Source organism: Phyllopteryx taeniolatus, chromosome 8 (genome assembly GCF_024500385.1).
Source record: "Phyllopteryx taeniolatus isolate TA_2022b chromosome 8, UOR_Ptae_1.2, whole genome shotgun sequence".
Taxonomy (NCBI): domain Eukaryota; kingdom Metazoa; phylum Chordata; class Actinopteri; order Syngnathiformes; family Syngnathidae; genus Phyllopteryx; species Phyllopteryx taeniolatus.
The window spans coordinates 28,245,147-28,373,571 of NC_084509.1; the positions used below are offsets into that span (position 1 = coordinate 28,245,147).

Here is a 128,425-nt window from a genome sequence, read left to right on the forward strand (position 1 = left end):
CAGCGAGTCGTACACCTTGCACTGCATCTTGATATCCGCCTGGTTGTAGCAGTTCATCCACAGGCCCTCCCACAGCACCTCCATCACGATTAAGTTGGCGCCGATGAACGCCGACACGCGCCACATGGGCATGACGGTGGCCGCCACCACGCCGAACAACCCCAGGAAGCCCAGGGCCACGGCCAGGATATCCAGCTTGGCCTTCATCGTGCAGCCTCGCCTCGCGCGTGGTGTCGAATGCGGCCGAGCCTCTTTCACCTCGGTCGATAATATCGCCACGCTTGCAATGTCATCCGTCTGGTTTTTGGTACTCTGGTTGAATCGGTCCGGACGGAAAACTGCACCTGCCGCTTATGTTGTCATGCCAACATACCTGTGTGGAGATTGCGACATGAAACCTCATCCTTTGAATTCGACCAGTGCTTCTCAACGTTTTATACCAAGTGCAACCTCAAAAATGCTTAGCTCTCCAAGTATCAAGCACTGATTCTTTTGCGTACCACTAAAGGGTCATCGCACTTTGAGAATCACTGAATTACAGTAGATCAATCATCTATGAACAATACGGAGAATATAGTTAAAAAATAACTTTGCACAAGCTTTATCCTATAAAATCTTACATATGGTTGCAAAGGGGTGGAAAATGGTGACTGTAAAAATGATGCTTTGGACCAATTTAAAGTTGTAATTTGTTACAGCTGAGTTTGTCTCAAATTGTATTTATGGTTTAGTTGAAACCTTGAAATTCAATTGGATCCCAATCAAACGTTTTATCAAAGTCCAAGTATTTTAACTATTGCTTCTTCCATTCTTTCTTTTTCACTTAAAATGTCCTTTCTTCCCTTCTGATATACCTTCTTGTCCTTTGTCTTTCTTTAGTAAGTGTTGTACAAAGTACCCGAGAGTGATACTTGAGTAAAAGTAAAACTGGTAAAAGTCATCTTGTAGAATATTGTCTTCCAGTAGCTAATGTTTGCTGTACGCTACTTAAATATAAGAAATAATTTTATTTAAATGTACTTAAGTATTGGAAATTTAAAAAGATATATATATATTTTTTTAAAGAGTGAGTGGTTACGATTTTAATGTTATTTATTTTATTCGCATTTTTATTTCTTGAGTTGACTTCAGTTGTGTGCAGTAGCTGCTTGCTGGCTCATGAGCAACGTTAGCTCGCACAGCCTAGCTAGCCACATGCCGAAAGAAAAACATTGACATTTTATCCATGACTGAATATTTTTGCTACTTTGAGGAGGCAAAAGAGGCACTTTTTCCCTTTAGGAAGATTCTTTCATTCCAATACACGGAAAACAAATTGTGTAAATACGCCTACGGGTCTGTATAACGTTACGATGAGCACGACGGAGCGAACTAATGGAAGCCATTTTGCTTGTAATCTGCTGCTGGATACGTCGTGTGAGGAGTAAAGTCAGAAACGGGTACGTCCATCTTAAATTCTTCGAATTTGTATCGTGTGCCTCGCTGCGGACAAGCAGGACCCGACTGTTCAGCGGTGCTTATGAACGACTCGTGTTTAACACATAAAAAAGCGACAAGCCATAATCAGTTTCCTCCGAAATCTTCCGGTGACCTCGTTTGAAAATCATCAAGTTGCTTGTTATGATTGCTGATAATGAGGCGGAATTGCGTGTTTCCTAACGGGAGCCAATGGAGAGGCAGAATAAGAAAAATAAAAGAGAAAGAAGGTGGTTAAACAGAAACCGAAAAGCTGGTCGGACGGGTTTGCTGTGCGATACTGGTGTCACCACTAAAAACACCAAGTCTAATAATTATGACGTCGCCACTCTAGCTTCACATATCAGCCTCTGTGGATTGATAACACAATGTAAAAAAAATAAATAAAATAAGACATAAATAGAAAGATCTTGGCGTCTTTCCCTATCCATGGCCTTATTTGAGAAAATTGTTTGTTGTCGGCTCAAAGAATGATTTGTTGCGAATGTGTTGTCTTGTGCCAGCTTTACAAAAAAAAACAAAAAAAAACAGCTTCTGACGTGTTTTCCATTCTTCTTCTAAGATGAAAAAAACACACACATTCATGTAAGGTGTAGTTTTTCAGTTATTAGATAATTTTGCACTTTTTTGTTAGTCAGGTCGCAATGTCAGCAAAGCTAAGGGAACAGGTTTTGAAAGCATAAAAGCTGAAGTCAATGCTAGCTAGCTAATGGCTAAAAAAAAAAAAAAAAAAAAAAGCAGACTTATTTTTTGTCTTGCTCTCAGTAAAGCACTATGTAAGTTGATTAAAGTATTTTCTGTGCAGAGAAGTTTTTTTTCCATTGTCCCAAATGATTAAAACGGGTATTGACTATAATTTACAGTTAAAAAAAATACTTTTTACTTTTATACTTGATTGGATTTTATAGCCTGTACTTTTTACTTTTACTTAAATACAGGGGTTAAATTTGAACTTCTTTTACCAAAGGCTTTTTTTTTTTTTAACACAAATATCTCTACTTTTACTTCTAGAGTTTGAGAACATTTTTCACCTGTGCTAGTTTGCACTGCATTGTCGTGACTCATATATTGCCCCATACCTATTTATTGACATAATAAGATAACCAAAATATTAGCAACGCATTCCAAAAACATGCATCGATGTGAACGTGAGCTGGATGGATGGACAACAGGAAGTGAGTGCAATGATGAAGAACTGCCACTAGAGGGGCGTAAAGAGTTGTGTGTAGCTCCACATACAGGTTGCTTGTTGTCATCTGTACGATATTTAGCCATCACCCAAATTTAGTAGGATTTTTGTCCAAATTTGGTATTTCACTGTACAGTCGTTTGTTAGGAGTAAGTCAATTACAACTTCATCCAATGAAATTTAATCTAAAGATGTTAAAAGTTGTAGTTTTCCTCATATGTAGTTTATATCGCAGAATGTGCAATCTGGATCAGATACAGATTGAAACTTGGGTTTGACATGAAAGCGTCAGCGCATTCAACTAGTATATTTTGTTCATGTCAGTTTAGTTTTGATATTCACCCATTATATAAAACATTTAAAAAAAACGTTTTATGAAATTCTCAAAAAAATAATAATAACAATTAAAAATAATCCATTGGTAATTTACATTGATAAATCCACAATCCGGAACAGATCCAGGCTGAAATTTGGACTGACATGAAAGCATCTGTCCTTACATAGCACATTTTGTTAATATTCGATTTTCTATTTTAAAAAGGTTTTATTGCATTATTAATCTGTGACTTTTTACCAATCAATAATCATTGACCTTCACAATATATTCGGGGGGGGGACATCAATTAACTTGACTAACTTTTTGTATGATTTCCAACTAAATCCTGATTTCCAACTAAATGTATTATTATTTTTTTTTTAATTATTATTATTTGAGTTTTGTGACATTTTAACAAAAATCCATGCTCAGTTTTCATTGATAAATGCACAATCCAGATCAGATCCAGATTGATATTTGGTCTGTGGATAAACAAATCCATAGTCAATTAACATTAGAACTGAATTGTCAAAAACGGTTTTATTCCATGTTCAATTTATGTTGGTAAATGTGCAATATGGTCAAATCCAGATTGAAACCTGACCTGATATGAAAATGTATTTGAATAATCATACACATTGCACCTTTTGTTGGGATAATATTTGGTATTCTATTTAAAATTTCAAAATTTATGACATTAATCATCTTAGGCTTGGCATCAAAATATTAGAGGAAACATCCTTGACCTTCACCATATATTAGAAAAAAACCCATCAATAACTAGGCTAACTTTGTACAATTACTAACTAAATCCAAAGCAAATGAAAGAGACGCAAATGCCAGTTGTTGTTGCTCTCGTGTTGCGTTCAAGCGTCACTTGTGAGCACTTTTACTCTCCACGAATGCAGTGTTCAATAAGTAGCACGGTGGCTGATGCACAGTAACAAACCAGTGCGGCATTTGGCAGGCAAAAGACAAACAGGCAAAATGAGTACACATCCAGCAACAAATGCACATTTCAAAGTGTCCTTTAAAGAATGAATGATTTTAAAAAAATGCATGCAGTATTATTACTTTGGTTACCATGTGAAACTGTATTTTATATTTTTTAATATTTATTTTGTAGAGTTTAGTTAAAATTTTCATTCATTTTTAATTATCATTAATTTTAACAATTAGTTTTTAGGACTTAGGGTTTTTAAATATTAACTTTTACATTTACTTTATTTGTGGTTTACTTTATAATACTTTAATAATTGTTTTAATTTATTATTTTAATACATTGTATTTTTTTTATCTTACTTAAAAAATATGAAATAATTTCAGTAATATTTCATATTATTTTGTAAGTTTCCATGTCTATTCAGCTGAATGGGTCAGTCAACATAAAATCAATTTTAAAACTGAGAAAGTAAAATGAATATGAATACTGTATATCATATATAAAGTCACTTCAGCCAAGTACATGCTACAAAAACAGGGCTTGATTCATAAGTAGGAAACAACAGTTTTTTTTATTATGATATCAATACATTTTCTATATACAGGCACAGTAATAATAATAAAAATGCAGTCCTGGTAGCGCGATTATTTCAACACATTTTGACCAAAAGCTGCACATCTTCCCTCTCTTGTGATTGCTTGAGCAAATTTGGACCTTCCTTTACTTTTGCTAACAAATATATTTACAACTCAATAAATAATAATAATAAAAAAACATTGCTTTGAAATCCAGTGAAGACCATTTTTTAAAACCAAAAGAGCTCATGTGCAAATAAATTTGCGAGTTTTCTTGGAAAGGAAATACCGAAGAGCGGGAAAAGAGTGAAGTTCCACAGTAAACAAAAACACGAAAAGAAATATTCAAGTAAAACAGGATTATGTTAACTTAAAACCAATTAAAATGGGCACAGATTGTTACCAAAAAATGTACTCAGGAAAACCAAAGCAGACTAGAAAAGCTGTAAAACTAAATATCTTACATAAACAAAATAGAGTAGTCCATTGAACGATGCGATACACGACACCGTTTGCTATTACTTATTCCATTGCTGTGAGAACAAATATAAAATTCTATCCGAGTCACGCGAATACATACGCTACTCACACAAAGTTAGAGATATTCCGGCTTTCGGGTGAAATTTCAGGATCAACCTAAAATGAACTACAACCTTCGGAGGTGAACTTCATTTGACTTCGAAACTTTTGATGCACATTTCAATACTTGTTGAACCACTTGCTGTTCTCTGAGGAGCGGAACGATGGGATTCAGCGCGGGTGTTTGATCCATGAATGGACCGATACATTTCCTGGTCGAATTAGAATTGGTATTTAAGAAGTCCTCTTCGTCGTGCGGTTTCCATTCATGAGAGCAAGACGGCGCATAACAATTGATCGACAGTGCAGGATGTTCTCAGGGGGGAGTGGCCACTGAGCTTAGACTGGCACAGAGATACAAAGAGACTGGAAGAGTCACAGAAAGGAATCGAAGTGGACATCCTTGGGAATACATTTGGTCACTCACCTCTTGGAGAACATACATTCGTAAAAAGTATTGAAACAGTTGGACATTGAAAAGTTTAAAAGTTCACCTGTAAAGATTAGAGTGCATTTTAGGTTCAACCTGAAATTTCACTCGAAAGCCCACTATACCGAACTCTTTGTGACGAGTGTAATTTGGCAACAGCAGGCTGGGCTGCACGGCGCCGCCCTAGTGTGCAAACACTGCCAGTCATCAAAGCACGTGATAAAGAGTCCATGATTGTACTATGATTGGTTCATGTCTAACGGTCCACGCATCGCTGTGGAGACCGTTAAAATCCGTCCGAAGCGCACTTTCAGTCGGGCGAGCATTCCGGATGCTCCCGCCGCACCCAAACGTTAGCCCGGTCCTCGTTGTTGTCCGTCGTGGCCGAGGCCTCGCCGTGCCCGGGACTCTCGCCCTCCAGGGACAACGCGGCCACGGAGGCGTCGAGGCGGAGCCCGTCGTCCTCGTCGCTCAGGATGTCCGTCTCCTTCACCTCCTCGGGGTCTTCGTACTCTTTGAGATCAAACTGTTCTTCCACCCAGCGGTCCGTGTCGCCGGCGTCCGACGACGACGACAGAAGCCGGTCGCCCTCCGGCTCCGTCGGCTCATCCTCGGGCTCCGGAGGGGAAGCGGAATCTCGCTCGGGCTCGCCGTCAAAGACGATGTCGGTGTCGATGGTGAAGCGATTGCGCACCAGCTTTCTCCGACCGAAGGCTCTGGTTGGTGCAGACGCTTTGTAAAAAAACAAAAAAAAAACACGAGAAGCCAATGACAACATGAGGGCAAACTTTCTTCAAGGCTTAAAACCGAAAAATTCTAGATCTGGATTCAACTTTACTCCTTTTCACGTCTCAAGCCCACAAAAAATTCAAACCTCATCCAATGAAGTTTTTCCGTGTTCAATTTACATTGGTAAGTGTGCAATCTGGATCGGATCCAGATTGAAACCTGGTCTGACATGAAAGCTTCTGTGCATGCACATAGCACATTTTGTTCACAGCAGCTAATATTTATATCATAACGCCCGTTATATATATTATCAGTACATAATTATTGTTTTATGACATTGTTAATCAGTGGAAACATCCTTGGCCTTCTGGTTCGTTTTGAAAGAAATCCTTTAAAAACAGACGCAGGATCACGAAAAATGACTGAACTGAAGTAGCTTTAGCTTTGTGCTTGTAAGTTTTGCAGAGAACCTTGCGTCACTAACTCCATTGTGTTGGGATGAAAAGTAATAGAACAGCCCCAATTCCAAGTGCAAAGAACATCGTAGCACAAAAGCCGCATTTCCTGGAGTTGCATCACCTCGACTCAGACGCTGAACACTGCGGCGGTTCACTCACCTGCTCGGTTGATGACGGGCCGAGCGCCCTTGAGCGCGCACAGGCGCTTCCCTCCGAAGGGCACATACTGCTGGCTGAGCGGCAGACTCTCTGTCTTCAGCAACTGCCGCCGGTGCTTCTCCCGCAGGATGGAGTGCACCGTTTTTAGGAAGTCTTTCCTGCTCTCCGGGGAGCTGAGGGAATGAGAGAATGTTACCAGATCTGGTCTACAGAACGTTCCCTAATGTCTGTAAACAATCGGCACCAGGGTACTTCTGGGTGGCTGAGTGACTACCGCTGACCTGAACTGAAAACCATGACAAAAAAAAGTGTGCCGGCAGATATACCGTTTCTATAAAGATAACCGCAGAAAACAAACATTGTGTGAAGGTGTGATCCTCACCTGCAACACAGTTGGAAGGCCCTCTCCGGCCGGCCTTCGGACTCCGACTTTGTGTGGACGATCTCGCACACGGACGTGCCCTCGCCGTCTGAAGAAGAAACGCATCTATTCAGACTCACGCTTGAAAAGCGCGGTTGTCCACAACCAGTGAAGTTGGGCCGTTGTGTTAAACATAAATGAAAACAGAATACAATGATTTGCAAATCATGTTTAACCTATATTTAATTGAATACACAACAAAGGCAAGATATTTAATGTTCAAACTGATCAACTTGATTGTTTTTAGCAAATAATTATTAACTTGGAATTTTATGGCTGCAACAGGTTCCAAAAAAGCTGGGACAGGCTCATGTTTACCACTGTGTTACATCGCCTTTTCTTTGAACAACATTCAATAAACGTTTGGGAACGGAGGACACTAATTGTTGAAACTTTGTAGGTGGATTCCTCAACTTTTTTGCCACCTGCACCATCTTTTTTGGGGAACGCGTTGCAGCCGTAAAAGTTAAAAGAATGATTATTTGCTAAAAACAATCAAGTTGATCAGTTTGAACATTAAATATCTTGTCTTTGTCGTGTATTCAATTAAATATCGGTCGAACACGATTTCCAAATCATTGTACTCTGTTTTTATTTAGGTTTAACACAACGTCCCAATTTCATTGGAATTGGAGTTGTACCTTAAGCAACCCTAATCTGAGCCACCTAACCCTAACCCCCCCCAACTGTAGCCCTTACACCACCCCCATAAACGTCTTACTGTAACTCTAATCACATGACAATAGTTCTAACCTAAGCCTCTAAATGATTCCACTGGACATCATTAGTCAAAATTGGCAGCCATACTATTTTTAAACTGTTTGGCTCGCAAGCACTGGTACAAACTGCACGACTTTGAATCTACCGAATCTCATGGGGATACAAATAAAGTCAATTATCAATTTACCTGCATTAGCCAACGGTCTAACTTGGAGGGCGTCTGTCGGAATCATGTGACGATATCGGAAGGGGTCTTTTTCTTCAGAAGACATAGACGCTCGGTGGGAACCACCCTTGGGAAGAAAAATAGGACTAAACTTTTGATTTTGAAACGCAAAACTTCTTTTCTTACGTTGTGCAGCCACTCACCATTTTCTTTTTCTGTTTGGACCCATCTTTGCAAACGAAGACAACGGCTGTTTTGAACACTAAGAACAATTACGACCCCAAAAAACCAAAATGTTACCATAAAATTCATCCTCAGAGAGCCACATCACAGAAAGGCGTCAACAAGAAAGGCGTCATACCAAAAGTGGCCATCTGGGGCTCTTTCTTCCACTTTCCTAAGGAAGCAGGTGGATTGATCCATGTCACGCTGGTGTGGAGCAGCAGGTCGCCCATGGACAAGTCAGCAACCTGGCAATTAAGACAAAATATTCCCTTCAAAGTATTCAATCGTGTAGCCTATTTTCACAGATTATACAGAGTCGCCATTGATTAACGTACGGGCCGAGCCCTGCCGCGAATGACGAAAAACAGTGAGGAATTGATGCCTACAAATGTTTACCATTGCCTATATTAAGAGTTTCAAACAATATACGCCCAACGATGATCCAAAACACTTAAATATCATTTCAACTCATCTTACATCCCCCTTAAAAATAAATGGCTTACTGATGGTGTGATTTGTTTTTAGGTGCCACTCATCAGAACAAAAGCATATACATGCGTCAAAGACTCTCGCGATTGCTTCTGCAACAAACAACCCAGGCTAAACTTGGCTCCTCCCTGACATACAAACATCTTACAGATCTCCACGCGAGTGAAGTGAAAGGAATCAGTCGCCGATGCACTTCCAGCCATTTATTGAAAGGGACAAACAGCAAGGAGTCAAACCGACTGACTTCACTGTACCTCCTTCTTGTCACCGCTCTGCTCGGTGATGAGATGGTCGAACACGGCGCCAAACTCCTCGTGGATTTTCTGCATCTCGTTGATGTGGCTGGCCACTTTGTTCATGGCCTTCATGGCGACTGCCGACGACAGCGGACGGCGGTTAGCGCGGCGTTGGGCTTTTCTTAAGACAAGGCGGCGCGAGCGGTGCTCACCGTCCAGGTGGTAGTGCTCCTCGCTGTCCGGGTCAGTGAGCGAGTGGAGCTCCCGGAGCAGCAGAGGGTACTTGAGAACCCTCTGGATGGGCTTGATCAGGTACGACTCCAGCGTGGACGAATGTTGCTGCTTGGGGTTGCGCTCGTCCAGGAAGGCCTTGAAGTCGGGGTCACTTTTGGCTGCAAAGGACATGAAACCATAAATATTAGATGGGACATTTAGGAGTCACTTCAAATACTTCACTTTTTGTGCCTTTCCTTTGGTTTCTGCTTGCCTAAAAGCAATAATAATAGCGAACAAAAATATGACTTCTGCATACGGACACGCTGCTGGACTGCAACGGCTCTTAAGGTTACAACAGTTGACTGCTGTACGTACAGTGAATGCCACCTCGTCTTTTTTGTAAGAGAACAGGCTGCACTCGGACGCAGGTCGGTCTGTCTTGCAGCCAAAAAGTAACCAGCAGGCAAGTATGCAGAGGTCAAACGTACAACCGCAAGGCTGACAACTCCGCACGAGAGATTAATCGCGGCTGTCGGGCAGACGGCAGATGGTCCCGAGACTATGAGCAGTTTCTCCTTTTGAGCAACAAGGTGGAACGAGGAGTCGCTCACCCTTAACGAGGACCTTCGGGACTTTGGTGTGGCTGGCGCAGAACGCACTGTAGATCTTAAAGCGGTCGGCGTAGTAGAGGAACGAGCCTCCCAGGGAGAACAGGATTTTCTACGAATAGCAGGTCAAGGAGGCGTTACGCAGCTGGAAGAGTTGAACACACCTTTTTTTATGTATATCTGTGTCTTATTACTTTAAACTGGTCTACTCTCTCCAGCTTGTCCAGATCGGGAACCAGTCGGGTTCCATCCTCCAGAGTCTTAAGGAACTCCACCTGGAACTCCACCATTTCTGGAAGATTTCCAAAAAGAACATCCAGCTGGAACAACAAAAGAAAGGTAGGTTGGCGTTAAGACATGGTATCCGTTGTTATGGAAACAATTGAACTGAACTGAGGGGAGGAGCTTTATTGAGTCAGGCCATAGCCTTGTCTAAAAGAAAAAAAGTGCTCTGTCGCCACCTTGTGGCACCTGCAGGATAGAAAAAACACTAAATATTGGCGGGTGTCAATTACTTCGATTTTTGCTATTCACGACATGGGTCAATCAATACTATTGACGTTTTGTACAAAATCCTACTAAATTCTCACTTCAACTAAAAAAAATGGCAACACAAATATGGTTGAGGTGTTATCATCAAAAATCAACATGAATTAAGAACTCCCCTCAAACCTGCCCAAAACACAAAATTGAACAACATTGATATAGAAACAATAATCCCTGCTTATAAAAGTCCGTCTGTTAAATAAATAACAATGATGTTTTGTACAAAATTGTACTCAATTGTACATTTTATTAACATTCGCCACATTTTTTATTCCCTCTAAATTCTCATGGTGAGAAATGTGGCCAATAAAAACACTATATTTTGCCACAGAAACACTGTATGCTGCCATTATGTCAACACAATTATAGTTGCCGCACTATCACGGCATATTATTTTCACAAATAAACCCCCCAACCCACACACACACACAAAATGTCAAATTGTCTACTAAATACTGATGACATTTCGTACCAAATCCCACTTAATCCACATGACAATATAATAGATCCGTGCAGCAGATGGTGCACAGAAACTGCTCACAGTGTCCAAGTAGCACACAGGTGTAAAAAGATCCCATCCTCCTCTCTTCCCTCAGCGATCGGCGCTCTGGCCCTCGCACAAAGCCGTCCATTCTGCCATTATGTAAGCCACTTCTACTCGCTTGAAGGCTGCGGCGCCCACGGCCGCATTGGCATACGTGACACGCGCGCTCTACGCAACATACCTCATCCTGAGTGAGAAAGGTCTCTTTCTGCAGTGGGCTTAAATATCTCCCAATGAGGCAGTTGAGGTCCTGCAGAAGACAAAGAATTTGTTTTGATTACGGTCATTGATTGATTGCCTAAAAACGCCAAAATTAGGTAAACCTGCAGAATCTAACGAGGTTGCAGACATGACAGTATCTTTTTGCGCATGCCGACGTGTACAAATGCACTCGTGTACTCATTTGCTTGTGTCCCTAATGAAGTGTCTGGTGAGTGTTACGTAATTCATTTTTACAACAGTGATTAAACCGTTAGAGGAAAGAAAAAAAAAAAGCCAATAGACACGGTTGTCAAAATAGGCTGTTAACAGTCTCTGTGTGATACATTTGATTGTATTGAGAATAAATACATTGCAATGGCCCAATTATTATTAGTAATAATTATTATTTTCAAAATAAATACAGTACAAAAAAGAAAATAATATTAAATTATTAAATACTAAACTAACAACGACACTACAATGGTCCAATTATTATTGTAAATATTGTAGTATATAATAATAATAATAATAATAATAATAACAATGATTTATATATAAAGTAATAGACTTTGGTGCCACAAATTTAGTGAAAAATACAAAATAATATCATGTTAAATAAATACACTACAACTGCCTATTTAGTGTTGTAACTATCCATCCATTTTCTGAGTGGGAGTGCTGGAGCCTATCCCAGCTATCATCGGGCAGGAGGCGGGGTACGCCCTGAACTGGTTGCCAGCCAATTGCAGGGCATTCGCACTGACATTCACACCTACGGGCAATTTAGAGACTTCGATTAACCTAGCATGCATGTTTTTGGGATGTGCGAGGAAACCGGAGTGCCTGGAGAAAACCCACGCAGGCACGGGGAGAACATGCAAACTCCACACAGGCGAGGCCACGGATTGAACCCCGGTCCTCACAACTGTGAGGTAGACGCTCTGACCAGTCGATCACCGTGCCGCCTGTTGTAACTATTGTTTTATAAAAATGGTAAAAAAAAAATAAGAGGTTGAACATAATTTGCAAATCATTGTATTTTGTTTTTATTTATGTTTAACACAACGTCTCAACTTCATTGGAATTGGCGTTCTATATTTAATTGAACACACTACAAAGACTAGATATTGAATGTTCAAACTGATAAAACTTTCTTGTTTTTAGCAAATAATCATTAACTTAGAATGTTATGGCTGCAACATGTTCCAAAAAAGCTGGGACAGGTGGCAAAAAAGACTGAGAAAGTTGAGGAATGCTCACCAAACACCTGTTTGGAACATCCCACAGGTGGACAGGCTACTTGGGAACACGCGGGTGCCATGATTGGGTAGAAAAGGAGCTTCCCTGAATTGCTCAGTCATTCACAAGCAAAGATGGGGCGAGGTTCACCGCTTTGTGAACAAGCGCGTGAGAAAATAGTCGAACAGTTTAAGGACAATGTTCCTCAACGTACAATTGCAAGGAATTTAGGGATTTCATCATCTACGGTCCATAATATCATCAAAAGGTTCAGAGAATCTGGAGAAATCGCTGCATGTAAGCGGCAAGGCCGAAAACCAACATTGAATGCCCGTGACCTTCGATCCCTCAGGCGGCACTGCATCAAAAACCGACATCAATGTGTAAAGGATATCACCACGTGGGCTCAGGAACACTTCAGAAAACCAATGTCAGTAAATACAGTTTGGCGCTACATCCGTAAGTGCAACTTGAAACTCTACTCTGCAAAGCAAAAGCCATTTATCAACAACACCCAGAAACGCCGCCGGCTTCTCTGGGCCCGAGAGGAAAAGAACCATCCGGACTGTTATGGACGCAAAGTTCAGGGCCAGCATCTGTGATGGTATGGGGCTGTGTTAGTCCCAATGGCATGGGTAACTTACACATCTGTGAAGGCACCATTAATGCTGAAAGGTACATCCAGGTTTTGAAACATATGCTGCCATCCAAGCAACATCTTTTTCATGTACGCCCCTTCTTACTTCAGCAAGACAATGCCAAACCACATTCTGCACGTGTTACAACAGCGTGGCTTCGTAGTAAAAGAGTGCGGGTACTAGACTGGCCTGCCTGGAGTCCAGACCTGTCTCCCATTTTCAAATGTGTGGCGCAGTATGCAGCGTAAAATACGAAATAATACAGAGACCCCGGACCGTATACAGCTGAAGCTGTATATCGAGCAAGAATGTGAAAGAACGCTTCAACAATTAATGTCCTCCGTTCCCAAACGTTTATTGAATGTTGTTAAAAGAAAAGGCGATGTAACACAGTGGTAAACATGACCCTGTCCCAGCTTTTTTGGAATGTGTTGCAGCCATAAAATTCTAAGTTCATGATTATTTGCTAAAAACAATAAAGTTTATCAGTTTGAACATTAAATATCTTGTCTTTGTCGCGTATTCAATTAAATGTAGGTCGAACGTGATTTGCAAATCATTGTATTCTGTTTTTGTTTATGTTTAACACGTCCCAACTTCATTGGAATTTTTAGACACAAAAAAATGTCAATATTTTCCATGTATTTTCATTTTGTGTGTCCATTAGTTACAATTCATCGATCTGAGAATTACAACCTCCATTGAACTCAATGACACAAAGTAACATCACCGCATTTTACTGAGACAACATCGATCACCCGCTATTAGATTAGACTCACAAGCCCACTCAATCAAGCCCACTTATACTGGACAGACATAAACGGTCAGACACTAAAACAAGACACAGCTGCGCTCCCCTCTCTCAGGGCACGGATCAAAACGAAGAAAAACGGAAGGCTACGCACTTTGACGTAGGTGCGCTCTGTCTCCACCAGCTCGGTGATGACCTTGCGCAGCTTGTCGGCGTCCGAGAGCTGCCGGAGCGCGGGCGGGAAGGGCGAGTCCGGGCTGGGCGAGGACGAGGACGCGCACTCCGGGGGATTCGTGTCATGGAGGCTGCGGCAGAAGGCGGCCACTTGCTCTGTATTCTGAATTAAAAAAAACAACGAGAAACAGTGAGAAATGGCCAGCAGCTCCCACGCTTACTTCCGGAGTGCACAGACTCATCGGGACTGAAGCCAGCAATGAGGTGGCTCAGGATATATATACATATAGACATACATATCTTAAAACAACAACAAAAAAAGAAGAATCATTTGGTCTATTTTGAGTGTGTCATAACATTCGGCTCGGTCTTTTTCCCGGGTGTTTTCCTCCTACGGATGCCGCCGTAAGTGAGTCATCTCATCTCGCGCTATCATCAAAATAATACACATAACATACAGGGGGGGGGGGGGGGGTTGCCGTGGAAACCAGCCCTGATGAGCATTACACTGTAATTCGGGGGGCAAAAATAGACAAGCCCCTCCATCAGTGCACAATGGCTCATGCAGTTACTTTGTTTGACTTTTTGTGCAGGGCCTTCATTGTAGCTGTTTTGAGGGGGCGGTCCCGTCGCTGCTGGTAAACCCCGCCCCTCTCTATTGCGGGGTCTAATGGCAAGTTCGGCTTTTGTAACCATTATGCCCAGGGCAAGGGATTGAGAGGGTTGTACAATGCGCCCGTAAAGACAATATAAGCGTTTTCACTCAAGGCTGCAGCACTTCATGCACTTTGTTAATTAGTGTGCAGATCCATGCATGTGGCACATGCAACGAAAACACACGCGTTGGCAAACACAAATGTGACCGCTTGTGTGTGTCGGCTGTGAATCGAGTGACGAGCTTCTACTGCTGCTCAGTGGTTTTCTTATCCTCAGCAGGCGCACCCCAAATCCTAAACTATTTACTCACTTAGGTTAGGGTTTCAAGCAATGTCAACTTTAGATTTTAAGCCCGAGTTAGGGCTTCAAATGTAGGCTAGGGTTTCAAGTCTGGAATAGGGTTTCAAACAACAGTTAAGGTTTTAAATTGGGGTTTCAAATGAGGGTTATAGTTTCAAATTATGGTTTCAAGACAGGATTGGGGATTTTAAATGAGAGTTTGAAGCCATGGTTAGGGTTTTAAATTTGGGCCTGGAATAGTGTTTTAAACAAAGGTTACGATTTTAAATTAGGGTTTAAAGTCGAGGTTAGGGTTCCAATGGGGTTTCGATACAGTTTGAAACAAGAGTTAGACATTCAAATTAGCGTTTCGAGCCAATGTTAGGAAATCAACTAAGGGTTACGGTTTCCACCCACAGTTAGGGTTTCGAGTCTTTCAATGCAATGCGTGTTAATGCAACGCAACAGTTGATATTCAAACGAAAGCTGCAGCGTAGTGGCCCATCGGGTCCAAGCGCTTTCACTGCTTTCTCTTTCTCGATCAGGCCTGCAGCAGTCCAGTCAGACTCGTCACAGCTCATTAACACCTCGTCTGCGAGAACAAACGGAGGACTGCCTTCGGCAAAAGTGTTTACATGCCAATGCAGTAAGAAAAAAAAAAAAGGGTCAAATATGCCATTCGCACAGGGCTGCAAAAGCAACACAAAAAAAGCTGTAATATGCATGCCAGGACAGTAGTTGGCAGTCAAAGCACTCAAGTAACGCAGTTTGTATCTGATCTCTACGGAGCCACAGACATGTCATGCGACATTTTTTATTTGTATTTTTTTTTTACCTGAAAACGCATATTGGCAAATTATCCCCGCTTAATCAATATTTTGGGGGGTTTAAAAAAAAACACAAAAAAAACCACACACCTCTGTCATAACGAGCGAGACTGCTCCCTCACGCGTTCTCACGAGCCCCTTAAAGGTGCAGTACACACGCACAACGCGGGGGAAACGGACTCTCGGCGGTGGCTGGCTTCTTGCCAGCCGCGAGGCAAAACGGGAGAGTCGAAAAGTCAGTCAGGTAAGAAGAAGGAAAAGAGTGCAAGCTCACCAGATGAAGCATGTCAAAGAGCGAGTCGCACGAGCGCTTCCTGGGATGACTCCACTTCAGAGCGGACATGGCTGGATGCGGCGAGACTCCCCACTTTTTTTTTTTATTTTATTTTTTTTTACTTTAATCAAGCTCTACTCGGCGCACATTCCACCCGCGGCAGAGAAGCCCATCTCGCCTCCAGTCGGGAGAGGGAAAAGAAAGCAGCAGGTGCTCGGGAGATGAAGGACGAGCCCGGGAAGACGCTCGGCCGCCCACCTCTCCCGCTCCTTTGCGTCGGCTGTGCTTTTGCTCTCTCCTTCCCTCAACCATTCAGCCTTCGGAGTGGAGCGGAATGAGCGAGGAAGGAAAGGAGTCTCCTCATCGCGGGGGGGGGGGCGCGTGAGGCGGGACGGGTTTGGCGGCAGCCCAATGTGAATGCAGAGTTTCAGGAGTGGGAAGGGGCACGGGGACAACTGCGCTGGAGGGTTTCGGTTGCATCGTAACGCATTCGGTGAAACACGCAACAAGAGGAACTAGTCCTGCACCTAATGCTCATCCCAAATACGCTCATTTGGGTTCAAACAAGGGGGCACGGTTTCAGATTCGAGTTTTGGACAAGGGTTAGGATTTGGAAGCTCGGCATCGTTTTCAAACGTGACTTTCAAGCCAGGGTCGGAGTTCCAAACAAGGGCTCAAGTTTCAAATTTGGCTTCCGATCCAAGGTTAGGGTTTCAAATGGAGTTTGCATTCAGGGTTAAAGTTTCAAGCCTGGCATAGGGTGTCACATTTGGGTTTCAAGCCAGGGTTAGGGTTTCAAACAAGGATTAGGGGTTCGAATTAGGGTTTCAAGGCAAGGTTAGGAGGTCAAATTAGGGTTCTAAACCTGGGCTACGGTTTCAAGTTAAAGTTTGGGGTTCAAATTAGGGCTCGAAGCATGGGTGGGATAGGGTTTCAAATCTGAGTTTTAAATTAAGGTTTGAAGCTAAGGTTAAGGTATCAAATAATACTTTCAAGACAATATTATAGTTTCGAATTTGGGTTTGAAGCCGGATTTGGGCTTTCAAAAAAAAGGGTTAAAGTTTCAAATTAGGGCTCCAATCCAAGGTTTGGGTTTCACGACAGAGTGATGTCTTGAAATTAAGGTTAGAGTTAAGGTTTCAAGCCTGGCATAAGCTTTCAAATTTGGGTTTCAAGCCAGGGTTGGGGTTAAAATTAAGAAGGGTTTCAAGGCTGGTTTGGGTTTCAAAACAGGGTTATGATTTATAATTGGAGTTTCATACAAGGTAGGGTTTGAAGTCAAGGATAGAAGTTACAATTCGCCTTAAATTTGGCTTTCAAATGACAGTTCTCGGGCGATGCTGCTGTCGGTAGCTGTTTTTCCGCTCGCCTGTTCTCTTCAGAAGACAAAATCTCGCCGCGGGTGAAAAAGCACCAAATGTTGCGTGCAGGCTGGCCGGGAGCGAGCGAGGTGCCAGTTCGCACTCGCTTACGTGCCAGAACATAAAACTGTTAAACGTCCTTTCGGCCATCTTAAGTTTGTCTCCGTCCCATCGCTGCGCCGATGTTTTCTAATCGCAGCAAATGGGAATTGGACTCAAAAAGCTGCATTCGAAGCAAAATTCTTCACCTTGAGGCAAACAAGCACTCAGGCGTGTAATGAAATATTTAGAGCAATGTCCACGTCACGTCAACGTGGGATTTGAAAGGAGGAATGCAGTGAACAGCAATCGGTGAAAACCCGCGCTATAATGCGCCGTGTGGTGTTTTCTTACCTTTCTGCAGGCGTCAGTCTGGCCGAAGATCTCGCAGTCGTCGTCGTCGTCCAAGCTGTCTCCCGAGCTCTCCGGCAGCAGCCCCGCGCTGTCGTCCAGGATTTCCTCTGAAAGCCGCACGCAAGAGCCGCTGAGCTTTGTTTTCCATAAGACTCCACAATAGTTTCCCCGTAAAGCGTCAAAACAAGCGCAACGGAGTATTGAAAGGCTCAAGGTGAGGTTAACTTGGTTGAGGGTTGGCACAGGGGCCAAGACAGACAACGAAACATTTTGGTGCAGGTTTCGAATAAAGGTGCTGCTGAAGAAATCTAATTTCACTTTAATATGTTACAAATTTGGGTTTCAAGACAGGGTTCAGGTTTGAAATTTGATTCCGAGCTGGGTTAGGCTTTCATATTAGAGTTTGAAGCCAACATGAGGGTTTCAAGCCAGGTTAGGGTTTCAAATGATGCTTCCTAGCCAGGATCGGGGTTTCAAACATAGGTTAGGTTTTAAATTACGGATCTAGATGTCAGATTTAGGGTTTCGACATCAAACGAGGGTTAGGCCTTCCATTTTACTCTCCACTTGTATTAGGGGCCGAGAGAGACTCCGCATACATCCAACGGGGAGTTGCGCGCACGCAATTTGTAATGCGGACTACCGCCACCAACAGGCCCGGAGTGGAACAGCAGGGCCGAGCATGTCATGACTCGCCCAAAAAGTCCGACGTGTATCGGCTCGCGCGGCCTTGGCCGAGGTCCGCGTCGGTCCGCTAACGCTCACCTTGGCTCTGGGAGAAGATGTCCGTGTACAGGTCCTCCTCCACGTCCGAGCGCCGCGGCGGCAGGAAGCAGAGCTGGCGGCGCTCCAGGGGAGGCAGCGTGCTGACGGTCAACGCCAGCGACGACAGCGAGAACGCCGCCTTCATGTCGCAGAAGTGCAGGCTGTGGGCTTCCTTCCCGTTCAGCTGCAGGATTTCGTCGCCTGCGTTTAGACCTGCCGACATCGGCGGACTCCGTTAGACGAGCTGCGCAAAACACGAGCATGGGCGAGTGGAAAATATGGGCTTGTGTAGGCCTGGCTCCAATTCGCTCCAATAAAAAATGAGGGTTTGAAGCAAAGGTTAGGGATTCAAATTAAGGTTTCAATCAAGGGTTACAAATGTTCAAATTAGGAGTTGAAGCCAAAGTTAGGGTATTAAATTAGGGTTTCGAACCTGGGTGAGTGATGCAAATAAGGGTTTGAAGCCAGGGTAAGGGTTTCAAATACAGGCTTTGGATTTCCAATTAGGGTTTGAAGTGTCGGTTAGGTTTCAAGACTGGGATAGGGTTTTAAAGCACGTTCTAAAATAAGGGTTAGAGTCTTAAATTAGGTTTTGATGCCAAAGTTAGGAATTGAAAGCAAGGTTTGGGTTACAAGTTACAAAATAATAATTTATGTTTTGCATAAACACGATTGTAAACATGCACACGGCAGGCGCTCTGCTTGCTCCATTAAGTGCTTTCAGTGCGACAGACCTTTAGCGAAGGCGAGTCCGCCCGCCCTCACGTCCGTGATGTAAAGCTGCTGCACTCCGTCCTCCTCCACCACCGAGATGGAGAAACCTGGAGGAGGCGGAGGACGATGAAGAGCGGTTATATAAAACGCCGGAGTGCTGCGACAGGCTGAGCAACAAGCCACAATACATCACACCATCAATCGAGAATATTTCTGAATCAACGAAAAAAACAAAACATCTGAATCGGTTACGAATACAGAAAAGTTATGAATGCGTGTGACTAAGTGACGAATATTCAAAATGCATCTTAAAATGTGACAAATGTGGGAATCCGTTTATCCAAATACATTTGAATCCATTCGAAATACATGTGAGTCTGTTAAGAAAACATCCGAATCAGTTAAGAATAAGGAAACAGTTAGGAATACATCTGAAACTCTTCCAAATCCATGTGAGTCAGTTACGAAGTGTGGATTAGCACGAGTGTATGTGAATCAATGGAGAATAGATCTAACGTAGTTCCGAATACGCTGGAGTTAGTCCTGAATCCATCTGAATCAGTTACAAATACAGATGAGTCGTTTTAATATCGATCTGACAGTTCCAAATACATGTGAATCAGTTCCAAATGCATCTGAAATAGTTAGGAATACATGTGAATCATTTAAGAATACGTATGAATCAATCCTGAATACGTATGAATCAGTTGAGCTAAGTTGGATAAACAGACTTGAGAACGTTAGAAGTGAAGCATTCCCTACCGTAACCAATCATGCATGACTCGTCTCTGTCGAACTGGACCACTTTTGTTATTTTGGAGCAGAGTTCAACTTCTTTGTAAAGCTGTTGGAAACCAAACAAAAATAAAAATTAGTTCAGCTAACGCTAATCACAAAGTCTGATTGATTGGGATAGCGTTTAAATTGGAGTTCCGAGCCAAAGTTAGGGTTTCAAATTTTGGGTTTAAAGCCAGATGTAGCGCTCCAAACCAGGATTGGGGTTTCAATTTCGGGTAGGAAGCCAAGGTCGGAGTTATCATGAGTAACTATGTTCCAACAAGACATCACGTACCAGGTCACACACGTCCTCCTCCGGTTTGGGGATGTAGAACTGAACTCGGTTGTCGATGAGGAACTTGAGCCGAAGGTAGTGCTTGGTGGGATCCAGGTGGTGGGCCTGCACGTGAGGATTAACACTGACTACCGTCATTGATCCTGTCGCTTTCATGATGTCACGTGTACTAAGTGGCAAAAAACGTCCTTTGACCGAGGCACAGCGATTGCGAAAGCGAGGTAAAGGGCTTGAAAGGCGATTTTAGTCATCTTAAAAGATGATTCTGATTCTGATTCTGATTCTGATGTGTGGTTTCAGTCGAAAAGAAGAATTACTTCCAAGGGAGACGCAACGGAGGCTGTAATTTACATTTCAACAGGTAAATTGTTTCAAAAATGGATTCAGACAGAGTTAACTGGCTAATTCCTTCACTTTGCTGTTGCTAGGATTAATGGCGCACACCTGCTACTTGACACTGAACTGGATAACGTGCGATAGAGCTGACATTGTTTTGCTAAATTACTCAAACACAAGCTCGATAGATGCATAGTACAATCAAAGAAGTATCAGGCAAGTAGATGGAAAAATAAAAAGTCACATCGGAAACATTAAAATAGCAAAGTGGCATAGTAACACGTTAGACATATTAAGATAGTAAGGAATATATTAAATGACATGAATATATACAATTTCTTTTCCCAATCTGTCCCTTGAGAAGTGTCGACTACACTGGATTAATAACGTTCCGTAAACTCGAGAAAAAAAACAAAAATAACACCGAAACCTTTTGGGCCATAACAGGCGGCACGGCACAACGCCCAACACAACATGTCTGGTCATCTTTTCAGTTCAGGTCAGTAGTAGTCACAGTCGTCACCCAGAATCTCCTTATAAAAAGGGCTACATCATGTCCGTGAAAGTACTCGGCAAGATGTTTTGCTCGAATTCTGTGAACGGCGACCCACCTTGCATATGGTTTCCAGCACGCACAGTGCCGACTCTCCGGGCTGGACGATGGTCAGCACCGGCTGGTCGTTGGGCAAACACACCCAGGAGGGGGTGAGGTGGTCGGGCAGCCAGATGTCACTCTCCGTGCCGGCCCGCGGGACGCTCTTGCCGGTCGCCTCCTCGTTTGGCTGCAGTGGGAGACACAACGCTGACTTCATCTAAGTACAGCACATCGAACTCAATGTTTGCACTTTGTTAAAACCACAAAGCTGTGTGCCTCATGGCCTTTAATTAGAGATATGACTTGATTTCACTGCAAACAGATTTGAACGTTTAAAAAAAAAAAAGATAATAATAAAATAACTAACTTGGGGCTCCTTTGCCGAGTCGCCGTATCGTCCATCTGCGGTGCTTTTCGCAAGCTCTTCTCCGTCCGCAAAGACCTGCCCACATCAGACACAACATTCGTGTGCAATACGACGAGGAAGAATACAAAGTTGAGGGGAACAGTATGGGCTGACACAAACCTGGTTGATGCTGGGGTGGGCTCTGGTCTTCTTCTTGGAGGTGGTGTCCAGACCCCAGAGGGACGAGAAGCGGCTTTTGCGCTTGCTGCACGAGCGTGACATGGCGTGCGCCCGCCGCCTCACGCCGCTCTCCGTCCGAGCCGCCACCTGAAGCCACGACGCAAGTCGCCGTTTGAACACCATCACTGAAAAACGCTGGATTACCTCGGATTGTGGATTATTTCTGGCTGTTGTGGTTATATCTATTGTGCATAATGGCGGTTATCATAAATAACTGGCAAGAGAGAAGCAATTGCATTAACTTTAGGACGTGTAGGTCGTGTGTGCCTTGGACTTATTTTTTGACTGTGATCGTTCTGTTTATTTCTATTGCGCAAGGTGGCTTTTATCATAAATAGCTGGGGAGAGTGCCAAAACCCTAATGTTGACGTGCACGCACTCACAGCCAACAACAAAAGCCCCTGTCCACGTTCCGGTTCTCACGACAACGAGTTTTTTTTCCTCGCCATCACTCTTTTTCCCTCTCCCTGTGACGGGCATGCACACACGGCCACAACAACGAGGCGCTCTAAAGTGGCCACACCGGCGGACAATCCGAAGGGGAGATGCATTTTGGGGCTGTAGGCTTAGCTGACCATATATTTTCAAACAAATCTTTGAATTTCCTTCACAGTATTTTAAGCAGTTCAGTACGATACAGCAGGAATTTGTACTGTCAAAAATTGTAAAGAGTATCGAAATAAGTGGCACCGTGCCACTTTTTGGCATCCTTTGGTGGGCGGCCCTTGATGAACAGAGAAGGGTCGCTTCCGTGCGACAATGGAAACGAAAATAAATCTCGTCTTGGAAAGAAGAAACACCAAATGCTGGCTGTCCTCCACTGTTGTCCTTTGTTTACTGTGAGGCCTTCTTCATTGCTGAATTCATTGGCGCCTCACGCCACAGCTATCGTCGCCATCATCCCGCAATGGAAACGCAAAAGCACGACCGACCGGCTATTCCTGAACAGGAAGATGTGTGGGAGAGTCATAAAGAAAAATACAAATATGAATATCCCACCCGACTTGTGTGTAGTAGCTCAAACGCCCACCCGCTTGGCAACGGCGGCATGTTGGCGGCGAGGTTTCAAATAGATGTTTTCCTGTACAACGGCCGCTTTTAGCTGCAGGGTCATGTGACCCCAGTGCCTCAGAAGCTCCCAGGCGGACGCCAAACCCCGAATGTGCCACCCTGGCACCAAAATAACAGTGCTCTTCCTAGCTGGATACATCATTTTGTTCTTTTTTTTTTTTTTTTATATGAAGTCATTCGAAGATGAAACTAATTCATTCATGAAATGTTGCTCCCCCATTGGCCCAGTTGTATTCACATACCTGTTCTGGAATTATTTGCAAATATCTCAAAATGTAACAATACTGTAAGATAGTCATATTTATCCTGGTACATAAATAATACAATTATTATTATTAAGTGTATTTTATAATTTATATGCAGAGGGGTGGGCAATCATTCATGAAAAATAGTAAATACATTAAAATCTAAATACAAATAAAACAATATAACAAAATGAATAAGTTAAATACACTTTTAAAATACTGATTCAAAAGTGGGACAATAATAATAAATGTAACTAAATATATAATAGTCATAACTTAATCATATTTAATGCAAAGCAATACAAGTACTAAATATTATTAATAATAATAATAATAATACCACACAATATTCATAGCATTTCAATAAATTTTCCCAAAATTAAAACATTTAATTTCTAGAAATGTTCCAGAAATTTAGCAGGAAATATTGGTAAAAAAAAAACCATTTTTTATTTAGGTTTATTTTATAAAGAGCACCCAAAATGATGAAACCAAAAGTGTTTCAAAGATTTCTCAATTTCAGTGCATGAGAAAATGTGATAAGAATACGTTTTTCAGAAATCACCTGTTAAGAGACAAAGCGCTATAATTGCACATTTCCAGTGTGTTCCTGTTTAGTCCCACAAATTCTGAAAGTCATGCAAGGAAGGGGAGAGCCGACTTACCAGCGTGTGGAAGGACGAGACGGAGAAGATCCCCAGGCGGCCCATGGCCAGCTTGGTGGGGCGCGAGGCGAAGGCCAGCAGGCGCTTGGGGTTGGGCAGCTCGCCGCCCTGCAGACTGGCCAGGTAGCAGCGGAAGCGGAACAGATCCATGTGGAACTGCTCGAGGTTCTGCTCCCACAAGAAGATCTGCCGAACGACAGCGAGAAATTGTTGCTTTCGCGGTCTGTGGCTGATGTTTACTGGGGCAGTGGAGCGATTGATTGCGCTTATCCAACCGGGCCGGTCCCAGTTCTGGCGAACGCTGTTTGGAAGAGGTGACCCATCTGTGTTGTTGCCAAGACAGCAACAATGCCACACATTCCACTGGCTGCCAGTGTTTCATGCATTTTATCTATTCACTTGGGCACAATGGGAAAACTGACACTGACCCAGGAGAACCGCCCAGACCGGGCACGATCTAACAGACCCGACAAAGACCACTTGATCTCCCTTGAAACGGGCCCGTTAAAGATAATTCATTAATATACAGGGAGAGAGGCAGGGCTGATGAATGTTGCCAACTGCATGCTGGGACATACACTCACTGGTCGTAATATTAGGTACACCACTGCACACTACAAGTGCAAAAATCAAAAGATGAATTCAATCTTTGCTTTTTAGGAAAGCACAACACCAGTTGTTTTCTTTTTAGGAAAGTGCAACATCGATACTTTGTCTTCTTTCAAGAAACGTTGAACATGAGTAGCTTGTCTTCTTTTTTGTAAAGTGAAAGACCAATAGTTTGTCTTCCTTTTAGGAAAGTGCTACGTCAATAAGTTTGTCTTCGTAATTGGAAAGTGTAACATCAATAGCTTCTCTTCTTTTTAGGAAAGTGAAACACACTTTTAGGGAAGTGCACTATCGATTGTCTTCTTTTAAGAAAGTGTAAAGCTTGTCTTCTTTTGAGGAAAGTGTTTTCTTTTTAGGAAATGAATGATGCATCAGTAGCAGTCTGAATAATTCTTTGTCTGTGTGGGAAAAATCCAACTTTGAAAACATCCGCAAAGGCGTACCTGATCCAGGATTGTCTTCCTCTTCTTGGCGTCGGTGACAGCGGACAGCTGCATGTCGCCCATCTTCTTCATCTTCTCGTCCATGTCGATCTTTTGCTCCAGCTTCTTGATCTCGGCACGCAACAGGCGCACCGTGTCCTCGCGCCGGTGCTGCCGGGCGACGGCAGTGGCGCACGCCGAGTGGATGGCCGTGATCCAGTTCTCCAACTCGGTCTGGCTGCACGTCTGCGGAAATATTATGGACAATTGACTTTTTAATTACTTGTAAACAAATAGGGTGTTAACTGTCTCACCTGGAACAAGAAGGCATCTCCCAGCGAGTTACTGAGGCAGAAGACAAAGTCTTTTTTGGGATGCTCGGGTACGGCCTGCACGATGCTGTTCTCCGCCCAGATGGCGTGCTTGGGGACGCTGCTGTTGTCGATTCCCGAGCGCCCGTCGGTCTCGTAGAAGAAAAGAGTGCAGCCTGAGCGAGGGGGTGGGGAGCGAGAGAAATTGATTACATGGTGGTTGCTTTGAAAGTGGAGAGGACTGATCAAGAAAGAAGCTTCATTCTGCTCTCCAGGGGCCAAATGCGAGAAAAAAAAGAACTGAACGACTGTGGATCTCTTCCATGGTATCAGGGGAACACTGTACATGTAATTTATACATCAACCTTTTCATAATATTTGCAATTAATAGGCATCAGGGTACTTCCGAGTGGTAGGACCTTAAAACGGCAGATACACGCCAAAAGGTTTTTTGAAGTGGATGTCATAAATGTTGTACAGAGACGATCGCATGACTCCCAGGTGGCGTAGGCGCCACTTCTAAAGGAAGAGACTGGGAACCAAATGTCCATCATCGGGTTTGTGGAAGACATTTTCTCACAGATATGTACAAAATGTTTGTTGAGTAATTTCGCAAAATCTCATGGCTAGCCTCCGTGCTAACGTCAGCTCGAAATGCGCTATCCATTTCACCATCACGTTTGTGCAACAGAAAGCCAATTAATTAGTCAGTTCCTCAATGATCGTGTCGATCTTGTCTAGCGACGGCGGGTATGCTGGAGCCTACCCCGTCTGGTACACCTTGAACTGGTCATCAACCAATTGCAGTAAAGAGACTTCTCCAACCACTAGTTGCCATTTCTTTTCACATTTGTGTCCATAGTGGGACTCAAACTGTGTCCTCTGAATCCAAAGCCCAAGTCTTGACAGACTAAACCACTGCCGCCATGTCTCCACTGTCTCCCTTTCAAGCAATTTACCAACGCGACATCTTCGTTTCGACTGCACGCTTAAACTATGGCGGTAGAGAAAAAGGTTCAATCATCATTCAAGCCATTAACCTTGTTTGACTTTGTCTGGGTCAAATGACATTTAAGGGTCGAAAGTTTGCCTTGTCTTCTATTTTCAATAGAAGATTTTAGATTTCTTTAGCTGAGACATGTAAGGGCTTGTTTACTAGTGGCGCAATCCGTTTTTTCCATCCGAAAGTACGTGTAACGTCAGGTGATAACGTCTGTAGAAGTGTTTTAATGTGAATGTGTGACAAACCTTTGAGGGACACCCAGTAGCTCTTCCACTTGCGCCTGGCGGCCGACTCCACCTTCTTGTTCTTCTTGTGCACCAGGAAGTTCTTGACAGCGAGCCTGCCCGCTTTGCGCACCATCCCCTGCGCGCCTGCGCCGAGCAGCGGGTCAGACTGATAGGGCGAGCTCATGGTGCTCTGCTCGTCGCTCAGCACCTCCTCCAAGCTCTCCGTCTGGCAGGAGCTCATCTCCAGCTCTTGGCGGAAGTTCTCGTAGACGCCCTGGGCGCAATCGGCGGTCCCGCCGCCGCTTCCGCCGCCGCCGTTACTGCTACCGCTGTCGCTGCCGGCGAACACGCTGCCGCCCGCCGCCGAGCACACTGAGAAGGAGGCCGACATGGTCTTGTAGCGGCGGGACTCGGCCTCGGCGGTCACCCCGTCGATGCCGCTGTCCTCGTACTCGCTGCCCTCGCCGGCGGTGACGTCCTGTGGGGCCCGCGACGGGTGAGACGGCATGATGACCACGTACACTTCATCACAATCCAGTAGCTCAGATCCTTATTTCTTCTTCCAGATTTTTCCCCACTCAGGGTCACCGTTTTTGGATGAAGTTTTGGCATAGGGTTTTTGTTTTTGTTTTTGTTTTTATGAACAGATGCTCTTTTCAATAAAATTTATACGGGCTGGTTTGCCAGTCCTCACCCACAGAGGCTAGGTCAGTTTACGGCACAAGGTAATCCCATCCAAGGACTAACTCGACCTGACCCTGCTTCAGACATCGAGTTTTATCAGAGTTGCAGAAAAACAAGTCTCCTGGCACAAAAGGTTTCTGGTCTAAACGGGACCGTGGCTGTTGTTTGAGTGCAGGCTGCCCTCGCTGTGGCACCACCGTGTCTGCCCCCCCTTCACACCCCTACCCCTGCTCCTACACACATGGCCAAAGGCTCCTGGGAGATGGAAGCTGGGGGAACGCAGAGCTCGGTATTGCCGTCCAATCACGTGATACAATCATGCGCTCCGCAGCTCCTTTCAGTACAGCGTTTTAAAGTGGGGGTCGGGGGGGGGGGGGGCTCGCACTGACAAGGCCACCATGCACACTATTTTTACTGTGACACTTTTCCACGGGCCTCCGCTCATTAGCATGACAAAAGGCTGAAGCATTTCAAACGGGGAGTGACTTTAAGCTCACCCCCTCCGCCCTCAACATCTCTCTTCTGGACCAAGAAAAACAGGCAGGGGGGAAAATAGGAGCTTTCCTTGGACTGTTAATCTGATTGTGCAGTTTATGCAGCAGAGGAAACACACAATGAAAAGGGCGAATAAATGAGATGTGTGTATGGGGGGCTGCAAGGTCTTGTTTGCGTTGCCACCAGTCTTGCATTAGGATTCCGCACTGGTTTTCATACTCTATCCAGAGCGCAAACAAGATACAATGTCAGCGTTTTGATGGCGTTTACACCACAAACGCAAGTGAGAACTGGATTGTGTCATTTTTTTGTTGACACAACAACAGCGCCTGAGGCATGCTTTGAAAACTGGACTCAAAGTGGAAGCCGTTGAGGCCTAGCCTTTTGATAATGGGCCACACATTAGGCAGCAGAATGCCTTAATACTTCTTGAGATTGAATTATACCCAGCACAGATTCAACTGCCGGATCATCATAACAGCGGCAGAATTTACAGTGTTGTCAGTTTCAAGTTATTTCAGGGACCATTACAGGCACGCATTTCTGTAACAAAAGGATATGCACCATTTTTTTCCAGTATCATTTCGTTTCTCTACAAAGTGAGATCGCCAACTAACACTATTTTCTGTCTGTTTTTCTTTCTCGGATTATTATAGTCACAGTGAAGCCCTGCATATTTGCGGTTTGGCATTCGCAGATTTGCATACGGTATTCGTCGATTTTGGGGGGTGACGCTATTATTCAATATACGCTTTCTGTGCGCAGGCCAAAGCTGCTTTGGCACCATCTGGTGGCATCTTGGTCCCAAGCGCCTATGTTGAACTGAGGGGAGGAGCCTTATTTAGTCAGGCCATAGACTTGTCTAATAGAAAAAGGTGCTTTGATGCCATCTTGTGGCATTATAGGGAATTAGGTTTTATGAAGAGGAGTCAATTAGTCACGGATTGCTATTTGTTTGTCAATGTTTGAAATAAACTTCAATCAATCACTCAATGAGGATAGCTTCCCAAAAATAACCTGCAAATGTCGAATTCACAGATGCTAAATTGCAAATACGTTGACTGTAGTTATCGCATGCAAAGGCGTGTTGTCTTTTCAAGAAATTCGAAGCACATGAGTGTACAAAATGAAGAGCTTACCTGGATGGTCTGCGCCCTCCTGCCCTGCATGCTGCCGCTCATGGGGACCTGGGGTCCGCGCAAGCCTTCAGAGAGGCAATGTGAGCGTCTGCACGGCAGAGTGAAGGCGCTGTAGGTGTTGCTGTCCTCCTCACAGATCATCTTATCGTCTTCGCCCTCCCCGGCGACCCATTTACCGTCATGCAACTTGGCGTAGCGGCCGTGGGGTTGCCTGCGACCGGTGGTCTTCTGGTTGTACAGTTCGTCTAAGGAGTTGGCCCGGTCTGTGGACTCTGCGGGAATGGACTGGAGCGGGCCTTCGCAGTCCATCAAGTCCCGCTCCGTGCTAGGGGTTATCATCTCCTCCGTGCTGGTCAGGTGGTCTTGGCTGAGGTCCGACAGGGAGAACTCCAGGCTGTCGTCTCGCCACGTGTCCGCCGACTTGGATCGCTTCTTCGTAAAACCGGTGGCCTCCTTGGTGCAGTCCCGGGCGTCCTGGAGATACGTTACCTCGCCCGCATACACGTCTTCATCCTGCACCTCGTCTGCGGTGGGCCCGGGGAGGGTGATAAGCATGGTGTTGCCGTGCGCCGTGGGACTGGACAGGTCGTGGTGGAAGGACATGGGCCTCAGGTTCATGACCACACGGTCCACCCAAATGGGACTTCCAAAGTCAGGCAGGACGTTGGTCTCATTGAAAGGCTCCAGACCATTTTCAGCCAGGGACTGCGGGATGCTGGGGGTGCTGCTGGAGCGCGTGCTGGCCTCGGAGTTCCTGTGCTCTATCTTGCCCGACGAGGCGTGCCGACAGCGCCGCGACTGCTTGTTGGAGATGCGAAGAGAGCGTGACATATGCTTCCGTGACAAATAGCCACGTTCCGTACCAAAGAAGGCATTCTCCCCGTGCTGGCTTTCCGCATTGCCCATGATTCAGCGACTGAAGAACATTAACAGGCTTATGTATCATCTTCCTCATAACGACACATTAAAGGACGAGTGCTGCGTTAGCCTACCTGCCGGATGGACGCAACTTCTCGGACATGTTTCTCATCAATCCAACTTCATACAAGTCTGGAACCTAAGCCCTTGTGGCAATATAAAAAGCTGTAAAGAGAAGAAAGAGCAAAGTGAGACAGCATACCAGAAACGTGAGAGAGTGTTAGCCCTCGCTATGAAGGAAATTTGGGAAATCCATCCATCCATTTTCTGCTACTGCTCATCCTGTTCAGGGTCACATGGAACTGTCGCCTATCCCACCCGACTTTGGGTAAAGACGGACCCGACCGTGGACTGCTCACCAGTCAGACACAGAGCACATATAGAGACGGACAGCCATTCAGTCTCACATTCACACCGTCACTCAGTGGGAACTGAACGCGCACCGAAGTCGGGAACAAACCGCCGAAGTTGGTTTCACACCACTCCAAATTCATTCATCGCAATTAACATGAAGGTCAACCTGGCTGCAAACAGCAGAGTAAAACCAAGCAAAATAGAAGCAAATATATATACAAACTGTACAATGTGATACAGTAACAAGTTAAATATTACATTACATCATAGCACATGGTGAATGAAAGGTCCATAAAAGGCATGGGAGCGGATGTTCTCTAAAGCTGGAGAACTTGCATAAAGAAAGATGTCATCGCCTGAATAGATTACCAATTATAAATTATAAATAGATAAATATAGAAATGTAGAAGCCTGCAGATGACTCATTTATTGTTCTCAAATTTGTTGTGGGACTTTGAAAGGGAAATAGAATAAATATAGTATTCTAATTAATTGAAATGTACCTGTATACAATAAAAGGACGAACTAGCTCAAAGACTGTCTGCAGCCAGGTCGGCATTGAAAATCATAATCCGTTCTCAGTTGCCTCACCTGGATGAAGGGCTAGGTTTTAAAGGTATAAAAATATTTGAAATTTAGATTAAGATATAAAATAAGACGTTAACTTGAAAGCTTGAAACAACAGCATTTTTTTAGATCCAGTAGGTGTCAGTATTGAGCAACATCAGCCTCATTTGCTGAAGGTAACCTGAACTAATAAGTGCGATTGAAACACAAACCACAAGGGCCACCGGAACTCAAAGTTCCTGGGCTGGTTGCTTCAAACGCCCCTGTAGCAAATACCTTACCTGGGTAAGGTTCAAGAAAGAAAGAAAAAATACATGACTTCATGGACAGCTCTTAATTTTTAAATACAGCGCTGTGATGTATTTGGTATCTGTGTTTGCATAAAAAAAGAGTGTACATTGCAAATATTTATTTGCGAATGTACAACCACAGACAAAAAAGCCGGGCTTCATTTCCTTGTCTTGCGCTATGGCAAATGTGCTATTTTTCCGCAGGCTGGAGGACCTCCTGCCTTGGAAATTTTGTATTCGACTAACTGAATCGGACCATCCTCGCCGGCCTCCCTCACGCCGGTGTTCTTCTCCTCTGGCCCGGCCGAGGACGACTCACACGCCCGCTCGGGCTCGGCCTCCGCTTCTTAGCAGGACCACCGGGGCGGCGGCGGATCTCACCGCTGAGCCCACGACGGTAGCGGACCTCCCGGCGGCCGACTTCGCCTTTCCCTCACTCGCCCCTTTATACCGCACAAATCGTCAGCTCAAAACCTAGAGTGAGACCTTACGGGTCTCCCCTATATTTAGAATGCAGCGAAGCAGTCATGAAAGCTTTTGGAGAGTTGCTCACATGGATGAATGTGAAGTGCCCGTAAACCGCGACATGAACACGAGGTGTCATTTTGACAGAGGTGAAGTGAAGCCCAAGACAAGTGGAGGATGTTATGTGTAGACTCCAGTGTGGTCAGGATGTACCTGCATCAAGGCTGCTTTAAAAAAAAAAAAAAAAAAAAAAAGTCCTGGGACCATCAACAGATGGGGCAAGAGATTAACTGACTCTTCCTCCTAATTTGTGCACCCATCCTCTTAGGACGACGACAGTGGGAGCCCAACCCTCTACTGGCTGCCGCATGCACTTACGAGTAGGGGTTGGGTGGGGCGGGTGAATGGGGGGGGGGGGCGTTACGTAAACTGGTGCTGACCCCGTTTTTTTCTACCTTTTGTTGCGCCCTTTCCCTTCATTTTGCTCGCTCATCACCTCTTGCTGGCACCGCAGCGTTCAACGTTTGATGCCCAAGGACGGCCATCCGTTCTCGTCGGCCCACGGCCGAGTGGCTGTGACATTCGGGAGGGGAAGACGGATGAGAGAAAAAGGACCAAGTCATCTCTCCGTGACAGAACGCTACAAAGATGCAACTGTTTCATGTGAAAGCCCAGGGAAAGTTTGGCTCATTAAATCCTGGATAGAAGTGAAATATCCAGCAAAAAAAACCCACCAAAAATGGTATTAGAAAACCAACTGGTGGGGTACATCGTGGGCCATAATTTTGCTAAGCAAGTTCAAAACGACTTGCGATACGGGTTGTTCGGACTCGTTTCCGGTGAGGGTTGGACTCCGCCGAGGCTGCCCTTTGTCACCGATTCTGTTCAGAACTTTTAGGGTTACGTTAGATTATCCCTAACGTGTCGCCGCCGACGCGTCAGGGGTAAAAGGGTTAAGAACAAAAGACACCACTGATTAAAAATACTAAAAAGTCATTTCAGTCTACAATGATGATGTTGTAGACATTTAGAAAAGGCTGAACAAAAAACAACAACAATGGAAATTTAAGTGACCACATGTAAGTCATTAAAATGGTAATAACAATGAATATTAAAGTCTATCAAAAGTAGCAATACAAACACATTTAGCTCACCTTTTTCATCATAACTCAAGTCTCAAAAGAAAGAAAGAAAAAAAGAACATCTTTTTACTGGCTAGCAAGTTTATCTAACTTTTATGTCACCTTTTCCCAGGCTTAGAAGTCAAAGCGGTTGACGGCGAGATCCTCGCATAAAGCTATGATGAAACTATGACGTCGCCTTTACGATCAAATCACTTTGTGAGCTTCCGGTTGAGTGGGACGTTGGCCGGTCTGCATGTGTGTGGCCGAGTGTGAGCTGTGGCCGACAGCAGCTCCCGCGTGAGTGCGCACATTCATTTACTCTTCTCCTGATGTTCAATAAACGACTGAAAGTGAATTGGTGAATGTGGCTCTCCTTTCCCACATGCAAGGGCATCACAGTAAGTATGCAGTGAACCCCTGCATAGTTGCGGCATATGCAAATTCACCTATTCGTACATTTTGGAGGGGGGTCTATTCTCCGTTATTCTGTCGAAATGTCAAAATAAAATAACGCTTCTTGAGCCATCTTTGTGCTGAGACTCTTTGTTGAAGCGAAGGGAGGAGCTTCATTTAGTCATGCCATAGCCTTATCGAATTGAGAAAAGTGCTTTGCCGCCATCTTGTGGCATCGACAGGCAATTCCAAACTTTTTTGGTCAATTAAAACGCCTCAAAAAATTTCAGCGACGTCAAGTTGACGAGTGACAAGAGTATATCCGATGTGTGATTGTCATCCTCACTTGTAATTCCGATCTGAAGAGACCCGATTCCATGTTTTTTTTTTTTTTTTTTTTTTTTTTTTTTATTATCACTCCGCCGTGATGCGTATCATGTAGTGCAACCCTGACCCACGTCGTGTAGCTCCTGCGTTATTTTACCGAGTTTCTAATCCAGTTTCTTTCTCCCGCTTTGGTACAAAAACTGCACTGGAATTCATCGTCGTAATCAGCGTGACTGTCGCCCATCGCGATTTACGAGCGTCGCTGCCGTCATCCCTAAAATATGTGCTGCGGCGCATTTGGGACCCCATTGTCATTAAACAGCACCTGATATTTGACAAACGCTCGGGCCTGTTGGAACACGAGCGGCCTTCACCGGCTTACTCGCTTCCTCCGTTTTGGAAGAAGCCCCGAAGGGCAAAAGCTGTCAAGATGGCTGTCGTTTGACGGAAAGACTGAACATTCTCGCCCTGTGGCCTCAAAACTGACATGCGGACACGCTGACACTGTAGAGCACACAGGTAGACACACTCTTCAAATTGTACTAAGAGTGACTGAGGCTCACTTCAGTGGCGTGAGGCAAGAATGTAGCGGGCCGAATAAGTGACAAGCTGCGACGCACAACCCTGTAATCGGAACACTCCGCACCGTGTGGAGATAATAACACTGCTACTTGAAGGCTTGCAATGGTGGCGAGTGAAGATGCTCCTCAGATTTGCTCCCTAGTTCAAGATCGTATGTGGTAAACAACTCTCTCACCGGACTCTCCAGATGTTCGAACTTTTAGTTCTTGGTCCTCAAATCTGAAACGATTCCAATCGGCGTTGAAGACCCACATAAACTATCTAGTAAAAATCTCACATGAAAAGCATTTCAGAAAACCAACAGGACGCCTGATGGGATACATTGTGGATACATTACCAAGCAAGATGCATCCCAACAGGCCACACTGCATTTTTAGATTTGTGTGGATAGAAGTGCTCACCAGATGCCGCTTCTTGTTGCCTATTCATTTGTGTGGATAGAAGTGTCCTACATGAGATCTCACCATGGGTCAAAAAACAGCGAGAGATCGAAGCATTGGTCAAAAAATGGTCTCAGATTTCACTCACCGTGTGCCAAAAATTGCATCAGATCTAACCTTGGGTCAAAACATTTGATCAGATCTTACCATGGGTCCATTTTTTTAAATACATTTTAACCATTTCATTTTATTGCCGCATTTGCACCTAAAGTTCCCAGAACCTTTAGTTCTGGGTACTTCCTTGAACTGAAAGGTTCCAATCAGACATGTTGAGCACTGCAGACCTTATCCCAAATGTTCCTGGACCTGTCAAAGTAAGTAGTAAACATAGTCAGGAAGTGTAGGTGACTGATGGACCATACAAATGGACCGTGAAGAAAGTGCATTTCATTGTAGAAATATGCCAATGAATGTACACGCTAACCGCTTGCAAAACCCGCCTTCATTACAACAGGTTCGTAGAAGCGGTGAAGATAGCACTAAAATCAGCAAAACCTGGACTAATTGTCTCAAAAACATCTGATCATTTTAATATGCGATGAGGTTTTTGTAAAGCACTGCAGATATTTCTGAACAGTAGCATTAGCGCTGACATTAGCGCGAATATTAGCAAAACTAACATCTCTTTCAACATCACGTCTTTAATATTAGCAAAACTAACATCTCTTACAACATCACGCCTTTACAAAAACAAGGCCTGATTAGTATTTAACAGAAATTGTAGAACTACTACAGAACTGTAAACAATTGCATTAGCGCTAACATTACCTAAACTCACCTTCATTACAGCTCAATCCTAACAAAAACAGCCTTTTTTTTTTTTTTTTTTTTTTTAAACAACACCTGGTCTCAAAAATAACAACGTCTGATCCTTTTAGTATGTGACGAGGTTCGGCTGAACAGTTGCATTAGCGCTAACGCTCGAAGACAGGTGTCCTGGCTAGTCCGCTAATATTATTAACCGCCACAGCAGGTGACCTTGTGATAGCATTCTCCTTATTACACGCTAGTGTCGCATCAACATGATTGCTGAGCTGTTACTCCAAGTTTACGACATACTCTCTAGCTTTAATATGACAAACAAGCGAGCAGATGGGATTCCCTTCACGATCCGATTTCCGGGACGCTGCTGACCAGCCTGACGTGACAAAAGAGGCTCAGGTGGCTTCGGGTAATAGGACCTAGTTACTAGTTAGCGTACCAAGGGGTTGCTAGCGCACGTCCAGCTGAACGATGGCCACTCTTGACTGCTTGTTGTCCTGCACCAGGACACTTGTTTGTCTCAATGAGGCTTTTCTAGTTAAGCAATTCCCAAAAAAAAAAAGTCATCATACGGTACTGCCTATCTGTTCCTCATTCCATGAACCAGGAAGTCGTGAGCTAACTAACAAACAGATGGAAACAAAAATAACACTAAGTTCTTTTTTTTTTTTTTTTTTAACTTCCAAGGTGTCTTAATTCGCCGTCTCTGACCTTACGTTCAAAATACACAAAGAATAAAGGCTTACGACACAATTGGTGTCCACGCAGTCGGGGCCAATCCCAGTGTTATGGGAGCAGTTGATTTTAATCATAATTATCCTCATTTTTAATTGTATTATCTATAATCAATCTAATTTTAATGTATTTGCCAATCTATAAAATAAAAATATAAAAAACATGCTTTTTTCTTTATTTACTCATATTTTGATTAAAATAGATACATGAATACAATTTTTTTTTATCAAAAATGCATTTTAAATCAACCAATTTTAAGAAAAAAACGGCTACATTAATGCAACTAACATTTCAGGACTCTTGATAATGTGAGCGGGCCGTATATTGTTCTAGTTTGCTAACCCTAGTAGACTGCAGGTAATGTTTTAAATAACATTTGAGCATAGGTAATTGCCATGTAAGTGCAAAAAGAAGCTCTGCCAGTTGCTAATAGTAAAACAGTTGCTCCTTTAAGTAAGTGTGACGCCATCACGGCCCATTATGAAGTCATTTGGCATCTTTTGTGATAGAATAGCATCAGCGTCGAAGGCTTGTAACTCTCTCAGCCTTCACGCAGTTAAACAAACGTACAGCGTGAGCAGTTTGACTGGAACGTCACCACGGGGCAAGTATTTATCTTTCCTGAGGAAGCCCCCCCCCCATCCCCAGGGCCCGGCGGCACTTTTATCTCCGGCGTCGCCACCCGGCAAAGGTGCGACCCTAGCACATCCTGCTTGCAGGTCTTCAGCTCCTCATTGACACGCTTTGAAGTCCCTAAACAGCTGTTAATTGCTGGGTGCAGAGCACTTTCAGGACAAAAGGAGGAGGCGGTGGGAATGGGTGTGAGGGGGGTTCGTTTGACTCGTGTCCTGCACACAAGGGAGAAGGAGCTCTGCTTGTTAATGTCCCATTCATTTGTACGCTTTTATCCTTGCTAGATTTATTGTCGAGCACATTGGTACACGTGATGGATACGCCAATGTCAGCGCATGCATCAATGTTGGCATTTTGCACTTTGCACTAATCGATAGAATTTTCTGGATTTAGGGCAGCGAAGTGAGGAGAATGAGCAGTAGCAGAGTATGTGGGCAACGTACAGGGTTAATAAACACTGAAGATATACAGTAAGTAAATGTGGAAAGCAGCAAGCATAGTCAGCAGCGTTGTATGTTGCAACCGTACGTAAGGAATAACTACTGTCCATCTCCTAAAGCAGATGTAAATGGCATGAAAGAAATAGGTATATATATATAGGTATATATGATGTAGTGAATGTGAATAGTTAGCAGCAGCGCATGACACAGCAATAACCATAAAAGAAAAATATGAATCAAAAACAATTTGCCAAGAAAACTGTATGTCTTTGATGTTAGCATTTTACTGACAATCTGTGACGCCGATACAAAATGAACCATCAACTATACTTTGGAATAAACGTCCATTTTAAATTAAATGACATATGTACATTAACTTTGCTTAAAATGAGCACTTGAAGCGAGATTAAATCTACCTGTTCACAGAATCCCAAACCTATTTAACTGGAGTAGCCTAAAAGTATTGAGAGACACTTGAATACCACACGTCCCAATGTCTGACAAAGTTCCAGTGAGTTTTGTTTAAAAACTCTGGTGACCATTGCATTCATCTTGTTTTCACATGCTTCACATTCCTCACGTTTACACGTTCCAGCTCCGCACACACACCCAACAATTTTCTCTGCACATATATGTGTGACGGTTTTACGATGACAGATTGGCGATTGAAGGTATCATAGCGGCGGCCCAGCAGTTAGTCAAGCCCCATCTGTTGGTTGTGGGCAGAGGAGAGGGCGGGGTGGAGGTCCCACTAGTGGGGTCCTCGTGGGAGTATTATTGACTGAAATAAGAGATTTGTGGTGCCAAATGCACGGGATCAGGGTTGTGAAATGTAAAAAGTGTCACATGTGCATGGGAATATTAACTGTTCCAATGTCCCACATAGGAAGATACACTCGGTGTTTTTCTTCCACTTGATGATCTCGCTAAAAAGGACGAGGAAAGTTCAACTTTTATAGAAAACTCATGGACCTACAGCGCTTCCCTGGGGAACACCACTCCAGATTGTGTCTGATTGAGTGTTACACTTTGGAAGGATGTCGGGAGTGTGATTGTGCAAAATCATGTTTGTGATCATTTATACGCTTACTGTATGTTTTGACAAATGTATTGGGACGCATGGCGATTCCCCCCTTAAATCAGACAAAACAGCTTCCACTCCTCTGGAAAGACTTACTACAAGATGTGAGAGTGCGTCTGTGAAGCTGACCATTTTCGTTGGACGTGCGGACTCTGTTCTCTTGTTTTTCCAAATTTTGCGAGAACAGAAAAGGTAAATTTGCCAAACTGTTCCTTTAAAGTTGGAAGCTCTCTTTGTCCCTATACTTATGTCTGTACCTACAGCAAGAGTGTTGTAGTACCGTATTTTCACGACCATAAGGCGCACTTAAAAGTCTTACATTTTCTCCAAAATGGTCGGGGCGCCTAATAGCGCGGCACGCCATTTGTGTGCACCGAGTTCCAAAATCTGAAAATGTGACTTTGATGAGCGCTCCGCTTGACTGACTGGGAGCATTTCCTGCCGACACGCTCCTTATATAGAGGAAAGGCGGACGTGACTGAGGACAGCATGCGGACGTTAAAGGGGGAAGCGTGCGCGTGAAAGAGGACGCTAAAGGCACGCCCCCAGTAGGTATATAGTGCCGGTATGTGCATTGTCCAAAACAACATCGGTTTGGCTAAGGACCCCCGAAAATGGCACCTACGAAGAGACACGCTTATGAAGCACAGTTTAAACTGCAAGCTATCAGTTCCGCGGAGGAACATGGGAATCGAGCAGCCGCGAGAGAATTCAAGATCAACGAATCCATGGTTCGCAAGTGGAGGAAGCAGGAAAACGAGCTTCGCCAAGTCAATAAGACAAAGCTGAGTTTCCGCGGTAATAAGGCGAGGTGGACCGAGTTGGAAGACCAACTCGAGCAATGGAGTAATGATCAAAGAACGGCCGGGAGAAGCGTCTCTACAGTCACCATTCGACTGAGGGCAATAACTCGGACAAATTGACAATGTCGTTTTCCAGTCACTTTCAGTATGGACTTTAGTTGCACGCCCGCAAAAGAAGGCTCAATACACAACACGGGCGTGTTGAAGCTTGTAACACAAATTTGAAGGAAAGACAATTTTGTGCATTCCTATTTCTCAACCATTCAGGCCTCCATTGATGTCCACTGGCTTTGACAATGTCAAAGTGTCCTCAGATCACAGGCCGGTCAGCAAGCGGGTCCACCATCCAGCGGCAACCAGTCCCCTCTCAGCCTTGCATGGTGATATCTAAAAATGTAAACTGCATCCCAAATGCGTTTCATTTTCTTCCAGGTCAGTAAACAACAAGATGTGCGCCAAACTTCACCCCAAACACATCAGGGTCGACGTCGAGGTGCATTTCCATCAGCGTTTTTAATATTGATGAGTATTCCGGAGAGAAAGGACACTGAGAGAACTACAGCATGTCGTGTAAATGTGCTATCAAGTGCAGCCGGCAGCACTGAGTTAGTAGATGTGCATTATTTGGACACAAGAGATGTTTTTCCCCCCGCTTCCCCTGAGCATTACCTCCACCATTACACGCCCGGAGCGCCTCTCCGCCGCGTTGCATTGTGCACCGAAGCGTTGCCGAGCTGCATCCCGACACACTTGACTACACAAGAAGGACGACAAACGAAAAAAGGCACCAACGCTGCAGGAGTCTTACAGCAGAAGCCAGGAAAGGAATTGCTGCGATCAATCCATCCGAGTCCGTTCAATCTCACCAAGGATAATAATACCACCATAAATGTTAATGTCACCTTTAAGACATCCTGGGGACATGTTCTGCTATTCCGCTTCTTGTTTTCAAGCCATTTCGGCTCTGTTGAACAAATGTACATCCAATTTGCCAGAGGATATTCATCTATCTTCCTTAAATGTGCCAAAAATGAAAGAAAATGGACACATTTGTTCCTAACAACAAAGAACGTCCCATTCAAAATGCCAGTGTTGGTTTCACATTTATCTTAACAAAATTTCAATTTGCTCACCAGATGCCGCTTCTTGTTGCCTATTCATAGCATGCAACAAAAAATATCATGTCATTCACTATTTTCCACAAGGGTGCTTCTCTACTGAAATGATAAGCGCTTATGTTGTTGGTGGATAATGGTGTGGATGTAAAAAAGAATTAGCTGCACTAGGCGTTAAAAACCTTATCAATGCAAGAGGGTTACAAATACATCCTATATTAATGTTTGATTTCCACTTAAAATAAGACAATCTTATAACGTTACTACAGCCTGAAATATACCCGAATGAATTATATATTTGGAGATCCGAACCTCTTTTATTACTAAATTTGTTTACAATGCAGAGTGCTGATTTTCCTTTTGGATGCACTTTCTCTTTCAGTGCAAACAATGTCTTAATGTCTTTTAGAATCCAAACGTTCAGTGCCAAGAACGTGTTTTCATGTCTTTTGCAGTTTTTTTGTTTTTTTTTGCTGCTGTACTGCAGACGATGTTAAAGAGGCACAATCACCAGCAGATAGCAGCAATTAAATATTATAGAATAAAGATTGCTGTCGATTTTCTTTGTCCAACCCCCACATTACAACATATGAGTTACAAAGAGGACACGGCTGCCATCACAGGCTGCAAGTAGCTGAAGCCTTTTACACTGGAACAGCTAATGTATATGTATAGATTTTGCAGAGTATGTGTTGTGGTAGTTCGCAAAAGTATGTGTGTGTCACAAATGTGACAAAGTACACCAGAGCTCTTCGACGTATGACACTGACCACGTTCGCCATAAATGGGGCTTCTAAACAATGCGAGTCCATCACTGGTGTGACATCTGGTGAATAGCGTCACTCGGCGGGCGCATGTATCGGTAAATACTTTCATATTTTGTTCTCAAAAGCCACTCCTAGATGTTGTTTTAGCTGGTTCATGGAATAAACCACAGTTCAGGTGTTAGGCTTGTCACAAAAGCAAAACAAAAAAGTAGCATAGAAGTTGCTGTATGCTTAATATTGTTTCGTTTAAAAAAAATACTATTTTCTCCAGTTTCTGAGAGAAACTACCAAATTAAGTAAAACCCACCTGAACTTTTTTTCCCCTGGTGAAAGTAAGGAGTCGATTCTTTCATTTGGAAGATTCTGTGTATATATAATCTAAGAACAAAATAGTCTGTGGTTCTTGAAAAAAATCTGTCAAAATGTTCTTAAAATGGCTTCTTGGCAATATAGGGGTGGACTTTTCTGAAAATGGTTAATGGCGTTCATTAGCACCACAAGCTGATTTGTCTTTCTACTGCAAGGAAACCTTTGTGAATCGATGGTCGCCAAATGTTAAGTTCGCTGCCGCCATCGAGCTGCGCGGGTCTGTAGCACACCCGTATTTCAAATTTTCGCTCATATCTCAAGGCAAAAAAAAAGTCGAGGCATTCATATCTGAAGGTACCGCTGTATTTGTCCACCAGATGCTACTACTTGTTCCCCTCCATTTCGAACATGCAGCAAAAATGCCGCAATTTTTATCGTTTTGTGATCGGTTGCTGGTTTAAGAACGACAACATTAGCTCGCAGTGGACAATGCGCATTCAAAAAGCCCAGTGGTCTTGCCGACGCAAATTAAGAGCCCGTCGTGATTCATTTGAAGACCGACAGCTTTCAGGTGCTTGTTGTGCCGCCACAAGCTAATGGAGCACCTGATCCCAGACGAACTCAAATGGACAATGTGGGCTTTGTGGCGTCGGCTTAAAGCGCGATTACGATTGTTTGCCTCCTCCAGAGAGAGCCAGAGAGGCGAAATTAGTTTTTGCGCAATAAATACACACGTGATTTTAACATTTGTGGACTTTTAAAAGAAAAGACAACAACAGAGGCAACCTTGGGGACAAGCTTACGGCGGCAAGCTGGTCAATGCATTTCCATGACTATGACACCAGATGAGCAGTTCTCACCACAGGAGGGGGGCACACAGGGGGGGGCTTCGGAGGAACACAATGTGGGGATTTTTAAATGAACTCACACACACACATACGCACACCCCCTCCCAACTACACGATGCACTCGGGGAGAGTTCTCCTTGACTTTGACCATTTCGAATCCATTTGAAATTCACAAACGCACTTCAGTAGCAAGGCAACCTTGTTGAAAACTCAGAATTTTGCCGCATGCTTTGAATTGGGGGAAAAGTAGGACCTTCCGGTGGACAAATACAACAATCAAAGAGTGACTGAAACACTTTGGTATGGTTACTATTCTACAACCCCAGTTCCAATGAAGTTGGGACGTTGTGGTAAACGTAAATAAAAACAGAATACAATGATTTGCAAATCATGTTCGACCTATATTTAATTGAATACACTACAAAGACAAGATATTTCATGTTCAAACTGACAAACTTGATTGTTTTTAACAAATAATCATTAACTTAAAATTTTATGGCTGCAACTCGTTCCAAAAAAGCTGGGACAGGTGGCAAAAAAGACGGAGGAAGTTGAGGAATGCTCATCAAACACCTGTTTGGAACATCCCACTGGTGAACAGGCTACTTGGGAACACGCGGGTGCCATGATTGCTTCCCTGAATTGCTCAGTCATTCACAAGCAAAGACGGGGCGAGGTTCACCTCTTTGTGAACAAGTGCGGGAGAAAATAGGCGAACAGTTTAAGGTCAATGTTCCTCAACGTACAATTGCAAAGAATTTAGGGATTTCATCATCGACGGTCCATAATATCATCAAAAGGTTCAGAGAATCTGGAGAAATCACTGCAAGTAAGCACCAAGGCCGAAAACCGACACTGAATGACCGTGACCTTCGATCCCTCAGGCGGCACGGCATCAAAAACCGACATCAATGTGTAAAGGATATCACCACGTGGGCTCAGGAACACTTCAGAAAACCAATGTCAGTAAATACAGTTCGGCGCTACATCCGTAAGTGCAACTTGAAACTCTACTATGCAAAGCAAAAGCCATTAATCAACCTACAACCAGAAACGCCGCCGGCTTCTCTGGGCCTGAGCTCATCTAAGATGGACTGATGCAAAGTGGAAAAGTGTTCTGTGGTCCGACAAGTCCACATTTCATGTTATTTTGGGAAATTGTGGACGTCATGTCCTCCGGGCCAAAGAGGAAAAGAACCATCCGGACTCTTATGGACGCAAAGTTCAAAAGCCAGCATCTGTGATGGTATGGGGCTGTGTTAGTGCCAATGGTATGGGTAACTTACACATCTGTGAAGGCACCATTAATGCTGAAAGGTACATACAGGTTTTGGAGAAACATATGCTGAAGATGAAGAAGAAGAAGAAGATGCTGCCATCCAAGCAATGTCTTTTTCATGGACGCGCGTGTTTATTTCAGCAAGACGATGCCAAACCACATTGTGCACGTGTTACAACAGCGTGGCTTTGTAGTAAAAGAGTGCGGGTACTAGACTGGCCTGCCTGCATTCCCGATCTGTCTCCCATTGAAAATGTGTGGCGCATTATGAAGCGTAAAATACGACAACGGAGACCCCGGACCGTTGAACAGCTGAAGCTGTACATCAAGTAAGAATGGGAAAGAATTCCACCTACAAAGCTTCAACAATGAGTGTCCTCAGTTCCCAAACGTTTATTGAATGTTGTTCAAAGAAAAGGTGATGTAACACAGTTGCAGCCATAAAATTGTAAGTTCAATATAATTTATCAGTTTGAACATTAAATATCTTGTCTTTGTAGTGTATTCAATTAAATATAGGTTGAACATGATTTGCAAATCATTGTATTCTATTTGTATTTCTATTTAACACAACGTCCCAGCATCATTGTAATTGGTGTTGTAATATTTTAACATTTATTGTGATTCTGGAGCTTTTGGTGTAAACACAATGCCGGTATTTTTATTTTATTTTTTTTTTTTTTAATGAACTCTCTCCCACTCCTCCCACTTCCAGGATGTGGCCCTTTGAGTTTGACCATCTTGCTCACATTTGCAATTCACTTGGAGGCACTCTTTATCATTTCAGTAGCAGGGTCCCATTGTAGAAAACAATGGAAGGTGTGAAATTTGCCTGCATGCTTTGAATGGGGGGGCGAAAGTAACACCATCTGGTGGACAAATATGAGAATGAAAAGGCATTTAGGAGTGTGTATTATAGTGTCGTATTTTAACATTTATTGTGATTTTGGAGCCTTCGAAAAACAATGCTCGGATTTTTTTAGGGGAGAAACAGAACATTTTGCTGCATGCTTTGAACAGGAAAAAGGTAGCTGGTAGAAAAATATAAAAACTGAAGTGGCACATTTCAATTTGAAGTGAAGAGGGACTAAGCCTTATGCAAAACAAAAAGCTGACTCGAGAGGCGCAACAATTGAGAGATTAATCGACATCAAATGAATGAACAAACAATTGGATAATCAATTCATCATTTCAGTTGTCCAGCAAATATGATCAGATTTATGAATGCAGGCTGATTATCGTCGTGTTAAAAAAATAAAAAAATACATTTGCAAACATCTGCTTTTACTTTGGACAATAATGATCAACAGTTTCGCCTTTTTTGACAATGGACCAAACCAGCAACTGAATCGTAATCAATTTGTTTGCGGATTTTCTGCAATGTCAGTTTGAAAAATGTCCTGTTTTTTAATCAATTGATGTAAATATTTTTCAAACTCCAATTCATCGATTAATCGAAAAAATAATCGACAGATTAATCAATTACTAAAAAGATCATTAGTTGCAGCACTACACTGGATGTCCATTATTTTAATATTATAACATTTATTGGGATTCTGGAGCCTCTGGCGGGCTTTCGACACAGATCGAAACGCCACTTGACCATTTAACACAAATTTGCAATCCCCCACGACAAAAAAACAAAAAGCACTTTTAACACTACAAACGACAACCCACTCGCACACAAAAGGTTGCTGCGCGGGTGGAGCTACAGGTAGCAACATGACGCGGACGCCCCACACTGAGTACAAGCTGGGGGAGACCCCACGAGAGCGCACGTGGAAACGCACGCAAACAGGCTTTTAAAAAAAGTGTCCACTTCTGAGCAGCAAACGCACACAAAGACACCGCACAAGCTGCGTCAACTTACTGTCCCGACGCCCACAAAGCCGCCTCAAAAAAGTGCACTCCCGTCCGTGCCTTTCAAAGCGCCATTCATGATCCTCAAGGCCGGCTCAGACTGACTGCCCTCACGCGCCGGGATGAGTTGTAGAAGTGAAGGAGGGATGGACGCAGCGAGCGAGGGAGGGAGGGAGGGAGGACTCTTTGGAAATGCGCCCTCCTTCGCTCCCTCCAGTCAAAGCTGCAGGCGGCAGGAATGCGTGTTGGCCTCCCTCGTCTGCTCTATAATTGCCCCATTCACCAGAAGCTCCCACCCACTGCCAAAGAGGTATCATGTTTACACACAACAAATGAGGCCTGGAGACATCAAAATACACAAGGGGTAAAGAATTAGACGGAAGGTCGAAATGACATTGGGTTGCAACGGCACCCCGACAAAATAGCGAGCAACTTTTTTTCTGGCGTATTTGGAGACTTCTGGAGAGCAGACTGCAAGTGAGGAGCGCTTGCTCGAAGTCGCCACTGGCGAATCTCACCAACCTCCTCTTCCATAAAAGCCACAGGCCATAAAGATTCCAATTGTATTTTCCCTGGCGGAGGCAGCATTTCATCACCGGGGCGCTGAATTACACTTGTCAGTTAGTGTCGCGCGAGAGTGAGTTTTCATTTGAGGCCCAAATTTATGGTTTCCCTCTTTCCTTCCCAATTTTCCTGATTGATTTAAAAACACATTACAAAACATGTTTGTTTTTTGGGAGTGGCTGAGGAAAGGTGATTTTAGATGCAAGTGTTTTGAGTTACGAGCGTGGTCACGGAACAAAACTCAACTTGTATTTTATAAGGCACCGCTGTATATAAAGTGTATACTTTAACAGCATATTGAATTTGAAAGCAGAAGTCATGGAAAGTAGTGACAAACATTGAATTACAATTATTGTTCAGTTTATGTTAAGAAGGGAAATGGTGTGTGTGTGTGTGGGGGGGGGGGGGGGGGGGGGGGGGGGATGCTTGTAATATCTGTGAAAAGTGAAGAAAATTTGCAATTTTGGAGCAATTTTTTGTACAAATCTCTTTAGAAAAAGGACGTGAAGAAGACACTTCATTTGTTTTATTGGGCCACAAACGGTGCAATATTTTGTCGGGCTGGCAAAGAAACAAACAAAAACAAAACAAAACATTACAAATATAACTCTTCAATGTGCTGACTCTAGATGTAAAAAAAATAAAAAAAAGAACAAAAGTAATGTCACAAGAATAAACTTTTTTTGCTAAGTAATCTTTTTTGGGTGATCAGTTGTATTCCAATTGTGAGAATAGTCTAATTTCTTTGACAAAAAAAAAATCTTTAAAAATGAATTATAATTTTTAAAGATAAATAGTTTTATTTATTTTGTAAAATGTCAATTTTTTTCAAGGCAAAAAAAGATAATACGGATATTACAATAATAAAGTTTTTGGGGAGTAAATGTCATTATTTTTGAGAAAAAAAAGTTGAAAGCTAATGAGAATTGGAAAAAGTATTGAAAAAAAAAATCTTAATCTCACGAGAATTTACAATCTTTGGGGGCCAAAAAAAATTGTAATCGAATGAAAATATAGGACATTAATAGTTTGATTGTAAGAATTATAATGATCAGAATCAAAATCCCAAAATTAAGTCATAGTTTTTCAATTTAAAAAAAACCACAACAAAAACCTACCAAGCAGCACAACAACCGCTGCAATACGTTGCGCACTTCCGCAACCGACGCAAGACTTCTGACGGCTCGACCAATAATAATAATAACAATGAGAATAATGATCATCCTGTCTTTTCCATTTCAGATGGATTAACTAGCCGCGCCGGCATGAAAAAAAAAAAAATCTGATTCACTTTTCCCACACTGAAGTACAGATTGGATTAAAGAGATTTCTTTTTCTCAGCTGTAGCAGATGTTTAACACATCTGAATCTGCACTCCGTGAGCAAGCTCAAATAACTGGTATATTAAATTAATATTCCCCATTGAAATGAATTGAAATCCAATCAACCCCAAAAACTACAACATTTTTTTTTTTTTTGAATAAATAAAAATGGCACTGTATTGTATAAAACAATAAAACGCGATAAAAGAGAATGCAAAGAAATAAAGTGGTTTTATGAGATGTAATGATTGTGTGTTGGGACAAGCAGAAAGTCCCGACAGCTGTGAGGTTTCAAGGGGGCGTGGCCTAGGGAGTGACATTGGGAACATTAATCTCTGTGTGAGCATCTGGATGTGAGTTGTGGCCTACAGCAGCTCGTTGCGAGTGTTTTCATTTTGTATTTGTGTGTTTGATTGTTTGGCCCGTTCTGTAAATAAACAAAAATAAAATGAACAATAATAAAGTCTGATTTTTATTTGCTGCAGAAAAATCGGTATATTCATAATATACTGTATAAATAATAATATTTTAAAAAGGTAATTCCTATTAGATTTAAAAAATATATATGAGAATTATTTTTGGAGGGGAAAAAAGTGGTAATCTTATGTGAACAGTCATTTTTTGTAGAAAAAAGGTTTTTGTTTTTTTTTTAAAGAAAAATTTAATCTTACAGGAAATGGATTTTTTTTTCCGAAAAAGATAATAATTTTACCAAAGTTATTGTACACCTTTTTTTTTCTTTTTTTTTTAGGAAAAATCTTACTAGAATAAGAATAAATATATTTTTATAGTATTGTGAAAAATGTGGAATGTTCCCAAATGAACATAAAACATTTTCAAATCCCCCTGCACAAATCTCGCTTTCATACTTGAAATGCAATTACAAACATTTCTCTCGGAAGATTACGACTTGACTCATTTGAATCAACCTCAGCAAAGATGCCGTTCGTTACGTGTCGTACGCTCATAAGGCGAAATATGACAAAGCAAAACTTTGGCAACGGCGTGCTTCATTATAGAAATTCCCACTCCGCGACTTGATCCCTTCGCCCAGCATCTTAACTTCCATTTAATGAGGAGCAGAGGCCCAGGTTCTGTTCTCACGTCTTCTTTCCCCAAATGTGGAAAGAGTGGAGGTGGCGCCAGGACGCGGGAGCCTAATAAACTTACGTCAAACGTGCCCGGAAGGCTAAAATCACAGCCAGAGTGGCTTCAAATAAAAGGTCACTTAATAATTGACTCAGCACGCCTCTATTAGCGCAATTCTCAACCAGCCGCCCTGATGAGAAAACGCCACATCAATTCATACTGGCAGTCAAACGCCGCTCAACGCAACCAATAACGTGAAATGAAGCGGAGAAGAGGACAATAGAATGGGAATGAAAATGACACACGCGAACACGTCTCACACCAGCTCAAGTCACCATTAGCAAAGCGGCCGTCTGCGTCCAAGTCCACAAAACGGGTAAATTCAACATCACGCGTCTGCTGACTCAGCACAGTAAAACAAGAACACACAAAAAAACTGTCTCGATCAGTCAAAAACAACAAGGTTCTTGTGTGAACAAAGAATACAGTGGAACCTCGCGAATAGGCTAAAGGTGCGAATACTTGACACTCATTGTAATTGCGTTGCTAAAAAAAAAAAAAAAACTTTTTAGGGAAAAATCCTTTTTTTTTTTTTTGGGAACTGCCACTAACCATTTTCGACCCTCCCCCCCCCCCCCAAAAAAAAAAAAAGAAAGGAAAAAAATGTGAAAAAAGAAAAAAAATTGGTAAAAAATGAACAAATTGAGAAAAAAAAATTCTAACTGTGCCGAACCACAATTATACGGGGGTCCACTGTACTTGTAAGGTTGAAGGTGGATGCAGTTTTGTATTCAGGCCAGAGTCACGTCAAATATAAAAACAATGCTTCAGTGCCATCAACAACCTTGTGGAACGGAGAGGACGAGCTTCATTTAGTCAGGCCATAGCTATGTCTAATCGAAAAAAAGTGTTTTGCCACCATCTTGTGCCATGTATAAAAAACTACAACGCTTTTAGGGTGGGCGGCAGTTGCTTGCAGATTTTCCCTATCCGCAGATATGTATGTGATCTGATAGGAAAAATCATTTCTAACTCTTATTTTAATATGAAACTTGAAAATAAATTGCTTACCGATCATTTGATTTTGAAAAAATCCACAATTGACTTTCACACAAAAGGTTGGTAATTGCAGACAGCTGCCACACGATGGCAGCAAAGGCCTTTTCTTCTTTTAGACAAGGCTATGCACTGACGAAACGAAGCTCCTCCCCCGTGACTTCAACATTAGTTTATTGGACCCAAGAAGCCACAATATGGTGTCAAAGCAATATTTTGAATATAGATATGTTTTTACCATCATTATGTTAAGGATTTCTCACATTTTTAACAAATTTGGTTCAGATCTTAAAAATCCGTATGTGTGTGCCTTGCTTTTTGGAAATAATTTGTAAACTCTTCAACAAGCCTAACTTCCGTGTGTTAGGGAAAAATATAAATGAAGAGTTTGACGAAGCTGAAGTATCTTTTTCATGAATGCAGAAACTATTTTGATAATTCAAGTTAAAGTGACGTAATGTTTTCGTAACCTTTGAAGACAATTTGGAGTCACCGCCAACGTACGTTTTCATAGCAAATGAAAATTTTGCCCTCAACGAAATTAGCATACGTTTTTGTAAATGCTGAAGAAAATGTTGATTTTCTTTGATAATGGCAATTCAGTCCTTGATGAAACAAGACCGAATTCATTTTCATTTTATTTCAATGAAATATAAGATTTAGCCTCTTGGATGAATCTAACATACATATTTTTTGGGGGGGGGGAGGAGAAAATGTACATCGTGCATGGCTGAAAGCCCGAGATAATTTTGTTAATACAAAGACTGAAAGTCCATAGCGGCAAAAGAAGAAGTTCTTCACAGTAGCAACGAGTGAACGTACGAATCGAATCGGGATGGGTGAGAAGGATGAAAACGCGGCGAGCGCACGAAAGCGCCATTCCGGCCCTGGACGGGAGATCATTAGCCGGGATTCCGACAGCGGGCGGGAAGCCTCTCGAGAGACGACATCAAAGACACACAAAGTCATTGAGGATTCACGGGAAGATTCAGAACCTGCACGGCCCAAGGTGGGAGAGCGATTTCGGAGCTGATTAAAAAGATGTTTGCCGCACATCCAGTTGCAGCTGCGTGTGTGTGACGACTACTGCGAAAGAAGAAAAATATTACATACTCCACAGTCTCCATTTTGCTGCAGTGGTCAGTCTCCTCTTGGATAACAAATCCTCCGCGCCCCAAGCAGCCACAAGATGATGGATGATGTTGTGTTTTTGTGTTTACAGTGTCCTTTTTTATGCCCCCTTGGTTTTATATGAGGAAATGTCTACCACGCTAAAACTGCATGAGTGACAAAAAAAGGACACTGTAAAAAGAAGCCAAAACAGGAAGTCTGAAGACGCTAAGATGCAAAAGTGTTAGTTTTCATGGGAAAGGCATATTAAGAGAAAAACAATCATGAAACGTCATTTTGGACATTGCCGAAATTCATTTCATTTCAAAGAATGATTGGTCGTCAGATGAGGACGAAGGCAAGAAGAGACGCCCCGAGATGTCCCTGCAAACCTCCATGTGATTAAATGACACGTTAATGACACGTTAATGACACGTTAAGAGCGGACACTCGGCTAACGAGCGCGCAGTCCTCGTGTCACATGGCTTCATTTTGCAATTCTGCTACTTACTACTATTTGGTGTAACATTTGTACGTCATGGAGCAATGCTTCTGCCGCTAATCTTCATCGAATAAATTAAATGCGAGCCATTATTAAAGATTCAATGCAAACCGAATGTACTTAAAAATGAAAGATAACTGAACTTTACTTGCTAAACGCACTGTAAAAAAAAAAATAATAATAAGTTTAAGCCACTGTAACACTGCATAGCGGGAAGATTTAATTCAGTGATTCTTTCATGTACCACTAGAGGGAGGCCATGTACAACTAGTAGCACACTGAGAATCACTGATAGAGGAAAGAGGGGGAAATTACATCAGTTTACCACCGTTTAATCACGTGCAACTGAAAATAATCTTTTTTTTTTCAGAGTATCTAGGGCACTATAAAGTTTACAGGGAGTGAATTGAAACACAACTTTGGTCAAGTCGAATCTTTCATCAGGTTGAGCCAAGCAAGTCCTGATATTGGCCACTCGAGTCTGACTCGAGTCACGTCATGCGACTCGAGTCCCCCGCCTCGACTTGGGGAGTATTTCCATTGCAAATGAATGTGGGGGAGTTATGTGCGAGCGGGCCGCACGCGAACGCTCGCCGAAGACGCGAGGGGGCTAAAACGAGCCGCTTGTCCGCGAGTCAATAATGTTTCGCTCGCGCACGCCACGGACAAAGCGACGCACCGACGCGCTGGCGCCTTCACCGCGGCCAACGCAATTGCTCCGCTGAGAACATTCCAGCGTGTGTGGCAGACAACACGTCGCGTCTTTGTGACGACAAAGAGCGGGGAGGGAGTAAACGGTCAGACTCACGCAGAAAAAAATTTTTTTAATCAAACGACATCAGCCCATTAATTGTGATATGGCGACATCAACAACAATAGGAGAAATATCGCACGCTCACCTTACCGGTCCGTGCAGTACCTGCCGCGAAAAGAGGAAAACTGCAAGTAACTGACGCTGAAAAATGAACGGCTTACAGATGATTTCGGAAACAAAATGCGCCAGATGTGCTCGTGTATATATAACTGCGGCGGAGACTCTCCGTAACGTCCACTAACGACCCAGGCTAAACTTAGCTCCTCCCCGACATACGAGGATCAAAGTCTCTCATCGAAATGTGTCGCGTGTCAACATACTTCCTTGGCACCAGTTACAGTGGCGTCTTGAGATACCAGCTTCATTTGTTCCATAACAACACACAAAAACGACAAAAAAAGTATGTTTTACAATAAGGGAAATTGCATTCAATAAGGTTTACTTTTTAAAAAAAAAACTTATAGTAAAAAACATAGTTAAATAGAATGCAAAGAATTGAACAGTTTGTGCGTCATGATCAATTCTTGGCGACTCTTTGTGGTGTGCGTGACTTGTCCACCACCGGGGGCAGTATGATACATTCATGAAGACAAAGCAAAAAAGACACAGCTATTGTTAAGTGACTCAGCAAACCGCAGTAATATTTGTGGATGAAGAAAATATGCTTGTGACTATTGCTATATTGTAAGTCGACATGTGTTGCGGCACAGTTTGTGCTCAAATGTGTGTTGTGTAATACCTTAGCCTGTCTATGGTGTTTTTCCATTGTTTGTTAGCATTACGCTAAGCGATATGCGGTTGCTTAGTTTGACAACAAGGTTTAACTTGGAGTGGCATTAAACAGCTTAAAGCTTCATTTTTTGAAGAAGAAGAAGAATTGTTCACTATTTGTCAAACCGCTGCTGGTTGTCAAGTGGCTCCAGTACATTTCACTGTCCATACAGCACTTGTATGTCAAATTTTTGCTCTCAAGTCAAAGCAAAAAGTTCAAGTGACGGCTTAGATGTTGAAAATGTCGTAAATCGGGCCACCACTGTACAATAGTTCTATCCTATTTCGACGGGGCTTTGTGGACAGTTTCCAGTATGATGTTTTGGAAAAAGCAGAAAGGAAGAAACAGCCAATAGGTGAGTTTTTTTTTTTTTTTTTTTTAGGGAAAAGGTGGAGAGGAAAAAAAAAATACAAACCGGTGAATTTGTGAATGGTGAAGTGAGAATATGCTGGCGGGCTGCTGGATGAGTCCGGGTCACCTCCACAATGCATGACTTCCATGCAGCAGGTTCACTTATTTTTGCACTTCCCTCAGGCGCATCATCATCATCATCATCATCATCATGACCATCAAAGCACTGCGTGCGCTACGCGACGTCAAGAACGCGACAATTTCGCGCAGGCAGAGCACGCACGCGCACAGCGGTGACGTCAGAACGTTTCCGCGCGTGCAAATTCAACGCAACGAACCCTGAGCGACTCCTTGCGGCGCGTGCGTGGCCGCCACATTTGCACGGTCCACGCACGCAGCAGCCGCGCTCCACCTTTCCACTCATCCCTTGACGTATATTCGTGCACGCGCACCCAGGCTATTTCTCCTTGGCGCGACCGGGACAACGTCCCACTTCCGGGGTGCGCGGATGTCCACGTACCTCGCGGTGCGCCGGCGTCCATCGTGTTCCACGCGTGTTGCTTCCACGCAGCAGCCGGGAGGAGGTGCAGGAGGATGAGGAGGTGGTCGCGGTGCCCCCCCCCCCCCCTCCCCCCTTGTGGAGATGCGAGCGGACGTCACGGGACGCGCGCAGCCAATCGGCAGCGGCGGCTCGCCGCTGAGTCCTCGTTGACTTATTGACGGGCACGCGCAAGCAATTGTTGATCGTGTTGCCAAGAAGACGCGGCATCCCATAATATCACCGCAGCTCCTGCTTCGATTGTCGCCCTTAAATCAAATTCTGTAGCAGCTTTTCTGCTTCTTTTTGTCCTCCTATATGATCAAATTGTGATTTATGGGGAAATCTTTTCTAAATGTTGAACTAGAGTTTAGATATTTATATTTAGTCTGCGATGTTGCGGAGATACTATCAATTATTTTAAAATACAGTTTGTAGCAACTACACCTTGAGTATGTTTTTCTTCTCAAAATGACTTCATTTTATGATCAAAATGGAGACACTAAACAAATAAAATAAATACAAAGTAGAAAATAATGTGAACAAGTGACACTACCTCACATTATGCTGAAATTGCTTAAATCAATTAGCAACTATAAGCAATATGATTGTTAATATATGCTGTGTACATAATTTTAAGAGTGAATATTAAATATATTTATTTAAGCATATAGTCATTGATACAATATTAAATTAGATCATGTACTGTATATACAGTTGCATTTTTTCTTTTTTTAATATTCGAATTTCTGATGAGATTTGTAAGATATAATCAAAAACATAAATAAATCACTGTGTAGTAAATCAAATAATTTCACTGTTATTAAATTTTCCATGATGTTCTATTTGTAGAGAATGTATGTATTTTTAGACTCCATAGATGCTCCACAAAAACATTTCTCGATCTTAACTTCGATCACTCAGGTTGACAATCAGATGACGTCTTGTGCTTGGGGGGCGGGGCGAGTCTCTTTACATGAAAACTCAATCAAATGAGTGAATACATTTGTCTTTTTAGGCCCAGTATTGTCTCAATGGTTAGATTGAGCTGAAATTACTCAAATTAAAAGCAATAATAAGCCAATTGGAAGTTCAAGTAACACAATTGACAGCCAGCAGAAATGAAAATGTAACCACAGTAGCATTTGTTTTTTTTATTTAGGTCACGTGATGGTGCTACTCGATGCGTGGAAGTTGTTCTGCCGCTAGAGGGCGACACAAGAACAGAACATCTTTTTTTCTTTTTACCTCAAAAGGTGAAGAAGAAGCAGAGACAACTAAACAAAACACTTTTGGGCTTTTTCTAGACGTAAGCACGGTCAATAAAGTTTTTTTTTTTGTACCTCAACACTTACTAGATTCATTTTCATTCAAATATACAAAAAGATAACAAAGGATGGCAAGTATGTACAGTATTTACAGCTGGGGGCTTTTTTTGTTTGTTTCTTGTTTTGATGGGATGACAACACGGTGTTTATCACCAGCCCCCCCTGGAGAATCGGGGGGGGCCCCCGAAGCCCGGCCTCCTTCTGAAAGGCGGCCCCGCCCGACCCACCATCATGCCCTCCGATCTCAAGAAAGGGGGCCGGTGGACCACGGGGCCGCGAGGGGGGAAGGGCAAGGCCATGCGGAACCTGTCCGGGGAGAACACAGGTCCTCCGGCCATCATGGGGTGCGGCATGTTGTGGGCCGAGAGGAAGGGGGGCAGGTGAGGAGGATGATGATGATGAGGAGGAGGACGCATCGGCTGAAGACCCGGCGGGGGGGCCTGCGGGTTGACGGCGGCGGCCCTAGGGGAGCGCAGCTGGGGGTCCGACGGCTTGTCTCCTTCGGGGTCGCCCGTCAGCTCTGTTGGAGATTTGACAGCTGAACGGAAGAGACACAACGTGATCAATTTTCAACTTCCGTTGCGTCAACAGCAGCGGCTATGTGAGGGGTGTCCAAAGTCCGGCTCAGGGCCTATTTGTGGCCAGATGCGTATTCGAATAATAACATTTATCGCATCCGCATCAAAGGGTTAAGAGAACGTGTTTAAAACCTTCAAAGCTTAATTTTCTCAAACTTAAAATAAGGAATGACAACAAAACGTAACTGTGACATGTTATCACACGTTTTATTTAAATTATTTTATTCATTATTATTTATTTATTTTTTATTAAAGATCAATGAAAAATTGTCAGACTATTTTTAATGGTGCTTCATGTTAAAAGGTATCAAACAATTTTCCAATTTTGTAAAATGTCACAAGCTATCGTTAGTCAAAAAGCAAAATCTCCTCGCTGCGGGATTTTTAGATTGGCGAAGTTCACCTTGACAAACAGTAGTCTGCAAAAAAATAAAAAATAAAATAAATAAAAAGCTGCTTTTTTTTTTTAGTTGTCTCAAAAAAGTACATTTTCAATAAGACTCAAAAAAATATATATTTTTCCCTAACACGGTGGACGAATGGTTACATCAACCTCACACTTCTGAGGTTTGGGGTTCGTACCCCATTGTCCTGTGTGTTACCCCCTATTCCTCGCATTCTGGCTTCCTCCCACATCCTGAAAACACATTTGTGACGTTATTACAAGACTAAATTCTCCTTAAGGGAAACAAGTGCTGGATTTTGTGGTGGCCACCAGCCATGTATCTAACGAGGACAGATCTGCCCAAGCATAACGACTCCACATTCAGAACCAGAATGTGTACTAAACTCATCTTGACAATAGCAATTGCGATTCATGCTATTTTTCTTCTCTTCTCCTGACTTGCAACATGTCAATTGTTATTTTAGTGTCTGTCGCGGGCCGCTAAAAAAACGACATGGGCTGCAAATGGGCCTCAGGCCGTAGTTTAGACACCTCGGGGGTCTATGTGAATGTTCTACCTGCTGCAGTGGCTTCAGGCTGAATCTGTAGTGGGATCGGCATAGATCCCCCCACTGGAGACATGGACACAGGAGACAGCATGACAGGTGGTAGGAACATCGGCGGGCTTCCGATGGGCGCCACCTGTTGGACGGCCGGAACCTGGAAGACAGAGAAGGGCATTTTAAAGCCTCGCCGAACAGAACGATAGCAGAACAAATAAACGCACGGCTGGGATCACAAGCCATTTTTTTTTTAATTATTTTTTTAAAATCGACAGATAGGCTGGGTACATGATTCGTACTTGAAATAGTTAAAAAAAAAATATATATATATATATATATTGTGTATGTAAAAAAAAAATATCTTAAATAATTCACGTATTTCCAACTGTGGTATTTGTAATTTATTTAATTGTAAATCAATACAAAATTATCTAATAAAAGATTTTTTCTTATTTACAATAAGCAACCAGTTTTTAATTACATAAATTTAGAAAATACATCTCAAACATTTTTATATATATATATATTTACCTCTGTAGTAATGAGGTAAAAAAAAAAAAAAAAAAAAAAGGTTAGCATATGTAAATGTTATTCAATAAAAAAAATTATTAGAATAAAGTGATTTAACCAGTTCTATAAATAAATGAAAATATAAAATTTAATTTTACTCATATACACATTTTTCAAAAGAATAGAAAATAAATACCTACATTGCAATTCAGGAAAAAAGGCTAAAATAACGCAACAAATATTGCAGGAACAACAAATATAATGTACATAAAAGTTCCAGTCAAATCATGACCATTTATCATTAGAGGCAATTATTTAAGAAGCATTTTTAAGTATCAATAAATACGTTAACTACTATTCAAATAAAAAGGTAAAAATGACAAAACCCGGGGACCAACAATGCAGGAAAAGATGACCGCTTGTGCTTGGGAGGAGAGTCTCTTCACGTGAAGACACTTTTCCACTTTTCTTTTGTTGTTTTTCTTGTCCACCTTCACCTTGGAACAAGGACCGTGGTGTGTTTGAACCACCGGTACTACAGGTAAATGGAGTCGTGGGTGAACTTCCTGAATTTATGCGATTGGAACCTTTTCTTTCGGGAACTTAAAAGTCCCTGAAAATGTATTGTACTGAGCAACCAGGACCAGCTTTCCCACATCAGAGTAAATTCAATTTCTGGCATTACGGTCATCATCATATACTCTTCTGTGGTGGCATCACACACACACACACACACACACAAGGTGAGGAAAAAGTAAACACTTGTTACACACTTACTGAGCTGAATTTTGTCTGATTACGCTTGGGAGGCAAGTCTCCTCACATGAAGAATACATGTGTGCACATTCCATGTTTTGGTCATTTTATTGGGGATGTTCCATACCACTTTTGTTTCAGACCGATACCAGTAAAAGTATTCATTCATGAGCACTCACCGATACCAAAGACCAGTACCAGTACCACTCCTTCTGATACATAAAATTTCAATGAACATTTTGAACAAAAGACCTTTTTTTCCCCCCGAGGTCTCCGACGTGTCAAACCGCTGACGGTTTGTAAACGACTGGCGAGGAAGACTTGCTCGATGTCATTTTTATTTTCTTTTTACCTTAAGTATCAGTATCAGACCTTGAAATGAGGCTGCTGGTATTTGGTGCTAGCCCATCCCTAATTTTTATAGTCGAGCATATAGACACTGTTAAAAGCATGAATGCTTGGAGGACCATGGTGTGTTTGGACCACATGTACCATTTAACCAAATATGTTAAAATATGTGAACCATTGTTTCGATCAAATGCGCAAACAATAAAACCCAATGACAAATGTGCAGGGGAAGGTTTGCTGCTTGCAAATCTCTTCACATGAAGAATAAATGAAGCTCACATCACAGGATACTTTCCATTTCCTTCTATTATTATGCTTGTGGAACTTTACCTTTGGGAAAAAGGACGCATCCAAACTTGGAACATTTTAGTTCCAATTACCAGGAAGTGAAAGTTCCTAAAACGTTTGTCTTGATTGCTGTAGCCATGCTGACTTAAGAGCCAGAAATAAAGGAAGCTACCCCCCCCCCCCCCCCCCCTCCAGCTATTTCCTGAAAAACTCACCAATTCATGGGTTTTTTTGCGCACTTTCTGGAACGCCCTAAGATCCCATAATGTCACCAAGGGACTATCTAGACAGGAAAGTAGGATAGTAATTGGTGTCAAGGAAGTATGCAGAAGTGATACTAAGTGACAAGGAGGAGCTGAGTTCTGCCTGGCTTGTTAGTGAAAGACACGGAGCGCCTTCAATTAGCAGCAGCTATTTGTTAATAGCATAGAAGGTGGTTACGGCACTGGTTTTGAGATGCTCACCAAACTACGGCACCAGCAAATTCGAATATGGCTCATGCTGGGGAAGAGGGTAGCTCACTCATAAGGCTACGTTATGCTTTTCCCGATTTTGTTTCTTTTTTTCTGACAATCCTGAATCTGCTCCCTCAAACCACATGTCTGCTGTCATACCAAGACTGACCTGTCACACTACCAGGAAATACAAAGAACACCGAAGAGCAGTAGAAGACACACAAGCTCGGCCAGCCGTTAGCTTATTAAGTACTGTATATTCATTCTTCTCTTTGTCGTTTTATACGGTGACTGACTTGTGAAATCCTTGTCAGACAAACACTCAACACTCCTCCTCAATTTTCTGCAGCCTTCTAATTGCTCCCCTTTTTTCTTCAGCCTCCGGATTGGCTAATCGTTCTGTTTCGCGTCACGATCTCGGAGTCCGTGGCTCGGCCCGACGCGGAGTTGACCGCACACAACGGAAGTTGACGTTGGAAATAAACAACAGGTTTAATATCGATGACTGTCTGCCTGCCTGTTTTCGGAGCTGATCGGGGAGGAAAAGTCAATCTTTACACACTTCACACCACATGATAGTTTAGGATAATCTTTCAGAGACGTCCGATAATCTGCCCTTGGCTGACTTTAATCAGAAGACAGCAAAAACGCTCAAAACCGACCCAGTTCTTGGTATGTTTGCAAGTCAACGATGACCAAATGTGCTGGCAAACTTGCTGGGAAAGATTACGGCTTGTGCCTGGGAGGCGAGTCTCCTCACATGAAGACTACCAAAGCTTATATTGCAGTGTACGTTCCATTTTCTTTGATTAATGCTTTTTTTTTTTTTTTTATTGTGATTTTGACCGGAATAACTATACGCGAAAACTAGTAACGTCTGGACGAGCACGGTATATTTGGGCTACTTAAACGATTCTTTCCTTTGGGGGCGGGATCTGCCGCTGCGAACATCTGTTTCATCACCTTTCAGTTCAAATAACTAAAAAGTTCCTCGAACCATATTGTTGCTGTAGCCATATTGTACTGAGCAGCCAGTGCAGGGATGTGTACGTTTGTGTATTCGCAGTTCCTACCCTCCTTTATTCACTGGAAGACTCACCTATTTGCTGTTTTCGTGCAGTGAGTTGAGGAGCTTCGTTTAGACAACGTTGTCATTGGCCACCATTATATGGCATCTATAGGCAATTACAAACCCTTCTAGAGGGGTCACCAATTACTTGCAAACTTTTGGTATACTGGCGGAAAGGCTCGTTCCCAATCCCCAACCAGTAGCAGCGTTTCCTATAGCCTGGAGCTAGAAATATTTGAAAGAATGTGTTTGGACCACAGGGAATATTTTTTAAATGTAGTCCCGTGGCAGTACTTTGGAGAGGTCTGTGAACCATACCTGATTGGCTCAAGGTTCCTGGAACTTAAAAGGTGGCTTTATTGTTGCTTCAGTAATGTTGCACTAAGCAACCAGAACAGCGACTGTGTACTGCTTTCCTATTTCACAATAAGCTTGGTTACGGATATAATAAAACTTTGTGGCATCGCAAAAAAAAAAAAAACTAAGAATAATAAATCATACACCTGCCAGTTGATGATAAAATCGATTCGAGCTTGTGTGTCGCTTGCTTCAGGGCATTTTATCTGGCTGATAGAAGACCTAACTCAAGAGTTTTAACTTGGAAATGGACATGCAGCTTTATTTACTGAGCAGCCAGGAACGTGAACCGCTGCTATGTCACACTAAGTTATTCAACACTTGTCTGCTATCAAAGAAAGAAATTGCATCTTCACTTCGGGATTTTTGGATTTAATTTGTCACTTTTACAAGACCTCTGAAGTAATTCTCCCAAGAGAACAAAAACATGGTACAAGGAATTGTTAATACCAAACGATTGTAACATTTCAGCCTGTAAATCGCGCGCATACGATCAGATGAACTAACACAATCATTTAGTTAACACTTTTACAGTAGACGAAAATGAGTATTAAAATAATGACGTTATCGTTCATGTTCTCTAACGTCGTCATATCAACATTCATACGGGCTTGTTAAAATGCACACTCAACTAAAATGAGGTCTAATACAAGAGCTATATGTATGTATGTATGTATGTGTGTGTATATATATATATATATACACACACACACGTACATATATACACCTATAGATACACACACATATATATACACACACTCACACACATAATTCTACCAGCAGATAATGCTCCTTTCATCATTTTGCAATATGATGAGCAGTTATATCATTCCATGCCTCTTATATTGGATCTTACTCGATTGTGCAAGTATCCCTAAATTGGAATCAAAATGAGTGTAAATGTATAAGCAAGCACTATGGTGCCACTTTTACTCAGAAGTGAAATTGTATGATGCCTTCCCTTCATACATCAGATGCGCGAAGAGTTTTCTATATACTACTGTTTACAATTGTAATACAATGGAGCTTAAAGATACCTTGTGGAGAACTAAAGAAAAAAAATGCTTAGTGCCGATTTTGCCAGAAACTACGTGCATTATTTACTTTCACGCAATGTCAATATTTATCGCCACTGAGTCATCACATGATACGCGATATGCAAATTCAAGTGTACTTGATGTGTGCTGCTGACTTCATCTGATAGCAAAACATGACATTGGCTGGCTAACATTAGAATAGCCTACGTTTGTGTTCCCACGAGTCAATTGAACGCTAGATTAAGTTGCCCAGATGCTTTCGGCCTTTCATTTTCAATTATTTCCTTGTATGGTGCGCAAGAACATTGGATTAAATAACCCTGGTCTTCAAAGCTAAAGCTGAGAAAATATACAAGACGCTGATTCCCTGCAACGTACAAAATGATCTGCACAATCTCATGAGATCGAATACAGGAGCTGTATTAAAAGAAATCTGCCTTTACAAAGATAGTAACGGTTAGTTCGAATTGCCATGTAAGAGGTATTAAATGAATAATAGTTGTAGAGCAATAGTAACATTTTAACCAATAGAGTTGCAGTCAAGAGCTTTAATATTGTAATCGTGGTTAAAACTGTTGTAGAAACTCCTTTAGTGCATACACCTACTATCCGATACTGACTTGGCATAGCTATGCCTTACATCTGTATTTCATTTGAAAACAGTCAATTGACTGGCATCTGTGCTGTGTAATTTCAGTAGTTTTACAGCTACATCAAATAAATAAAAAGTTTAAAAAAAAAAAAAAACAAGGTATAAAGTGTACAAATACATGCCAACATCTTTTAAAGCCAGTGACATCACTTGCTTAACAAAGAAGAGGTTTCATCTGTGGGAGGCAGATCAGAGATCCTCTCTCATCGCAAGGATGACTTCCTCTGTGCGGGGCAGGCTGACACACGACTGCCCACTGATCATACACACGCTCACACAGCGGAATTGGAACGAAGCCGCTGAAGTTCAATGAATAAAACATTTGTGTGTCATGTCAAGCCCCCGCTACACCCGCAACATTTCGGCGACAAACAATGCAGCCTATTGAGCCAAGAGATGCAGATGGGAAAGAATGCGGTGCCAAGTTTTTTTCAAACTTTAAATCTATGCAAATCACTTTTTAGAATCTATAGAATAACGTGTATAACCTCTGCTAAAACATATTTGAAGGTTAGACAAGCAGCGTACAAATCAGCACAAATGCAAGTGTAAGTTCAACATGTTCATTTAACGTAATGTTTCAAATAAATGGTACTTTCCATTTAAATGGGGCATCAAGGGATCGCTTCAAATTCAGTTTTGAATCAAATAAAAATGTATTAAGTCAGCACATGCAGCATCACTCAACATTAAAAACTGCTAAAAGGGTAATAAGTCAACATGCACTCAAATGGCCAACACTGAACTCAAAACAGTGTTTTCTATAAAATCGGTTAACTCAGTGGAGACCTTACATTGTAATGAAAAGTACACTAATGAGCCAATGTAAAACACATTTCTTATCATGCATCATGTGTGTTCATTTATGAGGCTGTGCCACAATACAAATGTGTTCTGTACCTGTGTGTGCGTTGAATTTCACCCACAGTGGCACACAAGATTCACATTAGAAATCATTTCAAGTCACATTCATGTTGTTCCAAACAGCATAATAATTGAGTTTAAAAGGGGGATTCTACAGAGGTTGATTTTGTTCATCATTTTTGTTCATTCAAAAGGACGGGAGAGGCACACTTGCCATCTAACGGCTACTTCTTGCTCTCTAAATAAGATGTGAAGTCAACCAGCTTCCCTGTTGTCGTACTGTAGTATAACAGAGGGGGTCGGCTCTTACCAGACTTGTCTCATCCCATCTGCGGCAGTTCCTGGTTAATCCCACGAGCCGGGGGGGCCGGGCCGGGCCGGGCCGGGCCGGGCCGGGCATCCCGTCTTTGATCGACACCCCCGCGACGCTTCAACAGTATTCCTTTGTACTTTGTTCACTCAACGAGGCAGCTGCACAACAAACTCACCTCCAGTTTTTAGATCAGAAATCAAAGAAAACTCCTTCCTGCTCTTTCAAGGGTTGTACGTTTTTTGGGTTGCTTTTTGTGTGGTGGGATTCACACTCACCTGAGTTAGTACTGTCTGAGCTTTGTCAACTTCCATATTGATCCTAATTAGTGAGCACCAGAACTTTTTCCAAGGGTCGCATACAGAAAGATCAAAGGATGCAAGAGCCACTTTGACATTCTTTAACATGCTAAGAGCACACTATTATACATTGCCTTCCCCCCATGTTATTAGAACTGTTACATTGTAGTGTAGAGGTTTGGACTTGTTTGCTTGGTGATGTATCGGAAGATGCACAATGGTCATTGCACCGGACTGTTGCAATATTAGTCATTCGAACTGCTCCAAGTGCTAGAGGACTGCCTCTTTTTGCACAATTGTCCCCCAAAAAATAAACAAAGAAAAATGTACCGGAATTACCAGATAACTAGCAACCCTTTATTGCTCAGTGACTGTTTTTTGTCAATGTCTTTATGTCTCAAAAGTGTCTGCTGTCGTACTAAAGCGGCTCCAACTACCGGAGACAAATTCCTTGTGTTTTTTGGACATAACTGGCAAATAAAGATGATTCTGATAAAGGTTAACTATGCTTTTTGCTTTAGTAATAATAGAATGAATCTCAAATTGAGAAAATACCTCTTCTTGTAATAATGCCATGCATATTTATACTGTATTGCATTTTTGTACATTATTTTGAGACGTAATAGTGGTGGTATTAAGAGGAGGATTAGGTCACGTAAGCCCCCCCCCAGGAAGGCCCAGGTCCGAAATGCATCGCAAAAAAAAAATTATAAAAAAAAAATAAAGGATGACTGGCAACAAATGGCATGCAAGCCGTAGTTTGGACATCCCTCATCCAAATCAAATTTCAAATGCATTTGTTTTTTTTAATTCTCCTAAAAGAAGACAAAGAGAAACATGAAGTTCTAGAAAGTATAACCTTCAAGTAAGTAGTACCTTACGTGCTAATGAGAGCCCATGAAACAGGAGGTGCAAGGGCCCACATACACACGTCGTTTATTAAACAAACGAATCGTCATTTTTGCGGCCTCAGCATTCCCGAAGAGTCACCAAGCGTTGCAAACACGTTTATCCTGGTGAAAATGTTAGGTATTACAGGGGTCTCCAACCAACGCAACACCCCAAAAAACTCACTCAGTGGCGCATCCTCAGAAGTTGGACAAAAAAATGTCTCCGTCACCGGTTTCACCGATCAACGCGATATTTGGTGGACATATCAGGACCCGCCAAAGTGTCCAACCCATGCACAGGGGAACAGGGAGTCACCCATTTTAGTTGGAGGCAGCCATTTTGGGAGAATTCCAGGGCTCATACTTTGGCAATCTCCGACTGGGAAATTCTTCAAGATGAGCCCCAATCAGAAGCAGGTCAACTTGACAGACAGGTGATGCGAAATTACTAACCTGTTTTCCTACGGCATCTAATGTGGACCGAGTATGGCGTCAAAGTTTGATGATCATTGAGAATTCTCCATTGAAAGGGGGTACGGCAGCTGGTTCATAAATTATATCTTTCTCTTTAGAGATGCGACTGACAAGGGTTTGCATTACCCAGTTGAGATTCTATTTCGTTCTAAACAGAGTTATGAAATTTGATCCCAGGCATTCCAAGCATCAGAAGTCATGCAAAAGTTTGTGGTTTTTTCTAGGGATCGACAATTTTTTGAAAGGCGTTTGGTTCAAAATCACGAGTTGAAACAGGCAAAGAAAAACAAAAGGTTCAGCTACGTGGAAAGGGTCATTTGAAAGAGAACATAACCCAGTGACCGCATGCCACTTGTGTTTTAAGATTGTGTTTATGAATTTAGTTTTTTTTTTTTTCCCAGCTAGTAGAAACCGCTGTTTTGAAAAAAACAAAAAAAACAAACAAAAAAAAGGTTGAAGGTTGGGTGTCAGGTGGTCCGTGAGGGTAAAATCAGAACAGGTAGAGGTGCTAACTTGAAAAGCAAGAGCCAGTCTGTCTTCCTGGGCTGGCGACGAATGCAAATTTAAGGCACAGCCTTCAGTAATATTTGTTCTTCTTAACACATTGCCCAGTTATGCTAAAACTGCTTCTTGGCAACATCCACGCCGACTCATTACATTTTGCTCCCGTCTCCACAACGGATGTTGATTGGGAACCACTGCCAATTTGTAGCTTGGCAAAACCAATTCATGACATCCCAACAAACACCGTCATTCTCTTACCATTAGTGCCTTGCAGCCTCCTCTGTGCTGCCGCCGCTAATAGCGGAACATCATGTTTGATTGACGTGCCAGCTCACGCGACGGGGACACAATTGCGATGTCCGACCTGTGCTCGTCTCATCAGGTTTCCTCTTTGAAATGTTAGTTGCTGAAATCGACTACAAGTTTTATTTTTAAACTTTCAGCAGCTGACTGGTTTGCATGTCTGCCTCATAGTTCTGGATTTCGAATTCCAGCTCCAGTCTTCCTGTGTGGAAGTTGCATGTTCTCTGTATCCAAAAAAATGCATGTAAGATTCATTGAAGACTAAATTTTCCATAGATGCGAATGTGAGTGAAAATTGATTTTTTTTTTTTTTTTTACTTTCATGCAATAAATCAAAGTCTTAGTGAATTAAAGGAATTTAATGACAAAAATGTCTATAAAAGTATACAATATGGAACTAATCCAAATTGGGACAATTGTGGCCTTGGCGGAGGTTTGGACTCTTCCTGAGTGCCATTTCAAAGTTTTTTGTTCTGGGTTTTCGTGTGTGCATTACCTGTTTGAATCCAAAACAGCAGATTTCCACTTAACCGTGTGGAGAGGCGTAGCATGGGCCAAGGAAGACGCCGTGAAATCAGAGTGCAAATCCAGATAGTGGATGCAGGATTAATTGACACGTAAAGATGGCGAACAATATCCAGCGAATGACTTTTCTACATCTCCGAGGGCTTCAAACATCACCTATTAATTTATGCTTATACATTTTCGTTGATGCAATTTACACATACTCGAGGCCTGATATATTTGTTGACAAAATATGAGAATTTATCTGATCAAATGAGCTGCACACCAACATTCAGCTGGTTAAACTGCATAAAAGGCTTTAATTATTATTATTATTTTTTTTTAAAATGCTAGTTAACGTAAATTTTGACAAAGTTCTATTTTTAAACTTTCAGCAGCTGACTGGTTTGCACGTCTGCCTTCAGTTCTTGAAACATGGACATAGTACCCAAATAAAGGAGCAAATTGCTGGTGGTATCTTGCAGAGGTGGGAGTAAGTCACAGATGTACAAGTCACAAGCAAGTCTCAAGCAAGCCCCCCCCCCCCCCCAAAAGTCATTACTTGGTTCAAGCAAGTCATAAGGCACAATATTGCGCAGTCACAACATATACTGCAGTGATACAATTTTTCAACGATCATAAGACAAAAAGTACATTTACACCTCTAAAAATACATACACACAAAAAAATTACATTTTATGGCCAACTACATCGTTCTTAATATTTAGTAGAATACGTCTCCCCCCCCCCTAAGAATTGCATGAGTGTTTAAAGCTACCAATATATCTAACACCGTTACTGTGCTCATAAATATTGAAATATACTGCAGGTGGAGTAAATATGTAATGGTCAGATTTAAAAACATGTTTTTGGTGCCACTCTGTTTCCCAGATATACAAGTTTGCGTGAGTGTATGAGAGGCATTAACGTATTAACTGTACTTTGTAGGTTGTCGCTTTATGAAGTTCAGTCAGTTTACTTGCATTAGTTCACGCGCGTCCCTGCAACACCCAATATGGTTGACACGCTGCTACCAGAAGAGCCCCTCAAGGGTCAGTCTATGTATACGTCTATGCTAAAATTGTAAATCGGTTTCGTAACGTACTGTCTACAACTTTGTCTTGTCACTTAAATGCATAACTGAGGTGAAGTTTAGTTAGCCTGTGATCAGCTATTGGTGAGCTAAACTGTGAAGCTAAACTAGATAGCTTACCTGCATCTGAAAGATGGACCTCGTCGAAGTTGTCTTTTTTATCTTTGAGTCGCAAACTCTGCATGCTGCTCTTGTCTTTTTCCAAATTTCATCAAAAAGATAACCAGTGAATCCAAATGTAATCATCTTTGGAGCGTCCTCTGTGAGCTCTACTCAATGAGGCAGCCTCAGCCCTTGTCTGTGGTTGGGGCATACTGGATGCCAGACTGGTGGCATGCACAACACAAAACAACTTCTTTCAGATACAAAAGGCACACTATATTGACAATAAGACTTGTTGTCATGTAGTCCAAGTTTAAGTCGAGTCTTTCATAAGTTTTAGCCAAGCAAGTCATAAAATTAGCAACTTGAGTCCATGTCCTGACTCAAGCCCTCCACCTCTGGTACCTTGACTTACGAGTTATTCAAGTTACGAGCCGCCGCTCGGAACATTCATTGCCGACCTGTTAGCAAACATTTTAGTTACGAGCGGTCGATAATGATCGCGAACTCAACTGACTTCACAACAAGCAGCAGTTTGGTCGACAGAGAACAATTCTTTAAACAGGTGGCTTCAAACTTGGTAATGCCACTTCCAGTTGACGTTTACTGTCAAACAAAACAAAAAAATGACGTGTATTTAAAACAACCACAACTTCGCCTTTGGAAGGTATGCTAGCCAAATGCTAATACACAATGCAAAACACCATAGACGGGCTAGTGATTAGCATCAATGCTGTGGCGTTATAACCCTTTAAGAAATATATTTGAACACAAACTGTAAGCAACGCAGGTAGACAATCATTGTCCAACAAGACTCGTAAGCATATATTCTTTAGAAATGGCTAATATTACTGTGGTTGAGTTGTGAAATACGTGTCTGTATAATACTACCGCCTGATGTCCAAGGCGCACACACTCCAGAAGGAGCACAATGTAGAGCTATTAGATTCCATTCATTTCAATGGGGAAAGACGATTTGAGATGAGTGTCTTGAGTTATGAGCGCGGTCACGGAACGAATTTGACTCCTAAGTCAAGGCACCAGTCTATATTTTTAAGGTGTACTTCCGCTGCACATGTTGATGGTCTGGAGAACAAACAGAATGAAAACCAAAGCTGGCTTGCACAAACCTCCAAGTGACCATAGTACAAGCTAGTGTACATAGAAACCGAACGCTCGGTCAAAAGCTGCACCTCAACCAAAGACACTGAATGTATTCAACTATTGAATTGAGTACAGAGCAAGACCTGGCAAGAACATGGACTACTGTATGCGAGCTTCAGGCAGGTCACAGGTGTTATTTGAAGCACCATTCATCTTGTTTCATTCCTCCAGTCCAGTTTTTGTCCACAAGTGGTTGGATTGAGGAAAAAAGATTTCCAACATGCCGCCGGCTTACCTTTTCTCCAATTTTGCTTCAGCTCCTCCGAAACAAAATCTTTAAAATGTGCCAAAAGTGACAGTAACACCCTTGACTGAGGTAAAACAGATAGCATGTTCCATCCATGGTTGGTAGTTTGATGCAGTCATGTCTACTTCATAGTTTGCGTTCCAATATGTGACGGTTTGGCCAATATGGTAGAACTTGAAGTCACAGGCTAACTGCCTACAATGTTTCCAAGCACACTCATTGTTGAATAACACGTTTCCCTCATACTCTTGAGACAAGAGTCCAATTTTTAAACTGGCAAAAGAAACAAAAATCCATCAAGCATGGCCATGGGGCCATGCTTAGAGTATACCGAAACAGTTTATTATTAAATAGTTCATAATAGTTTCTATTTTTTGCAAGTTTGAGTGTTGTTGTTTTTTTTAAAGCGTGTTGAGAGACTTCTCTCATTACGATTACAGGCATGGCTATAATAATTCAGTAACTGTGAACAATTAGTTGCTGGTTAAATAAAGACGGTAGCTTGCTGATTAATCATTGGTTATGGTAACAAATAATATAAAATATTGATCATTCTTTTCTCAAAAAGCAACCAAGTTTTAAATTCTTATGGCATTTAGGAGTACGCATGGTAGCTGTTTATTGGTGTGAGGATTATGAGAGGTTCCTGCAAAAAATGTCCCTCCTGCAAGATCCAAACATTTTGAAAACCCTTGTACTAATGACTGTTTCTTCCCAAGGTTGTGGGGTCTTTATCGACAGCCGCAATTATTTTACCACAGGCTACTTACTCACTGTCGCCCCATGCTGTTAAGACTAGAATACTGCACACACTTGCAAGCTTCAGTTTTTAGTGACAAATCGTACAGCTTAGTGGGTCTCGTTTGTTACAAATAAAGGTACATTTGTTTGGACAAATAATTGACCAAAAAAAAATAAAAAATGCTCATAACAGTTTAAGAGCTGATATCTAGCCATTTGCCATAGGTTTCTTGATAGTAACCAAAATCACTGGGAATACATTTAAGCTTAAGCATTTCAAATGACAAAGTATTATGGAATTATAATATACTAATATAATTTTGTCATGTTCATTGTATTCTTCAGGCACTAAAAGGATCAAGAAATTGAAGAAACAAAGTGGTCTAATATTTTTTCCCATGACTGTATTTAGTTTTTGTGACACATAAATCAACCAAACCAGCAGGAGGAAGAACTACCAAAACCAGAGAAAGAATCACATTCCTCTCCATAGACTACTTTCGTTCCACCCACTTTATTCAACACACAGAAAAAGGATGCATGCTGAAGAAAAGTTCGGAATGACAAAGTTTGGAATGATGCATTCTTATCCCTACCCGAAGAGAACTTCAAATGTCAGTGGAATGTTGACCAGTCCTCTAATAGACGAAAATAATGTGCCCTGCCTAAAAGCCCGTTAATTATATATACAGTGGGTACGGAAAGATTTCAGACCCCCTTAAATTTTTCACTCTTTGTTATTGCAGCCATTTGTTAAAATCATTTAAGTTCATTTTTTTCCTCATTAATGTGCACACAGCACCCCATATTGACAGGAAAAAAACAGAATTGTTGAAAGTTTTGCTGATTTATTAAAAAAGAAACACTGAAATATCACAGAGCCATACGTATTCAGACCCCGTGCTGCGACACTCATTTAACTCTGGTGCTGTCCATTTCTTCGGATAATCCTTAAAATGGTTCTACACGTTCATTGTAGTCCAGCTGTGTTTGATTATACTGATTGGACTTGATGAGGAAAGTCACAAACCTGTCTATATAAGACCTTACAGCTCATAGTGCATGTCACAGCAAATGAGAATCATGAGGTCAAAGCAACTGCCTGAAGAGCTCAGAGACAGAATTGTGGCAAGGCACAGATCTGGCCAAGGTTATTATAAAAAAAAAAAAAAAAAAAAAAAAAAAAAAAAAACTTCTGCACTTAAGGTTCCTAATAGCACAGTGGCCTCCATAATCCTGAAATGGAAGACGTTTGGGACGATCTGAACCCTTCCGAGAGCTGGCCGTCCAGCCCAAACTGAGCAATCGGGGGAGAAGAGCCTTGGTGAGAGAGGTAAAGAAGAACCCAAATATCACTGTGGCTGAGTTCCAGAGATGCAGTCGGGAGATCGGAGAAAGTTCTAGAAAGTCAACCATCACTGCAGCCCTCCACCAGTCGGGGCTTTATTTCAGAGTGGCCCGACGGAAGCCTCTCCTCAGTGCAAGACACATGAAAGCCAGGATGGAGTTTGCTAAAAAAAAAAAAAAAAAAAACACCTGAAGGACTCCAAGATGGTAAGAAATAAGATTCTCTGGTCTGATGAGACCAAGATAGAAATTGTTGGCCTGAATTCCAAGTGGCATGTGTGGAGAAAACCAGGCACTGCTCATCACCTGTCCAATACAGTCCCAACAGTGAAGCGTGGTGGTGGCAGCATCATGCTGTGGGGGTGTTTTTTAGCTGCAGGGACAGGGAGACTGGTTGCAATCGAAGAAAAGATTAATGCGGCCAAGTACAGGGATATCCTGGACGAAAACCTTCTCCAGAGTGCTCAGAAACTCAGACTGGGCCGAAGGTTCACCTTCAAAAAAAGACAATGACCCTAAGCACACAGCTAAAATACAGAAGGAGTGGCTTTAGAACAACTCTGTGACTGTTTTTGAATGGCCCAGCCAGAGTCCTGACTTAAACTCAATTGAGCATCTCTGGAAAGACCTAAAAATGGCTACCCACCAACCTGACAGAACTGGAGAGGATCTGCAAGGAGGAATGGCAGATGATCCCCAAATCCAGGTGTGAAAAACGTGTTGCATCATTCCCCAAAAGACACATGGCTGTATTAGCTCAAAAGGGTGCTTCTACTAAATACTCAGCAAAGGGGGTGTGTGATATTTCAGTTTTTCTTTTTTTAATAAATCTGCAAAAATGTCAACAATTCCGTTTTTTTTCTGTCAATGTGGGGTGCTGTGTGTACATTGTGGAAAAAAATAAATGATTTTAGCAAATGGCTGCAACGTAAAAAAGTGAAAAATTTAAGGGGGTCTGAACACTTTCTGTACCCACTGTATCAGGCCAAAGTACCTTCATGCTTCAGTCTGGATCCAACTACAGATTAATGACGCACAGGAAGCTAAATCAACAGGCACAATTAGTTGCACGTCATCCAAAATTTTAATTACAACATATCTCTGTGGCTTTGTGAACTGTGTTAGCTCCTTTTAAAGTTCTGCATCATTCACCGGTCAACTGCTGGTGTCACATGCCCAGATCCTATAGGCATTTGTTAAATTAACAAATTATTTAAAGCACATACTGAGCCGATTTTTGTCATCAATTAGCCACAACTGGTAAAATTTAATGCAACTTGGAGTGCCCGTTTTACCAGCCCATTCTAGCTTTTACCACCTAAACACACCAATCCGCTTAAGAGTATGAGGGTCAATACCACTCTAAAGTGCCTTTGGTGTCCTCGTCAGAATCACAGTCATCATAAAAATGTAGGAGAATAACTAAACTCTCGAGGTCTTACTGGCCAAACTCCTGCACACATACCAGTACAGGAAGTCTCTAAAAGTGTTACCTTGACTTGATTCTTAGCCCCCCCCCCCCCCCATCAGTTTATTTTGGCATGTCCCACACAATGATATGTTAACTAAAGTGTTTGTAAAGTAGTTAACCAACTAAAATTTTTTAAAAAAGTACAGTTTTAGTGTGGAATTTAGTTATTTGGAAAAAACAAACAGACAAACAAAAAGAAGCCATTAGGGCTTGTGTATATTCTATTTTCATGATCACATTGAAGGTTTTGCATCTGTCCTTGAAATTGCTGCCCACTGTCATTATGGAGTAACTTCCCCTTTAAGGAACCCTTTCACTTTCAGTGACTTTAGGATCAACTTTTCGTCTTTCTTCAATGGAAGCTGAAACAGTGGCTAGTTGCAGAGTAAATATTTACACGTGTTTTGTAGTGCATCATCATGCGTGTAATAGACTTTGCCCCCATCTTATCGGCTTGATCAGTATTGGACGATAATTTTTATGATGATAAGTTGATCGGCTTTAATGTCGTAATTCGCCGATCCGATCCTCCGCAAAAGACATTTACTCCGCGTCGTCATCGTGTACAGTATATTTGAATCCAAACGCTAGTTTAGTTTCAGCCTTGCCGCGTGCCTTTTGACGTACTACTGTAAATACCTGACAGCCAATAAAGTTATTTAAAAAAAAAAAAAACATGTCGGCGGTGTAGGACAGACAACACATCTGAGGCAGACAACACGTAATGCCCAGATCTGACTACAAGACAAATTCTGTCTGTCAAGTCTGACAAATTTGACAAATTCTTTCACGAATGCACTATGCTAGACTACTGCAATAAAATCTTCGCATATAGTCTTTTACGAGCACGGGGCTTTATTTTGTCAACTCAAACGCGACCGGATACACTCGTTAACATGGCGACGACATCACGCCACGTGTTATTATGAGAACAAAATGGGTGAAAACGTGCGTTGGTGGTCACCTGTGCTCGGGAGAGGACGTTCATTTAAGGATTGCTTGAGGTATGTTCACGTACTGTTAATACGATACGGCTCGCAAGCAGGCAACAAAACGTGATGTAGCCTAGCAAGCTAGTGCTAGCACTAACGGTTGTACATAAACATGCCGGCATTCTGTCGAATCATGCTCTAAGGTTTCGCTGTGTGTGGAGTAATTCAATTACAATAAAGTAATTCAATTACAGTAAGTTAGCACCCATTATTTCTGTCACGTTGTAATGTTGGTTTGACCTAACTGATTAGAATACATGACCCGACTAGAGCAGTGATTTCCAACCTTTTTGGAGCAAAGGCACATATTTTGCAATTGGAAAATCTCACAGCACACCACGCACAGTTATTACTGTTTATACTTCCTGCCATCTAATTTAAGAGCATTTATTTGTTCGGTCTGTCACTATGCCTCACTGGCGTAAACAGAGGAACAAAGATACATTATTTCTTGTAAATGAATTTTTCGAGCAGTTAAGTAAAATTTTATAATTTCCCATGGCGCACCTGAAGATCACTCATGGCACACTGGTTGGGAATCACTGGACGAGAGAAACCTTTTGAAGATACTCAATATACATTACTCAAGTATATACAGTAAATGAACAAGTCATCTAAATAGACACATTGCTCGTTCTTGTGAACGGATCGGTTATTGTCTTTTTAAACTCTGAGATCGGCCTAAAAAATTCTGATCATGTAAATTCTAGTGTGTAGTTGGATGTCGTCAGGCTTAACATGTCCACTCTGTCAGTGACATACCAGTTGATATAAAAACCTTTCAGAAATTTGAAACACATTTGTTAAACAGTACACTGCTTGCTAACTGAATCATTTTGCCAAGTCATGGTCCACCACGTGCTCAGTTAACCAAAAATGTCCACAATCCTGTCATTGTCCACTCTGTCAGCAAGCTCACATATTTTGCTGTTTGCATGTACATTGTCTGCTTGCTGGTTTTTTGTTTTGCTTTGTTTTGTAACTGTGTGGGCTTGACTAAATTCACTTCTAACAGCACATCAACTGAATATGTACTTCAATGGAAAAGCTGAGATTCTCTGAGGGGATAAAATGAGAAGTCTCAAAGGCACCATATGGTGATATTGACTCATCTATATGAAATTTGAGGAAATTCTGCCCACAATTTTAAAAACAATAGGGTGTACATATGAACATGCATCACAAAAAGTCTCGCAAAGCAAATGCACCGTGCAGTTGCTTTGCTTCTTTACGGTCATAAAAGGCATTTTTGTGACCGCTGGACTGAATGCAACTGTACTGTATTTTTGGTATTGAAGACATTTTATGGCATAAACATTTTGTAAATTCTGGTGACTTCTGTGTGAAAGAATGAGAGGTTGATTCACATAAGCTCCACTACTCGTGAGAAACTACATTTTATTTTTCCCAACAGGTCACGAGCTTATGAAGTGAGCCTCTAACACAGAGGCTGTTAAGCAGGACACAAACAGCAGTAAGAGAAAGGACAGCGTTTAAAGACAGCATTAGCGTTACCTGAATCTGAGCCTCGACGCTCCCACCTGCCGGCGCGCTTTCCAACAAGCCATTCACAGGCGCTGCCGTTAGCTGCTTGTTGAGGTCCAGAATGCTTTTCCACTCTGAGTGATGAGAAATGAGAGACAACGTGAGAAATAGCACAACTCGTGCAATCAGGCGAGTAAGGGAAGAATCGTTGGTTTACCTTCACTTAGCGTGTCCAGGTCCAGCATTCCGCCTGCTCGGTAGCTGTCCAGCTCTTCGGCTTTCACTTTGGCCCAGGGGATGTAGGTGACTCCTTGCTCCACGTCCCAGAACTTTTTGTGTGCTACCTTTATGCCTTTGTTCAAAGCCCACGCAATCTAGAAGAGATCACAAAGGTATGAGAAATTGAATCAAAAGGTGACAGATAATTAATGCACAATTGTAAATGAAGGCCAGATAGCATCACCATACCTTTACAGGCTTCCCATTGACTTTGTACGAGCCACGATTGAGCTTGCTCAAGGCTGTGTAGGCATCAAGTCTGTGGACCATCACAATGTAGGCACAACCTCTCGGGGGAATCATCTGCAAACAAAATCAAAAGGTTAATAAAAGGCAATCTGTTTTAGAAGTAGGTAATGACTTTGATCTTGCATTGAGGGCCCTTACGTTGATGGACTCAATCTGGCCAAACTCCTCTAGAAGGGACATGACATCCGACTGCTGGGTTTTCTTGTCCAGCTGACCAACCCACAGTGTTGTGCTGCACACTATAAAAAAAAAAACGTTTTTTTAAAAAGTTACAAAACGAACTTAATACTGCTCTATGGCAGCCTTTTCCCAAACTTAGAATCAGTTTTATTAGGACTCTCACTGTCAGGTTGTAAAATTGTGTAATTGTGACTTATGATTTTTGTATGTTGTACTAAATGATTACATATTGTGTTCTTTATCACTGCAACAGCATTGAAACATACTAGATGTTTATCCACAATTTTGAGAGCCCTGTCTGAAGACAGCTGAAGCCAGCATTTTTTTTTTCTATTTACACTCCAATGATTAATATCCCCTATCACAATAGTGTGCCTTGAACCATGCAGTCTAAATCCAAACTGAACTGAAAAGGCTGTAAATGCATATTGTGCAGAGGTGAGTAGAGTAGCCAAACATTGTACTCAAGTAAGGGTACTGCTACTTTAATAAACGGGGAGAACCTGGGTCCTCAGAACTGTGAGGCAGATGAGGCAAACTGTGAGGCAGATGAGGCAAATAAAGCTCTGAGAAATGGTCTTATACTATATTGTTTCTACTTGTTAAACAGCACAATACTGTAGGCTCACCAGGTAGATTCCAAAAACAGGAACAAGTCTGCAGTGGATATAAAAAGTATACACACCTCTGTTCAAATGCCAGGTTTTTGTATTGTAAAAGCATTTTGACCAAGATAAATCATTTTAAAACTTTTTCCACCATTAATGTGAAACAAACCTAGAATCTGTAAAACTCTTTATTTTGTTGTCTCTCTTTTTGAGAGGGAAGGTGAAAATAAAGTCCTTGACGTTTTATCTTGCTGCCTTCTTGGCCAGGTCACCATTGCAAGAGATGTCCTGCTTTAACTGGTCTTTTACCTGGTTAAATAAAGCTTAAATAAAATCAACCTGGTTGCACAAGGATGCACTCCCTCTTAACTGGCATGTGGTCGTGTTCAGAAGTAACAGATCACATTTAAACTCTTGTGCAATGGGAGTCCACACACAAATGACACTATATAAATTTGTAAGAATTTTTTTTAAACATGCATTGGGCCTTAACAGAAACATTTGCTTTATCCACCAAAATGACTGAATGAAGAAGAGACCAGGCTTATTAATGTCAGTGAGTGAGAAAACAGAACGTATCCCAGAAGATGCATGTTTTATAGTTACTTGTGACCATAAAATAGAGCTAATGTTGCTATATGAACAGCTACAACAACAGAAAACATTCGCATCTTACCGCAAGGTGTTTTCTCAAGTTAGAAGTGGGCTGAAATATCCAAGTTTGGGCAGTGACAAAACTACACTGCATATTAAAGCTGTCTGTAATGTAAACGAGTCGTGCACGGCTGTCACAACTCGCTTTGATTGGCCCGCGAAGCCCAATAGAAGACTGTGTGCGGACATGTGACTTTCTTGTGTCATTCGATTGGTGAACTTGAGTCAAACATCACTGTGATAATCACGGTGAATTGGAGCAACGGCGCCCGATGCGGAAGTCGAAAACGAAAGTCTAAAAATACATCGCGCACCCAATTATTGATAAATCAAAGTAGTGAGCAGCATGTAGATTATTGTAATGGAGTAAAAGTACCGTTTCTTCTTAACATACTCGAGTAAAAGTAAAAGGTATGCTTAATTAAAGGCCAAAGGACAAAGATTAAACTACTTTAACTCTAGAACGCCTTTACAAACCACATCTGCAATTTCAAAGTGATTATATAGCATATGTACAGCAGTTAAATTGATAAATATGATGCTGAATGCTTCGGAACTATCCGGCGCCATGACCTACACTAGCCAAAACGCCGTGACGTACACTAGCCAAACAGTTAATTCGGCGTTGTGTGCTACTGTTCCATGCTGTTGTTCCCGTCCTTGTATATTTGTCGTATGATTTAGTGATGTCACAATGGTCTATCGTGTGGCATTTGGTTGTACAAATAGTTCAGGCAGTGGCAAGAGTTTCCTTGGCTTTTCAAGTGAAAAATGAATACGTGACCAATGGATAGGGAAAGTCAATCAACAGGGGAAGAAACGTGGTCAGCTATGTGTGCCGAGCAAGCATTCCAAACTCTGTGCTGATCACTTCGAACCGGCGTTTTGAGGAAGACTTAGCAGAAAGCATTGGATACACAGTTGTAGTTAGTCGGGAGGGTGAAACCAGCTGCGGTGCCAACAATTTTTCCTACGGCCATCGGGACCTCAACTGCCAGCAAGAGAACTAAATCTCGCAGCCGCCATGGTGCAGCAGCGAAGCCGCGCAGACGAGAGGTTAGGAGTTCCTTGTGTATATACCAATGACTCTATTATGGTTATTATGCACTGGGCAGTAGGGAAAAAAAGACCCACGGAGTACTTTTCAGTCCTGTCGTCTGTACTTTTGCCTATATGACAAGCCGACAGACCCGGCAAAGACTTTCTGTGCGGCGTGTTATAAAGCTACTCGAGCGAGGGGCACACACTTTATAGGAATACTGCATATTATGTAAAAGCTTGTGCCGTGTCACTGAAACATATGACTATATAATACATATCGTCGTGCTAAAAAATATTGGCAGTGATTTTTCTTTGTAATCAAATTACTCCACTTACACGATTAATTGTTTCAGCCCAGTTGTATTATGTCAACTAAAATCAATCTGGTTCTGCTAAGCTAAAACGAGATGAAACTTACCTGTTTTTTCAACGACATCAAGGAAATAATGCCATAACAGAAGACTTGTGTGGATACAATTGAGCCAAAGAATTTGTTCCCCCAGAAAAACAACTCAGTGTTCGAACCACAAACCAAACAAAAACACTGCCTGATGGTCGAACCTAGTCGCAGTGGGTAAACGTTTCATTCATCCCTTCTTTGCCGGGCGGTGCAGCCATTGTGGGGAGGTGGATTGCTCGCAGGTGCTCCAGAGTCACGGTCGGTCGCTACTTTGTTTAGTGTGTCACTGTGCCTTTTTGCTGTTTTTTTTTTTGCTTTATTTTCACGTTTTGCTTGCTCAACATGGGTCCCCCCAAAAAAAGCAACAGACAAGCCAATAATTCTAGCCACCTGGTTGTTAAAGTTAAGGGGTTTTGTGATTTCCAACCAGCTCTGAAAGCACCAGAGGGACTGCTTGGGTGCGTGTCGGCAGGGCAGATGCATATGAATGAGGACAGTTCCGCTTTTTGTTATTGTTAACTTAGAGATTTTTGATTGATCCCCGCTTGTCATGTTTGATATACAGTACTATATAGCTTTATATAGTGTTAAAAGTATACAAACGTTTACTAAAATTAAAACTGTTGTTGAGGCATCAACCAATTATGTTTACATTATTTCTTAATGGGAAATTACATTCAATATACAAACTTTTCAATTTACAAACCCCATTCGCGGAAACTTTAAGCTCGTAAAACGACGTTCCACTGAATGTGCATTATTAGCACAGTAGCCGGTACTATATTCACTGAGGTGCAAGCACATACCACTGAGCATCTGGCTCTTGAAGCTCGGGAGACCCTTCTGCCGCCGCTCTCTATCACGCTCTCGCTCGTTTCTGTCCTGCGAATGGGTGCGCCAGCGGTTCTCTCTCGAGCGCGATCTGGAGCGCCTGTGCCTGGGCCTTCTCGTACGCGACGACGAGCGTGACCGTCTTCTCCTTGGAGATCTACATGAAAGATTGAAGCAGGTTATCACAGAATCTTTTCCACACCTGAAATGCAGCAAATGGTAAATACATGGCCTAATCCAATCCAACATGCATGCTATTTAAGATGTAATGTCGGATAAAGTCCACAAGAATTGCTTCCGCTTACTTGGAACCAGATCTTCTCCTGCCATAGGCTCCATGTCGGCCCTCTCTATGTATAGATGGATCCTCCCTTGAAGCCTCCTATTAGACAATAACAAAATGATACAGCAAAATGCTAGCCAGTGTAACCTCCATTTTGTGTGCACGTGGTTTACTTGTGATTTGGAGTTCTGCACGTCATTTGTGGAATGGTATCCGTCTGGCAGCATGTTATGCTCTGCATGACTCACCGCTCCACCATACTGAGTATGGGGGGGGAGAAAGGAAAAAAAGACACCACAGTGGAATTAATTAGCAGCATTTGGAAGCGTATGTCAAGTAATGGCGCAATATTGTCGCAGTTCTTGAAGATTACCAGACAAACTGATAAGTGATAAACAGTGGAACATGACTGCCGGCTAGCTGGCATTTAGCAGTCATTTCCTATACAGACAGTAATAAAAGCATGGATTGCAAGAGCACTGAATAAAACGCATCAAAATAGTGTAGCTGATCTATGAATGTCGCACATGCAGCGGACACCTCGCCAAACAACTCATTCAGAACGGCTTCCTGACAAACATTTTTGGAAAAGGGCGAACGGAATTGGTTGTGTAATTTCACACTGGCCAAGCATTCCTGGCACCCAACTATTTTGTACACAAGCTAACAGTCCCCTTAAGGAGTTGATACCTCAAGGCTGCTTGCATTCTGTTCCATTGGAAGTGGATGAATCGTCTCCATGTTGTGCATCTGTTCAGGGTTGCCTCTGTCAGCACAAAAAATGAGCTCAGTAATATATTGGCGTCATTGACATATATACTCATTGCTTCATTTTAACAAGTGCGATTTGGATTTGCAATGGCTCCTTTTCACGTATCAGTTAGTGTAGTTTTGTTGATATTTTTACAGTGGAATCCAAAAGGTTACTCACAAAGAGCCTGCTGTGTCTTCTGTTGCTACATCCTCAGGTTCGTCATCGTAGTCAAACCGGTCTAGCAGTTTCTGAAGAAATTAATATTTTCAATCATGCAGTGTTTAACCGTATTATTTTGTGACAATATGCAACTACCTCAGCGAGGGTGCTCCTTTCTTCTGTGTGCGCACGAAGCATTTCGGGCTGGGCCACATTCACCTGGTGAGTATTTGGCTCGTTTGTATTATTGGCCGTGTGGGTCTTTTCTGCCTGCTGCAAGTTCTGAAGCATCCTCTGGAGCTACAGGACCACATACTTGGGCTTGGTGAACAATTCTCAAGCGGTCTCTAGAGTTAGGGTAGCACATTTTACAGCAACCACTCACCTCCTGACCATGCGGGGACTGGAACAGCTGGGCCACCGCGGCTAAGGCATCGGAAGTGGGCATCTGTGATGAAGTTGGCACGACAGGGGCCGCTGCCATGGGAGGAGGCTGTGGCTCTGTGGAAGCTGTTCCCATGAGAAAAAAAAAAATACTAAAAACATTGCACCATGGATTTTTTTGTTTGTCTTGAATAAAAACTATGTGAAGCCTTTGGAGTTTCTTAAAATTTCTGCACAAATTGGTCAGAAAATCTGGTCTGTCTTCATCTAAATCAAAAGAATGAAGTTTGGATACAGTCAAAATATTTTCTCAATATATACTAATGAGGAACTTAAAATCAGCATCTTCATAAGAAAAGTTCATATTCGAATTGAGCGTGGCCAATTACATTGGTGTGTGAATTTGTGGAGTGATATGTTAAGAAAGATTTTTTTGGACGACACTGCGGCTGTCCCACGCGCAGTTTTCCTTTGTACTCGAACGCAACCCACGCGCGCAGTTTTGAAAATGTACTGCCGTTCTCCTCCAAGCCAGGGGTGTCGCTACGACTGCTATTTGCTAGGACACCACAGGGGAGAGTTTCTCTACATTTTTTGGCCATTTCCGGTAGCCGGTTTTCCTTTCCTTTCCTTTCCGTAACAAGGAACAAAGCAACAACAATGGCGACCGTGGAACAGTGTCTGCGAGAACAAATTGACCTCGATGACCAGATGATACGTTTAATTTTGCTGCAAAATCAATCGAGAAGGCGGCGGCGTAGATGAGATATAGAACCAAGGGGCACGCTGAGTAAGTCATCACAGCATGTGACTAAAACGGACCAATCACGAGAGATGGCCTCCACAGCGTTCGACGCGCAACAACAATTTTTGACGTGTGCGCGTCAAGCTACGGAGATGGGCCGCACAGGGCAATTGTTGGGCACCAGGCCCACAAACAAAGAAGAACTGACAGAAAGCATCAAGGAAATCTGGGCTTCCATAACTCCCAGGCAATGCCGGGGCCGATTGCCTCAACGCCACGGCGCAGCCAGGCAGTGATTAAAGCAAAGGGATTCCCAACCAAGTATTAAAGAGTAACATATTGTTTTGAAAGTACCATATTTTGATTGATTTAATGTGACCCTAATTTCTCTCTTGTTTCCCAAACAAAAACTGAGAAGTAAATGGTGATTTCTTCACTGTAATCTAATTTTTTGAATTCCTGATTTTGTGGGTTTTATGAGCTTGAAGCCCAATTTATGGAAAAATAAAACAAATACAGACTTGAAATAGTTTAAATTGTGGGCCCTGAATCTATAATCTATGAAAGTTTAACTTTTTGACTGGAATTACGGAAATAAACTTTTCAATGATATTCTAATTTTTTGGAAATGGTCTATATAGCCAGTGAACCACCATCTGATCTATAAGTGGGTACATCTTAAGTCATGCACTTCAGGTGGGGGTAAAAAAGATTTAGTGTGATGTTGTTTGGTACTGGCATGTCTTAAGATTGTGAAACGTGGCAAAGTTGGTCTGAGAGGACTTTAGAGTAAAATGACTATGTACCCAAACGTTAATTTTAGTTCAAATTAGTCTGGTTTAAGATCAAACGCACAGTTAGGAATCTACTGTATTATGCCACATGCTAAAATGCTAGCTGCTGAAAGGAATTGCTTTTCAAAACAAAACAAAACAAAAAAAAAAATTTAGCTGCTGAAATGAATTGCCTTTAAAAAACATTAAATTATTGCCTTATGTTTTTATACTTGCAAGAAATGTTAAGTTTATTTATTTATTTTTGTGTTTTATTTTCATTGGTGTTTTAAATTGCCTCACTGAAAATGTTATAGACAAGAAAATACAGTTTGGTGCTCAATGTAAATTTAAGAAATAAAAGTTGAATATCTAAAAAAAAGAAAAGCAATTTGTCGTTCATTAAGTGAAATAGCTAATTTTCTCGTGTGTATTCTTACCTGCTCTTTAAACAAGCAAAATATATATTTTATCTAAACTAATAAGATACTTGGATGTTTTTTAATATTGTTATTTCATTGCCGCAATCCTAAAAAACAGCATGCAAGCAAGACATTTGGCTGCAACTTCATCGGCCATTACAAGGTTGATGGAATTAATACATGAATAAAAAAATAGTAAAGCCATAATTTATTAGATTTTACAATTTTAGAGTAATGATTATGTTATGCAATTGAAAAGTCTGCAGAATTTTTTTCACCCTATTACATAATATACTGTAATAACTGCCCCGCGGTAATGTTCTTCACATGATTTTAAAATATGGAAATTCAGACAAGATTGTTCTGGAAGTGAATTCATATAGGTTGGCATCTCTGCAGTAATAGCCATTAATGCAATTTTACAAATAACTGGCATAGTAATTTCTTTCGGTGTTTTGGTTACGAATTTTCATTTCGGCGCACCACTACAAAAAAAAACTCAACTTCTCCGGAACCCATGATGCGATTTTCTAAATTTGAGCTGCGTTGTACTCAGGTTGAAGTGGCTGTCCCAACACGGCTGAGCATTTTGACAGATTTTTGGCAAATCTTGTCACAGTTTGCTAATAACATCTTAACTGTACTGTTGAAAACACCGAGTAGGAGCTTTTCTTTGGTTCTCTTCCATGTCGTCACTACAGCTTTGTTTCTATGCCCAACTTATTCACAGTTGCTTTCTGACGGCAACAGTGATCACATTCTTCTTAAAAGCATTAAGAGTAACTTGCCCTTTTCCTCAACATTTTTTAAACTTGGGAGATGTGCACTGTGACGCGCCGGTACACATTTTTATTTATCTGCCGTCTAGTAAAGACGATAAATCTGATCACCTCAAACAGACAAAGCAATAGATATGATATTTTGATATACTTTTTTTTTTTTTATATTTTATATATATTATAATTTTATAAAATTATTTAAGTTCATTTTTTCCCACATTAATGTACCCACAGCACCCCATATTGACAGAAAAAAACGGAATTGTTGAAATTGTTGCTGATTAATAAAGAAAAACTGAAATATCACACAGCCATAGGTATGCAGACCCTTTGCTCTGACACTCATATTTAACTCGGGTGCGGTCCATTTCTTCTGATCGTCCTTAAAATGGTTCTACACCTTCATTGGAGTCCTGCTGTGTTTGATTATACTGATTGGACTTGATTAGGACAGCCACACACCTGTCTACATAAGACCTTACAGCTCACAGTGCATGTCAGAGCGAATGAGAATCATGAGGTCAAAGCAACTGCCTGAAGAGCTCAGAGACAGAATTGTGGCAAGGCACAGATTTGGCCAAGGTTGCAAAAACAATTCGGCTGCACTTAAGGTTCCTAAGAGCACAGTGGCCTCCATATTCCTAAAATGGAAGACGTTTGGGACGATCTGAACCCTTCCGAGAGCTGGCCGTCCAGCCCAAACTGAGCAATCGGGGGAGAAGAGCCTTGGTGAGAGAGGTAAAGAAGAACCCAAAGATCACTGTGGCTGAGCTCCAGAGATGCAGTCGGGAGATTGGAGAAAGTTCTAGAAAGTCAACCATCACTGCAGCCCTCCACCAGTCGGGGCTTTATGGCAGAGTGGCCCGACTCATGGCTGCATTAGCTCAAAAGGGTGCTTCTACTAAATACTCAGCAAAGGGTCTGAATACTTATGGCTTAATTTCAACAGACATTTTCTTTCTGTCAATATGGAGTGCTGTGTGTACATTAATGAGGAAGAAATAAATAACAACAATAAATGATATTAACAAAGGTCTGCAATATAACAAAGAGTGAAACATTTAAGGGGGTCTGAAAACTTTCCGTACCCACTGTATATTATATTGGAATGAAAGTACCGCAATGGTGAGTTGACATAATTCCCTGACAAAACGTGAGGCCAATTAATGTCTTTTAGTTTTTGGTGTCCTTTTTGACTCCAATGTCAAATTTGTAACATTAGACATTACACTCCATATTACAATTAAAGTACACATTTTTCTTATAACCCCTAGGTACCAGTATACTGTAGGTTTATACAATATTAAAAAAAAAGAAAAGTCAAATTTTATTTCAACATGTAGCAGGTGATAATGACTCAAAAGTATTTTTGGTGTACAAAAAGAAACAAACCAAACAAGAGAGCTAAGTTATTTATACACAGAATGTTAAATTATATAAAAATATTGCAGAACAACAGATCAATATTTCAATTTCCATTATTTCCTATATAGAAAACTGTTCCCAAATTAGCGTCCCCAATAAGATATTTTCAATAAATCGTTCATAATTTCCCCCCCTTACCTTCAACTGAAGGTGCGGGTAACAGGAGGCCATTAGCCATGTCCATCAGCGGCTGAATGATGTCCATGTCAAACACACCGTTCTTCTGCCACAGGTTCAACACGCGGACAATTTTGCTCTGATACGAAAAAGCAGTAATAGGTTTAACTTTCCACATTTTGTCATATTTTATTGTGACAAAAGCACAGCGAGAGGAGTACCTTATCATCCTCTGGGCATTGGTAAAGATTCTGGAAGGTGTCTGTAAAGTTCTTCACAAAGCGCGGCCCGAAGACGTCCTTGTCCACGCCAAACTGATGACGCGACTGCCGAACAATGGAGTCCACCACGTACAAGCCGGGCACTTTTAGCTCGGGTTTGCACTGATGGAACCAAAAAATTAAAAAAAAAAAGGGAAATCAGACAAACAATAAATCAAGTCCTTGACACTTATACTCTCGCACAGAATGGCTACGTACCCTCTTGATGAACTTTTCAACAATCTGGACGACGTGCTTGTAGAGCTAGTTAAAAAAAAAATAATATTTTTTAAATAATCACTGACAATTTAATAATTAAATGTCCACAACACACTTAATGTTTGGCAAAATTGCATTTTTTTTTGTAAGCAATCACTGTATACCTTGATGGCTTTGATGGCTGACTTGGTGACAGACATCATCTTAGCTCGAGATATCGGCGGCTTCATGTCAATCATGGAGAACAACTGAAGGGTTGCACACAAAACCAACACATCAGTTCTTTGGATAAGTAATTAACTCCAGCCAAATCACAGCAGCAAATGTCCAATTTTTTCTTCTGTACTGGTGTACTGTTTGCACCCAATACACTGAATTGATTTTATTCTCTCAATTTACATGTAAACAATGCAAATCTTATTTAAACCTTATATTATAAACACACAATTACACCAGGATAGCAATACAAAGGAATAAACAAACAGGAATAATTACTAATAGGGATGAATACATTTCTATATAAAATTCAGAAACCACTAGTACTTCCAAAACATGAATATTGACTTATAATTAGATTCAAAAACGTGACAAAACAGTATTTGACGTTTACGTAGGATATTAGTAGGATTTCACGTCGCGTGAACGCCCCAATGTGACGTTTGAAAGCTTTTGAACATAAAACAAAACCAACCACACACACGCGGCAACAATAAACAAAACGTAATACGTACGTAATACTTAATGGCGCTGTTCACTTGAGTCGTTTTAAGACATCGACAAACGCTAATTGTACAGATGGGTAAAGAGGTCGTGTTGTTTGAATCGGTTTCACTCCAATTTGCTACCTTCATGCCATCGTAAAAAAAAAAAAAAATTACAAAAATTAAAAAATACAATGTGGCCTGTGAGGTAACCTAGCGACCTCCATTATCAGTTAGCCTAGCACAGAAACCGAAAGGCCTTGCTTTTACGGCCTGGCAAACAGAAGCGCTAACAATTGCAATCAATTAATATCGACGATTTAAAGCAATGTACAGCACATTAAAAGAGGCATCTCATTTTAAATCGAGAACATTTAACAAATATGACTGCACACAGGCACATTTAGCAGTAGCCTTTAGCTACTGTTGCCCTTTGGACCAGCCCGGATCTGAACACGAGCAAACTTTACCTCCGTGTTGAACGCGTTCACAGCTTCCATTCTTCTTCAGCTGACTGACACAAACCCAGCTGAAAATGTGTCTTTTTAAATTCTAGTTACTCGTCACCATGTATGTCGACGCCGATAACAATAATGTAACCAAGAGAAAGGAAAAACGAGAGTCAGGTTCTTCGAGGATTACATATTTTAGCTTAGCTGTTTCGTCGCGTACCGCCCCGCGATAGGTGCTGACAAGCCTGTGACGTCACGTTCGCGGCTGACGTCTTCCTTGAGGTCCTTTGGTTGTTGGCAACGAGGCATTGTTGGGCGACTATCGCCATCATAAGGCTGGAGTGTAAACTGTAGCAGATTGACGCTACAAAACTCGTTTATTTGTTTAGAGCACGTTAAAAAACTGACTTATTAAGTTAAAATTATTTGCAAGAAAAAGTATTTAAATGGATTTTAATGGTGTTTCAGCTAACATTGTGGAGCACGATGTGATAAATGTTGCCCATTCAACATCCATTGCAGTCTGGTCATCCTTGAAGGGGGATCCCACCTTCTGTGGTCCCCCTCAATGTTTTTTTTTTTCCTCCCCAAATGGTGGGTGGAGTTTTCCCTAGCCCGGTTGGGGGCTTTAGATCAGTCGATCTTTACTCTTTTGTGATAAAGGGCGATACAAAAAAAAAGGAAAAAAAACTCGAACTAAGGCCGAAAACCAACATTGAATGCCCGTGACCTTTGATCCTTCAGGCGGCACTGCATCAAAAACCGACCTGAATGTGTAAAGGATATCACCGCACGGGCTCAGTAACACTTCAGAAAACCAATGTCAGTAAATACAGTTCGGCGCTACATCCGTAAGTGCAACTTGAAACTCTACTATGCAAAGCAAAAGCCATTTATCAACAACACCCAGAAACACCTCTGGCTTCTCTGGGCCCGAGCTCATCTAAGATGGACTGATGCAAAGTGGAAAAGTGTTCTGTGGTCCGACGAGTCCACATTTCAGATTGTTTTTGGAAATTGTGTCCTCCGGGCCAAAGAGGAAAAGAACCATCCGGACTGTTATGGACGCAAAGTTCAAAAGCCAGCATCTGTGATGGTATGGGGGCTGTGTTAGTGCCAATGGCATGGGTAACTTACACATCTGAGAAGGCACCATTAATGCTGAAAGGTACATACAGGTTTTGGAGAAACATGCTGCCATCCAAGCAACGTCTTTTTCACGGACGCCCCTGCTTTTTCAGCAAGACAATGCCAAACCACATTCTGCACGTGTTACAACAGCGTGGCTTCGTAGTAAAAGAGTGCGGGTACTAGACTGGCCTGCCTGCAGTCCAGACCTGTCTCCCATTTGAAAATGTGTGGCGCATTATGAAGCATAAAATACGACGACGGAGACCCCGGACCGTTGAACAGCTGAAGCTGTACATCGAGCAAGAATGGGAAAGAATTCCACCTCCAAAACTTCCAACAATTAGTGTCCTCAGTTCCCAAATGTTTATTGACTGTTGTTAAAAGAAAAGGTGATTTAACACAGTGGTAAACATGACCCTGTCCCAGCTTTTTGGGAACGTGTTGCAGGCATAAAATTCTAAGTTAATGATTATTTGCTAAAAACAATAAAGTCCATCAAATTCTAAGTTAATGATTATTTGCTAAAAACAAAGTTTATCAGTTTGAACATTAAATGTCTTGTCTTTGTGGTGTATTCAATTAAATATAGGTTGAACATGATTTGCAAATCATTATATTCTGTTTTTATTTACGTTTAACACAACGTCCCAACTTCATTGGAATTGGAGTTGTAATGAGTTTTTAAAAATTATGCCTACTTTTGGCCCATCGTGTATGATAACTGACAATCAAATCTAAATACAAACAAAATAAGTTCAAGGTTTTACAAAATACAAAGGCAAAAAAATATATACACATGGTGACAGGACCCCACCTATTTTGCAAAGACTCAAGGACAAGTTGCTGTTGGGACAACACTGCTGTGGTTCATTTCTTCCAAACCTTTGCTAGAACGGCATCACTTCAGTCTAAAACAAAACTACCATGGACAACTCCACTCATGTGGCTTTTGTTGGATGGGAATATTATTATGGCTACGTGGATCCAGTGATTGTCGACGAGAGCAAGTTGAAATACAACAAATGTAAGCCACTTTGCTGTATTGTATATCTCTTTTTTTTCTCCTGCATGACTTATTCCATCACCGCTTGCAGATTCAATCGTCATTGCATTTTGGATCACTATGGCCGCCTTTGTGGGAGTCCTCTTCCTCACACTGAATCTTTTGTCAGGCAGCGGGCGCTCACCGTGGTAAGGCAGAGTTCAAATGTTACATTTTAAGCAATAGTGAACCCCCTCATATTTGCAAACTTAGTTTTTTTTTGGGGGGGAGCTTGTCCTTCCCTTATTCCTTGGAAAAACTTACCTATTTGCAAGCCATGCACCATCTGGTAACAGCTTGATGCCAAGCACCTATGTTGAACTGAGAGGAGGCGCTTCATCAAGTTAGGCTAGAGCTTTGTCTAATTGTGGTGGTTTGACTTCCAGCTGAAACAAGCACTGGGCATCTTTTTTGAAGGATTGTTCACTATCTGCTACTTCCACTGTTCGCGACTCAAAAAAATAAAAAAAATGGCCGAACGATGGCTCATTTCTTGAAAAACTGGTATCAGGTTACTCTTAAGTCAAGGTACCAGTGTAAAAAAAAAATAAAAAAAAATTAAAAAAAAAATAAATAAAAAAAGGGGCTTTGCTGCCATTTTGTGGCATCTCTAGGCAATTATAAACCTCCTGTGGGCATCAGTTGCAGATTTTCACGATTAACGGCCGGGCTTGGTCCCTATCCCCCGTGGATAGAGGGGGTTCACTGTACAATTATCTTCAAATGCATAAAACTGCAGGTGAGACATCTGTGCTGTTTCATTGCAGGAGACGCCATCAAAGAAGAAGGCAAAGGAGACACACGGCATCCAGTTTAATATGAGCATACATGAATGATTACTGGATAAAGAAACGAATAAATGGCCTTGGACGTTTTGATGCTTATTTTTTGCCCTGAAAAAGTCAACTTTTTAACATGATGGTACGTACACAATGAACGAGATCCTACATAGGTAGCATTCGCGTCTTCATGGCTACAAAGTCCTGACAGACGGCTCTGACGGCCGATGCCAGAGCTTTACGCGGCTTATGCCCGCCTGCCGTCACCATGGCGACGTGAGACAGGAAGAGTTGCGGACAGTCGGCTCCACTCCACACCTCGTGGATGTACAATGACAGCAGGGACAGGCCCGCTTCTAAGGAAAGAAAAATGACGAAAACATGGATGTGTATAATAAAACTTCTGTAATGTTACGTGTCAAATTGACCAATTTTAAAGTTACACACAAAGTCATTTTTCAGTATGAAACTTTATTGGCCATTCTACATGCCGATCGTTACACATGGCATAAATATGGCTTGAAATGGTTAGTAACAGAGTCAATAATGAGATGTAAACAATGTTTATTAGGATTTCTGCCTCTCGCATTCTTAAACAGACCCCGGGTCAAATTGACCCGATAAGATATTGCTGTTCTTGACAAACGAACGTTACAAAAGGTTAAAAGTCTCACCGCATTTCGCCTCATCTCGCGAGTCTTCTGGCTGGCAAGCAGAGACGACGGCTCGATGTATCTCCGGAAGTTGTCCTCGCCTCTCCAGCAAGCGTCTCATGAGGTCGGTGAACAAGCGGAAGGTTTCCCCCGTCGGCGTCTGGCAGGCGCGATGGTAGAGGCGAAGCAGGTCTGCCTTGAGTTTGGCGTCACGCAGCAGCGCATCCACAATCTCCCCGTGCTCCATCACGCTCTCTTCCAGCCAGCGCAAGAAGCCCTTTGAGCGTTCTTCGTCGTAAGAGTCCTCCACAAGGCACCCGAGGGACCACTTGGTGAGCAGGTGGGCCGTTTCCACAGCCGGTAGACTGGGACCCTCTGTGGAGTGTGGTTCACTGAGAGCAAACACAGGGCGCCAGTGCACCAAGATGCTGCCGAGAGACAATTTGCACTCGGTCAGGAGACTCTGCTGTCGTCCTTCTGTCTCGGCGTCTTCTGACAGGTTCTCCTGAGTTGTGCGGGCTCGGGAGCCTTTACAACGAGTCTTGTCCCTTGTGGACCTTCCTGTTTTAATGCCATGAGGAAGAGGACAAATGATGGTAAACGCACAAATATAAAGACTGAACAGTCCTGTCCAGTTTAGTGTATTGCTTGTATAAAAATAGTAAAATAATCTTTGGAGTGCCTACCACCCATCAAGTACCCATTAAACAACCAATGAAAGCGTAATTTGGCGACTTGGTGATGAAGTGCTGCCTCCATGGGTGAGAATGACAATCTCGGCTTTTTACTGTCTTTGCGTGGTCTCGCTTTGTTAGACTCGAGGCTCAACTAATTCTGCCCGTAGTCGTCATTCTGATGAAAAACATTCACACGTTGACACACCTCGCGGCAGAGGGGCCGGGTGAACAGTGGCTCATTTGCATGAGACAGGACCGCCCCCTTGAAACTAGCTGATTTCAAACTTGAAGAATACGTCTCTTTTTAATTTCAAATATGTTTGCTGTTAGCCCATAATTTACATGAAAATGTGCTAAATATATCTTCCATCATCCATCCATTTTCTACCGGTTATCTGAGGTCGGGTCGCGGGGGCAGAAGCTTTCGCAGGGACGCCGAGATTTCTCTCTCCCAGCCACGTGCCCGGAACACCTCACCGGGGAGGGGTCCGGGAGGCATCCGAATCAGATGCCCCAGCCACCTCATCTGGCTCCTCTCGATGCGGAGGAGCAGCGGCTCTCCTCTGAGATCCTCCCGGATGACCGAGCTTCTCACCCGATCTCTAAGGGAGAGCCCGGACACCCTGCGGAGGAAACTCATTTCGGCCGCTTGTATCCGGGATCTTGTTTTTTCGGTGAGGGTAGGAACATCTATCATATCATATCTTGTTTTATATTATTAAATGAAATTATGGTGTAGCGCTGGATGAGAGCAGATTCCTGATTTTTTTTTTTTTTTTTGGACTGCATATTTATCTACATTTTGCTTAATTTCTCATGAAGTGATGCAAGAACCTGCTGAAGGAGGGACTCACCCAACAGTTCTTTGACTTGGTGCTTTTCAAACAAGGTCTGTTTCTGGCGCAAGAGCGTCGTGTGGCCAGATAGCGTGCTCCAGCACATGAGCAGAGTGACGGCCTCGGCGGAGGACAGAGGCTGAGCTCGCAGGGTCATTCGCCCGGCTCGTTCGCTGGCGCAGAGCGCGCTCGTCCGATGCTTCAGAATGGACGAGAGGGTCTGCAGAAATGTGCTGAGCTGGGCGGCCTTCACGCCCAACCTGAAAAAACAGATACATCAGCATCCTTGACCAAGACCTGCTTCTCGTTTAATCTAAATATTTACCTCAAGCGGCGGCTGATGGTCAAAGCCACGCATAGGAATTCGTTGATGAGTGTGAGTGGGAGACACTTCACTGTCTCTTGTTCCAATGTGGAAGTCCCGCCTCTGTTCAAGGGGTTCTCCTTCTTCCCGAGGTTTGTCAACCACAGCAGGTGGAGCAGATCTATGATGGAGCCCAGCAAATGTTGTCCAAGGTTCCTGAGGGCCACACCGTAACAAAAATTGAAGGGTGGGACAACTTTTGCGCTCAAGGGCCACATTTGATGTTTAAAAAAAAAAAAAAAGTAAAACGGTTTATTTTATAATGAAATCATTCTTTTTTTTTTACTTTTATTATTGCTGGTTCATTTACTTAGAATTAATTCAAATGTATTATTTTACAAATATTTTTCAATTTATTATTGACAACCCAATGAACCAATCATTTAATGATATGAATACATTGAAAATACAAAGTGAATACATACATTTTAATTAACAGATTTGCAGGAAAAGGGCTAAATTATTGCAACAAACATGACAGGATTCTTGATAATGTAAACGCTCGGTGGGCCGGATTAAATAACGGGCCGTACATTGCCCACCCCTGCACTGGCGCATCCCGTGCGACTCACCATTTTTCAACCATCTGTATGAGCCACGTCAGAAGGCCGCAGCTCTTGCTGAGGTCGTACGCTGCTTTAGTTACATGTGCAGCCTTAGACAACACCCTGATGATCTGCGCCTGGTGGACAAAGTCTGTCAGTTTTTCACCTAAACATTGACTTTGATGGCCATGTACACTGAACAAAGCCCACGTAAGGCACTGGGATCAAAAAAGAAACCCAAGTCAGAGCAGAACGGAAGAATGTATGCCAACTGAGGTAACAAAGTCCCAGCCTAACAAAGTCAACTACCTGAGCGTGGTCGTCACACAACGGGCTGCTGCCGAAGCCAAGAAGGCTGTGGAAGATTCCTTGCTGATTGCACACATCGTAGCAGTGTCCGTCACTTATTCCTTCCTCCAGCACGCTCAGGATCCACTCTCGCTCAGTCTTGTGCTATGTGCCAAACAAACAAACAAACAAACAAACAGTCAGTGCCCCCTCCCGTGACCTACGAACCAACATAAACACATCAAGGTTGCATGCATAAGCGTGGCTTTGTTTGTCTTTTTAAGTCCCCGAGGGCTTTACCTCTTGGTCAAAGTTGTAGAAGAGCTTGAAGAACTCGGGCACCCTCCACAAGTCCAAACTCTGATGGGACAGCAGGAACCGATTCAGAACTACGTACATGTAGTCCTCTGTGGGAAGGAGGCAACAGTGGTCAGTGGTTCTCAAGATTTGAAGGGCCACCGAAAATAATACTTCTCTTCAAGTACCACCAGCATGGCATATTAAAATACAGTATACACCAAAATATAGGAAAATAAAAAACTGTGCTTAAATAATGGTTCAATTAAAATGTATTTCACATAAACGTTAAATAACAATCATACCCAAATAAATGTTTAAAAACCTACACACAAACAGTTCTCAACGATAAAACGCAAATGTACTGTATTTAACTTAAATACAAGTGAACTGTATCGAAGCAGTGACTGAGAATCACTGAAATAGGCAACTCAAAAAAAATTTTTTTTTGGGGGGGGGGGGGGGGATCAATTACTTGCAGTGTTTTGCTATTCGCGGCACAGTAATTGTCCTATCCCCCGTGAGTATTATGGTACCCACCAGGTTTGAGCATCTGCTGAGCCACTTTGCTAATGTACGTCGTCAAGACAAAAGGAAGCCGCTGATTCTGCTGGCGAACTCCGTTCTTCATCGTGTCCAGCAGGTACAGCAGCTGTTGGCCAGGAAAATTCAACCGGTGATTGTATTCATTTTTTTCCCCCCCTATTGACTACTTGCAATTATTTCTTTACCTGTTTCTTCTCTCTGAAGCGGGCGGCCTCCAGGTGCTGGTAGAAGCAGCTCAGCACGTGGTACGCCGCCGCTCGCGCCTTGCCGTCGTAGCTGCTCAGAGCCACCACGGTCAACCCGAGGGCGTGGGCTGAGACGAACTTGTGGCAGTCCACCACAGACTCTTTGAAAAGATACGTGAGGGTAAATGGGAAAGCCGAGCGGCGATAGGAGTGTGAGCGAAAGTCGCTCACCTGGTCGGAGTATGGCGCTGAAGAGCGGAAGGAGGAAGCACGGGTCGTACAAACCCTCGAGGTCGTTCACTGCTTTGTCGTAGAGCAATTGCGCTTTATCCGCCTGTGAACGTTCAAAACATTGGATTTGCAATGAGGGGGGGGGCGGACCACTGAACCCAAATGATCCAGCTGATGGCGCTGTTATTCTTTGTCGCCAATGCACTAGTGTCTGTCAAACAACGAGACAGTGGTTTTATTCCTAAAAAGTACATTTATATTATTGTATGCCACTGTAACATTATGCGCAGTTTGAACATTACCACTGATCTTAAATATAGTAAAAAAAAAAAAAATTCAATTAAAAGATTAAACTAATGTATTAGACATAAACTTTTAATAAAAAAAATATTTAAAATCAAACAGTTCTTAAAGATTAAATGTATTTAATTACAAAAATACATTATTAAATAAGAGAAAAGATTATAAATGACATAAATAAAGGTCAATAGTTCAAAGAGGCATTTATGCTATGAACTCTGCCTAGCAACAAGGGGCCAACCTGAAGGTTTGACGTGATACATTTTTTTTTTGTAATATATAATTGGAATCAGGGCGGCACGGTGGTCGACTGGTTAGAGCGTCAGCCTCACAGTTCTGAGGACCCGGGTTCAATCCCCGGCCCCGCCTGTGTGGAGTTTGCATGTTCTCCCCGTGCCTGCGTGGGTTTTCTCCGGGCACTCCGCTTTCCTCCCACATCCCAAAAACATGCATTGACTGACTGTGAGTGCGAATGGTTGTTTGTTTCTATGTGCCCTGCGATTGGCTGGCAACCAGTTCTGGGTGTACCCCGCCTCCTGCCCGATGACAGCTGGGATAGGCTCCAGCACGCCCGCGACCCGCGTGAGGAGAAGCGGCTCAGAAAATGGATGGATGGATGGATAATTGGAATCATTTGTACTATATCGAACACTATGTAGAGAAAATATTACATAGTTGATATATATCAATAGTTACATTAGTTGATGCTTGAGCCCTGTGAACTCTGCCTAGCAACAAGATGCCAGGCAAATGTGTAACAGGATTAGGTAAAATAATATGAAAATTCAATTTTCCTTTTATTAAATAATACTAATTCATATCATATAATTAATTGTATGCATAATAGACAAACTATTATATGTGAATAATCTTAAAATAATAACGAAAAAACACATTGTAAGAGGCGATCCGCACATTTTCCCTCAAATAAAAACTGTGCTGATGCAACAATCTCCAAAGCAAACCTGTGGGACAATCTTGCGATGCTGGGGAAAGTGCGCAATAGTCCGGAGCATCTTGTCGGCGTTCAACAAAGCCAACAGGTCATCCGAGTGCGTCTGCTTCCACAGAGACGATGCCAAGCTCTTCCTGGTCTTGTGGTGCTCCAGAGCGGCCGGACCCCACATCGTGGACCTGTGGACGGAATTCCCAAAGTCTAGCGTGTGTATGAGCAATTTGTGGAATGAAGAAGAAAAAACATGGCACTCACTGAAATTTCAGAAGGCTGACATTGTTTTTTTCATATTCCTGAAGAAGCAGCAGTATCGTCTGATCTGTTTAAAGAGACAGGACGGGAGGAAAAAAAGAATCAACTACATTTTTTTGTTGCTGAATTATATAAAAGCTTTAAAATAATGAGGGGTGCAAAAGAAGAAATGCAAAATTCATTCAAATGTCGTATATAATTCCTACTTTCTTCCTGTTTGATATTTTATTCTGTCCCTTTATACAGAAATTTTAATTCAAATTTGATTTGATGGGACAAAGAACTTAATGGATCAGATCTGGATGCAACCTCGTCTGACATTACCTGTATTGCTCAGCGTGGCTCCATACGCTCCCAAAAGTACCAAGAAATGATTCATGTTGCACACTGCTGGACATTTCTTCACCAGACAGAGGAGGAGAGACACCAAGGCTTCTGAAAAGCAACCACAAAGGTCAAAATATACAATTCAAGTTTTCCGTTATTCTTGAAGTCTTCACGCACCTTTAGCATGACACCTGCTCGGATCGCCGTCGTCTGAGTCCAGCATGGTGGGCAAGAACAAGGAGTGGCTGCTGGTCATCATGTGGAGGGTGGCTAACGGGATCCGATCATTTGTGATGTCCGTGGGCCGGTAGACCTCTTCCAAAAGGCTCCTCAGGGTGGTGAGGAAATGCTCGTCTCTGTAGCGGTACCTGCACAAGAACATCTAATAAATACATTTTTCTTTGTGAAGGAAATAGAAGGATCAATGTCAACTTACTTCAGTCCATTCTTCACAAAAGCGTTCCAGTCGGCTGCAACGACGTCGTCAGTTGATGTCTGGACAGAGACGACTAATGTTCAAACTCATAAAGTTAAACCGAAAAAAAAAACCAACTCCATCAATTGACAATTGAAAGAACGAAACGTACACTGACTCCAAATGTGCTCGTGAGAGTTTGTAAACCTACGATGAGGCTTTGCAGCCTTCCCAAGACGGTCTGCTCTTGCTTGGAGGTGCTTGTGGCCTGATCTTTGGCGTGACCGTAAACCGCAACCAGACACTTGAGGGCGGCTGCAGTCACACGCTTCCTCCACTTTACTTCTTCCTCCTGACAGTGGGACAGCTTCTCTGCGATGACGTCCACCAGCTGCCACCTGAGCGAGAAAACCACAAACAAACAGAAAATCTTACAAGTTCTGTGCCGATGACTTGTAAACGTGTGGTAAAAGTGACCTTTCAAAGCTGTCCGCTTTCTGCAGGGCGTCCGGGAGGTTGTGCGTCAAATCCCCGATGTCGCCGATCTCTGCAGACAGCTTGATCAGAGCCGCCAGTGCTTCAACCAATGTAGCGTCTTCTATACTTTCCCTGAGAGCAGACTGGCTCATCTTGGCCAGGAGATTCTCCTTCAGGGACTTTAAGACCTCTTGTTGCACTGCAACGATATTTCATGAGCAGAACAAAGAGTAACCTGATAAGATGGATCAGATATAAGCATACCGAAATGTTTAGTGATATACACCATTTTAGGTTCAAATTACTGACAAATACCCAATCTGAATCATATTTGGGTCAGACTTCAATTGCGATTCAGTAGACGCTAAACTTGCTAATTGGGATTGTTTTTCCATGTCAAATATAGATTGTTAACAAATGCAAAGTTTTGATTAGATCTGGATGAAATCTGGTTTTTCCTTTTCTTTTTTTGATTTGGACATTATTGCTTATGCCCGTGCATACTATTTTTATTCAAATTGGATTGAACTAAACTGACAGAAACATGATGTTCTCATGTTGAATTTACATTCCTGCCAAATGTGCCAATTTGTTAACATTTGAATTCAAACCCACAGTATATTTTTCATGTTTAATTTAAACGTCTGCAAAAGTACGAAATTTGAACAGATTTGGCTCACATCTGTATTAAACCTGATTTGACATTACAGCGTTTGACACTGCATACACAAATGAAATTCAAATTGGATTGGCTCGGAGATCTGAACATGATTGTTATCATGCAAAATGTACATTGTTGCCAAATGTGCAATTGAATCAAAGGAGGCACACATCATTCAAATTGGATTCAACAGAGATATCTGTCATCTGAACATGTTAATGATTCTTCATGTTGAAATTACATTGTCACCAAGTGCACAATCGGATCAGATCTGGATTTTAAGTCGGTCTGACATTACACTTTATGACCTTGCATAAATAATTTCTTAAAACACAGACAGAATTTAACAAATAACTTGTATCCATTATAAAAGATGGGGCCTTTTTTTTAAATCGAGCATATATTTTATATTGGAAATCTCTCACTGCATAGCACCGACCAAAAATGGCACAAAAAGTACATACTAAAATAATGATGATTTTAATTGTACGCTCTGCATCATGTGGAAGAGAATGTAAGTGTTCTGCCTCTCACTTTACGTCGTTGGCATAGAGGGAAGAACAAAGAGAGATTATATGTTGGAAATGACGACTCTAATCTGACTAATGAGGTGACAATGGATAATTTCCCACTGCACACCCGAGGATCTGTGATGTGTGATGGCACACTCACTGTCATAGAGGATGATACCGCAAAAGCTACAAACACAAAGATAATCGCATATTTCGCTGCAGTTTTAATACAAACCGTCTTTGGGCACGGCCGGGTCCTCTCTCCCCACCACCAGCAGGTACGCTCTGATCAGCGGGAGGAATTTTTCCGTCGCGTTGGTCATCTCCTTGACATTATCCGGCCGAAGACACCACATCTCAAAGCAGAGCCGTTGCGTGGAGCAGTTGCTCACCAGCAGGTCAGCGATGGCCAGAGGGTCCCGGAGAGGACGGCGGAGGCAGTGGTGCAGTACGTCGGTGTGGACGAGCCGGGCGCGTCCGGGCTCACCGGACAGCGTCTGCAGTAGGAAGGCCTCCAGTGCCGGGCTGGAGCAGGACAGCAGCAGCGTGCCCAGGCCGCCTAGTTGAGCCTGCGACAGGACGATGCCGTCGTCCCGGTACTGATCGGTCTCCGTGAGAATTTGCAGCGTGGCCTGGCCGTAAACACTCAGCTCGCCTTGCGCGGTAACGAGCCTCTCCTGCGGCAGGAGCAGCAACGCCGACAACACATCTTTCACTTTGGAGGGGCCCATGTAGCTGTGAAGGGCCAGGAGGGCCTGGAAAGGTCTGGATTGCCTCTTTGGAGTCTGGGAACGCATCTCCAGCAGCTCCTTGAGCACGGCTTTCTCAACAGCACCCACGTACGGGGCGAGGAGCTCCGCTTGACCCAGCTCGCGCAGGGTGGGGGCGCTCAACATCAGCAGGGTGGTGATGTCATCGCTCAGCTGAGCGCACATGTGCTTCAGTCGGACGGTGTTCAGAGAGTGCGGAGGAAGAGCAGCCAGTTCCAGAGACAGATACCACTGCTCCAGACAGGGGTGCTGGAAGATGCACTTCAGTGCTGTGAGAAGCATCTAAAAACACAGAAGGACACTATTAACTCTGGTGAACCACCAAGGTACTTCCGGGTGAGAGAACATGAGTGATTACCACTGACCGGAACGGAAAACGATGACGCAAACTTGATGTTTGGCGATAATGAAAATAGCAAACTATAATATTGGACATTCATGAAATGCTTAAATACAACGTAAACACAGAAAAGTGTTTGCCACATATTTTGCCTCCATTCAAAGCACATTGTGTTGCTCCTTCTGGTGTGTGTGTGGCTTGGCCACCTGCGTTTTTGCCTGCTACGGTAGCAGCGTGAGAAGCACTTGTTGTCACGTCACTTGAGGGTGAATTACTTTTCTCTCCAATCATCGTTGTTTGCTACAGTTGTGTGAAGGTACATTTTTAAGGAGTTTGTTGAACATAACGTTTTTGACTGTGAAGATTACGTCTGGGAGATGACTGCCATTGGTTGAGAAGCAGGATCAAGTGGTCATTATTACTTTGTATTGTCTATACCTATTAGCTTCAGTGCTAATTAAGCAATGCTAGCTTTCTGATAATTGTAATATCTTGCTTCGCTTTCCTTTTTTGTAACTGTGAACTTTTTCGTTCTACGGTGTGGGGTGGTGTGTCGAGGTGTCAATAATCATCTGGCTCAGTTAGCTTCTGGTGTGTCCGTCAGCAGAGATTATACATTACACTGATCAAACTCCACAAAATGGACACAATCATTACTCCTTCTTTATCAATAATCGATAAATCATGTCATGTCCATCCCCAAGAATCTGAAATCCTAATTCAATATCTAAACATGTTTTTTCCTGACCTGCTCTTTGTTGGCCTCAACGTTGGGCGACTGGTTCACGTCCAGGAAGAGATCGGATCCATCAAGGTTGTTTTGTTCTGCGGGCTCAGGGTCCGAAGGCACCTGCCAGCATTGTAGCTTGGACACTAGATCTTGGAGTATTCCCATTAAGGTCTTTAAAACTCCTGAGCCAGTGTTTTTTGAAAACTGTGCAGAAGAAAACCAAAATTAACAATGTGACTGAGCATAAAGAGAGGATTTACCTGTATATGCGCTCTTACTCTGCCAAAATGATCCACTGCCGATTTGACATAGAGTAAAACCTGCTTAATGGAAAGCAGATGTTCGGCGACCGTGATGGAACCTATCGCGACCTCCACCTTTGTCCTGAAGGTGTCCTCCAGCATGGGACACAAGCCGTCCAGGAACGCAGCTTTCAGCAGGGCCGTGAAGGAAGGCGTTGACGTTTTGTTTGGCGGACATTCCGATGATTTAAACTGCAAAGATACGAAAAAAATGATTGTACTGGCCATTTCATTAGGTACACCTCTTCACTGTGTTTCAAATATTAAGCACAAGATGTTTTTTTGCTCCTTTTCCACAATAGTCGCGTGAATAACAAAACAAAACGGAAACTCAAATGTCTACTTAACTTCAAATCTATATGCATAATCATTTTGAAACCAACATAATCCGATGCACACTGACCAGCTCCTCTCTGCATTGCTGCGGCAGCCACTTGAAGTAATAGTGGTGAAGCTGCACGACGGAAACGTGAGCAGAAACGGGCGGTTCGGAGGAGCAAGAGGACGCCAGCTCTTTGTCGTATTGCAGCAGACCCAAGCACAGCGGTAGCGGCTCTCGCTGGCCGTGCAGGACGTGGCATAGCACGGCGGACAGGTACTCAAACACAGCCCCTGCAGGGTAGGTAACACACACACACACGTTATCATTCAAAAAGTGTCTTGCTTTCATGTGGAAAAATCTGGTACATTTTGAGGGAAACCTGGAGAAAAGTTTGAAAAAAAAAAAACAAATGACTTTGGTCACTTAGTGTTCAACTGTTAAAACTTTGCAAATAAAATGATGGGTTGAGAGTGTCAAGTAGTAGGGAGGCTGGAAATTATCACAATTCTAAAAGAGCAGTGTTTGAAACTTTGATTTACTGTAAGCGGCTTTGACCATAAAGAAGGATGGTTCTGACATAGACAGAATGGTGGCGAGAGCACCAAAAAAAAGCCTCAATTTAAATACAACCTCAAACACCTACAATCAGATATCAATAAAAACAACAAGGGTCTTGTTTTGACTTGCATGGATTGATGTCTGAAAGTTGCTGGGAAAAAAATAACGCTGCTACTACATTGGTCACCTTGTCCTATATCACTCAAAATCAAATGGATCAAGGTGGCTGGGAATGTTGAAAAATGAAAATGAACTGATTGGATCTTCATTACTGCCACGATCTAAAATCAGATATCACTCAAACTCAGTGGGGTTCTTTCTTAGGCATAGGAATGAATTTTGAACGTTAGGATTTTTTTTTTTAAAAATTTTTACGATGGGTATACATCACAGAATTCAACCTCAGTTGCTTTGGCCATCTCATATGATTCAAAATCAATTTGGTTCTTATTCTAACGATATTAAAAAAAAACCTGTAAATTAGGATTGGTTGAGGATTACTGTACTGTTTAATGATGTAATATATCATATTTGAAATTTTGTGTAAATATGCATGTGTTCGTTACCTTTGTCTGGGGTAAGTTTGTTGCGGGCCTCCAGAGCGGCAGGGACGGCCACGCTGAAGGGGAACGTCTGTAGGACGAGATCCTCGCTCAGAGGCGGGCCCGACTCCTCTGCGTCGCCTTCGCTGCCCTCCATGATGACATCCAGCATGTCCAGGACGTCTGGCGGAGAGAGCGTGCGGTTAGGTGGGTACACACGTACTGACAATCGGGCCCAAATTGGAGCATTCTCTCTGTTGAATGCAATTATCCTGTGATACAGTCTGTGTTAAAAGAATATTTGTTTCTCCACAATCTGCTGGGGAAACAGTTTTGCGCTGACAAGCATAAATGATAAACCTGTTCAATACCTACTACCGCAAATCCTTAGCTGAGAGGTCAAGAAGTGAAATGAAGTGTGCCCTTGGGCCGGACACAAATAGAGGTGTAAGTTGCTGTTTTGAGCGTTTTGTAGAGTACCTCACAGAAGTGACTAGAACCTTCACATTTTTGTTTTTGTCATTTCATGGGACAACGATGAAGAAATGACATTTTGCTACAGTATAAAGTAGTCAGTGTAAAGCTTGCATAAAATGACTGTGCCCTCAAAATAACTCAAGACACAGACATTAATGTCTAAATCGCTGGCAACAAAAGTGAGGACACCCCTCTGTGAAACTGTCCAATGTTATTTGTGTTCGAATACATTTAGCACGTGTTTAAAAAACAAAAACAACACCCCCGCCCCCCCCAAAAAAAGGTTTTAATGAATTAAAATATTTGTTTAAAGTGTGTAAGAAGACCTGTTTTGTTGGGAGGTTCTCGAAAGCAGCCAGTGCGAGGGAACAGTCAAAGTGAAAGATTTTTTTTTGTTTTGCCTCTCTCCCAAATGAAGCAACTAATAGCCCGTGTAGTCTACTTTCTTATTAAAATTTGCCTGTACTCCCAAACATTTATTATTGTGTGTAAATGCCAAAGATGACTTGAATGACTTAAACCATTTGTGCGAGTGCGCATATTTGTTTGCCCATGTGTGATGTTACGTCAGTTTTCTTTTTGTGTTGAATAACTTAACTACTGAATACAGTTGTTTCTGTAACCTGGTTTCATGACTGTGTACATGGTATATGCATAGCGTTGGTGCTTTGCTTATTATTCTTTTTCTGCGTTGTTACAGACCACAGTAAAACAATGAAATGAAACGCAATACCGATGTTTTAAGTGCTTTAATGACACCTTGTGGCCTCTACAGGCAAATACAGGCAATTACAACTCACTCTTAGGGGACATTAATCACTGCCAGGCTTCCCAGTTAACATGGATATTTGACTTCTAATGCCGTCAATGGCAGTGAACGTGTTAATTACTAGTGGATTTTCACAATTTCCCTAGCCTGTACCCACTTTTTGAAGAACGAGGCATCACATGCGAGAGACTGAGAAGGCTTACCGTCGATGTGGGACACACAGACACTGGCGGCGTCTCCCTCCTGGTTGCTGAGGTTGGACTGCTGGTAGGCCGCCTCCTGCACCAGGCTGGCAACTTTATCTGTGTATGTGTGCGATTGGCATACCAGCTTGACAAACACCTACAAAGAAGAAATAAACCATTTATTGCCAATATTGACGTCATGAGCATTCTACAAAATCACGTAGATGCGCTTGCTCACTCTCTCCAAGAACTGTATGACCATCTCTTGTTGGCCAGGCTCTACCAGGTCCAGCTGGTCCAGCCAGAGTTCAAGTTCAGCCCAAGTGTACTCAAACACCCCGCTGTCCTTCAACACCTGAACAAAGACCGGCACCAATGATATATGTACAGTTTTTGATACATCAATGAGGATTTGTTTTAACGATGAGAAGGTTGTCTTCCAATTTAGTACTACATTGGTACTGTGACCAGGCTAGTAACTATTCATCCATCCATCCATTTTCTTAGCCGCTTATCCTCACAAGGGTCGCCGAGGGAGTGCTGGAGCCACGGATGGAACCCCGGTCCTCAGAACTGTGAGGCAGACGCTCTGACCAGTCGCCCACCGTGCCGCCGCTAATAACTACATTTACTTAAATATATCAAATCAATATTCACCATTAAGATGACTTGAAATTCCATTAATTCGTTCCAACCACCAAAACCCACCACAGTATATTGTTGTTATGTTTTTTAATAGGGATGTCCCATCCATCCATCCATCCATCCATTCATCCATTTTCTGAGCCGCTTCTCCTCACGCGGGTCGCGGGCGTGCTGGAGCCTATCCCAGCTATCATCGGGCAGGAGGCGGAGTACACCCTGAACTGGTTGCCAGCCAATCGCAGGGCACAAACAAACAAACAACCATTCGCACTCACAGTCACACCTATGGGCAATTTAGAGTCCCCAATTAATGCATGTTTTTGGGATGTGGGAGGAAACCGGAGCGCCCGGAGAAAACCCACGCAGGCACGGGGAGAACATGCAAATTCCACACAGGCGGGGCCGGGGATTGAACCCGGGTCCTCAGAACTGTGAGGCTGACGCTCTAACCAGTCGGTCACCGTGCCGTTTTTTTTTTAATAGGGATGTCCCAATCACAAAAAAATTTTTCCACTGGATTTCGAGTATCGGCCAATGCAAAGTCCCGATCCGATACTTCGGCAATGCATTAAGAAAATCTTTTTTTCTTTCTTAATACTTATTGTCTCCTTTTATAGGTGAGATAGTTGCTATACAATCAGGCTTGATAAGTTACAGCTTGTATAAACAACGAGCATTTTTGTGGAATCCCAGCAATCGTCTGTTAGTGCTTTTCTTTTACAAACCACCACACAAACTCGAAAACTAAGCTCTTACTGTTCCATTTAGCAATATCTTTGCACCTCAGGATTATTTTGTCACTTTGTGAGCTTTCAAAATTTCGACCAAAAAAAAACCCAATTCTGATATTTTTTGTCACTCTGCTGAAAATTACGCGATCGGCCCTGAATTCCGATCACATATTCAGATCGGGGCAAATCTAGTTTTTTAATAAAGACAAATAGCACCGTATTGTATAAAACACAATAATAGATAATGCAAAGAAATAAAACTGGTTTTATAGAGCGTAATTACTGTAAGTCGGGACAAGCCGCAAGTGACAACAAGTGTGCGCCTGAGCTGTGGGCCTTTAAGGGGTGTGGCCTTCTCAGCAACATCAGGAACAATCAATGTGGGCATCTGGATGCGAGTTTTGGCCTACTTTTCCTTGCTTGTGAGTATTCTTATATTGCATTTGTCTGTTTGGCTGTTTTCCGTTCAATAAACAGCTGAAAGCGCATCGGCAACAGTCGCTCTCCTTTTTTTCACCTCACTCAAGAGTCCATCCATACCTTTTGATGGGAATCGTCACAATCGTTATGAATACATTTGTTCAAGCCTAACAGAATCTGTAATTTTACATCTCACTCACTACAGTAGTACAACCACAGTTTATTCGCATTGCAAAATCCAAGCCCATCAAATCTGGTGGGCTATATTGTGGTCGCCCACAACCAAGCACTTGTAGCTTTCATGTATGACTTGAGCTTGACTTTAGAAGCACGGGCAGAGTGTAGCAGCCAAATGGGCATGACTCATTGACCATGATCGTAAACAGTGGAAAATACATACAGAGCATGTTACCCACAGCATTTTGAGCCTGCCAATGCCCAAACCATGAAACTAATAAAAAATAGCCACGTTTGAAATGTAAATGCGATTGCCATGACATAAAGCCATTCAATTTTTGTCCTCAGTGGAGTCACGGGTGAGCCGGAGCCTATCCCTGCTGACAAGGGCGAGATGTGGGGTACACCCTGGACTGGACGCCAGCCAATCGCTGGGCACATATACGGGAGGTTCCTTACTTTAAGAACCAGCATCCGAGTGGAGGTCTTCAGGTGGCCGCAGCGGCTGCCGACAAACATCTTGAGGAGCAGGTAGAGTACGGATTTCTCGCCGTTATCCGCAGCTTCCTGTGGGAAGAGAACCCTTTCCATCAATTCCCCATTGTTGTTATTGTGCTTTTACTGTAAAATGACTCCCTCCGGCTAAAATGGTTTTATAGCGGGATATTATGTGGACAGATTCCTGTAAATACCTTTTCACATTTTGAAATGATGATGACAGCTGCATGCGTCACATAAAGGGATTCGCTGCACCCGTGATTCTCTAAGTGCTACACGAGCTCAAAACTGTGTACAATGTTACAGTGGCTCAAACATTTTTTAAATCCAGTCCAGTACATTTGTTGAGTACTGTTCAGTTGTATTTAACTTTCAAGTAAAAATGTGCATTTAATCTTTTAGCGCTGTTTGATTTTAAACATGTATTTACTGTCGTTACAATTTTTGTTGATGTGCAATACATTTTAATTGAATCATTATTAAAGTACAGTTTTTTTCCCCCTATATCTAAGCACACCGTTATTGTTAAAATTGTGCTTTATGTTACAGTGGCTTACAACAATAAAACCTCTGCCTTGTTTTTGATGAACACCTGTATTGTCCTATTGGTTTATGACAGTGGTACTTGGAGAGACTTTTTTTGAGGTCGTACTTGGTGTAAAAGGTTTGACAACCACTGGGGTACTATGACAAAAGTATGCCACAGACATGTTATCAAGAGACCCAGGAGCTTTTTTATTTTTTAATTTTTATTTTGAATAAAAATGCATAATGTCTCTCCTTCAGAGGTTCTTCTTACTTGAAGACGGAACCACGAGAACTTGCTTGCAGGAAGGTCTAAGGCCAACTGCAGTATCTGATGCTGCAGGACGGGGGCAACTTCTTCGCTCACTCCCCCCTCTGACACAATGCCTTTAGACGATTTATATTAAAAAAAAAATAATCATTTTAAAAAAAGTATTACTGGTGGTTTGTGTTCTGACAGGCATGTGTAATTGTTACAAAAAAAAAATACCATTACCTTTGAGAAGCTTGCTGAAGTCAAATTTGCACTGAGTAACCAAGTGTGGCACAACATTTTGGTAAAGACATATGACCTGGAGGATGAGCGCTTTGAGCAGGACGACCTCAGGTGTCTCAGGAGCTGCAACACACGTTTATTCCGGTTAATTATCTGGATTCCATTAGAACGGGACAGTTGTTGTTTTGTTTTTTTCCCACCAAGGGCTCCCTAAAAGGACAATTTGGTATTTTGCGATTTTATCCTTTTTAAAAGGCCCCTTATGAAATTTAAGACCCTCAATATTATATCATGATATTTCAGAAATTGCGCGATATACTTTTCATATCCTACTTTGGACATCTCTGTATTATGAGAAGAAACAATATATAGTAATACGCGCTATTTGCGAAGACTAAACTTAGCTCCTCCCCGACATACAAGGATTGTCTCTCAGACGGGATGTATCACTTGGACATGTTTTTTGCTTTTTTCCCCCCAACAAATCTGGGGATAGGTTACACAAAAAAATCCTCTTTACCTGTCCGTTCCGCACCCGCGTCCTTGTTTGCCTTACTCCCTTCGCCGTCCGTTTTGTCCTTTTTGCTGAGCGACTGCCACTTTGAGACGACGCTCGTCATATCTGGCAAAATCTAGCACAAAGAGATGCATTTTGATAAAGGAAGGTCAATTTGAAGGGATTTAAAATGCTATTTTATGGTGTTCACCTTGCTCAGCATCTCTGTGTACTGCTGAACCAGGTCGGCCATCGTGTCCGGCGTGTAGACGTCGGAGCGGTGGTCCACGAGGAACGCCACATTCTTGGCTGCTTTCTTCAAGATGAAGCTCATCATGGTGAAGGTGGTGAGCTGCACCGCAGTGTTCGCAAACTGGCGGGAGAGGAGGCGAGCAGATTACTGGTCCAGCCCAGTGATTGTCGAAGTGCTCCTTCAAGTGGTCCTCAGTGCGTGCTATGTTGCGAAGTTCTTAGCAATGAATGCATGAAACCATTGCATCTCAAACGCCATCTTACAACCAAACACACGGCACTTAGGGACAAACACGTGGATTTATTCCCACCTGAAAACATTCTGTTATATTGAACTGTTACATTTGCATTTAATCTTCAAGAACTGTTAGTTGTGTTTTTTTTTTTTTAAACCTATTTAGTGTACTGCAAATGTGGTGGGATGCTCACATTGAGGCCCTGCGTGAAGAAGGCCTTGTTGCAGATGGGAGGCAGCGAGACCACCGTGATCATGGAGAGCAGGCGAGGGAGAGGAACGTGCTCGCTGGTTTGGAACACAACGCTGAGCTCCGGCTGGGCTTCGTAGATCTGACGTGAAAGAAACAATACCAGTGATGATATTAGTTAACAAAAACACACAGCACTCTTCAATAGGCACACTGACAATATCGAATGAGAGCCAATATAAGATCTATCTACCTTTCTATCTATGTGTGTGTGTGTGTATATATATATATATATATATATATGACACACATGTTTATGATTGTGACCATAGTTTGAACTACACTGTATCATATTGAGCTCCTAATATAAAAGTAAACAAATAATGAATACGCTAATAACGATTATAAATAAAAACAGCAACGTTACTATATAAATTACTTCCATATACATTTTCATGATATATTTTGTTCTGCATGATTCTCACTTTAGATAAAAACAATTTTTAATACATTTATTGAAACATAAAATCAGTTTTTTTGTCCCATATTAATATTAGAATTACATTAATTTCTGTGATTTAAACTTATATTTAGAGCAGAAATTGCTCCAAGTTACAGTTTCTTTTGATTTAAAATGTTTGTATTAACTTTGACACTGTCTTTGGATATTAGTTTTTTTCCCTTCATTTTAATACTTACCTTGGTAAATTAGTAAAAATGATTCATGCATAAAATATAAATAAGTCATATACACTATGATAATATAACTATATATATAATATGTACATTAAAAATGCATCTTTTCATTTTCAATATTCATTTCCAAATAATATCGTTTCTGTATTCATTTCCTGTAGCACATCAATTAGAATTACACTTTATTGTTATCAGTGTTTTCAATTTCTATTTGCATTTCTGCATCAACTAAAACTGCATTTGAGTCTGTATTCTTTTGTAATTCCTTTTTTGTTTACATTTACCTTCTTGAGCAGCCTGACATTGTCCTGCCAGGCGCTTTTGAGGCGGGGCGAGTACGAGTACTGCGTCTCTTTGAAGTATCGTGTGAGAACATCCGGACTGGCTTTGAGCGTGCGGACCACCAGCTCGGCCACCAGCTCGTCCTCCGTCGCCTGCTTCAGGCCCACCAGGAACTGAAGCAGGACGATGTTGCCCGCTCTGTGGAGAAAGTTGAGGTCGTCACGGACGGTGTGTTCTGCATTTATGTACGGCAGATAGTGATGCATAGTACTTGCCTGCCAGCCGTGCCAAAGCTGGCATCGTGGAAGCTGATGCCGTGCCTCCGGGAGCAACACAAGTCCAGAAGGAAGCTGTGAACCATCTCCCGCACCATTGCTATCGCAGCAACCTCCGAGCCATCCTCCATCTTTTAACATAGAAATATCATTTAGACCAGCAGTCCCCAATAAGGTTGCAAAGCGGTGGCATTTCCCAAAAAGTTTCAGGTAAATTTCTTCGGGAATTTAAGATGAGGAATTTTGGAAATATTCCACATTCACTTCAGTTGAGCCAAACGCTGATTCAGACGAACACTGACAAAGATCTTATTCAACTGAGACAAAAACTCACTTCGTTATCATCCGCGGTGGCGTCCACAATCCCGTTCCATTTATACAGCGACGCGACATTGGCTAACAGCGCGGCTGTGAAAAAACGCACCTTTTGCGTTTTGCTAATGGCCTTGTTTAATACAACCTGCAACGAGACAACACCAATAAACATCATCAAGAAATTTACATCCAGACAAATTAAACTGGAACCACAATCACATTTTGAGGATTTTGTTAATAAAGGCGACAAATTATGAAGTGTTGTAATGGCTTGTGTACAATTAACACGCGCGAGATGACACAACAAAATAAATATTGTGCGGGCTGCCTGAGCGAACTGTTCCACTAGATTGTGATGTGACAGTGCAGCTTTGTATTCTCTTCTAATTTACACAATGCTGCCGCCACACAGAGTTTCTCTGCCTTTGACTTGGAAGTTCGGCCGAGCAAAGATCTTCCATTTTAAAGCCACTGCACTGCTAACAGAGATTAGCTTTAGCCAACAGCGTTATCAGCATTAGAATCAGAATCATCTTTATTTGCCAAGTATGTCCAAAAAACACACAAGGAATTTGTCTCCTGAGGAAAAGAAAAAAAAGAGCTAGCCTACTAGAACAGATTAACATTACATTAGTTCATAGGAACTGCAGGTGTGGGCTGAATCCCATTTAACATGAGTTTAAATGTAAACGCGTGAATCTGAACACAGCCACATTCCCAGTTATAAAAGGCTGTGCACACTTGTGTAATCACATTACCTCAGTTGTTTATTTTTACTTCCCCTCTTGAAATGAATTATTTTTTCCTAATTACGTTTTACAGGCTATAAGTCACATTAATGCTTTTGAAATAATTTCTCTTGGTGTCATTTTTGTTGTGTCACAAAAACCTGGCATTTGAACACGGGAAGGCTTTTTATCTCCACTGTATGTACTAAAATAGATGAGCGTGCGCTTACCCTGCTTTTCAGCGTGGACAAGATTAAATTGACTATTGACATCCTGTCTTCTTTCAGTCCCGTGCTCAGAATTACCGGCAGAAGCTCTGTCGCAACACATTAACTCATCAGCAACGTGCAGGAAAAAAAAGTTGCTTGGTGATGACAACGACTCATGCTTACCTTTGACTTCTAGTATGTGTCCAACTGTTGCGTTGTCCCCAGACACCAAAAAGGACAGCGCAAACTGGATGAAGGCCATGCGGACGTCGGGTCTTCCCTGGGAAAAGTAGAGAAGATATACACTCCGTCCGAAAAAAGCGAAACAGTGAGGCCGATTTGTTACAATACCTTTGGAGGAGAGTGTATTTGCACGTAAAAGGTGCTCACAATCAAGTGACATTTTAGTCATCTTCTTACCTGCTTGTCTTTTCTCCTTGCCAGCCCAGAGAGGGTTTTATTAATGTAAATGTGACTTAGGATCTCTCTGGCCGCTTCGGGCCCTTGAGAGATCGAAGCGGACAGGAGGCTCAGACACTGACGCACCAATCTGGGGGGGGGGGGGGGGGGAATTGTTTCATTGAATGAGCGGTACAGTATAGGTGTTTTCGGTATTAGGTAGGTATTGTGACAAAAGCATGTTAGATGTAATTAAGACACCATCAAATTGTTTTAAACTGCTTTCTTGCAGTTGCGTTAATGTGACCGACCTGTGATTTTCTGACTGAAAGCTGCCTTGAATCAGCTTCATGTGGCCGGCAACGATCTTTTTCACTATGGCGTTGCCCACCATGTTGAAGTGGGTCAAATCGCTGGCGGTCCTCAGGAGAATCATCTCTAGACTCTCGAAGATCAGCACCATCTGCACACACACCCAAGATCCCATTATTAGACGTTCATTTTTAGGACAAACTGAAGTAAGACATTCAAGTCCAGTTCACCTCTCTCTCCGTTTGTTTTTCTCCTTCCAGCAATTTGAATATTTCTGCACACTCCATGGAGATTTTAATGTAACCTTCAACCACATCATACAGCTCAGATGATGGAAGTTTCTTGGCGGTTGCTATGAACATCTCAAGTCCTGTCGCCGAGCAAAGATAAATATGAATATGTCTGCTTTATGAGTGATATATATTTTTTTAAAGTAAAATGTTTACCCTTCATGGCTTTTGTAGGGTCCTTCAGCATGCTTTTAAAAAGAGTCCCGTTGAACTCAGTCATCTTTACTTTCTTGGTCGCCGTGTTGGGCTCCATCGCGTCATCACTGGGACGCTTTTTACCCATTTTTAAATATCTAAACTAACCATAGACTTAAAAAAAAATAAAAAACATATATACATAAAATGTCCGTCATGTGTCATCAGAAGAGTTCTACTACAGTACAATAGTTGCATCCACGTTGCGGTGTAAATACAGACAACCCGTTCGACGGAACTGTCACCCGGGAGGAAACAGTGACTGTTAGCAGAATGGTTCCGCACAAAGGTTCCGCCGAAAGCAATTCGCACAAACGCATGTATATAAATCAAAAATAACTTTTTAGATAAACAAAATTATTACATTAATTAAATTTTTTTTTACATTAATTATTATATATATAGTATTCTAACTATTGCAAAAATAATAAGACCGATTCAATGAAAATGATTGATGACGATGATCAAATCAAATTTATTTCTATAGCACTTTTTCATCTTTAATGACATCAAAACAGACAATTAAAGTTGTCAAGAAAAGAAAGAACCTGCCCCTTCGATCCCCACATATACAGTAAACACAAAAGACGTCCACGTTTAATTCTCTTTGTTTTATGTAATTTAATGGTAAACTTTAACTTGGAGTGCCGTTAAACTGCTTGAAGCCTCTTTTCTGAAGATTTGTTGACTGTGCCAAACGGCTGCTTGTTGTGAAGTGACTTGCGTTTTACTGCCGCCATACTGCCGCTCGTGTCTCAAGTTTGGGCAAGCGAGTCAAAGCAAAAACAGCAGCCAAAATGACTGCTCGTATCTCAAAAAACCCATAAGTCGGGTCACTCGTATGTCAAGGAACCACCGTGTAGTGGAACCTCTTGCATACCAGCATTTCATGGCACAGTATGGCAACATAAGGTTTGGCATAACGTGCAAGTGAACTCGTTTGTCAGCGCTTCCTCTTCCTCATATTTGAGCACTTCCTTCAATTTTAAATGTACGAATCTTCTTGGTCGCAGCTTGCACGCTTCCCTGGATATCTTGAGCGCTTGCTGGCCTCCGACTTCTCACTGTCAAACACAAAGAGTGCGTTTGCTCCATAAAGGACACCTGTGGCCTGCTGTGTGCACATGTTCTGAAGGCCTGCTTTTTTTGAGCAGTTTCACTGGTTTGGCTATCAAGACTTGCTCTATCCCACAGACACGTAACGTGAGGCTTTAACCGAACAAGAACAACTTTTGCTTAGATGACAATTTGTGCCGTTAAATGCCACATCCCAGCTCCTTTTGACTTTTTTTGTCCTGACCTTTCGACCTTTTTGTTTTGAAGGTTAACTTTGAATACCTGTATCAGATGTATTCTATTTTAGAATGTTTCTTTCTTTGATTGCATAGAGCAACAATAAGCAAACATATAGGGAGGCATGTACAGTTGTAACTTTTCCAACAAAAACAACTTTTACGGCACACTGGCAAATAAGAGGAGTGGAGTCACGTGGGCTTAAATAGAAAGCTAAATCGAAATTCCAACACAACCCAATTGTCTGAGACCGGCAATCTCTGTGTCTTGAGAGAGCTTCCCTACATGAATCAGGTAATATAATGAAATACTTGTGAAAAACACAAGCTGATGATCAAACAAACCTAACATTAGAGGCACTTTCCGTTTGTGTAGTTATTTTAGCTAGCTACTTTTGGTGTGGTTTAACGGTCACGAACCTTGAAGAAGGAACATTTATATGTTCTGGGCAGGCCCTCAGAGATTATGCCAACAAGCTGGCTGATGTTCTCAACCGCATCTTTAATGTCTCAAGTCAAGTCAAGTTTCTTTGTATAGCCCTTAATCGCAAAAGAGTCTTAAGGGCCTTCACAGGGTCACAGTTTGCGCATGGAAAAATTCAAAAACCCATTTGGGGAATAAAGGAAGAAACCTTGAGAAGGGACCACGGATGGAGGCCTCCCCCTACTAGGATGACCAGGCTGCAGTGGATGCCGAGTGGGCAACATTTATCGCATATCACATAGTGCCGACCGAAACAACACTCCGCTAATCTCGCTCTCAACTGGAAAACAGAGACTCCTACATCATTTCATCATCTACAGCTGCGCCATGAATGCTTTTATCAATTTCAGACTCGCCCACAATCAACCTGAACCCCACCCTTTGTGAATGGCTCCTAGATGTGCTCACTGGCAGGCCGCAGTCTGTCAAGACTTCAGCCAGCATTGCCACAACTACGGGCACACCACATGGATGCGTCCTCAGCCCCATCCTGTACACCAGTGTTTCCCAAACTTTATTGCGGCAAGGCACCCATTTTACGTAAAAAAATACAGTATCTCACAGCATACACACTGCCAAAAATGTCAATGATCTCGTCTCAATTTACTCACAAATGGACCAACTCACTGTGAAATTTGGGCACTGATTAATGGAACACAAAAGTGATATTCTGATACTGATACTCGCTGGAAGTCATGGCTTCTTCTGTTGTACGAATGGCAAGAGGTGGACACACAGCTTTCGAATGGAATGAATTTGAGCATGCGCAATTCATTTGCTTAACTTCTCGTGAATGAAATCCTAACCAAATATGTGCACGGTTAAAGTCTCCTGCCACTGTGCCGCCATGATGATGATTATTACCGTACAATTTATTATTATTATTTTATAAATTGAAGCAAATTCAAGATTCATTAAGGAAATAAAACAAAATGAGAAATTTTTATTTATATAAATTCTAGAATTTCTTTCTGGAATAAAACCAAAGGTTTTGAGTAAAAAGTAGTAAGAAAATAAAAATAGGACAGCCAAATAAAAATACATTATTATTTATATTGTTTTATTTTATTATATACATCAAAGCAGTTTCCTTGATTAAAAAACAATAAAACCAAAGGTTTAGTGTCGTAAATAGTAAGCCGAAATAAATAAGACTTCATCAGGTTATACATAATTTCCTTTTATTATTATTATTATTATTATCCTGTTTAAAAAAAAATCAAACTCTCTTCAACAATAAACGTTTTGTTGTTGTTTAGTTTACGTCCCTACTGCCGAGAAACGTCATCCTTCAAACCACACTTTCTGAAATGACGAATGAGGATTTGCATGGCCAGTCAAGCCGTCTTGTGTTGCTTGCCATTCATCCCTGTGACCACTAAGCGTCACTTTTTTCTCAGTGCACCAAGCTTGGGATTCCAATGCCAACAGTGTTTAGTTGCACACTCGCATCCAGCAGCTTCCCAGACCACACAGGAAACATATTAATTTCAAATTAAATCCAATCAGACACACTATTATCATCGTATCCTATCAGAATAATTCATACTAAAGTATATTATGACTGGAATATTATACAATTGTGCAAAAAACATTATTATTACTCGTATTTTTCATGCATTATTGAAAATTCAAAGGAAGTTACATGTTGAGGCTTTGCATCTGGCATTTTTCTAACGTCTTGGATGTTTCTCCCGAGTCTAGCGAGCGAGTTACAGCCCGCAGCTGCGCGTGCTATAAAAATACATTTGCCTGTGGTGGGCAAACCGACCCGAACTATTTTTAAGGCCTGTTTTTGGAGCGAAAGCCAGGCAAGAGCAAATGTATTCATACTGCACATTTCATTAAGGCTTAACCAAATGCATTAGATTTCACATATAGACAAAAACTTGACAGCAGATAGGGAGTTGCCTCCGAGGCAAATCAGACTGAAATGTGCAAATATTTGCAGAAGATTACTAAATGATTAATCCCAATCTTGTTCACGATGTCAAAGTCATTAACATTCGGAAATAGAACTCCCAAACTCCCCGATGTTGATAAACTTGGAGGATTTCATTCTGCTTTGAAAGACTCATACTTTTTCAGTGCTGCATAGAAATGAAGTACAAATACGTGAAGTATTTGTACTGTATGTAACGTATCGCATACAACATATAGTGACAAGCAGAAGCAATGAAATGCTCTTCCACTAGATGCCATTTAACCTGTGTATCCACTAATTGTGACATTTGTATTTGGTGGTGCTGTGAGATTCATTTTTCTAAAGTAAAATATGTACATTGGCTCAATAAAGGTTGGGAAAAACAGATTTTGAGAGTAGATTAATTCCCCTGGTACTACATTTAGATTCTGATTGGTTCACAAAAGGTTCCTTATTATGTATAAAATGTAAATATAACACGTATATATACATAAACATGTACAATTGTCCCCAAAAAAAAACAAAAAAAAGATTTGGTTTCATTTTGGATTAAGAAATAAAATGTAGACTTTAAAAAAAATAAATAAAAAATCTCCCAAACGTGTGTTAGAATGTATGAAGTTGAGTTGCACAGGTTATGGACCACATTAATGCTGGAAATAGCGCTTTGTCTTGATCCGTCTTTTTTCTATCACAAAAATCTGGCATTTGAAGAGGGGTGTGTAGACTTTTTATATGCACCGTATGAAACAGATGAGCGAGCACTTTCTCTACTCTTAGTTAGTGATACATTCGTTCGTGGCGAAATGTTGCGAGTTGAACTTGAGGACATGGCTGCGCGGTGTCATCGCTTCTCAGTTCACGGGGAAGGGAAACAGGATGGAGCGGCAGCTAGACGCAGCCGGTTTCTGCACCATAAGTGCCGTGTATATTTTGAACGTTCTGGCCTCCTCCTCTCAAAATGTCATGCCTCTCCAACATAATGGCGGGTGTACAAAGACTGTCAAAATGAGTGCACGGATGCGCGGCACAGCACGAGACGGCGTGAGGAATCTTCTTCGTGTGCGCATATGGTCGGCAAGTTTTTATTTTGGGCGCACGAATGCAAGTCACGAGGTTACCCTGTATATCAAACTGATGTGTTTAGTGCTTCTATTACAATGTAAGTGGCCCAGCTCGGTCTGGCTCAGAGATGGCAAGGCGGCTTCCAAGAGCCTCCGCGTCGTCGTCGTCGTCGTCGTCCCCCCTATGCCCCACCCCATTTTTTTTCCCGCATCTGAAGCCACTTTTGGCGCACCGCAGGTTCCTCCGCGAGGCTTGCCGAGCTTCCGTCGGGCCCTCGCCGAGCCTGGCGGGCCCTCGGCGCACGGGATCAAACGTCGTCCCGCCAGACGCCGGGGCTCTATCGGCAACATCTGGGAGCAGTTGGCTGCAGCTGCGGCTACGCGGACACGGCCCTCCGAGCGTCGGTGACCGCTCATCTCAAGGCGCAGATGTTCTGAAGGCCCGATCGAGTTTCCGCCGCTTGAGTTGCACCCAGATTTGGTGCCTCGCGTACGCCGCGGGGATTGCGGCTTGTCGCTATTTAGAGTGCCGATTGAAAACAGTGAGAAACACTTGGGGAAAATGGTACAAAAATGTTGTTTCTCCTCCAAAACAGATGGGTGGGAACCGCTGTGACACAAACCACGTTGAGCAGATGAAACTGTTAATAGCTTTCACACAGCTAACAAGTAGTCATCCAATTTGATGTTTTTAGCGATGCAGGCCTCTGCCCACAAAGTTCCAGAACCTTTCCAAAGCATTCCCACTTGAGCAACGACTTTTTAGTGGGTGGCTTAGTGAGGCGGAACGAAATTTGGATCCAGGTCCCAATGTTCAGTGGTCCTCAAAAGGTTCCTGGGGGAAAAAAAATTGCAGTTGAATTGCAACTTTTTGTCCCAATCATGAGTGTGGATGCATAAGTGTGAATGCAAGTGTTGCGTTCACATCGGGGGATTACTATAATGCGCTGGGATTGAGAACAAGTGCAATGGTCCGCACTTTATGACTTTCTTTTTCGCTTTACAGCATTCTTTAGCATTCACACGCAACTTCTGCAGCAATTTCTCATCAGTTCAAATGTCTTGTTTTAAAGAATATCTTATAGCTATCCAACACTTGTTGATAATGCAGGAAGAGATAATAGCGATTAAAAACAGAAATAGCTGTCTGATTAAATAGAGAACTTATTTAAAAATGACATACATGCCTGTGAGTATTGTTGTATGCTATTTGTATGCGTTGCTACTTCCTGTGTATGAAAGCATCAGCTGTTTGAAGGTTTATCGTAATTACCGAAACATTTATTTATGCTAATTATAGTTAGGCAATATGTTAGCATTAAGCTAGCGGACTTTTGATAGACAAAGTTACATTCTTTGGTTGAAAATGTGGGTGTTTAAATATATAATGTTTAATATTCTTTTGTTTTATATGTCAGTTTTACAGGAAACTTCCACTGAGAGTAACAAATAAACCGGTTGAAGCAAGCACACTTTGCCTCTTATTTAGAGAACTCTGCGACCAAATGACTGAGACACTAAGGAATACTTTCAAGACGATGCTTTTTAATTGATTTTTAATGTGTTTCAAATGTGTGGGCAGGATAATACTATTACCAATATGTTTTTTATTTGGTTTCTGGTATTGTGTATTTCCACCTATTATAGGTGAGCCTGGAACATGTCCCCCGCCATAAACGGAGGCTCATTGTAATGATGAAAAGTTGCATGTTTGTGCTTTTACAGATGATTTTCAATATCTCGGAATCATCATAAACTGATAACTTTGTAATTTCCCCCGAAATGTTTTCTCTATTATTGTAGTTAGCAGTGGATAACACTAAGAATTTAGTTTATCGCTAAAGACGAGACGTTGCATTGGGCAACCCGGCATGTTTAATGCGAGGTCGTATGTGCTCCACGTTGATGTTAATTCCAGAGGTGAGCTGCTCAACTGAGGAGCTTCTTCCGTGGCAGCCTCCGCCTGCGCTGATTAGGAACCACCAAAACGACACCCTGTTATTCTTTCCCTCCTCTTGAGCGCCATGAAAACAACATTTCTGGCGACATCGGAAGCGTCGTTTGGTGGCGCAGCCTCGCCGTGACCCCCTTCCTCTTCCTCCTGCTCTTCGTCCTCCTCCTCGTCCTCTATGAATGAGATGGTCTTGCTCCGTAAATCAAAGCGCGGCCTGTTTTTGTTGGCTTCGGGCGCATCGCTTCCTCTGACTCCTCGTAGCGTCTCGGCGGGAGGAGTTAAGGGAGGTCTCGTAGGAAGTTATGGGATGTGATGATGCCCTCGACTGACTGTGTTATTTGCCTTGTTATCTAAAAAAAAAAAAAAATTATTATCACCTCAATGGTGAAATATGATATAAAATGTATTTTTTAATAGCTTGCATACAAACATCAGGGTCTCTGGAGTGCCTGCTTACTCACCAAATGTGAAACTGGACTACCAAATATATTTTTTATGAGCTGCTCTTGTGTCTTTAAGTACACCGTTGAGATGTTGCCCCTGTTGTGACATCACAGTGGGCTCATTTTACATAATCCCCCAACCCCACACCACGTTTCTCCACCCATGACTTGGCAGCAAGATCTACTAAAGATCCATCTTTAGATAGCCAGTCTACATGGACACACAATCACGTCAAAGCCCAGGAGTAGTAGTATATACAGTAAAACATTGCATACTGTATTAATGTTAAAAGTAACGAAAGAGCAAGAAGCGCAAAGCTGCATCAAGTTGAAAAGTAACCATTGACCGACTGTATTTTATTAGGATTTTTTCAAATTATTATTCTGGAGGTCAGCAATTTATTTGAACGTAATACTTTTTTTTTCAAGTTACTTGCTCTTATTTTAAAATTCACAGCCCTACTTTTATTTAGTAAGTTAGAAAACACACAGTGGTGCTCATATGTTTGATTACCCAGGCAGAATTTGTAAGATGGGTACAATTCTTTAACAAAAACATGGAGGACCAGGCGAATTCAGAAAAGCATCATCATTAAACTAAACATAACCATAAAGAAATTAATGATGGTTGTTGTTCAGTCATCAGTCATATTAAAAAACAAAACAAAAAAACAATTTCACAAATTATGTAAACTTATGAGCACGACTGTACATATATGCAGTCATATGTACACCTGTCATATTGGAATGAAAGTATAAAGTACACCTTTTTTATAACCACTAGGTGGCAGTGCCATATTAGATTGAAAGTGTACACCTTTCTCATAACCTCTAGGTGGCGGTGGCATTTTGGAATGAAAGTGTACAGCTTTTTCATAACCACTAGATGGCGGCATACATTTATAAAATGTGAAAGTTTTTTTCCATTTGCCCCTATACTGATGTATAATGCACACTATTGACTTTTGACAATTTTTGGAGAAAATAAATGCGCATTATGCATGAGAAATTACGGTAAATTGATTAAGAAATAGATGTGATGGAAATTGTAGCCATAGTTAACCCTGGACCGGCTAATTATTGAATTTTCTGTTCCTTTGATGAATGGCACAGGTGTGCTCTGTTAGCATGCTACAGAACTGACGTTAGCTAGCAGGCTAGCAATATTTTTTGCTAAATTACTCAAGGACAACCCAAGCAAATATGTTTACAAAATGTTTCCAAACCCGACGATGGATACAATTTCAATGAGCACAATGATATAATTGTGACCAAAGACTTTTCTTACTTTCTGATGCACATGATGATATCGAACCGCCGCAGTCTAGCGCCATCTACTGGTAAGGAGGATTTACTCAATGTCAAATTGTTTTTGCCTTAAGTATCGGCAGCCTTCACGAGTACCCGATAGAAAGAAAGAATACCGATACCCGGTATCGTTACCTATCCCTAGAACCTCGTCATACTACTTTTCCAATTGATGAGTACAGGCTGTCTCTTCTTGATGTCAGCAATGTCTTTTTATACAATAATACATGTCAGTGATGATGCATAAAGTAAAGATCATAAGCATTTACTCTCGGTGGAATTTTAAAAGGTGCTTTTTTTTTTTTTTTTTTAAATATCTTTTTCCATGTGGGATGAGGAGTAAAAGAAGAAGATTTTTTTTTCAGATTTGTCCTGCCAAGATTAAGACTCGGAGGCTACAAAGCTGCTGTTAGATCACGCTTCCAATCATTGTCTCACTTCCACGTTCTGTTCTCTCTCAGAGGCCGACCTGCCCTCCGCTCAGCCGTCTCGTATCCTCCCTTTGCTCCTCCCGCCGCACTTTGATCACGGCGCAACTTTATCTGGGCCGTCAGCCGCGCCGTTTGTTACCACGAGCGATCTGGCTCGAGGCTTCTGAACGCATGAGTCACACAACAACTCCTCCAAACCTCATCTGGCCATCAAAGGTTAAAAAAAAAAGGGGAAAAAAAAGGGGGTAACAGGAGGGATGTGGTTATTCACGAGGCTACGAATTTATTTACTTCGCTTGTGATTAAAATGATTGCACGTATGTCAGTTGTGATGTGAAACCTTTCACGCTATTTTTAGCTGCGGCCTTGGCAGCCATTTAATAAGAGAAGCGTGAGGTTGATTATAGTGCTTCGTGCAAACCAAAGCACATGTGGCTACAACAGAACGGTGCACATCACGAACGTTGAGCGATGACATGCTGATGTGAGGTCCTCCCGAAAGCTGCGATTTATGACACATCGCCACGGAAAGGTCCTGCTCCCCTTCCTGTGGAGTACCAAGGACTTTTTTTTTTAAGCAAAACAAATAAAACTGCTCCTTGCCCTGATGGAATGAAGAACGTCTCGCCATGACTCTGCAAATTTTAAATATCAAAAGCAAAAACATTTATTTTTGTTCTGAAATCTTTCAAAATCACTGGAGCTCACATGAAGACTGTTGTAACAGAAGATGTATTATACATAGTCTGGGGAAATGAATTTAAAATAATAAAAAAATGAAACATAACCGAACAGTATCAAAAATACAATTAATATTCAAACCAGATATAAAAATTACAATATATACACAAATAAAATAGTTTGTAACAGAGGATGTATTATGCATATGAAGTCTGTAAAAATGTTTTCAGACAAATAATAAAAAATGAAATATTACTTCATAGTATGGAAAAGTATGGCATTTTAAAATTAAAATGTTAAATCAATTAATATTAAAACTATATATGAATAACACTATTTATTCTTGAATAAAATAGTTTGTAGTTGTATAATTTTTATTCAGTTTAACTTCAATATTAAAATGTGTATTTCTTCATTACTCGCAATTCATAATATCCATACAATGTTTATTTTATACAAAACAAATAATTCCAATACAATATTATTTGAATTATGAATACAAATTGCATTTTAAAAAAAAAAAGTTTTAAACATTTGTATTCAAAATATACATTTGGAAATGAAAATAATTTTAGTAGAGAAATATATGTATGAAGTAAATTTCAAACAAATTGTTTTATTTTGTGCTACTGACTTTATTTTAATTTTAGCATTACAATTGGTATTTTTCATAATTTTCTCCTTTCAGATTTATAGTAAAAATGTTATTTTTATGTTACATACTTTAAATTGATGAGCTAAAAAAAATAGTTTAAGGTAACAGAGAATGAAAGTTTGGTTGAAAATTGCAGCATGCCATGTCCCTTGTAAATCAGAATTGAACATTTTTCTCTTTTTAAAAACGGATTTTTGTTTTTCTCCATCCTTTGCATTGGCTCTCATTAGATTGTGCATGTGCTGGCAATGAAGTGTCTGGTGGTGAGTGCGCAGTACATTATGCGTTTTGACAAAAACAAATGAGCGGAGGCCGGGGTAATAATTCAAGGGTGACAAAAAAAAACCGGACCAAATGAAGTTTGAAGCAACGCTGCTCTGTTTGGCTAGGTGGCGTCTTGTCGATAATAAAAGGCCGCTGCAGCTTCCACATCCCCTAGGAGATTTATAAATATTTAAATTACCAGTTACATATAAAAATCGTCTCGTATATCTTCTGTTTTGCTGTTTTGATATGTGGTTGGGGTCGGGATACAAAGGGCGGCTTTTTTCCCCTTTTCTTTACATGTGCATCTCCATAAGGAAGCGTTTAGCATCGGTAGCAATCCACTCGCTGCTTCTGCATGTAAAAATTCATGACCTTTTAGTGCATTCATCTGTATCTTTTTCTTTGGCTTTTGGTTGTTTTTTGCTTTCAATTTCGGCAAACGCAATATCAGCGTGCCTCATCAGAAACTGACTTCTTCAGATTTCGTTCGACTTTAGAGGTGCCACAAAATCTGGCAATGTTAGCAAAAGCGGAACCAGATGCTTCAATCTGCACCTTCTGCTGGGCTTGCACCAAAATTGATCCCGTCCATTTTTGCATAAGTGCCAATTAACAAGCAAACAAATTCCAAAGTAAACTTCCTAAATTAAAAGCTGCATATGTAGTTGAAAATAGCTTTCAAGTTTTGAAACTTAACATTTGAAATTTTGCAGGCTTTTGGACACTTCACATTGGACGTAGTCCTGCTTCCCCATCTGGGTCTCGTTTAGGAAGACGTAACAAATGTTGACTTAGATTTTCTTTTGTCCGCGCGCCGGTTATGATTGAATGACGCCGATCCCTTTAGGTCCCCGCTGCCGTAAATACAGCAATACATTTCACGTGTTGACGGAAGGGTGTGGGTCGTGTACGTTTCCTGTGAAGGAAAAAAAAAAACAAAACAAAAAAAGAAAAAGCTTTGCGCCTGCCAAAGTAAATCTTCACACAGCAACTTGTTCGTTGCGGACAAAAAAGGAGTTTCCACGGTTTATATATTATTTCAGTTCATCCCGCCACTCCAACTGGATGAGCAGATGTCTTTTGCTTTTTCTCAGACCAACCGAGCTTCTGGCTTACCGAACAACCGAACAATACTTGCCTAAACTTCGAGCTACGTATCTACGTAGCGACCACCTGACAAACCAACCAATATGCCCATTTACGTAACTTACCTTCTCCGTACCAATCTACTAACCAATTCTCTACCTACCTATCTACTTAATTAGTGACAAACTAACCAACCTTCCTACTTCCTTGTAATCGGCACACGATGGCCTCCATACCAACCGACCGACCAACCTTACTCTCTTACTACCAAACTATCTAATGACAAAGAGTGACCGATCAACCAGTCTAGTGACAAATCGACCAAACTTTCTACCTGCCAACATACAGTACAGACATACCGACTGATTGATCGACCGACTAGCCAACCAACCAACCAACCAACCAAACAAACAAACAAACAACCTACCTACGTTGCCACCTTCAGACCAACTGAAGTTGCAACTTGCCCATTTATCTGTCTAGCAATGCGCAAACCTATGCAACATTTGCTCCATAGCTGTCACTTACTGTATGCTTGATCACAGACAAATAAGGAAACAAGGATTTATGAGGAATAGCTATAAACAAGACTATGACACCCCAAATCAGGTAGCTGGGTGGTAAACCGTGATGCGCATGTGGGAGGATGGTCCGAGCCGACTCTTCATTTGCTTTCTCAAGTGCCGCCATTGTTGCGAAGTGTGTGGACTAAATGGGATTGAAGGCCTCTTTCTCTCAGTCTTTTTTGGTTCACTCACAGTAAACATTTGCCTTGAACAATTTAATTGTTGCGGCTGGACATTCCACAGCGTCGCTGTCAATGCGGCACATTCCTTCCCCATTTCGGGGCCGCACAATGCATTCCTGGAGAGCAGGAGTGATCTCCATCAGAGTCAGTTAGACAGTCCCGACAATGTGCGAGGAATTCCGTCCCGCGGTGAGAACAACTTGCCCACATGGCGTGATTGATTGTATTAATTAGAGACCGTTTAGTGCGGACATCCTGGGAGATTGGGAAGTGTCACTGTTGAGACTGAGAACTGCTGCTCACTGGACAAGAGCCCCAAAGACATTCTGACTGGGTCCCTATGGTGCCCTCAGCAGCAATTCAAGCACATGTGAATGTTTAGATGTTGTATTTTTCCATTGTATCGTTTTTAATCACAAAGCTATTGTGTAGCCGTCTTTTTCCTGGCTGGAGGTTGCTGAGGTGGCAGTAAGTCACGTCCAGCATGTGCAAGTCATAAGCAGAGAAGCAGACTCGAGTCATTGCTACTCGAACTCGAATCCACTCGAGTCAGTGTTTTGATGACTTGTGAAACTAAAAGACTTGGGACTTGACTTGGACTTGGAAGGGAAAGACTAGGTTCTTGACTTGATTTACAACATGATGACTTGACAGACTTGATTGTTGTCCATTTTGTAGGGTTTAGGGTTTGGTGTAAAGATCAAATTAGATCCAGTATGTGAGCCCACGCCGGGAATGGCACCCTCATAATTGGATGATTAGCCTGTCAATCAGTCAAAGCTCTCTCTATGGAAAAGCTTAACTGGTTACCACCTAGCTACCTATTGAAATGACCACTGAATAATCCAACAACCTAGTGACAAAATGACCAACCTACCTACCTTCCAGATCAACCATCGCCCTAACTTGCTTGTCCACCGGCTGCCACACATACCAGGTCTCTGACAGACCAACTTACTTGCCTATGTACGTACAGACCTATTCGCTGACCTTACTACCGCCCAGATTTTGTACCTGTACACCTCCCCACCTACGGACCGACGGACTGACCAAATGGCCTGATCCGAACCACCTACAAATGTATCACCTCCCCATTTAACTACATAATTACCAACCACCCAATCTTGCCAGCTTCCACCTATGTCTTCAACAAACAAAATCAGTCCAGTTGCCTTGATTGAACCTTTGCAGATTTCTAGCTACCCAAGTTGCGACCTACCCATCTATGCTCCATAACTGTCACTTACTCATTGAGCTATCTCGATCACAAACAAACAAACAAGAAAATAAAGATTGATGAGGGACAGATATTAGTTGATGCTATAAAAACATATGATTAATCAAACGGTGATGTCAAGTTGAGTTCTGGCAGAAGAGGAAATGAATGACTCGCTCTCAGACCGAAAATGACACAACAATGTGGTTTTATGCGTCGGAGTATCTGCCTGGTATGAACTCGATCGTAGCCGCTATCTTCAGTGCTCGCCCACTCCATACCATGGAGACACTTCTGAAGAGTCAGAGACCTTGGCTTCAGTACCCAGACTAAGGTATCAACAAAGACTCTTCGGTTTTCCTGCCTTAGGTGAATGATTTATAGCGGCAATTTCTAGTGTCGGGAAGCAGGAGTGACACTAAACAGGAATGTATAAAAGGGCCTTCTAAATCATGATTAACCTCCAGCTTACAATAAACGAGAACCACCTGTTCTTCCTACGTTATCCGATCAGCCTGGCAATACACACAAACATCGCGGGTGTACAGAGATACACACAAAAGTGTGTACCTGTGTCGAATATTCTCACAACGTCTTCTGTTCGTAACCTTCCCCAACCCAAAAGCAGCTCATATTTCCTCAGGAAATGTGCACGGGTCCCTCTGGTTAATGTTTTGCCTCAGTTTTGCCTGAGTTAAAGTCCACATTGGACCCCCGCTGAAACTGAGAACCAGTCCCAGCCCCCACCCCTAAAATTCTACTGCGGGTTTTATGCCCATCCACCTGGAAAAGTGAGCTAACGAGGAGCATAAAATTCAAACTTTCGAGTTTTCATCCGAACCCAAGCAGCAACTCTCTCATTCTGTAGAGAAAACACTGTGAATCATAGGAAATAGGGTTGAAAGTTTATTACGTGCTATTGGTTGATTGGGTAAAAACATAATCAAAGAATACTGAGCCCAAGTTGAGGTCTTTTGATTTCACGGAAATACCCAACATAATCAACATTTAAATGGTCTTTGCAATATGCTCGTTGAACTTTGACATATTAGATAGCGTAGGCAAAGAAGCTTGGTAATTTAGTGTCTCTCATCTGTTTTGAACACCACCTTTCCATTGGGATTCATTTGGGCGAATTCCCTATTCGGAGTCGGTCGAAGTACGAGCCCTGCAATTCACACAAAATGTTAACCAAAATGGCCAAGTTCCTGTTCAATTGCGACATAGAAGGTTTTTTTTTTTTTTTTTTTATGTGCTGTGTTCTGATAGTCCACCCATTTTCGTGTGGATTGATGAACCTAGTCTTGGCTCATTTGGGCGAATTTCGTAGCCAAAATGGCCTCTTCAAATGAAAATGTCAGACTTCCCGTTCCTTTTCGTGTATGGGATAGACAAGTGACCCAAATATGAGTTGATCGGAGTAACTGGTGTCAGGAGCACACTCATCAGAGAGCGCTACTGCAGGATTTTTGATAGTTGTGTTTTGGACCCCTAAAAGTTGGATCAGGAGACACACGCTTGCAAAACTGGTAAGTTTCCCCCCCAAAAGGAAATTCATTTGATGGAAGAACCATATTTAAAAGTGCAAGCGGCAATGAACAGTTTTCCTGGTAAATCCTCGAAATGATTCTCAAACCTGGATGCTATGCTCCGCCCACATTTGATGGCTTTCGCAACAGAGCGTCACAATTTAGAGTCACCTACCTATCTGTCTAGGATTCCTGATTCCAGTTGGGACTCATTTGGGCAGATTCCCTTGCAGGAGTTGATCACGCAATTCAGCGAAAATGCCTGCTTTATTATTGAACTTTGTTATGATATCATTTTCAACTTCTTAGTACTGTATGAAATTAGTGCATCTGCCAGTTCAGTTATTATGGATTTTAGTGACAATGTAACTTAATACATCATTTAAAAATGGAATTATTATAATAACTTTGCTGTGGGGTAAGTCATCAGAAGGCTTTAAACTCAAAGTATCACTTTGGAACAACTTTCCTAATACCAATTTACGACTTGTCGCCGCGGCGTCGCCGCTGAGCTCTTTTTTTATGGCTTTAAAAACGATTACAGACAGAGCAGAAAACATCAAGAATGATTGCTGTCTGCAGGATATTTGACCATCCATCGTCCCGTCTGGAGGCGACGCTAATGACTTCCACTCCAAATAGAAATCCAAATGAAATGGTAAGTTATCAACGAAAGACACACGAAAACAAAAACATCATCCATCCTTTCTGGCAATTTTAATAAAGATTTGTCTTCTAATGCTCATTACAAACATAAGTATCTGCGCAATCTTTCATTTAGCACAAACAAACAAAAACAAGTCGTCGGCAATGCAAAATGAATATGTGGCGTATTTATGTACCATCTGGAGTCGCATGTTCTTCTGGAGTTCATCAGCTAGTGTTTTGTTTTCGTGTCCGCCAAGGAGCAGCGTGCACACGTGAGGCGGACCCAATCTTGGGAAGGGATGCGAAGGGATGGCATGGTTACCAGAGGTTGCTAAAGTACTCACACGATGTACAGTAGGTCGTTGTACAGATAAAAAACCAAAAAGTCTCGGTACAAGTTGAAGGACCGATTCAACTCCTGTCGTTTGACAGGTCCTTTTATATTCACTTCCATAATGCTTGTTAATTAGTTAGCTAGTTAGTTGGTGGGTTGGTTCGTTAGGTCATGGTGCAAATTTGTAAAATCACGGCATTCGGTTACGCACGTTCAGCTTGGATGTTGAATTTCTGTGAGCCACCAGAAGCAGCAGACGGAGTGGAAGAGAGAGCGTTGAAGTTTGCTGTGTGTGGCAGTTTTAGGATCGTTTTGGCCTTGGCGGAGGTTTTATGAAATGATCGAGGGAAAAGGGCTGCCGGGTACATGACTACCTCGCGCTTTTACTGGAACAAGTGACATGATACAGAGAAGATGGTGTGCTGGATGACTAATTGTGGCAAACCTTGAAGTATGCTCAAAACGACCCATGTAGCATGATGACATTTTTGTACTATGACTTCTTTTGAGTCAACATATGTTTACTAGTGAGGTTAAGCTATTGTTTAATGTTAATTGTTGTGTTCGCAAGAGCGTGACTGAAAGCTTGAGCCTGAGAAGGAAAATGTCGAATTCGAAGTTCAGCTGAACCCAGCATCCCAAATCACTTCACTCGGTATTTTGATGATGCTACGCAGGAACATCCATCGATTTTCGACACTGCTGAGCTAACTTTGGGTGACAATTGTGTGCGTGTTTTTGGAAAACCACAGAAAATCCACGCGAGCGAGGAGACAACATGCATCCTCCATACGAGAAGGCTGCAATGGATTTGAACGCGCAACTTCAAAACTGTGGGGCGCATGTGCTAACCACTCCTTCACCGCGCCACCCTCCCTATACAGAAACATTTAGCAATAATAACCATAACCTTTTAAAACTCACTCCTAACCGTAACAATAATCCTTTGGGATTAATAACCGTCACCCTAGCCCTAACCATAACCCTAAAACTCTGACCCCTAACCCTTTGGGAATAACCCTAACCCTAAATCCTAACCCTCGGGAAATTTTATCACTGCTTTTTGCAGTCAAATACACTTTTTGTTTTTTTGTGCTATTTGATGAGAAGATAACACAATATGCAGTGCATGAAACATCAGGATAGGGTTCTAATTCACACCTATGGACAATTTAGAGTCACATGGAAAATGACATACACAGTGGGCCCACAGGAACTTTGAAGTTTCAGGAAAGCGTCGCAAACGACAAAGAAAGGTAATGGTATAATTCTATAAAGGTACCACATACAAATATATATAAATATGGGACGTGCCCGGAACACTTCATGGGGGAGGCGTCCGAATCAGCTCGTCTGGCTCCTCTCGATGCGGAGGAGCAGCGGCTCTACTCTGAGCTATTTATAGCAGTAAAAAGTGCTGATAAATTTTGACAGCATATCTCATATACATATACTCTCTGGCCACAACATTAGGTACACATACAAGTCGACATTAAACCCAAGAGATAATTTGGTAATGTATATATTATTGTTTGCGGTGGTTTAAAAAGTGGGCAGTATCTTACTGAGATCTGTTGTTAACATTTTGGATACCATACACACAAACGCAATTGAGACAAAATATTAGAAACCGCTATCAATATGATGCAAAAAAAAAAAAAAAAAAAAAAAAGAGAGAGGCATAATAAGTCAGTGTTGTTCTCATTGACCAAACTTCACTTACGTGCT

General features: G+C 42.1%; 4 protein-coding genes and 1 long non-coding RNA gene across 10 annotated transcripts in view; 1 reads left to right on the plus strand and 4 right to left on the minus strand.

The window, feature by feature from the left end:
- Window positions 1-265, minus strand: part of LOC133481838 (claudin-4-like) — a 1,838-nt gene extending 1,573 nt beyond the window's left edge. The window contains exon 1 of the mRNA XM_061781020.1: window positions 1-265. This exon is cut by the window's left edge and continues 1,573 nt beyond it. Coding sequence (XP_061637004.1) covers window positions 1-207 — 207 coding nt within the window. The 5' untranslated portion in view covers window positions 208-265.
- Window positions 266-4,476: 4,211 nt separating this feature from the next.
- Window positions 4,477-53,098, minus strand: tiam1b (TIAM Rac1 associated GEF 1b). Of its 5 annotated transcripts, XM_061780979.1 has the most exons (28): window positions 52,951-53,098; window positions 29,751-29,841; window positions 28,759-29,674; window positions 26,459-26,918; window positions 25,214-25,386; window positions 24,921-25,145; window positions 23,869-24,054; window positions 21,828-21,974; window positions 21,669-21,743; window positions 21,318-21,488; window positions 20,371-20,475; window positions 20,061-20,142; window positions 19,319-19,405; window positions 18,585-18,797; window positions 17,820-17,926; window positions 16,066-16,119; window positions 14,009-14,191; window positions 11,207-11,275; window positions 10,130-10,255; window positions 9,939-10,047; window positions 9,324-9,503; window positions 9,130-9,248; window positions 8,523-8,631; window positions 8,365-8,423; window positions 8,183-8,288; window positions 7,237-7,324; window positions 6,855-7,027; window positions 4,477-6,240 (listed from the first exon to the last, which is right to left on the minus strand). In XM_061780979.1, exons 3-28 carry the CDS (start codon window positions 29,662-29,664, stop codon window positions 5,819-5,821), a joined length of 4,734 nt encoding a protein of 1,577 aa, XP_061636963.1. In that variant the 5' UTR covers window positions 29,665-29,674; window positions 29,751-29,841; window positions 52,951-53,098; the 3' UTR covers window positions 4,477-5,818. The 5 variants fall into 5 exon arrangements, with proteins under 5 accessions (XP_061636963.1, XP_061636958.1, XP_061636960.1 ...); XM_061780974.1 differs by lacking the exon at window positions 16,066-16,119; XM_061780976.1 differs by lacking the exons at window positions 16,066-16,119; window positions 52,951-53,098 and adding an exon at window positions 52,495-52,513.
- LOC133481839 (uncharacterized) lies at window positions 10,144-31,681 on the plus strand. The gene is made up of 6 exons (XR_009789624.1): window positions 10,144-10,274; window positions 17,830-18,033; window positions 20,671-20,731; window positions 21,154-21,205; window positions 21,336-21,522; window positions 31,092-31,681. It is a non-coding gene; the product is annotated as an uncharacterized LOC133481839 (long non-coding RNA).
- Window positions 53,099-54,127: 1,029 nt separating the features above from the next.
- Window positions 54,128-86,064, minus strand: LOC133482259 (SR-related and CTD-associated factor 4-like). 2 transcript variants are annotated; one of them, XM_061782215.1, is made up of 18 exons: window positions 85,818-86,064; window positions 84,811-84,894; window positions 84,647-84,691; window positions 84,389-84,550; window positions 84,189-84,306; window positions 79,908-80,032; window positions 79,679-79,822; window positions 79,541-79,611; window positions 79,300-79,375; window positions 78,783-78,869; window positions 78,632-78,708; window positions 78,302-78,483; window positions 74,751-74,851; window positions 74,553-74,666; window positions 74,302-74,458; window positions 74,115-74,218; window positions 55,838-55,979; window positions 54,128-54,834 (listed from the first exon to the last, which is right to left on the minus strand). In XM_061782215.1, the coding sequence occupies exons 1-18, from the start codon at window positions 85,845-85,847 to the stop codon at window positions 54,446-54,448; spliced, it is 2,208 nt and encodes a 735-aa protein (XP_061638199.1). In that variant the 5' UTR covers window positions 85,848-86,064; the 3' UTR covers window positions 54,128-54,445. The 2 variants fall into 2 exon arrangements, with proteins under 2 accessions (XP_061638199.1, XP_061638200.1); XM_061782216.1 differs by lacking the exons at window positions 54,128-54,834; window positions 55,838-55,979 and adding an exon at window positions 66,808-66,861 and having other exon boundaries at window positions 85,818-86,061.
- A 2,706-nt stretch (window positions 86,065-88,770) lies between these two features.
- On the minus strand, window positions 88,771-110,915 carry urb1 (URB1 ribosome biogenesis homolog). Its single transcript, XM_061782631.1, has 39 exons — window positions 110,595-110,915; window positions 110,379-110,518; window positions 110,148-110,299; window positions 109,858-109,987; window positions 109,621-109,717; window positions 109,459-109,544; window positions 108,520-108,645; window positions 108,186-108,316; window positions 107,913-108,108; window positions 106,937-107,074; window positions 106,467-106,628; window positions 106,280-106,391; window positions 105,760-105,882; window positions 105,538-105,650; window positions 104,700-104,807; window positions 102,506-102,622; window positions 102,286-102,424; window positions 100,861-101,019; window positions 99,818-100,026; window positions 99,391-99,606; window positions 99,131-99,316; window positions 97,508-98,324; window positions 96,100-96,298; window positions 95,834-96,020; window positions 95,644-95,702; window positions 95,385-95,575; window positions 95,205-95,315; window positions 94,884-94,947; window positions 94,639-94,807; window positions 93,374-93,476; window positions 93,143-93,303; window positions 92,952-93,063; window positions 92,415-92,521; window positions 92,136-92,279; window positions 91,854-91,963; window positions 91,243-91,437; window positions 90,936-91,177; window positions 89,426-89,965; window positions 88,771-89,107 (listed from the first exon to the last, which is right to left on the minus strand). The coding sequence occupies exons 1-39, from the start codon at window positions 110,719-110,721 to the stop codon at window positions 88,917-88,919; spliced, it is 6,669 nt and encodes a 2,222-aa protein (XP_061638615.1). The 5' UTR covers window positions 110,722-110,915; the 3' UTR covers window positions 88,771-88,916.
- Between the last annotated feature and the right edge of the window lie 17,510 nt (window positions 110,916-128,425).

Bases quoted from the DNA above. Each gene is read 5' to 3' on its own strand.
- tiam1b (XM_061780979.1), bottom strand. From the start codon at position 29,664: ATGGGCAATGCGGAAAGCCAGCACGGGGAGAATGCCTTCTTTGGTACG. The intron at 25,146-25,213 runs GTGAGACAGTTA...ATATTTCCGCAG, and splicing joins GAGATGCCTTCTTGTTCCAG to ACGTGCAGCCAGACCGAGTT. The intron at 7,325-8,182 runs GTAAATTGATAA...TTTCTTCTTCAG, and splicing joins TAGACCGTTGGCTAATGCAG to ACGGCGAGGGCACGTCCGTG.
- urb1 (XM_061782631.1), bottom strand. From the start codon at position 110,721: ATGGGTAAAAAGCGTCCCAGTGATGACGCGATGGAGCCCAACACGGCG. The intron at 105,883-106,279 runs GTAAAGAGGATT...CGTGTGTTGCAG, and splicing joins CGCGGGTGCGGAACGGACAG to CTCCTGAGACACCTGAGGTC. The intron at 93,477-94,638 runs GTTTGCTTTGGA...GAACGTTCACAG, and splicing joins ATCGCAAGATTGTCCCACAG to GCGGATAAAGCGCAATTGCT.
- LOC133482259 (XM_061782215.1), bottom strand. From the start codon at position 85,847: ATGGAAGCTGTGAACGCGTTCAACACGGAG. The intron at 78,870-79,299 runs GTATCAACTCCT...CCCCATACTCAG, and splicing joins AGAATGCAAGCAGCCTTGAG to TATGGTGGAGCGGTGAGTCA. The intron at 55,980-74,114 runs GTAACGCTAATG...TCTGTCTTCCAG, and splicing joins GCGTCGAGGCTCAGATTCAG to GTTCCGGCCGTCCAACAGGT.